This window comes from Heloderma suspectum, chromosome 1 (assembly GCF_057233095.1).
Source record: "Heloderma suspectum isolate Gila_16-S chromosome 1, 16-S_ref, whole genome shotgun sequence".
NCBI classification, from domain to species: Eukaryota; Metazoa; Chordata; class Lepidosauria; order Squamata; family Helodermatidae; genus Heloderma; species Heloderma suspectum.
This window is the reverse complement of record NC_139458.1, coordinates 136,274,083-136,407,397: the sequence shown is the minus strand read 5'-3', so window position 1 is coordinate 136,407,397 and position 133,315 is coordinate 136,274,083. Positions and strand designations below refer to the sequence as shown.

General features: G+C 46.4%; 3 protein-coding genes across 5 annotated transcripts; all 3 read left to right on the top strand.

The window, feature by feature from the left end:
* The first annotated feature begins 21,929 nt into the window (after window positions 1-21,929).
* On the top strand, window positions 21,930-46,913 carry LOC146357973 (membrane-spanning 4-domains subfamily A member 8-like). Its single transcript, XM_084859540.1, has 4 exons — window positions 21,930-22,136; window positions 27,643-27,768; window positions 44,671-44,784; window positions 45,812-46,913. The coding sequence occupies exons 1-4, from the start codon at window positions 21,933-21,935 to the stop codon at window positions 45,920-45,922; spliced, it is 555 nt and encodes a 184-aa protein (XP_084715666.1). The 5' UTR covers window positions 21,930-21,932; the 3' UTR covers window positions 45,923-46,913.
* Window positions 46,914-55,409: 8,496 nt separating this feature from the next.
* Window positions 55,410-84,340, top strand: LOC146357972 (membrane-spanning 4-domains subfamily A member 15-like). Of its 3 annotated transcripts, XM_084859472.1 has the most exons (8): window positions 55,410-55,524; window positions 57,591-57,838; window positions 68,742-68,864; window positions 70,011-70,067; window positions 72,945-73,058; window positions 74,211-74,324; window positions 79,263-79,395; window positions 80,665-84,340. In XM_084859472.1, exons 2-7 carry the CDS (start codon window positions 57,623-57,625, stop codon window positions 79,374-79,376), a joined length of 738 nt encoding a protein of 245 aa, XP_084715598.1. In that variant the 5' UTR covers window positions 55,410-55,524; window positions 57,591-57,622; the 3' UTR covers window positions 79,377-79,395; window positions 80,665-84,340. The 3 variants fall into 3 exon arrangements, with proteins under 3 accessions (XP_084715598.1, XP_084715608.1, XP_084715617.1); XM_084859482.1 differs by lacking the exon at window positions 70,011-70,067; XM_084859491.1 differs by lacking the exon at window positions 74,211-74,324.
* A 17,753-nt stretch (window positions 84,341-102,093) lies between these two features.
* Window positions 102,094-116,001, top strand: LOC146357971 (membrane-spanning 4-domains subfamily A member 12-like). Its single transcript, XM_084859503.1, has 6 exons — window positions 102,094-102,309; window positions 104,440-104,562; window positions 106,484-106,540; window positions 110,351-110,476; window positions 113,959-114,057; window positions 115,872-116,001. The coding sequence occupies exons 1-6, from the start codon at window positions 102,094-102,096 to the stop codon at window positions 115,977-115,979; spliced, it is 729 nt and encodes a 242-aa protein (XP_084715629.1). The 3' UTR covers window positions 115,980-116,001.
* The last annotated feature ends 17,314 nt before the right edge of the window (window positions 116,002-133,315 follow it).

The window sequence follows — 133,315 nt, the reverse complement described above, 5'->3', positions numbered from 1 at the left end:
TTGCTTTAGGGTCTCTCACATGGCCTTTCTACACAATGCATTTTTTGTGCACTCATGATTACTCACCGACGGAAGTCTGTGGGTGCTTTACATGACGCCATCTGTAAAGTATTAGGTGGGTAGGTGGATGTACCTTGTAGACATGCTGGGTCCTGGGATTTTTACTGTTGGTTGTACAACATTGTTTTATATTCTTGTATGCAAATGTTTCTATATTACGCTATTGCATTGCATTTCTAGAGGTTGATCTTTGTGAAATGCCCAGAGAGCTTTGGCTAATGGGCAGTGTAGAAATGTAATGAAAGAGTGGACATCATAGGCATCATCTCAACTGATGGCTCTGGCACCAGCACGGAGGCCCTTCCCCAAGGCAAAGCACCCACACAGGCTGTGTTTATTAGGTCAGGTATTGAAAATTAATGGTGGTCTCAGGTAGCCGGCTCAGGTCAACTCAGCCTTCCATCCTTCCGAGGTCGGTAAAATGAGTACCCAGCTTGCTGAGGGAAAGGTAGTCACGACTGGGGAAGGCAATGGCAAACCACCCCACGACAGTCTGCCATGAAAACGGCAGCATAAGCGGCGTCCCTCTAGGGGTCAGTAATGACCCGGTGCTTGCACAGGAGGAACCTTTCCTTTCCTGGTTATGGCTAGAGTGCTGCTATGTGATTCCCACACAACAGAACTGCTTGCTGAATCAATGTCATGTGCTTCAGTATGGCTGCTCAGTCCCCAGTGGACCACAGCTTGGAGAAGGCCTTGAATCTCCAGTCCCATTTAACTCAGTCTTATAGCTTCTAATTGTTGCCTCTAGTGTAGGAGTGCAGAACCGGGGGACCTCCAGAGGTTGTTGAACTCCAACTCCTGTCATCCTTGGCCGTAAGTATTTACGTAGCCTATCACGGTAAAGGCAGCCATGCAAATGGCCCCTCCTCTTTGCTGTGATAGGCTACGTAAATATTTAAGTAGCCTATCACGGGCTACCGTAGGCACGCAAATTATGTCCCCTACGCAGGACGCCATTTGCATGGCCGCAGAGTGGATCCGGCCGGGCAGGATTCCGGGGGGGAGGAACGGATCGCCTCCCCCTGCCCCAGCGGATGCCCTGACCGGAACCAGGTAAGGGATTCGTACATCCCTACACTATTCTAAAGATGCTGGTGAAGTTCTTCCAAATCAAGCTTAGAAAATAACTCCAGGGACTTTTGAAAACCCACCCCCAAGGGGATGGAAGCACACTTTACACACACCTGAACTCTTCTCTGGCTCAAATTGAAATTCAAGTCAGAGAAGGGAAGGATGTCGCAGTTCTGGCTGCTTATTCAGTCCCTCCATTTTATATAACCCCTTTTGTTTCCAGTTTGCATATTGCTCTTGTTTATCTACATGAGCAAAATTTGGATGCAACAAGAATGGAACCAATGAGGATATTTCCAGGATTTATTTTTTTTCTATTTTTACCAAAATTTAACATAGTGTATAAAAATGGGTTGGCTAATTCACAAATATTTTTGCCACTGTGCCAGATCTTTTGAATCAATTATTGTGAGAAGCATATCAGAAAAGTAATTTAATGTTAGCATTGCTACCATTTTAATAACACTAGTCCTACCCATAATTGTTAATTATACCTCAGACAATCTTTTTATATCCTTTTTTTGTTTGCCTGATCACTGGATGCAGATTTAGCTGCTGCAGTTCATTTACATTTTTTGAAATAATTACTCCTAGGTATTTAAATCATTTATGAAATTTTGGAATGCCCAAATATTTTGAATTTCTTGTCGCACTTTGGATTTAATGTTTATATATAGTATTCCAGATTTTTTATATACTTTATATATACAATCTTGCCACTGATCCATATTTGTTGAACAAATATTTGTTGAACACTGCTCCATATTTGTTCATTAATTCTCACAATCCGTCCTTAGGATTCATGGTAAGTATTGTGACACCATCAGCAAACATGCTGAGCTTATGTATTTGGCCATTTATTTCTAAACCTCTGATTTTGTTGTTATTTCTTGTGGCAATTGCCAGAGATTCTAAAGAGAGAACGAAGAGCAGGGGTGACAGCAGGAAGCCCTGCTTTGTTCCTCTATTAAGAAAGTAATTCTTGAACCATATCCATTTATTCTTACCATTTGATTTTTGATGAACCGACTGTATTGCTTTCATAAGATATTGTCCTTTTTTTTTCATGACTCCAAATATGAAACCGCATTCCAAATGGTCAAACACTTTCTGTTCATGAGGGGATAGGATTGCTAATGGCATCTCTATCAAACCTTGCATCTTTGATGCCACCAGCAGTTGTACAGAGGTGCTACCCGTCGAATGTGCCTGTAACTTCCCCACCTGACTGTGAGACTAAGGGCATCTCTATACCAGTCTAAAATACTGCATTTAAAACAGGGCTTTTCACTTCCATTTTAAATGCAGAATCACAACTCCTCCCTTTATCACCCTCTTCCTTTCCCGCTCCTTCTCCCCGTATCTGAGTCCTCCATTATCTTTCATTGATCTCGCTCCTCTTCTTGCTGCTTTTCCTCTTTTCACTGAGGGAACTCAAGCAGAACACAACAGGGTAATATACAGTACTGTGCAAAAGTCTTAGGCCACCATTAGATTTGTTGTTTTAGCAATGGTATAATAAGCATATATCATTATTTCTCAGTCTCTTCATTAGAATACAACCAGAAAATACAGGAAATTTGTATGCAGTGTTCAACAATAGAAAAAAAATCAGAAAAACTGCTTCCATAGACTAAAGTGGCAAGTATTTAGTGTGACCTCCCCTTACACTAGAGTAACAGCAGGTGCCTGGCCAGGAATGGTCTTCGTGGAAGGGTAGCAGCCAAGAAACCACTTTCACGGAAGGGGAACAGGGTGAAAAGGCCAAGATATGCTAAAGCTCACAAAGATTGGAATGAGGATCAGTGGAAAAGAGTATTATGGAGTGATGAATCCAAGTTTGAAATTTTGGGGTCCAATTGTCGACAATGTCAATATGTGAGAAGAAGAGTTGGAGAGAGATGGACGAATGAGTGCTTGCGGCCTTCAGTGAAACATGGTGGAGGGTCTGTCCTGGTTTGGGGCTGCATTGGTGTTGGCGATCTTGTCCGTATTGATGGGATCATGAATGCTGAAAAGTACAGACAGGTTTTAATTCATCATGCCATTCCGTCTGGAAAGCACCTGATTGGGAATGGTTTCATTTTTCAGCATGATAACGATCCCAAACACACTGCTAATGCAGTGAAATCATATTTAGCGAGGAAAACAGCTGATAAAACACTGACAGTCATAGACTGGCCTCCACAGAGTCCAGACCTGAATATTATAGAGGCAGTATGGGATCACGTGGACAGAGAAAGAAATAAAAGACAACCTACATCTAAAGAAGAACTCTGGGAAGTGCTGAAAGAAGCCTGGTATAATATACCAGAAGATTACTTCAGAAAACTTCAGGACAGTCTCCCCAAAAGAGTACAAGATGTGCTTAGAGCCAAGGGAGGTCACACTAAATACTGACTTTTGCCTGTACATATTTCCTGTATTTTCTGTTTGTATCTTAATACAGAGACCGAAAAATAATCATGGATGGTTATTAAAACTTTGCTAAAACAACAAAGCTGGTGGTGGCCTAAGACTTTTGCACAGTACTGTAAATTTTATCTGCGATCTATTTAAAAATGGAACAAAGGGCATTTGGTGCAGGAGACACCCTGGAGGTTCACGGCGTCATGTAAAGAGCCTGCAAACTTCCATGAAGGAGCAATCTCAATCGCAGGATAAAAGCTCCGTGTGATGAAGCCCTAAGAGCCAGACTAGATCAAAAATGATGTTGGTGCCTGCCACATTGTCAGTGTTGATGCCTGATATAGGAACAGAGGAAGCTGCCTCATACTGAGTCAGACCATTGGCCCGTCTAGCCCAGTATTGCTGACACTGACTGGCAGCAGCTCCCCAGGGTTTCATTAGGGGTGGACGAAAGTCACTTACCTGTCGTCGAAGCTTGTTCGCGGTGGGGGGGAGGCGCTTCGCTGCTCCCCCCGCGAAGTTCAGGCCGGGGGGGGAGGCTTCCCGCCTCGCCCGGCCGAAATTCAGGCCGGGGGGGAGGCTTCCCGCCTCGCCCGGCCGCAAACTCCAAAGTTTAAAAAAAAAAAAAAACGCCCCCGTGATAGGCTACATGACGATTAACGTAGCCTATCACGGCTAGATCTGCAAAGTCAGCTGTGATAGGCTACGTTAATCGTCACGTAGCCTATCACGGGTGACTTTTTTTTTAAAAAAAAGCACGTACGCTAATGGCGGCCCCCATAGGGAGCCGCCATTCGCGTTTCTTATTTGGTCGCTGTAGTCTACGTAAATCTTTACGTAGACTACAGCGACCAAATAAGGAACGGGAATGGCGGCTCCCTATGGGGGCCGCCATTATCCGTACGCATTTTTTTTTTAAGTCACCCGTGATAGGCTACGTGACGATTTACATTGCCTATCACGGCTGACTTTGCAAATCTAGCCGTGATAGGCTACGTTAATCATCACGTAGCCTATCACGGGGGCGTGTTTTTTTTTCTTTGATTGCAATGGTGGCGGTGGCAGCCGGTCAAAAGACCGGATGCCGCTCCCGCCCCGCACGAACACCCGCCGAACCACCGGCCGGACCCACCGCCGGGAGGGACATTCGGCAAAGGTAAGTCCCGTCCCGGGGAGGGTGCGGGGGGCGTGCGGGGGGCGGGTGGGTGTGGAGAATTTCTCCCCGAAACTTGTTCGGGGGGCTGAACACGTTGGCGCTCGGCCTCCCAAAGTTTCGGGGAGAAATTCTCCGCCATCCCTAGGTTTCATACAGGAATTTTCCTTGCCCTACCTGGAGAAGCTGGGGATCGAACCTGGGACCTTCTGCATGCAAAGCAGGTGCTCTATCACACTGAGCTATGGCCCAGTGTGCCAACATAGGGTTGGCAACTATCCAGCCTGGCCTGCTCTTATCCCTTTAACAACCGCTTGATCTGCAGCAATCCACCAGCATTTTCCCCAGCTTGGATATAAGCATTTTACTCGCTAATCTCAGTAGATGCTGTTAAAGGGGTTGGAGCCGGGGTCAGTAAAAAATGTTGGTGTCCCCAACATGAGGGGCACCATTTAAGGAGGGTTGGGGATAGTTTTTTAGGCCACATGTATTATTCCCCAGGAGTACTTATAGAGATGGTCATTATGAAGTATTGACAATGAACCTCAACCACAGCTTAAGACACACAGTTTTGCAACTGAATCTTGAACAGGTGTTTGACTCAAGCTGTGAATCTTGTCCCTCTCCAGATTTAATTCTTCTTCCCACCACCACCACCACCACCAAAATATGAAGCCCGAAATCATTCTGTGTGGTTAGTCTGGAGGCTGGGCTGCATTTATATCTATCGATCAATCGATTGATCTATTTCTGGGATGAAAAGGCTCTCTTTTATCTCCCCTTGTCTAGGCAAGCTGCTGTGCTTCTCTGCTTGTATGCAACCTATAAGTCCAAAGAGAAGCTGAGGAATTACTCCTGAGTCAATCCCTGGGCAGGGATGCCCCCCCCCCTTTACTGGCTTCATTTCAGATTTCAATGTTTGAGTTTGTGCGGGGTGGGGGGGCAGAGGGCAATCTGTAACCTTTGTCCAAATCTGAGAAAGTCATTGCTCATTTATTTGTTTCTTTGATTTGTTTGCAGATAATTTACCTGTGGCAATGGATCCACTGAAAATGGCTAGTGGAACAGTAGTGTGCATTCCCCCCAATACTGGCAACATAATCCAACAAGGCCAAGGGATCCCTGGTACTGTTGTTCAACCCACTGGGATGGTACAGTGTGTACAATATGTAGGCCAGCAGTTTGGAAGTCCCAACAACCAACCACAGCAGCAGAACTCTCAAGTGGGGGCACTGGAGGAAGTCCCCCATGTAGAGACCAAGACTCTGGGGGTAAGCATGTTTTATATCTGATCACGTAGACAGCTATGGTGATAACAGTGGTTTTCCTGCAAGAGTGGTATCAGTAAAGGAAGGACTAATCTTATCAACAGGGATTGGTTCAATAGGGTAACAGTTAGCAAATGATCTTCTGGATTATTCCCTGATCTGATGTGGGTTTTTGGATGTAAATTTAAAATGTTTGGACCCACCAGCTTACTGACGGTCTCAGTGACTCATTCAAGGGGACACTGAGGTTGTTAGGGTACTTCTTGGTCATATAGTGCCCTGACAGCTGGCAGTCTAAAGCATTCCATTTACAAGAAGATTCTGTAAATATTCCTCCCCAAAACAAGGGCATAAAAGTCTACCAGTATAAGAGCCAGTGTGGTGTACTGGTGAGAGTGCTGGACCGGGAGCCAGGAGATCCAGGTTCTAGTCCCCACTCAGCCATGGAAGATCACTGGGTGACTTTGAGCCAGTCACAGACTCTCAACCCAACCTACTTCACAGGGTGGTTGTTGTGAGGATAAAATGGAGAGGAGGAGGAGGAGAATGTAAGCCACATTGGGTTACTTGGAGGAAAAAAGGCAGGATATAAATGCAATAAATAAATACGTACATAAAATATAATACCTCCAAAATGATTCAGCCACTACCACATTAGCACAGAATGGAAATGTGGTACATATACAGTCCAAGTCTCCCCAATGACTATAAAAATCTGAAAGTCTGAGGCATTTGTCATCTCTATCCCCAGAAATTGGAAGGTGGAATTATACCCCAAATGGTAACACTAAAACGCCATTCAGGCATTCGGTTTCAGTGCAGAGTCAACATGCAAGGAGAGGGAGCACACGAGCCCCTCCGTCATCGCTTTTGTCCTCCTGAACTCAGGGAGGATGACTTTCTGAAGAGGAGAGCCTCCTGTATCAGTAGAAGTGCTCCACACAGTTCAGAACACTGATTTTCCTGCCTTCTGAATCATGGGAGGAGCTCCCATGGATAGAGGAGGCTCACCTCTTCAGACAGGCACCCTCCACTAGTAGCAGAGGATGAACGTGATGAGGGAGCGGGCAGGGCTGGAGCGCTCCCTCCCTCGCGTGCTGATATTAACCCCTTTTTGAATGACTGGATAGGGCTTGAGCCCAACCTTACATGTGAAAGTTATACCTGTTGAGTATATTATAGCGTTCATTAGAATCCTTCCCCCCGGCATCCGTGGCAGAACGGCCTCCCGCCCCCCCGCGAAATCCCCCCATGACGGAACTTACTGGGGGCGGTGGCGGCGGCTCCAGCAGTGGTGGCTGGTCTCCTGGCTGGCCATGGTTGGGCTGCTGCGGCCTCCATTTGCGACTTGCAGCAGTGATAGGCTACGTAAGTATTTACGTAGCCTATCACGGCAAAGAGCAGGGATTCAAATGGCCTAGCGGCCATAAATACTTACGTAGCCTATCATGGCTGCTTGCAAGGATGCAAATGGCGGCCGCTACGACGGCCGCCATTTGCAGCTACAGCAGCCCGGCCACGGCTGGAACTCCGGCTGCGGATGGCCCCGGCTGGTGGCTCCGCGGAGCTGCCATGGAGCGGAGCCGGCCAGGGAGGATTCTGGGGGGAGGGACAGAGCACCTCCCCCCCGCCCACAGATGTCCCTGCACGGAGCCAGGTAAGGAATTCGTACATCCCTACTCCTATCCCCCGCTCTGGATGTTGTTGTTTTTAATTAAAGCGTTATCCTCGCAGAATCGGGGCTTCTCTGCGATGTTTTTTTTTCTAATTCAGGCATGATCTTCAAAGCTTCGAAGTTGTGAAGCTTCACAACCCTATTCGATGCTCTGAGTGCAAGCATGAGCACATGTCTGCTGAAAATATTCATAAATTGTCAAAGAAAAGCTTGCGTTTGTCTCGTTCCAGATTCCCAGTTCAATCTGCACAAATTTCCTAAGGGAGCAATCCTATGGCCACTAGACAGCAGCTAGACAGCCATAGGATATCTGTTTTTTCAGGAACCAACGTCAGAGCCCGCACTTTTAGGTTGGTTCCCAGAGAACTGACCTTCCCCCACTTCCACGCTGCCTCAGAGCGTGGAGCAGCCAAAAGGGGGCATTCCCGGAGGGTGTTCTGGGGCGGGGAGGGTGGAAATGCCTGTATGACACATCCAATGTGTCGTATGGCAGCCTCTTCCCCCACTCAGCCCTCCTGCAGCTAGACAGCCACAATTGGCTGTCTAGCTGAAAATTCAGGGCAGGAGGGGCGTGGAGGGAACGATCCCCTCTGTGCTTCTCCTGCCCTGCATTGGATAGGCGGTCGCCTCCAAGTTCAGAGGCAGCCACCTATCTGAATAGGATTGCACCCTAACTTGCTCAGATTTTACCTGTAGCACCATTCAGCCCCACCTTAGTTGATGGAATGGAGGAAATTAGCACAAATTAGGAAATTTGCACAAATTTGATGAAACTTGTGCAAATCTCCCATTCGATCACTGCTTGATTTGTGCAAGTTTCCCATTCACGTACAGCAAGCAGCGATCGCAAAGGTGAACAGGAATCAGGCACAGGATGAGCGACGAGATGATGTTTGGAGAATTCTGAACATTTCAAACATCGCTTGTTCACCCATCCCTGTGTTTTGACTGCTGCTTGTCAACTCTGCAGCCAATCAAGAAGACAGTTCAGCTAAGTTCCAGCTTTTGTTCCCATCAACATCCACCCTAGGAGACAACCAGGGGGCTCGACACTGGGAATCTGGCAACATGGCCTAGACATCTTATTCTCTGGACAAGAGGGGAGCTCTAAGGCAGAGGGATGTCTTCGCTTGATCTTTGCTGCTCTGCACCATAACCTAGATAATGGCCAGAGAGGGGTAGGGCAGCCTGTTTATTGATTTAAAATATTTCTAGGCTGCCTCTCAGGGCAGAAGCCCTCTCAAAGCAGTATTAGAATTCATATAAAAATAAAAGATACAACAACAAGGCAGCAAACATTCACAAACAAACAGACACCAGCAATAAAACATTACTAAAAACCTACAACATAATTCCAGCTACAAACCAGAACAGTCCAGGAAAACATAATCAGGGCAAGGCCAAAGTAAACCAGTAGGTTTTCAGGACCTTCCTAAAAGCCTGCAATGATAGGGCCTAACAGAACCCCAATAGCAACCCATTCCAGAGAGGTGGGCCACTGTGGGAAAGGCCCTCTCTCATGCATGTGCCCACCTAACTGCCCTCAAAGATGGGCAAGTGAGAAGGGCTGATATGGGTGGAAGGGGTCCTTCAAGTAATTTGGTCCCAGACCGTTTAAGTCTGTACTAATCAATTAAAGGTGTTATCATCAGCCTTAATCCAGTTAGGAATCATGGAAAAGATTTAGGGCAGATGGAAGTCCTTAATCTAGCCTGATTATCTGTGTCTCCCTTTCAGGTGAAATGCAGTGTGGGAATGAACATCATAAGTGTTATAGTTGCATCCATTGGCATCATTCTATATATAATAAGGCTAGCTTGGATTCAATATTTGTATGGCCCTTACCAAGTAAGTAAACAAATTCTAAGAAAAAATGTAGACCTTTTGGGCAACTTCCAAGGAACTGAACTGAACATTCATAAATGGAACACACAATTTGAACTCTGATTGCTGTTTTCACTGCAGAAGTTGATGGCAAGCGATTAAGTTGATGGCAAGCAATTAAGTTGAAAGGCAGCTTGTCTTTTATGTAGGGATGGCAGAGAATTCCGCCATGGATTTCAGTGAGGCTGAATGCACTGGCATTCAGCCCCCCAAAATCCGTGGCGGAATGGCCTGCCCCCCCCCCCGGATTCTCCCTGGGACGAGGCTTACGTGGGGCGGATGTTCCGGATGGTGGCGGGTCCGGCAGCGGGTCCGGCGGCGGCGGTGGCTGGTCTTTTGACCAGCAGCCACAGCCGCCATTTGCATCCTGGTCTTTGCTGTGATAGGCTACGTAAGTATTTATGTAACCTATCACGGCAAGCCAAGCAAAAAAAGAAAAAAAAACAGCGTACGCAAATGGCAGCGGCTACGGCAGCTGCCATTTGCGTTCCCTATTTTTCTCCATTTTAGCCTACATAAATATTTATGTAGGCTATTACGGTGAAAAAAAGGGGGACACAAATAGCGTAGTGGGTGCTATTTGCGTTCCTTTCCCCCCTGCCATTTTAGCCTACGTAAATATTTACGTAAGCTATTACGGCGGGGGGAAAAAAGGAACGCAAATAGTGCCCACTTCGCTATTTGCGTTCCCCTTTTTTTCGCTGTAATAGCCTATGTAAATATTTACGTAAAAACGGCGAAAAATACGGAATGCAAATGGCAGCCGTCGTAGCAGCTGCCATTTGCGTATGCTGTTTTTTGTTTTTCCCAGCCGTCATAGGCTACGTAAATATTTACGTAGCCTATCACGGCAGCCTGGCTGGACGCAAATGGCAGCTGCTGCGGCGGCCGCCATTTGCGTCTGCAGCAGCCCGTCCGCGGCCGGAACTCCGGCTGCGGACGGGCCTGGCTGGCTGCTCCGTGGAGCTGGCCGGGCAGGATTCCGGGGGGGAGGACCGGATCGCCTCCCCCTCCCGTCGAAGATTCCGGGGGGAGGGACGGAGCGCCTCCCCCCCCCACCGCGAATCAATTCCACGAAAAGGTAAGTGACTTTCGTACATCCCTACGCTTATGCAGCCGGAGATGCTGCGGAGAAAACAGCAAGCAAAGCTTAAGTGCACATATGGCTCCCTTCACCAGGCTTGTCCCTTCTTTGGATTTTGGATTTCGGGGGGTTGAAACCTGGAATTCTGGCAAGCTCAGGCTTCTGGGAGAAAATGTCTCTCAATAAATAGCCAATAGATGAGATCACAGTAACCACCAGATCTGCTACTTTAATCCCATTGTGACCAGCTCCAGCATGCAAAACAATCCATTGTTCATAGACCCTTTGATTAAAAAAAGGTGCAAAATAATCACCGCTGCCCCAGCTCCGTGGACAGCCCAAGGATTTTGCTGCCTGAGGTGGAGGACAAGATGGTGCAGCTCTCCCATTCCATGGGCAGAGGCTGACTGGACTGCCAGTTGAATCTTACTTCAGTACTGGTAATTATGGGCCAGCATCCTCCACCGTACCTGAATGGAGCAGGTCACTTTAGGGGGCGCAGGACAGGCCACAGAGCACATTCAGTTCTGTCTTCCAACAGGGGAATGGAATGGTGGGTCGGGGCACTCAGGAGGAGCAGCAGGAGCTACTGTTGCTGCCCCCACCCCCAGCTTCTGCCACCTGACTCGGTTTCCTCATTCTGCCTAATGGTGGAGCCAGCCCTGCCCATCTCTTCTCAAGGTATTCCTCCACCCACCCCCCAGACAGTTTCACCTGGAATGTGATTACAAGGGCACTTTCTAACATTGCAACTGAACTAATTTGTAGAGGAGAAAGTATATAATACATGTTTCATCTGCTTCTCTGCTCTGCAGTCTTTAGAAATGGGTCAAACTGTCCTATTTCTCCTGTTCAACATGCTGGAATTCTGCATTGCTATTTCAGCAACACATTTCGGGTGCCAGGCAACCTGTTGTTACAAAGATCAGGTAAGCATTTGTTCCCTGCCTGCAGATCATATTGAAAAGCCCAAGAAGATGTGGGAAGATTTATGTTCACTTATGAGTGAAAAAATGCCTACAGGCTTCCGTGGGGTCCTTGCAGGCTTTCTCTTTGAATCTTCTCTTGGTATATGTGGGGGATGCTGGGTCTGGATCATGAGCCTGATGCAGCATAGGCAGCCTTGCCCAACCTGGAGGCCTCCAGATGTTGTAGACTTCAACCCCCATCAGTCCCAGCCACCATCGCCAATGGTCAGGAATGCTGGGAGATGTAGTCCAAAACATCTGAGGTTCAGCAAGGCTGACCTAGAAGGTCATCTCTTCTTTAGATGAGACCATCATAAAGGTCTCTACTCATTCCTCATTTTTCTTGACCTTTATGCTGCCTTTGGTACAGTTGATCACTCTCTTCTACATGCTTCTCTTGATGCTGTAGATCTCAGCTTGTTTTCCTCCAATCTATCTACTAAATATTGTTCCAATGTTTCCATAGGTGGGAGCTCTTCCTCTGCTTTCCTTCTTTCTGTTGGGATCCCTCAGAGATCTGTTCTTGGCCCTCTGTCCTTCTTGTCCCATGGCTTTCATTGCCACCTCTACACAGCTGATGGCCAGCCCTTCCTCTCTAGTGCTGAACTGTTCCCCTCACTCCAGCCCCACACCTCCAATTGCCTGTCTGATATTTCTGCATGGACACTTCATCCTTGTCTGAAATGCAGTATGCTCAACACCAAATTGCCCTCCTCTCTTTGTACACTTTCATCATCCATTGACAGTGTTATAGGTCACTGTTTTGAACATGTGACAAGGTTTAAAAAAATACTAATAACCTAGCTGGAATGTGTACGGAGGCTACTAAGAAACTGCTTAAACAACAACAACACATCCCTTCTTTCAGAGCAATGTAACAGGCTTCCCCAACCCAGTGACTCCAGATGTGTTGGGCTACCATTTCTATCATCCCCAGCCTGCAGAGGGCACCAAATGGGCAATGGCTGTAATATAAGGTATATTTTTATAAAATGCCAAGCAAAGGGCAAATGAAAATGCTAAATGATGCATAGTAAAAATGTACCTAAGTAAAAAGTAATTGTAGTAAAATGAAGTCAGACAAAGTCACAAGCAGGTTCACACTGAATTCTGAATTTTTGAAAGAAAAAACCATGCAATACAGTGGGTTAGAGCAGCAAAAGATGCTGTAATGCTCTGTACTCTCTGGTTTCCTTCTCAATATTATTCTTGAGTGGACCCCCCTCCCCGCCCAAGTTTGGTGTGCTAGAGTGGCAAAAAGTCCATTCTAGACCCCAAAGGAAAAACCAGGGCAGATGTGGGGAGAGGATTTGGGAGGGTCACATTACCCACAGTCTGTAGGGGAGACCCCCTGAGGGCTGCAGGCTGGGTGCCCCTGTAACACAAAATGTGTATCCAGGCCCTCAGTAGGCAGCAGCACCGAAAAGTCCAAGGGAGGAAGTCCTTTGGGGGCTTTCCAGGAAGCTCAAACAGCCAGAAAAACTGCAAGGACAAAACAGGATAAAAATGGTAAAATAAAGAGCACACACAAACCCCTCAGTCACCTCCTTACATCAAAGCCAGCACTGAAGCCCTGCACACTGAGGAATATCTCTGAAATTCTCAAAACCCCCACAAAAGAGGCAGAAAAATGGCTGCCTCTATTGCAGAGAAACAAAGAGGTTGCAGAAGAGTAGGTGCGGTTTTGGCATAGCTCCAAGACTATTGGTCCATCACGACTAGTATTAGTCTGACTGGCACAGGCACTGTCTCTCCAGGAATTCAGCCAAAGAAGTCTTTCCGTGCTCTGCTACCTGTGACCCTTCTAACCGGATAGCACCTGGGACCTTTTCAGTGCAGAGCCTGAGGTCTACTACTGCTCTGTAGCCCATCCCCTTAGCTTGTAAGTACTGTGGAGGTAGGTACTTTGGCCTCTGATGCTGGTGAAAGCAAAGCATACACGAATTAGCTTGTAAGATACAAATCTTTATAACTGTCTCCAAAATGGAATATCATCATTTTCAAACAAGCATAGGTCTAGCAATAAGAACCCTTTGCATTTTCCCAACATGTCTAGCCATTAAGCCTCAAAGGAGGGAAAATGCTTATGACAGTAAAAGGGTAGAAATACCCTATTCCTTACAAGAGTAGTAGGAACTACACTGGCAGAGTTCTGCTACATTGAAGGAATTCGGGGGCAAATGCTTTAGTGATTATAGTTGTGGCACAGAGGAACAACACTATGATGATGGCAATGGCGGTGGTGATGACGGTGAAAATATTTCTTATACTAAATATCGTATTTGTTGATTTTTGTGTTCCAGGCTGTAGCTTTCATGCCATACATTGTTGTTGCAGCTGGTGCAGGTCTCGCTGAAGGCAATCCTGCTCCTCAATACTAAGACAATGAGAGATGGGAGAGAAATTCGTTCAGCTTGCATTTTTCTGGGAACTTACCTAATTTTGCATTTTCAAACCGCCATGAGAACCAAAACTCAGTTATCCGTCAAAATTCACACTTCTCTGTATTTTGCAGACGAGTTCCTCAGTTCAAAAATGTGTGCAAAATGCATATAGTTATGTAAAATAACATTCAGAAATGCGTTGTGTTAGGAAAACTGCTTGCAAAAAACGTGTGTATTAGGCAAAAATGCATGCATTAGGTGAAATGTGCACCAACATGCTTACGCATTTTCATGCAAACTTTCATGCAAACTGGCCCGTCATTTGCACTAGTGGAATGGCAGAGTTGGGTACTGCCCTAAGAAAGTAAAATGAAAGGTGAATTGCAAGGTGAATTACTGGAAGCTTGTTTCAGAAGGGAGGAGCAGAGGGAGAGTTATGGAGGCGGAGAGGGAGAGGGAGAGAGAGATTAGGCAGCAGTGATCCAAGAGCAGCTACATGGTGATGCTTCAGCATTTGGGGTGGGGGTGGGAACAGGAGGATCAAAACGATTGAAGATGGAAAGCTGCAGAGGCAAAGAAAGAAAAGAAACCAAGGGGAATAGAGGGTGAAAAACTGGAATTGTATACCTATCCTTCCTTATAATCTGTCCAAAAATATGTCAAACATCTTTTCATGTTTTGACATGAAAATATGTCAAAGGGAGAGGGAGTGTTGCTCCTCAACATCAGGATGAATCCAAAGGAAGTAGGAAGAGTGGGCATTCCCCAGCCCTAGAAAAAGTTTTACGTAGGCAAGGATCACTGGAGGAGAGGATGTAGAGACGGACAATCAAAGCTGTCAGAATCAGTCAGGCTGAGTGTATGCCAGGCATACTGCTCTCCTGTAATCACACTCAGTTCAGGGCTCCAAGAAAAACCATACCAACAAAAACTATGTGACAAAGGATAAGAAGATTTCCAGGTGAACAAATGAGAAAGATTAGTGTAATCTGTCCTTCTTGACAAAGAGGGGATACTTGACTCTAGATGGTTGTGCTTTGGTAGTAATTGGAAGGTCACACAAGAACTCGGGGCTCTCTATTGTCAGTTCATCAGAACAGTGTTGCCTGGATTGAATTAGAAACTGGACATTTGTTTTTTGTGCATCCAAGAGATCCTAAACTGGAGTACATAGGTCTGGGAAGCTCTCTGTTCTATTTCAATAGTGGGTGTTGACTGGAGCTGCAATTGCACTCTATTCTTCTTTATTAGCCTTTAACAGCTAATCTTCCAAACAAAGCAGAGGCTTGATTAACGACAGCGTTGGGAGCCAACGTAGAGGTGAGCAGCTATATTTTAGTAACAGAACCAAGAGAACTACAGTTCCCATGGTTCTTGGCAGCTTACAGCTGCATCTAAGGCCTAATAAAGGCCTAGCCATATCATTCTTCACCAGCACTCACCACCACCATTTCAGGGTAAAAATGGGTAGGAGCTTGCCGAATGGGATCACTTTCGGGTGCTGCAATGGGACCTGAGTCACATTGGACCCAAGTTGAGGCCCACGTTATATTGTCTGGATATTTCAAAATATCCATTGCCCCTAAATTATTTCCAGTGCAGACTGAGGAGCTCTGTTCATACTAATTAAATACTTTTAATCTTTTACAAAAGTGCCCCCCCTGATTAATTGGGCAGCAGAATTGTTGTTTGTTAAGTTAAATATTACTGTGGCAAATGCCATCTTAAAAGAGGTATTCTTCCTTCACTCTCACATATGAGGGAATGGCTATTCTAAGATGATGCTTGCTACAATATGGGCATGCATCACCTAAAGCAATGAAATAATTATTATTTCTACAGAACTGCTGTTTTATTCAGATGCAGATTTAACCAGCTGATTAACTGATCAATTATTTGATTAAAATAATGCAGTGCATTGGACAGGCAACCCTGCTATGTGCCCATCCAAAGTGTTTCACCTGTCACCTTTGACAATAAAACATTAAAACTGGGTTCCTCTTTTGTCTGATGTGTAGTATATATTCAGCAATGTGTGGATCTGACATGTACACCCACATAGCTTGGGACCACAGAACCTGACGGAACGCCTCTCCTGGCATGAACCAAGCTGTACACTATGCTCTGCATCTAAGGCCTTCCTCTAGGAGCCTCCTCCAAGGGAGGCTTGGAGGGCAGCAACAAGGGAGAGGGCCTTCTCAGTGGGGGTCCCCCATTTATGGAATAATCTCCCTGACGAGGCCCGCCTGGTGCCAACATTGTCATCTTTTCAGCACCAGGTTAAAACTGCCCTCTTCTCTCAGGCAACCCAAGCTCACCAGACACAAAGGAGTGCGCGTCAACCAGGAACTGTTAAGAAAAATGGTAGATCAGTTCCGACCACTTCACAGCGAACTCCTGCTAGAAACTTCAGTCTCAAACTTAAGCCACAAACTGACAGATATCACTGGGACTGCTGATAATGCTATGGACATGAGAGTGACACAGCAAAAAAAGATCCAAATGCTTACTAAAATTACACTGACTGGATATGCAGTTGAAGCTGGAAGATTTAGAGAACTGAGATTTCCAGGTTCAAGCCCATGGTCTGCCATAGTCCATGGAAGGGCAAAACATGGTGGAATTCATAGCTAACTGGCTGCCTGAACTGCTCTCAGGCCTAGAAATTGCAACAGCATATGCTGAGCTGGCACAGACAGTTCTGACACCTAGTTCTTTCATTCAGGACAGACAGAGGGATGTGGTAATACAATTTGCTAAATATGTACTCCAGGAGGCCATCTTGAGTAAAATCTGAGAGTTGCAGCCTTTCCAAATCCCAGGCACAAATATCACAGTCTACCAAGATCTCAGCCCAGCCGGGCTAAATTGTAGGAGATCATTCAAACTGAAGCACTCCAGTCAGTAAAGATTCCTCTATAGATGGGGCTACCTCACTGTCAACAGAGAGGGTTCAACCTTATTGGCAGCTAGTCACAAGGAAGCAAAAGAGCTGCTAATGTGGCTAAATCTGGAAGCCTGAAGAGATCAAGGAGACACTGCAGGAAATCAAACTGAAGACCTCAAGCTCACCAGGGGATTGGCAGGAATAGGAATACAACCACCGCTCCAAGGCTTAGAATGAAAAAGGCTGACACTCCCTATCCATCACACAACAGACATCATGCAGCTTCTAGCCAACTACGCTAACCTAACAGGGCACTCCGTTCAGGTAGTAGTTTGCTGAAGACATGCTAAAGATCGTTTTTGTGATTAAGATAAATAACCAGTTTATATTGTGTAATATTTTTCCTTCTAACTCTAATTGTCAAAATTAAATGGGCAACATCACTATTAATTTGTATTTGCTTGGTGAGGGGCAGGTGGAAAATACAGTACTTTGCAGACACACCCTAATGTGCATATATGCGTAAGCGCCTGTTGCCCCAAGTGCACAGGCAGGAATTCCCTTTGACGGAGTGAGCTCCCGTCTTCAGTCCCAGCTTCTGCCAACCTAGCAGTTCGAAAGCAAGAAATTGCAAGTAGATAAATAGGTACCGCCTCGGCGGGAAAGGTAACAGCGTTCCATGCACCTCGGTGTTCAGTGTCATGCCGGCCACATGACCACGGAAGCGTCTTCGGACAGCGCTGGCTCTTCAGCTTAGAAACGGGGATGAGCACCGCACCCTAGAGTCGGACACGACTGGTTGGGGACACCTTTACCTTTACCTAAACTTGTTGAGAGTTATCATTGTGTAGTTTGGTTAATTGGTTTAAGTCAGTTTCAAAGGAAGAGATCTGGGAACAGGATGTTACAACAGAACACAAAGAAGACAGAGGGATAGGCTCAATGGCTGCAGCAATTAACCCCTTACAGAACTACGAGTCCCCTGAAAGTATATTATACACTGAATATTAAAGGGCTAGAGGAACCCAACTAAGTTGAGGAGGATTTTAAGGTAATTAAAAATGCCAGCCGAGACAGAATATTTTTTACAGGAGATGCACCACAAAAGTCTTGACATGCACCTCTGTCACGATCCTTGGTTTGGAACGTGGTTTTTGGCAACAGGCACTTCCAAAGCAAGGGGGTGGCAGACAGATATATTGGCAGCTTCTCTGAATATGACTGATAAAGAGGTGCTTTGGGATGGAGGAGTGATATCACCCTGGGGCTGGGTTGAAGCCATCGTTCTTGCCTGGATAAATGCCCCCATTGCTGGACAACTCCGGTTTTTGAAAGAGATTCTAAAAATGCCAGCCTCATTCCAAGAGGGCAAAGTAATTGTTGGAGGGGATTTTAACAAGGCTGAGGAAAAATACAAATCTACCTAGAACTCCTCAAGGAATAAAGAAGCTAAAAGATGCTTAGCAGGTGGTGAACGCTAGAGCAAGATCTGCAGACTGAAGTCCCAGATGATCAGTGGGACCAAATCTGGATCCAGAAGCCATGTCAATGAACTTCTGTTCAAATCAGGAAAACGTCTATCAAATTGTTAGAAAATACTCCATTCCCCAGGGGAGACCCTCCACTCAGTGCATATAAAAGCTAGTACTGAGCCAGGATTTGGAATAAAAGTGAAAATAAAGCCAGGAAGAGATGCACTTTGACAGGAATGGGAATAATATCTGAAGCAGAAGACAGCTTTAGGGTGTCATAACAGAATCAGGTAGCACTGGCAGAAGGTGGAGTACTATTGGGAGGGCAAGAGTTAAAATCTAATATAACATTCCTTGACTTGGCTTTCACTGCTTGTTACTTCCTCCTGGTGAGATCATACACACACTGGGAGACTGAGAAGAAGCACATCAAGGAGCGTAGTGTAAGTACTTTTGGAGGGAGTTAAATTAATTTGGGGACAGTGCTTAGTTTGACCCAGGGCCTCACCTCTGAAAACAGAACAGTCTTAGAGGGTTTGTTCCCCATCGCTATTGAATAAGCAGGGGTCATGTAAAGATGGGCACTCTTCCTTATTGGTGTGCATAGAAGGCTTGTACTTTCTTTGAGAAATTAACCATTGGATGAGAATTCCTTCTCTTAAGCAGCTCAGTTTGGAGAGACACTGGATCAGGCCTGAGCCAGACTGGGTCAAGACCATTTCTGATGTCCCATCTTCTCGTTATATAAAGAGCGACTTTGAGACCAAGCTTCTTTCTCATTAGGGTGATGTTGTACAGGTTCCTCTGAGCACTTTGCTCATGTTCACCATATCCAGTGATGTCCCTGTCCCCACATAAATAATGGAAGTGTACAGGGTTAGCCTTGTTACCAGGGCTAGGTTTGCAGCAGAGGGATGGAAGATACCATTTTTAAGTGCTCAAGCAGGTGAGCTGAGCTCACAGTGGGGATGATGTACCTTGCAGTTGTATCATAGTAGCCATCACCACAATAGCTGCCTATGGCACCAATGCTAAGGGTCATCCCCAGTGCAACGCACGCACAGTGGTGATGCTTGCTAGGGCAAGCATTGATGTTTATGGGCAATGTTGGTCATGGTTTGAGTGCTGGGTGATTTGCATTCATTGGAAGTGCCTGGTGGAACAGTGTTATTGGGGTGATTCAGTACAGTTCTTCAAACCCCACAGTGAATCCTCAAATCAGGAAAGTCCTAGTTCAGCAGCAGCCCAACTCTCAACGTGAGCTTCTGTTTACTGCCTCCAGAGGCTTTCCCCTCAAGCTATTCTTGAAAAGGAAAGGTTCCTCCTGTGCAAGCACCGAGTCATTACTGACCCCTAGAGGGAGGCCGCTTTCGCTGGCGTTCTCGTGGCAGACTGTAGCGGGGTGGTTTGCCATTGCCTTCCCCAGTCATGACTACCTTTCCCCCAGCAAGCTGGGTACTCATTTTACCGACCTAGGAAGGATGGAAGGTTGAGTCGACCTGAGCCGGCTACCTGAGTGCTGCTGGGATCAAACTCAGGTCATGGGGAGAGTGTCGGTTGCAATACTGCCACCTACCACTCTGCGCCGCCCACACGAGGCTCTCAAGCTATTCTTAACCTAATGCAAAAAGTCTGGCTAGCTAAGGGTAGTACTACATACTGTACCAATAAAGATGGGTTTCTGCATCTTGTATCTTCCTGCTAATACTCATGAGGAGGCTGGGAGGCATTTGCAGGGAAAGGTTGGTGGGCAGGAGGGGGTTGCTTAAGCCTTCCTGTGCTCAGAGCCAGCCCTGCCATTAGGCAGGGTGAGGCAGTTGTCTCAGGCAGCTGATGATGGGTGGCTGCAGCAAGGTGTTCGAGGAGAGATTAACTGTGTGCCTTGCAGCCTGCTCTGTGTCCCTTAAGTTAGCCTGCTGCCTTCAGGTTTAGTGGAGGACATCATTTCAGCATTAGTGCTGAAGACAGATACATCTGATTCATCTGAAGACAGCCTTTCTGTATGGAATGGGAGGGGGTGCCATCTTGTCCTTTGCCTCAGGCAGCAAAAAGTCTTGGACCACCCATGACCCTGCCAGTTCTTCCCAGAAACCCCCCCCCCCGTCATTTTCCCCATTCAGCAGGGCTTCCTTTGTTCTTCGTGCCCTGCTGGAAGAAAAAGCGTTTATAATTTGACTCAGCGGACAAGGGAATGGTGGTGATGCATCCCCTCCCCAACAATTTTTCCCTGAAAATGCCCCCCAAACCTGTGCATTAGGGTTACGAGGGAGACAGTGCCACAGGGGAGGGAAGCATTTCTTCTCCCTGTCTGGTGCCTGGATGTCTATATAGTTAGCACCCCTACTCAAAGTCTGATGAATCAGGAGACAGTTGCATTGCTTTGAGATCACTGTTAATCTCCCCACCCACCTCACATTGTGACCCTGAAACAGGGTCCAGAAAACAGTCAAAAAAAAGAAAAGTCCAGGCCTGCTCCCATCCTTTAAAACATCAACAACCTGATCTGCAGAATCAGTAGAAGTTTTTTTGTGGCATGCAGAAGAGTGAGTCATTACCTGCTAACCTCTGTAGATCAAGCTGCAGTTAAAGGCAGAGGAGCAGTGGCCAGTAAAAAAGCTGGCAACAAGAGCACGGGCACCATTTTGGGAGGCAGTGGTTTTGACCACATACATTATTGCTCAGGAATACCTATGTAGATGGTTATTATGAGGTGCAACATGCAGCTGCTATACCTCATTGGACACTCTACCCAAGATCGGGGCCCTTTCTTACTACTGCTGAACATGTGACTGCCAGGGGGGCATGACCAGTGCGGCTGTTCCTGTTACCTCATCATGCATTCACTGAACAGATTAGGGATTCAGATGAACTTGGGGAAAGGTAATCACTCAGTCATAGGGTACGTGCTTGGCATACACAAGGTCCCAGATTCAATCTTGGATCTCCAGGTAGGGCTAGGAAAAAATCTCTGAAACCCTGGCCTGGAGAGCTGCTGCCAATCAGTGTGGGAAATGCTCAGCTGGAAGTACCAATGGTCTGACTTGAAATAAGGCAGCTCCCTGAGTGTATATAGATGTGGAGTAAGGACAGAAGAGAAAACAGCACAGTTTGCATTTTAATGCAAACTTAATAACTTCACATTTCCTCCACATACACATGAACCATAAGGCATTTATATGGTGATATTTGTACTTTTCCAGATTTTGCAATGCAGTTTGCAAATCAAACAATACACACAATAATGCATACAATTGGGGAAAGTTGGTACAAAAATATGTAAGGGAAACATGCATACAAAAACACATTGTATTGGGGAAATCACTTAAAACTTTGTTAGGCAAAGTACATATGAATGTGCTTCTAGAAATGCGTATATTAGGAGAAATGCAGACAAAAATACGTACCAATTTCATGCAGCCTTAAAAAAAAAAAGCAAACTGAAGCAACAGGCCAGAACAAAGTTAATGCTAGTAAAATGCGAATCTGAGGGAAATGAACTTAACAGATTCGTACATCAACCCTTGTATGAAGGGGAGGAATTTGCAATATTTGTCCTAATCCGAAGGTTGTTTGTGTCTTTGGATCCCCCCTCCCCCCGCCGTGACAATTTAGTTATGGCAATAGATCCAAGGAAAATGCAAAATGGAATAATCTTGTATATTCCCCAAAACGGAGCCCACATAATCCAAGCAAACCAGGGCGTGATGCCAAGTGCTGTTACCCAACCAGGCCAGCAGCTTGGAAGCAGCCAACTTCAGCAGAACCGTTGGGTGGGGCCACTGGAGAAACTCCTCAAAACTGAGGCCAAGACTCTGGGGGTAAGTGTGTTTGTTATCTGCTCCTATTCCTGCTGGTGTTGACTTTAGTGTAGGGATGTACGAAAGTCACTTACCTGAACCAAAATTTGATTCATGGTGGGGGGGAGGCGCTCCGTCCCTCCCCCCGAAATTCTGGCTGGGGGGGAGGTGCCCCATCACTCCCCCCCCCAAATTCTGGCTGGGGAGGAGGCACCCCGTCCCTCCCCCCCAAATTCTGGCCGGGGGGGAGGCGCCTCGTCCCTCCCGCCACGAATCCTGGCTGGCCGGGAACGCAAATGGCGGCGGCCATAGCCGCCGCCGTTTGCGTCCCTGCAGTCAGCCGTGATAGGCTACGTAAATGTTTACGTAGCCTATCACAGCTGAGTAAAAAAAAACCGCGCGTACGCAAATGGCGGCGCCCATGGGTGCCGCCATTTGCATTCCTTATTTTGGCACGTCTAGTCTACGTAAACATTTACGTAGACTACGGCGAAAATCAGGGGAACACAAATGGCACTGCCATTTGCGTAATCGCAGTTTTTTGTTGTTGTTTTTTACTCAGCCGTGATAGGCTACATAAACATGTACGTAGCCTATCACGGTATTTTTTACCGCTGCCGGAGCCGCCGCCGCCAGGGAGATTCGAACAAGGTAAGTCCCGTCCCCGGGGGGGGGGGGGGCAGACCGTTTCGCCACTGATTTCGGGGGGCTGAATGCGCTGGCATTCAGCCTCCCCGAGATTCGTGGCAAAATTCTCTGACATCCCTACTTTAGTGGGCTTCCTCCAGGTATCATTTTGGTACTCAGAATATTCAACAGGCAGAGAGCTCTCACATCATAAATCTAATGTGTAGTCAGGCTCTTGAGACTCAGGTGGGGAGGACAGGGACGTCCAGCAGCAACTAAGAGTGTGCAGAATGCCGCTTTATTTGTAAACAGATAGATAGAAGTACTTTTCTAATGTCTGAATGCACTTATAGGGACTTAGGGTGCAATCCTATCCATATTTAGATAGAAAAAATTCCTACAACTCCCAGCATTCCCCAGCCAGCATGCTGGGAGTTGTAGGACTCTTTTTCTGTCTAAACATGCATAGGATTGTGCCCTTAATGTAAGAGAGACTGAGGTCACCATATCATTCCCCCCTCCCCCATCATCCACCATACATTTTTTAAGGAAAACTCCAAACATTTTTCCTTTCTGGACCCCAGACAGAACTGGAATGTGCCTATGTCCCTGTCAGCAGAGAAGCAAAATAGGGCAATCCAAAAATAAGGAAGTTGTTTCTGCAGATTCCACCCCCACCACAGCCCCAGGAATGCATAAGTATGTAAGTTTGAAAATTAAAAGAAATTGAAACTTTAAAAAAAAACAAACCTTTCTTGAAAGTATTTCCAAAATGCTCTGACAAACTCCTATGAACTTCTAGGACCTATGGAATGTGAAGAGCAGGTGAGCCACAGAACGCTGAAGTTAAAAACATAAGAAAAGCCCTGCTGGATCAGACCAAAGGTCCATCTAGTCCAGTGTTCTGTTCACACAGTGGCCAACCAGCTGTTGACCAGGAACCCACAAGCAGGGCATGATCGCAACAGCACCCTCCCACCCATGTTTTCCAGCAACTGGGGTACATAGGCTCACTGCCTCTGGTACTGGAGGTAGCACATATCCATCAAGATAGTAGCCATTGATAGCCATTCCTTCCAGTAATTTGTTCAACCCCCTTTTAAAGCCATCCAAATTGGTGGCCATCACTACATCCTGTGGTAGTGAGTTCCATAGTTTAATTATGCGCTGTGTGAAGTTGTTGAAAAAAAAAGGAGGATAAGAATGGGCTATTTGTGCTCCTAACAGGCTGTGGTATTCTGGAGTGGGGGAGGATTCAGATCAGGGGAACTTAAGGAGCCTATCTTAAGGAGTGCCTCCAACAACACCAGACAGGCCGCTTAACAAAATCAGCTTTGGATGGCCTTCTCTCTGTCCCATCAGCCAGGACAGCTAGGCTAGTGAGGGTGAGGGAGAGGGCCTTCTCTGTGGTGGCCCCCACTCTGTGGAACTCCCTCCCTAGGGAACTCTACCGTGCCCCCTCTTTAACGAGCTTCCACCATGCATTAAAAATGTGGTTGTTCAGGCAGGCATTTGGGGTGGATTAGGGTATTTTTAGAAATATGATGTTTTAAAGTAGAATTTTATTGTTTTAAAACTGTTTGTATTGCAGTACATCACCCAGGGTGGCCGGATGGGCAATTAAGAAATTCAATAAAATAAATACAGTCAGGGGGCCAGAAATATTGGTACAAGGATAACTGTTTTGGCAGTTGGCCTCTGTACACCACCACATTGAAGTTGAAAGGAAACACACCCAGATGGGAGCGAAGTCAGGACTTTCAGCTGTAATTCAAGGGGGTTGATAAAAGTGGGGCACTAACCATTCAGGAAGCACAGCCAGTGGCATACACACACACCCATCGTTGGTGGCTCATAAGTAATGGAATGAATGGCTGACAAGCAGCTGCATGGCCAGGTGTGGCCTGTTTCCTGGGTACCCCATGACCAATCAAGAGCATAAAAGGCCTGGAGGTGGTTCTGAGTGTTATATTTGCATTTGGTAGTTGTTCACTGGGTCTCCCAACGTGAAATCCAAAGAGGTGTCCATGAGAGTGAAGGAGGCCATCATTAGGCTGAGGAAACAACATAAACCCATCAGAGAGATAGCAGAAACAGTGGGAGTGGCCAACACAACAGTTTGGAACATCCTGAAAAAGAAGGAATTAACTGGCAAGCTCAGCAACAGCAAAAGGCCTGGAAGACCACGGAAGACAACTAAAGTGGATGACCGCAGAATTCTGCTCATGGTGAAGAGGAACCCTTTCACAACATCAAGCCAGGTCAAGAACGCTCTTGCGGAGGTAGGCATGTCATTGTCAACATCTACAGTCAAGAGACGGCTTTATGAATGTAAATACAGAAGCTTCACAACGAGGTGCAAACCACTGGGAACGTTCAAGAACAGACAGGCCAGATTAGCCTTTGCCAGCAAACACCTAAAAAAGCCTGCCCAATTCTGGAATAAGATTCTTTGGACTGATGAAACCAAGATTAACTTGTACCAGAATGATGGGAAGAGAAAAGTATGGAGAAGGAAAGCAACAGCTCATCATCCAAAGCATACCACATCATCTGTCAAACATGGTGGAGGCAGTGTTCTGGCATGGGCATGTATGGCTGCCAATGGAACCGGGTCACTGGTGTTTATTGATGACCGGACTGCTGACAAAAGCAGCAGGATGAATTCTGAAGTGTATAGGGCTATACTTTCTGCTCAGATTCAGCCAAATGCTGCCAAACTGATAGGACACCACTTCATATTGTAGATGGAGAATGGCCCAAAACATACAGCAAAAGCTACCCAAGAGTTTCTCCAGGCAAAGAAGTGGGATGTTCTTCAATGGCCAAGTCAGTCACCTGATCTCAAACCAACAGAGCATGCTTTTCACTTCCTGAAGACAAGACTGAAGGCAGAAAGACCCACAAACAAGCAGCAGCTGAAGGCAGCTGCAGTAAAGGCCTGGCAAAGCATCTCGAGGGAGGAAACTCAGCATTTGGTCATGTCCTTGGGTTCCAGACTTCAGGCACTCATTGACTGCAAAGGATTTTCATCCAGGTATAAAAGGCCTTAAGTCTGCAATGATGTTGGTTTGTTCCATTACTTATGAGCCACCAACGATGGGTGTGTGTGTATGCCACTGGCTGTCCATCCTGAATGGTTAGTGCCCCACTTTTGTCAACCCCCTTGAATTACAGCTGAAAATCCTGACTTCACTCCCATCTGGGTGTGTTTCCTTTCAACGTCAATGTGGTGTACAGAGGCCAACTGCCAAAACAGTTATCCTTGTTCCAATATTTCTGCCCTTGACTGTAAAATAAAAAAAATATTTTAAAAAATCAATTAAAAATAGCAGCAAAAACTGTTTGTATGTTTCTTTCCAGGACTCAGAGAGTTGTTTTTATCTTGTGCACGTATATTCTTCCCACAGACCATCCAAATCATAATTGGACTGATACATATTGGCTTTGGGGCTGTCTCAGCCCTTCTTATTGAAGGGCAATACCAGACTGTGGCTACTTTTGGAGGTTACCCAAGATTGATTGTTTATTATTACCTTGGTGTTTTATTCACCACTTAGTGATTCACATCACTCCCAACTTTGTGGGAGGGCCTTAGCTCAGTGCTGGAGCACATGCTTTGAATGCAGAAGATCTCAGGATCAGTCCTAGGCATCTCCTACGTAGGGCTGGGAACCCTGGAAAGATGACACCCTGGAGAGCTGATGCCAATCAGTGTGCACAATACTGAGCTATATCAGCCAATGGTCTGATTTGTTAAAAGGTAGCTTCCTATTCGGGCCAGTGGTTGCACCTGGCATGACAGGGCCCACCAGGACTGAAGCCAGTCTCCTCTTTTTAGAAGATTAAAAAAACATTGCCCACCACTGCAGAGAAGTGCTAGATGAGGCAGCTACAGGTGCTACTGCAGCCATCCATTTTCGTCTCTCCCGTGACTCCTTGGCCCTGCCCCTGGCATGTATGCCAGCCCAGACTAGTGCAGGTGGCAACGTTGAGGGGCTACTGGCTGACTTCTCTGAGGGGACTGGGATGGCATAGCAACAGCAGCAGCCAGTGGCCAGCTATGGAGAAGTACCGCTGCCTGCGTGACTTGGAGTTCTCTGGCCAGGTGGGCCGGGCCCTTAAAAAAAAAAATCCCTGGGGCTCAATGGAATGTCTGCAAAGAAAGAAACATTGAAAAGTTTCATGGTGGGGCCCAGCAGAGCGCAGGTCATGGTGTTCCTCCTCCACCTTCCTCTAACAGTGCCTGGTAAGCTCGTGGCAGGGGAGAAGCCAACCCAGAGATGAGCCCATGGGGGTACCTTGTCCGGGTCCCCCTCAAGCCTGGAGTTTTTTTTCATTATTTGTTGCAAATGTCTCTGGATCTTTCCATTCCCTTTTTCTTTGTTTGTTGTTCTTGGCATTTTTATTTTGGAGCACTCTGCTAAAGGGAATTTTACTTTTGAGTTTACTTTTTACATTATAGACATAGGGAGCCGCCTTATGCTGAGTCAGACCCTGGGTCCACCTAGCCCAGAATTGTCAACACTGACTGGCAGCGGCTGTCCAGGCTTTCAGGCAGGAGTTTTTTGACCTCTACATGGAGATCCTGGGGATTAAACCTGGGATCTTCTGCATGCAAAACAGGTGCTCTGCCAAGTAAGGTGTGGTTTCTTTAACCAGAACTTTGTCAAGGTGTTCAGAAAAAAACACCTGATAATTTTTTCTTTCATTTTTTAAACATTTAAGCTGCTTCATCTTCATCTTTGGATTTACTTTTCCCTTGATGCAAACCTCAGATTAGTTTTAAACTGGGGCTTCTTACTGAATTTATATTTTCCTGATTGGGTGAGAGTCTTTACAGAGACCTGTATGCTCTTTATGTTTTTTGATAGCCTGGTTCTCTGTATCTCTCTTTCAGGTGAAATGCAGCGTGGGAATGAACATCACAAGTGCTGCCATGGCATCAATTGGCATCATTCTGTATATAGCAGAGCAGGCTATAGGCCAAGCTTCTTTTCCGGATGTCCAACCATATTTCATACGGGTAAGTGAACAAATTTCACAAAGAACTTTGACTACATGAGCAAGACCCAGAGAACACATATGTGTTACTAGGAAAGAAACTATTGTACACACTTTGAGCTTTGTTTTCACTGCAATAGTTCCTACTGCCAAAGACGCTAGGCACGGGCTGAGTTCGCATGACATGCCAACCCACACTGCAGAATAAGCCACACAGTGTGGGTTGTCGTCGGAACAACCCACAGTAAGCCCAACAGACAGTTGGGCTGACCATGGGTTGTTCTCCCCCTCCTTCCCTCTCGGTCCTCCAGCCAGCTCTGCCCAGTATCCCAGGCAGCTTGGTGGCAGAACCCATCTTGTCTGTTGCCAGGTCTCATGTCCCCACTCCAACTGGAAACAATTGGAGCTTAAAAAAAAAAAAATCATCTCGACATTTATTTATTTATTTATTTCATTTATATCCCACCTTTTTTCCTCCTAAGGAACTCAAGGCGGTGTACATAATCCTCCTCCTCTCTAATCCTCCTCCTCTCCATTTTATCCTCACAACAACCCTGTGAGGTAGGTTGGGCCGAGAGTCTGCAACTGGCCCAACGTCACCCAGTGAGCTTCCATGGCCAAGTGGGGACTAGAACCCGGATCTCCCAGCTCCCAGTCCAACACTCTAGCCACTACACTACATTGCCTCTCATTTGCACATAACAGGGGCAAAATAATTGTATTTTTATTTTTTCTCCCTGGGAATGTTCACAAATGTTCCTGTTTTTGGGGGGAGGGGAATTGTACAAGTGTTTTTGAGGGGGGGTGGAATTGCACAAGTGCACAGCCCCTACGGTCAAAAACACATAGGCTTGCATTGTCTGCAGCCTTGTATGTTTCAGCTGTCAAGCATGCAAGGTAACAGACAAGACTAGACTTTATATAGACTGATTTGACAGCCTTTGACAATTGACGAGTGGGGAAAGAGGGGCTAGATTATCCCCTTAGCCTAGATCACCCCGTTAGCAAGGTTATCCCCAGGTTTTTTAATATTGCCCTGAGCCTTGGGGATGCTCTGGTTTGAATCGCCACTTGCCCCACTGTCCAGCAAATGTTTTACAGGGAGATATACATGCCACTCCCTTTTTCTCTCCCAGTTGCAGTAACTGTGGCTACTTTGACAGTTGTCAAAGTTGAAGTAGTTGCTGCGATTGGGAGAGAAAAAGGGGTGGCATGTAGATCAGTGTGAAAAGTAGTTGCTACTGACTCAGGGAGTGGCAGACTGGAAGGAGTGTCAGGGCAACACTCATTTATTTATTTATTTATTTAATTTATTAATCGCCCATCTGGCTGGACACCCAGCCACTCTGGGTGATGTACAAGCATATAATGAAACAGTTTAAAACAATAAAATTCTACAATAAAAACATTTTCTAAAATGCTCTAACTCACCCCAAATGCCTGCCTGAACAACCATGTTTTTAATGCATGGCGGAAGCTCATTAAAGAGGGGGCATGGCGGAGTTCCCTAGAGAGGGAGTTCCACAGAGTAGGGGCTACCACAGAAAAGGCCCTCTCCCTCGTCCCTACCAGTCTAGCTGTCCTGGCTGATGGGACAGAGAGAAGGTCAACTGCCGCTGATCTTGTTAAGCGGCCTGTCTGGTGTTGGGCATTGTTAGATAAGGCTCACCTGAGCATGGCCCCTGGATCTTCTGAAGTGTGCCTCGGATCTTATGAGCAGCCGCAATTGCCATCATCTGCCTTAATACAAGTCTGTTTCTTCCCTCTGAGCTCAGTAGCCTTGCAATTACTACGAAGGCCTTAGGAATCCCTCCCTTAGAAGACCAATACAGAGTGTAGTCTGAATGCACCAGCCATTTAAACTAGAGGGGAGACCACCACCATTGGCAGCTGGTGATTCCAGTTCTGGAGGGGTAGTGATTCCATTCACGGTTTTATTTACAAGCAGCCAAAACTCCAAAGGTGCTCTCCAAGGTGCTGAACCTTATCCCCAAAATGGCTTCAACATCACAGCTCTGGAACTGGAGTCACCAGCCACCACTGACTGCCACGTTTCCTTCCACTCATTGTTTTTTTCTTTCTCCCTCTATTTTTCTGCTCTTACATGCCCAGTGCTGGGAGCTTGCTTGCAATGACTTTTGGAGAAGGAGAAGGAAGGCCAGGAAGAGCTCCATGTGAAATACTGGTATTTCACACAGTAGCTGACTTTACTGCTCCAGACTGGAACCTTTGGCTCCTGCAGAAATGTAGTAGCTTCAGCACAGCAAAAGATTCAGTCAGCCAGCCTCCACAAACAGCTTTCTCCCCCTTCACTTAAAGTTCTTCTAAATAGCTGCAGGCCTCAGGATTATTCCAAAAGAAGGGTTAGGAATATGTGACATCATGATCGAGGAAGTGCTGAGTTTTTTAAATAGATTTTACAGTTTTCAAAAAGCAAGAAAAAGCCCTCAGCCACCTCACCTTATATAGTTAATTTGTGCAATCCTTACAAACCCTCCACAGCTTCCTAAATTCCTCCAAAGTGCTACCTCTCTAAAAGGAGACACTTGGCTTGGGGAATCCTCTCTCTCCCACCTCCATTTCCAATCAACATTCTTCTTTACTTCTTTTCTCCCTTATCCTGGTCTTTCTATCCCTTCTTTATTTCACCCAGAGCATATCCTGGGGAATTCTCAAAGAGAATTCTCTTCAGTGGGCAAAAGGAGTTCTGAACTGTATTTGACTTTATACAAACAGACAAGAGGGTTGGTTTTTCTCCTTCTCCTCCTCATCGAAGTCTTCGAGAAAAGTGGGTTCATATAGTTGCAGAGGAACAAATTTGGGGTTCTTTTGTTTGTCAGTTATTAACTAGCAATAGGAAGGGCTGCAGCTCAGTGGCAGAGCACCTGCTTGGCATGCAGAAGGTCCCAGATTCAATCCCTGGCATCTCCAGGTAGGGCTAGGAAAGAAGTTGGCCTGAAACCCTGGAGAGCCGCTGTGCCAGTCAGCATCAACAATTCTGGGCTAGATGGACCCAGGGTCTGACTCAGTATAAGGCAGCTTCCTCTGTTCCTATAAGCAGAAAGCTGTAATAAAAATAAGAGTGGGAGGGGTTGGAAGTGGAGGGGAGGTAAATACTGCTCACTCATACAATCCTATGTATGCCTTCTTAGAAGTAAGCCCCATTATATTTAATGAGGCTTACGCCCAGTAAAGTGTGCACAGGACTCCAGCACAAGTTACTTTTGCAGGGAGGTTTGCAGCCTGATCTTCTTTATTCAGAAATAAGTCCTGAGTTACGAGCACGGTACTGCAGACTTAATACACTGCACACCCAATTCTAATCTAATGAATGGACTACCCTTTGACCCCAGCCCTATGCATGTTTTGTAATTTGTGTTTTGTTTTTTGCATGAACTCTAGCTTCAGTGGTGAGGAAAAGGCACTTAGTGCATGCATTCAGTTTCTCCATAACTTAGCCCTAGTTTTGAAAACAGACTCCTTAGTTGAATCCTGGTGATGTCTTGGCACAAATGACGTTGTGGGGAGGAAGACACAGCGAGAGCTTGTGCATAACAAGGAGGAAGTAGAAGAGACACGTATTTTTATGAAGACATCTGTTTTTATGAAGAGTTGCTGGAGGATGGTAGAATGAGGGGGGATTTTTGAATGGAGGGGAACAGAATTGGTAGGGGGAGAATGTAAGTGCGCAGTAGTGAAAGAAAAGCATTCTGCATATGCTCAGAGGCCCTCTATATTTAAGAACATAAGAAGAGCCACGCTGCATCAGAGCAAGGTCCATCTAGTCCAGCATTCTGTTCACACCATGGCCAACCAGCTGCCCTTGGGAGACCCACACGCAGGACATGAGTGCAACAGCACCCTCCCACCAATGTTCCGCTGCTGCTACATTGGTGAAATGTAAAGAAATCCTAGTAATGCTAAATGTGTATGCATGTATATGTGTATGTATGTACACACACACACACACATATGGTATATCTCAATGCACATCCCTGTGCATTGAGTTTGAACCTAGAAGCCCCAACAGAACTGGGCAGCCTTCATGTCTCAAAGTAAATATTTTGCTTTAGTTTTGCTAAGAGGGAGGGAGCATGGTTCAATGAGTTATAGGTCCATCTTCTAATCCTAGAATACATTTTTACGATGGTCTTCCATTACTGTGCTTTGTGGGAGGGCAAGGATGGGACCATGAGATGGCCATTCTTCCAATGACAGCACACTTAACTATGAAACAGCCTTAAAGTGGATTTCAAGCATCATAATTCCCTAGACCCTGCTCCTATCCTTCTGAAACTTTGCAGGTTTCTTGTCTGGGGGACAACTCTAATGACCTGTGCATTTTCTTACAAATTTACCCAGAATATCAGGATGAAGGGCAGGGAAACTGAATCACTTCCTACCTCATACTAGAAAATTCCCCTTCCACATGAACTGCTGCACTTATCCTTTTGAAACTTTGCTGGTTTCTTACATAGGGACACTGCTAGGCTGTCTATAATTTTCAGAACAATGGCCCATAAGGAACGTAGGAAGATATATATGTCCTCTTTTGGAGACCCTCAAAATGTCAAGGCTACCCTTGCACAAAACCCCCAAGGGCTATCACTCTGCAATTTAACAGACATGATCTCCTCTGATGGGACAATGAATCCTGTAATTTTCATCCATTCTTCCAAGGAATAAAAAAGTTGTTGGCAGTTCCCTTTAAAAGAAAATCAAAATATAAAGGCACAAAAGCACAAAAAGCCCTGCACCTGTTTTTCTGATGTTGGGCAGGTGTAATCCCCTCCTAAGTTAGTGCTGTGCCAAAAATTTCTCCCACATTTTTTTTTACCATTCTTATTCAGTTCGATAGATAAGAAATTGCTTTTGAAAGTAATATAATGATGAAGAAATTCCAGAGAAATTCTCATGGGTTGGGTTTGAGTTTCCAGTGCTTTCCTTACTTAGGATGTGGCTGAACAGTGTGTCCAGGTGTCCTGTTTTTCATTGTACAATCATCTCTCTGACAGACTGTAGCCTCCTTGGCTTCCCACACTTCAATTAAAGCCCAGAGAAAGATATCATGAGGTAATTCCTCCCATGGAGTCTTCTCAGATCAGGAAGTGCAGGCAGCCTCAGAGGCTAGCCGTGATTAGGTAAGCTCAAAAGCACCACAAAAATAAATGATAAAACACTCTGAGAATGAGACAATGGAAGACTCTTTGATGAGGAATGAAAACATCAAGGAAACTGGAGGACAGAATTCTGCTCAGCAGTAGCTTCACCTCTTCCCTGGAGCTAGAACACAGCACAGCTCCCTTCTCACACCTGCATTGTGGTGGATGAAAAATGGGGGGTCAGCCTGCCAACACTGTTGATGCTGTGGCAGCATTAAAAAAAAACACACCAAACCGCTTATGAAAGAAGAAAGAAGCTGTGCTACAACCCCTGCCAATGCTGAGCCTACTTGTGAGAAACTGTTGAGAATTTCTCCTCCCCCTGGAGAAATTCAATGAAATTGTCTCCCCAGATTCTCTGCCCACAAATAGGGTGAAGAATGTCAAGAGGCCACTCGTGCACAGCTGTATCCTAGGGATGGCGGAGAATTCCTTCACGGATTTCAGTGAGGCTGAATGCACTGGCATTCGGCTCCCCGAAACCCGTGGCAGAACGGCCTCCCACCCCCTGCCACCTCACGGAATCCCCCCCGGCACGAAACTTACCTGGGGCTCCAGCAGTGGCTCCATCAGTGGTGGCTGGTCTTTCGTAGGGATGTACGAAATTGCCCTTGCCTGTCTCCGCCGGGTTCCGCTGGGGGGGAAGGCGCTCCGTCCCTCCCACCGGAATCCTGGCTGACCGGCTCCGCTCCGCGAGGATTCCACAGAGCCACCGGCCGGCTCCGCCAGCAGCCGGACATCCGGCCGCTCGCTAGCAAGGACGCAAATGGCGGCGGCTGTAGCCGCCGCCGTTTGCGTCCCTGTAGTCAGCCATGATAGGCTATGTAAATCTTTACGTAGCCTATCACGTCTGACTTTAAAAAACAAACAAACACGTGTACGCAAATGGTGGCGGCTATGGCCGCCGCCACTTGCGTTCCTTATTTTGGCACGTCTTAGTCTACATAAATATTTACGTAGACTAAGACGGCGAAAATAAGGGGAATGCAAATAGCGTAGCGGACGCTATTTGCGTTCCCCCTTATTTTTGCAGTCTTAGTCTACGTAAATATTTACGTAGACCAAGACGGGCCAAAATAAGGAACGGAAATGGCGGCGGCCGTAGCCGTCACCATTTGCATCTGCACGTTGTTGTTTTTTAAAGTCAGACATGATAGGCTACGTAAAGATTTACGTAGCGCATCACATCTTTTTTTTTTTTAACCTAGCCATGATAGGCTACGCAAATCTTTATGTAGCCTATCATGTCTTCTTTTTTTTTTTTAACACTGGAAATGGCGGCGGTGGCAGCCAGTCGGATGACCAGCTGCCGCCGCCGGAGCCGCCACTGCCCAGAAGATCCATCCCAGGTAAGTCTCATCCCGGGGGGATCCGCGGGGGGGTGGCAGGCCATTCCGCCACGGAGTTCGGGGGGCCGAATGCACTGGCATTCGGCCTCACTGAGATCCATGGCGGAATTCTCTGACATCCCTAGTCTTTCGGCCGGCTGCTGCGGCCGCCATATTGTGTCCTGCCAAGCTGCTGTGATAGACTACGTAAGTATTTACGTAGCCTATCATGGCAAAGAGCAGGGATGCAAACGGCGGCCACTGTGCCGTTTGCGCCGCTGCTCTTTCTGTGGTAGGCTACGTAAGTATTTACGTAGCCTATCATGGTAAAGGCAGCCATGCAAACAGCGGCCACTATGCCATTTGCGTGGCTGCCTTTACCGTGATAGGCTACGTAAATACTTATGTAGCCTATCACGGAAAGAGGAGCGGCGCAAACAGCATAGCGGCCGCCGTTGGCGTGCCTACTCTTTGCCGTGATAGGCTATGTAAATACTTACGTAGCCTATCACGGCAGCCTGGCAGGATGCAAATGGCGGCTGCTACAGCGGCCACCATTTGCATCCGCAGCACCCCGGCTGTGTCTGGAACTCCAGCTGCAGTTGGCCCTGGCCGGCAGTTCCGCGAAGCCGGCCAGGGAGGATTCCGAGGGGAGGGACGGAGCGCCTCCCCCCCCCCCGCGAATCACATCTGCGAAAAGGTGACTTTCGTACATCCCTACTGTATCCTAAGAGGCAACTATGCCTGCCATTATCATCCAGTTCTGACAAAGAGAAAGAAGTTACAGTGTGGTTTTTTAAAATTTCCCATGATAGTCAACAGGAAGCATGAAGACCTGTTTTTCCGAACTTTGACTCAGATTTGATACTGAGCTGAAGTGGACTGAGTCTAGACTGACCCAAGCAGAAGTGAGACGTTTTCTAAACCACTGAATAAGGCTCTGAGTTGAAGGGGGTGGGGTCAGTGCACACTTCTTATGTATGTATGTATCTATCTATACACGCACACACACGCGCGCACACACACACATTAGAGGTGTGCACTGACACACACACACCCTCTACTCAGAGATACATGCAAATTTGTGTTACGGGCCTGTGCCCTAGATCTTTTAAGAACCTACCAATGCTGCTGGCAACATTTTAAACCATGGAGATCCCCTTGCTAAGTGGGTGATCTTGAGCCCTTGTCTGCCTTGACAGGTGGGTACAAAAGGTTCCCAGGGCAAAGGGGACTTAGTGGCAGGCAAGACGGGTTCTGCCACAAGGACAGGTCCTCTGGCATTATGGAACAAGTAACAGCCACTCCAGTGTGCCACTTGGACACCATTGGAGAGGCTGTCACTCATTCATGGGCGAGATCGCTCAGCAAAAGCAGCAGGGGTTTCTGCCACTCTTGCTGAGTGGCTCTGTCACCAATGCCTGCAACCCATGATTAGGGATGTATGAATCCTTTACCTGGCTCCATTCCGGTGCATCCGTGGTGGTGGGGAGGCGCTCCGTCCCTCCCCCCGGAATCCTCCTCGGCCGGTTCCGTTCTGTGGCAACTCTGGTACACCAGCCACCATTTGCATCCCTGCCAAGCTGTGATAGGCTACGTAAGTATTTACGTAGCCTATCATGGCAAAAGGCAGGGATGCAAATGCCATAACGGCCGCCATTTGTGTGGCTGCCTTTTGCCGTGATAGGCTACATAAATACTTACGTAGCCTATTATGGCAAAGAGGAGGGGCGCAAATGGCGTAGCCTTTTATGTAGTATTTATGTAGCCTATCATGGCTACTTACATAGCCTATCATGGCAAAAGGCAGCCATGCAAATGGCGGCCGCTACGACGGCCGCCATTTGCAGCCACACCAGCCCGGCAGCGGCCAGAAGAGGAGCCGGAGCTGCTGCCGCATCCACTGCTGCCACATCCGCCGCTGCATCTGCCACCGCCACATCCGCCGCCAGGTAGTCTCCATCCCAGGGGGATTCCGCGAGGTGGCGGGGGGGATTGCCCCGTTCTAAAGAATCCGGCTTCACTGGAGTCTGTGGTGGAATTCTCCAACATCCCTACCCATGATGGCTTAGCTGTGCTGGGTTCGGACGACATGCCAACCCATCGTAGGTACAACAATCCCAAGGACAAGCAGTGGGTTGTTAAGGTGGCTTGTTGCCCACGCACAAGCCACCCTGCAGGAATCGGTCTGGGTTCGCACAACACAACAATCCACTGTGGCTTGTTGTGTTGTGTGAACCAAGTCACAGTTTAGTTTGAAAGATGGCTTGTCTCTTAGGCACTGGGAAGTTCTGTGGAAAAAATAGCAAGAAAAGCTCAGGCTGCACATCTGCTTTTTGGTTCATCATCATTGTCAAGGGCTCCTTGGAGGCCTCTCTCAGTCTAATCCAGTAGCCAAGTCCAGACACAGACAAATGGATTCTTTTCAAAGCTTTATTCCTCTTTTACAACTTAACAACTCTACTGTTAGCAACTAGATCTGAGCAGCAGAGTACCTATGCCCTACGTTGGAACAGTTGGTCCCCGTTTGAAAGGGAATTACTGGCAGACCCCTGAACTTAAGGACTAGGGAGAGTCCCTCCCCTTTTCCCTTGGATCCTCTGGGTGCAGCCGTTGTTTGCGCGCCAACCGGGCACTACGCCTCCTTTCTGCGCCTTCCATTTGGCGCCGCTCTCTGCGTCGGCATCGTGCGTCCATCAAGTCTGCTTCCCATGCTCTGTCACCCCCAGGACTGCTATCTAAGCTAGGAATGCTGGTGGGAGGAATCTCCGTCAGCTGTTGGCCCTGGGAAAGAGGAGCGCACTCCTCTCCCTCAGAATGAGAACTACTCTGGGATTCTATGGGCTCAGTGTCCACCCTGACAATCATCCTGTATTCTCATTCAGACTAAAATATTTAAGTGCTGTTGCTTATGAAGCCAAAACAGCAACAGCCATGCACAATGGGGAGGTATCAGGAGACTCAGGGTAACCCTGAGTTTGCAGAAATACAAAAAACCTAGGAAAAACCCCTGGCGGAGACTCCTAAAACAGACCAGTGAGGAGTAGGCATGCTCTGTGCCCATGGAATGCTGATTGAATACTGAGTGAGGGAAAAATAGAAAGCCAGATGGGAGGCAGAATGGAATGGAGTGGCTGGGAAAGGAGAACAGAGGAAGAGACATACAAATACCAAAAAATATAGACAGAACCATCTAATTATCTGGAGAGGCCATTTTCTGGTTCACACTGAGAAACTCTTTTTTATAAGTCCCCGGGATGGAAGTGAGAGCTGCCCATGAAAGTCAATGGTGAAATCCAAGAATGTGATATAGCTGGGATTGAGTACCAGATAGTGTGTCCACTACACTACCAAAAACAGCCCAAAGAGGATTGACCATGCCCAATGGGCATGGAATGCTGAGTCATCATTGGGGGATGGAATGAAAAGCTGGAAGGAGGGGTAATAGAGCAGAGTGGCTGGAACCCTGAACAGGAGCGCTCCACAGCATAACATTTTGTTGCATGGCCGCATTTCTTCCTTCTATCTGCAAAGTCCACAGATGAGAGCTGATCTTTATGTCGCCAAGAGCGCACCATTCATGCACAAGAAGGAGGTATCAGCAGGCTTGGGAGAACACCGAGGTTTGCAGAAATACAAAAAATCTTTAGGAAAAAATGCTAAGGGGACAACACCTTCAAAACAAAAACAAGGCCTATGGGGCTAGAATACATTCACTAGCCATAGAACACTGAACCGGTTGGAAAAGAAAACTGTGTGTGTGTGTTGGGGGGGGGGGGGATGGAATAAGCTGGCTTCCTGGAATTGGTTGGTGAAGAGGAAGATGTGGCCACAGCAGCACAAGAAGCTTCAAGACACTGCTGTTCAGCTGGCAGGCAAGAGAGGCTAGCTGAGAGTGAAGACAAAGAGTGCAGAGGAGGAAAGGCAGAGGAGAGTAGACAGTTATATCTGTGTGTCTATTCCTATGTTATCCTTTGTTCCATTTCTCTCCTGGGAGGGATCTTCACGACAACGGAATGAGAAGGGTGTTGGAGTTTTACCCAGATTTTCATGGAATTGGCTTTGCTCCGTCCGGGATGCACGAAGCAAGATAAGCCGAGTGTAGCGTACCTTTAAAATCCAATTTTCAGGGGTCATACCATGCTTAAAAAACATACTTCCAGGTGGGGTAGGGGAAGTAGAACTGAATGTCATCAAACTGGCAGGGGCTGCTCAACTAATGAGAGAGGGTTGTTTCCCACCCCTGTCCAGGCTTCCCTCTGCTAGTACATTATTATGAATGGAGTGCAAACAATTTTCCCCATGTGTGCAGATTTCCTTGAAGAAGCCAAAATCTGAAGGCTTCCCCTGAGAGCTTCCCCCTACCCCAATTTCACCCCATTCCAACAATCTTCCAAGAGTAGTAGTTGTGGGAGACTTCTTGCTGTGGGGGATTGAAACCCAAGTATGTTGCAAAGACCCATGGATTCACCAGGTATGCTGTCTCCCAGGAGGACAGATTAGAGATGCGACTGAAGGGTTGCCTACACTCATAAAGCCCTCTGACAGGTATCCCTTTCTTCTCATCCATGCGGGAAAAAATGATACCACCAAGCAGAGCTACGAAGAAATCATGTCAGACTTTGAAGCTTTGGAAAGGAAACTCAAGAACTTTGGGGCCCAGATAGTTGTCTCATCCATCCTTCCAGTAGTTAGAAGAGGGATAGAAAGGGAAAGGAAAATACTCCAGGTGAATGACTGGCTATGAAGGTGGTGCCGACATGAGAGATTTGGATTCTAGGACCATGGGCTATACTTCCTGAAAGATGGACTGTTGGCAAGGGATGGGTTGCACCTCACAAAGGCTGGGAAGAATGTGTTTGGCCACAGCATGAAGAACCTCTTCAGGAGGTCTTTAAATTGAATCTTACGGGGAAGGGAGATGTAAAGTTGGTGGTAACAATGGACAAAGGCTCATGCAACACAATGGAGAGAACAGCTCTAATAGCGCCCAATAATAATCATCACAAACATGTAGGAAGAAAGCCAGACTATAAAGCACATGGTCTTCAATGTCTATACACTAATGTCCAGAGTATGGGAAACAAACAGAATGAACTTGACCTCTTAATATGGGAGGGAAATTATGACTTGATAGGTGTAACTGAAACTTGGTGGGATGATTCCCATGACTGGAATACAGCAATTGAAGGATATAACATGTTCAAAAAGAACAGGAGGAACAGAAAGGGTGGTGGAATTGCATTATATGTAAAAAATACGTATCACTGCATAGAAATACAGGAGGATGAGCTTAGTAGTCCCATCGAGAGCATCTGGGTTAAAATAAATGGAACAAAGAATAAAAGGAACATGGTGGTTGAAGTCTACTACCAGCCACCCAATCAAGGAGAAGACAAGGATGAAACGTTTGAAAAGGAAATTGCCAATGTTTCAAGGAAGCATGATGTAGTAGTAATGGGGGACTTCAATTTCCCCAATATTTGTTGGGAGACAAATTCTGCAAAACATGGCCCCTCCAGGAAATTCTGACTTGTGTTGCTGACAACTTCCTCCTACAGAAAGTAGAGGACGGAACTAGAGGATTGGCTATCCTTGACTTGATCCTAACCAACAGAGATGACTTAGTGGATAAAGTAGCAGTTACAGGAACTCTGGGGGAAAGCGACCATGTTGTACTTGAGTTCTTGGTTCTAAAGGAAGCAGTAGCCGAGCATAGCCAAACGTACCCTGGATTTTGGGAAAGCCAATTTTAATAAACTCAAAACAATTATAAGTAAGGTCCCACGGCAAGTGACTCTAGTGAGAAAAGGAGTCCAAGGTGGGTGGGAGTTTTTAAAAAAGGAAATTATCAAGGCACAATTACAAACAATTCCAACAAGAAAAAAAGGTGGAAGACAACAGAAGAAGCCAATGTGGCTTCACAAAAAGCTTAGAGATGACCTGAAAACAAAAAAGGACACATATAGAAAGTGGAAGGAAGGCCAAGCTAGAAAGGAAGAGTACGGGCAGGTAGCACAGAATTGCAGGGATGGCGTCAGGAAAGCGAAAGCAGAGAACAAGCTGAGGTTAGCGAGGGAGACTAAAAGCAACAACAAAGCTTTCTTCAGATACATGCATAGTAAAAGGCAGTGGAAAGAAATGGTGGTTCAGCTATTAAATAAGGATGGCAAAATGATAAGAGAGGACAAAGAAAAGGCAGAAGTGCTCAATTCCTACTTTGGCTCAGTCTTCTCCCAAAAGAGGGTCTATGACCCCCCTGGCAAAGGCTAAGTACAGGCTGAAGGGGCAGGATTGCAGCTTGAGATCGATAGGCATCTGGTCAAGGAACACCTAATGACTTTGAATGAGTTCAGATCCCCAGGGCCAGATGAACTGCATCCTAGAGTCATAAAGGAACTGGCAGAAGAACTCTCAGAACCGCTGTCTATTCTCTTTGAGAAATCATGGAGGGCGGGGGAAGTGCCAGATGACTGGAGGAGGGCTAATGTTGTCCCTACCTTCCAAAATGGCAAAAAGGAGGTACCTGGGAACTACAGACCAGTCAGTCTGACATCAATCCCAGGGAAAACTCTGGAGCAAATTATAAAGCAATCCATCTGTGAGCACCTTGAAAACAATGCAGTGATTACTCGAAGCCAACATGGATTTATCAAGAACAAATGCTGCCAGATGAATCTGATCTCATGTTTTGATAAGGTAACCTCCCTTATGGACTGTGGGAATGCCGTGGAAATAATATACCTCGACTTCAGCAAAGTTTTCAACAAAGTGCCCCATGATCATCTAGTTCAAAGTGGACTAGATGAAACAATGATCAGGTGGATCCACAGCTGGCTACAGAATTGAACTCAAAGTGTGCTTATCAATGGGATCTTCTCAAATTGGGGAGAGGTAACGAGTGGGGTACCGCAGGGCTCAGTCCTGGGCCCAGTGCTCTTCAACATTTTTATTAATGACTTAGATGAGGAGGTGCAGGGAATGCTTATCGTATTTGCAGATGACACAAAATTGGGCAGAATAGCTAATACCTTTGAAGACAGAAACAAAATCCAAAGTGATCTTGATAGACTGGAGCGCTGGGCAGAAAACAACAGAATGAAATTTAATAGGGATAAATGCCAAGTTCTGCACCTAGGAAAAAGAAACCAAATGCACAGTTACAAGATGGGGGATATTGGCTCAGCAATATTTCAAGTGAAAAGGATCTTGGAATTGTTGTCGATCAGAAGCTGAATATGAGCCAACAATGTGATGTGGCTGCAAAAAAGGCAAATGCTATTTTGGGCTGCCTTAATAAAAGTATAGCTTCCACATCACATGAAGTTCTAGTTCCCCTCTACTCAGCCTTAGTTAGGCCTTGTCTTGAGTACTGTGTCCAGTTCTGGGCACCACACTTTAAGAAGGATGCAGACAAACTGGAGAGGGTTCAGAAGAGGGCAGCGAAGATGATCAAGGGACTGGAAACAAAGCCCTATGAGGAGAGACTGAAAGAACTGGGCATGTTTAGCCTTGAGAAGGAAGACTGAGGGGAGATATGATAGCGCTCTTCAAGTACTTGAAAGGTTGTCACAGAGAGAAAGGCCGGGATCTCTTCTGGATCATCCCAGAGTGCAGGACACAGAATAATGGGCTCAAGTTACAGGAAGCCAGATTCCAGTGGAACATCAGGAGAAACTTCCTGACTGTTAGAGCAATATGACAATGGAACCAATTACCTAGGGAGGTAGTGGGCTCTCCCATACTGGAGGCATTCAAGATGAGCCTGGGCAGCCATCTGTCAGGGATGCTTTGACTTGGATTCCTGTATTGAGCAGGGGGTTGGACTGGATGGTCTTACAGGCCCCTTCCAACCCTACAATTCTACAATTCTATGATTCTATGATTCTATGATTCTATGAGTTATTGCTCCCACCCCATTTTTCCCCATGAAAAGCCAAAATCCCCAATTCTCCAGTGCAGCATCTGAATACCCCCCCCCCCGAAAGCAGCTCAGCCCCTCAATTTTGCACCATTCCAGGACTCTGCCCTGGAGTTATTGCTTCCAAACCCCGCCCCCCTATGCCTTTCCCCCCTTCTCTTTCTCCCTGCTCACAATGAGAAGCTCCCGTAAACGAAAGATTGTTACTGCGATAATGCAATAAGGTGGAGAAGGAACTTTACATAACAATGGAGAAACGACTTTACATCAGAGAAACTACAGAACATAAAAGAAGCACAACATCGCAATAGTGATTTAAGAGAGCAATGGAGAAGCAAGAGAGCACTTTAGGGTGAGTTACTAAAGTTAGCCTTTAACCTTTTCACCTCAGGGGAGCAACATTTATTTCTTATTTCTGAGCAAACATGCACAGAAAGGGGGGGATATGTTAAAGATTGAAAGCAGGCTAGCTAACATGAATGACTGGCCACACTACTGCAGTAATGTCACTGCTGTGCTCCTGGGGATTTTCTGAATGGGAAAAACTACGTCCATTGTAGATACAAGAGGGAATGGGGCATCCCACCCCCTTGATCATGTCACTGCCAGGTCACAGAGGCACGCCCAGGATTTAGTGTGTGTGTGTGGGCGGGGGAGACATGGCACACTGTGGTAAAACAGCCAGGGAGCTGCTTTCAGTAAAAAAGCTGGAGTAAAAGGAGTTTCAGAAAATGCAACTTTTCAAGAGGGAAGCGGCTGGTTGGGAGTGGATTAGTAACAATGTCATGTGTCTCAAAGGAATTAAAACTGCTGTAACTTTGCACTCTAGCTGTTCGAAAGCATGAAATTGCAAGGTATCGCCTCGGGAAAGGTAACAGCGCTCCGTGCACCTCGGTGTTCAGTCATGCCGGCCACATGACCACGGAAGCGTCTTCGAACAGCGCTGGCTCTTCGGCTTAGAAACGGGGATGAGCACCGCACCCTAGAGTCGGACACAACTGGTTGGGGACACCTTTACCTTTTTAACTTTGCACTAAATTGCTCATGAAGACAGCCCGCAGCTCTTTCCTCATCCAAGAAAAGCAGAAGAGACACATAAATATAGAATGGTTAGAGAGAACCATTGCATTGTCTGAATAGGCTCTGTGTGTTTTACAATTACGCCACAGTGTTGTCCAGAGGTGGTGGTGGTGGTGGTTGTTCAGTCGTTAAGTCATGTCCGACTCTTCGTGACCCCATGGACCATAGCACGCCAGGCCTTCCTGTCCTGCGCTCTCTCCCGGAGGGTGCTCAAATTCATATTAATTGCATCAGTAATGCTATCTAGCCATCTCATCCTCTGTCGTCCCCTTCTCCTTTTGCCTTCGATCTTTCCCAGCATCAGGGTCTTGTCCAGAGGTATTAGACACCTATTACAGGTTGGGGGTTAGGCTAAAGCTAAGCAAGAAGGATATAGCAACCCTGCAGTGCAGTTTACTGCTATTCCACTATTGCAGTTTGGAGGGCTGTGCCGAGAGGCATTAGCTTATGGTGGCCCTGCAATGAAGTCCACCGTTGCTCCCAGGTATTCTCCTCTGCTGCTTCCATTGCACAAGTTATAAAAGGTGATGAGGCAAAAACCAAAGAGGAGTAATGATGAGAGTATTTTTCATACATGGAGCTTACATTGGCTTTTCCTTTATTTGGTCTGTCAACAGACTGAAAGACCAAAGAACTGGAATGTACATTTTATTGTTGTTCTGTGTCCCACCTTAACAACCTTCACTTTGGCTTAACGAAGTGTGAACGAAGCTCAAATGAAATATTTAACTTGATGTGTGGATTTCAAGCATTGTGACTGTTTCTGACATTTCTAAGCCTTTTTCTTAAGACTGGCTTGTACAGTTGTCACATTTGCTCTCAGGTATTTGTTTTTTCAACAGCTTCCTTTGCAGGGGGCCCTGAGTTTTAAAAGGAGATGAGGGATGAGGCAAATGGTGCAGGAGGGCTGATAAGGAGGGTAATACATGCAACTTAATTAGGCTGTGCACCTATTTAATCTATCATACAACCCTGCAACCAACTAACCAGAATGCACATTGGATAGCTCTGCTGTGTTCTAACAGCCTTCCAATGTGGCATTAAAGGGAAGGAACAAGGATCAAATGAGATGTTTAGCCTTACATGTGCATTCCAAGTATTTTGCCTGTTAAATCATGCGTGTTGGAACTTTTGTTTTACAATGTTACAAAATGCAAACATGCTAAGAAGGTCCCAATTCTTACACACTAACCATACATTTTACAAGTTTCTGTTCCAAGAGGCATATATATGTCAGGCAGATTCCTTGATCAAGCGCTTTTAAATGGTCATCACCAGTGCCCCCCAGCTCCTCCTGAGGTGATTTTTTCACTGATGATTTCAAGTCAGTTGCACCTTAAAGGTGGTTAGTAGGGCACTTTTTAATGTTGCAGCTACTGAACTAATTTGCCAGCACAGAGAGTTGTCATTACACTTGCTTCCTTGCTCTGCAGGCTGTAGGTCAAGGTTTGTCCATCCTGCTCTGCTTGTTCACCTTGCTGGAGTTCTGCATCACGATTTTAGCAGCACATTTTGGGTGCCAGGCGGTCTGCTGTAACAATGAGATGGTAAGCAATGGAACACCTTCTTCAGGTTTTAAGCAGATCCCAAGAAAGTGATAAAGGAGAAATGCTTCATCTAGGCAAATAAATAAACATGAATGAAAAATCTCATTAGGCTTTGATAGGGATGTACAAAATGTGTAAAATCAATTCCATCTGTGTTTCGGGGATTGTCAGGCACTTTTTGTTCCATCTTCTGCTCAATGACAGAATTGGATTTTGTCAAGTTCCTGAATGTGTGCACATTCGCATTTTGCACAAATTTGCATTTGCACAATTCACACTTGCAAAAATGCACAAATCACATACCCCAATGTGCAAATCCCTCCAAAATGTGCATTTTCATGCTTTAGCTTATGGGGGAAATGCATATTTTTGGCCAGTGTTTTTGCATTTTATGTATTTTTGTATTACTAAATTTGCACAAAACTCCAACAAGTTTAAAAAACTGTCTATAAGTCCATGGAATCAGGAAAAGCTGGTCCTCTGCAGAATCTGCAGGTTGTATTCATAGAAATTTGGATCCATTTGATTCCTCTGCAGATTTCTTCGACATCCCTAGGCTCCTGCAACTCCCTCAGAAACACCAGGTGGCATCCACTGTTAGACAGGATGCTGGGTCTGGATCATGAATTTGATCCAACTGAGGAAGTCCTCTCTTGCTTATACATGTACCTGAGATCTGCAGTAGTGAAGACTGTGATTGAACAATACCAACATTTGTATAGCACTTTCAGGTGTTCAAAAGGGCTGCCTGGGGAATGGTGGGATTTGCAGTCCAACACATCTGGAGGGCACCAGGTCAGGGAAGGCTAGAATAGACAAATCCTGTTCCTCACAATTGTGGTGCAGAGGAATTTGAGGCAATTACTATACTGATGATGACCAGAAAGGTGGTGGCATTGAAGACTGCCACCGCGATGCTGCCAATGGTGATGGTGATGGAAACCAATGGTGATGGTGATGCTGCCAATGGTGATGGTGATGGTGATGGAAATAATTCTTATAGTGGGTTTTTTCCCCTGTGTTTCAGCCCATGGCTCTTGTGCCCTACACTATGATCGGAGATGGTAGGATCCCCACTGAAAACAATCCTGCTCCACCAGACTGTCAAGTAATTCTTTCTCCCAATGCAGAAGCTTAGTGAAGGATCCAAAATAAAGTTATGGGAGATACTCCATCAGGCATCTCAGAAGTAAAATAGTATGGATTTCTTTCAAAACTTGCAACTACATCCATCCCCCAAATCAATGTGCTAGGTCCACAATTTCTCGAAGATTAATCAGTTAGATTAATTGATTTGAAAAGAGATGGACCAGGGTTTGCAAATGGGATAGGGGTATTATTTAAGATCAAACCAAGACTCCGTTGGAGTCCAGAATGATTCAAAATTGACCCATGTTGAATCCCCTTGCAGCCGCCTTCCTACATTCCCAAAGCTTTCAAATGCATGGGGTAGCAGTACTATCTATGGAACCATTCCCATCATGGAACAGCATCTAGAGATGCAATGAAACATGGGAAATATAGTTCCCTTTGTACCTCAATGCCCCTAGATACTACAGTTCATGCTCATGACCACAGGCAGAGACTCTGGGAACTAGGGGGTCCTGGTGGCCCTGAAGTATCTTGTCACCATGAGTACCCCTCTTGTCTCCACTAGCAGAACGATGTAAACAGGGAAAAGGGGGTTCACATTTGGGTGCTAATATTGGGGCCTGATCTACATCAGTCTGAATTCTGGGGTGAGATTATTTTATACCTTTCAGGCATTTAGAAACATAATCTGGTTTCCTCACATTATTTCTTATCTGCACTAAGGACTGGACAATAATTACTCCTTCTCTCACATATCGTAAGGAATTCCTCTACTAAGATGTTGCTTTCTGCAGCGTAGCTGAACATGTGAAAGAAACAAACAAAAGAAAACTTTATTTTTCTTCAGAACTCTTTTTTATTCATATATATATACAACTTTATATATAAATTGTATGCAAATTTCACTGCTCACTCAAAGAATCAATTGCTAATTCATTAAAAAAAATATGCAAGTTCCTTAAAAGGATAACAGTCTTATTCTGTTTCCATCCATAATATTTCTCCTATCAGGTTTGTCAATAAAACGTTGAAACGGGTGTATGATGAGTTCTTTTGCTAAACTGTGAATCTGACCTATAGACCCATGATGTGTGATGCTGTGTTGATGCAGACTTTCTTACTGATATTGGCCAGCATCACAACTTAGAAACATAGTCATAAAAGCGCAGTAATAATGCTTAGAGTTGGTATGGGATTTTCTGAGCCGAAACTACACATTTCAGGCAAAAGTGTGTAACAATCTTCAGAATACATCAGCACCAGCACTGAACATGCAACAAGGAAACATTCCAATGCCCAGTTCATATATAAAAACACTATCATGTACACAGTGAACGCAACACATACTGTACACACACATCTGCAGGGGGCTTGCAGCTTCAGGTTTTCCACGAAGAAGGCATTTTGGGTATGGAGAAGCATTCCACAATGTGAACCCCCCTGTCCAGTCTCATCCCAACGGTACAGCCCAGACAATAGTTACTAGCCTGTCTTCTGTGTCTGAGAACGAGTTGTGTAAAAGGTCATGGATTGAGTAGACTCACCTAAAGTACTCTCCTACTCCTCAAGCAGTAGAAAAGCGAACATTCACTTGGAAGACTGCTGTGTCGGGAGGGGAAGAAGAACATCTCTCTCACCCCTTTTCAGGGAAAATTAAGGATCACCATTCAAAGTGCACAGGATAGGGTAGGATCCTGTTCTCCCACTTCTTTAAAGGAAGATCCAAAACCATCCCATGAATTTTCCATGGCCATAAAACCAACTCACTGGGTTGCACAAAGCACAATCTTAATAGCATTGTGAAAAGGCACTTTTAAAAGTTTCAGTGCTTGTACCTTTCTGGTCAAGTTTAGGCACTCTTGGGCTTGGGGCTCCAATTGTTGGAGGAAGACAAGGCTGTGACTCCAAATGCCTGCCTTTGCCAGTCCTGCCTCTCCCAGTTCCACAACAGTCTCTGGGCAAGGCTATCTGAAAAGAGGCCAGGCTGTATTCCATCTAGCATTGCCCCAAATGCTGTGGAGCTGAGGGCCGAACTACGCTAAACCACATTAAATGAATAAGGTACAGTTTCATCTCTGCTTTTTAAAAAAATTAATACTAAACGGAGGGGAGCATTTTCATCAGAACCACAGCAAACAGGAAAGGGAGGTTTAACCCTTCCCTTCCCAGCTGCAATTGATCCCAAATAAAATTGTCCCCTTCACTGAAATTATCCTAAGGAAAAATCCTCCCATTGCTGTAGAGCAGGCATGGGAAACATGCTGTCCATGGACTGCATGCTGCCCCCAATTCCCCCCCCAAATCAGGGAAGGGGTATGAAAAAATGGCAGCCATAGTGCATTGGAGCACCCTTTAAACAGTGACAGAATAGCCCTGTTCAGGTACTAATCCTGAACAGGGTACATAAACTCATGGGTAGGAGCACCTTGCCGACAAAGGTCCGTCTAATCAAAGCTATGGTTTTCCCAGTAGTAATGTATGGCTGTGAGAGCTGGACTATAAGGAAGGCTGAGCGCCGAAGAATTGATGCTTTTGAACTGTGGTGCTGGAGAAGACTCTTACGAGTCCCCTGGACTGCAAGGAGGTCAAATCAGTCCATCCTAAAGGAAATCAACCCTGAGTGCTCATTAGAAGGACAGATAATGAAGCTGAAGCTCCAATATTTTGGCCACCTAATGCGAAGAGAAAACTCCCTGGAAAAGACCCTGATGCTGGGAAAGACTGAAGGCCAAAGGAGAAGGGGACGACAGAGGATGAGATGGCTAGATAGCATCACGGATGCAATGAATATGAACTTGAGCACGCTCCGGGAGAGAGCGCAGGACAGGAAGGCCTGGCGTGCTATGGTCCATGGGGTCACGAAGAGTCGGACACGACTGAACGACTGAACAACAACAGGAGCACAGGGCTGCATACAGTCCCCTAAGGTCCCTGATCATGTGGGAAGTTCCACTTGAAATCGAGTGAATGCAAGTGGAACTCCTCTCTTCAGGGGCCAGGGCTGGTGCTCACCAGGTCATCAGATGGGGGGGCAGTGTGCATGGCCCCATGCCTCCACTCACAAGTTTACTTGTGAGTTAAGCCTATTGTGAGTGAGCATTCAGCACTGTGAATATTATGATTTTTCTGTCATCAGAAACACAATATTACTGTAAATGACTAGAACTCAGCTGGACCTTCTGATCCAGCTTTTGTTGGCACTTTGTTGGGAGTGTGTGAAGAAAATGCTCCCCAAAGATCAGGAATGAGAGAATTTATCATATCAATTTATCAATTCATCTTATAATTTAGGGAGGGTTGGCTCACCTTAGTTTAGACAAGGTGGCTCAGGGTTGTTGTGTCTCACGGCCATTTCAACCTTCCAGCCATGTTTCCAGCCTCACAATGCCCAGGGGAATGACACTTCATCATGACATTGTTCAGAGCAGCAACCCCAAGGCTTTTCATTAAGTATGGAAAAGAAGAACTAAAAAAAAATCCCTTGGCCACCTTGTCTAAACTAAAGTAACCCCCCCCCCCGAACATTTCTGAGGGGACACTGCCATGCCTGCCCTGCCTCTGCAATGAGGTAGTGCCTCTGGAAACCTATCTGAAAACGCCCAGGCTTTGGTCCAATACAGTCTTTTACTGACTGGTGCTACTTAAGCAAAGAAGAATTGCAATGTGGAAAATGACGCGGCACAACAGATAATGATTGTTAAAATAAATTATGTTGTTGTTCTTATACAAACTCTTTGAGGGATTTTTTGGTGGTCATTTTTGTGGTCATTTTAAAATTATATTAAACACTAACACTAAAAAAATAAGAGCCAAACACGGAAAGATTTCAGAACAAATTAATCTGCAACCCCACCACCAACACCACTTCAGTACACCAATCCCCACCAGCTGCCTCTTCCTGTTGGCAAGTCTTCGTAGATTTGCAGTAAACGTGCCGCTCCAGCCGTGATATCTCTTTCTCCATGATGCGCACTGTGAAAGAGAGTGCGAGGAAATAATCAGTGTACTGTCTGCTTCCTGACTGTAGATGCACATCTCCTCAGCACATCTCCTCAGCAGCAGCAGCTTGTAGTCCCATGATGGTGATGAGCAGGTCGTCAGTGACAGTCTGGGTACAGCAGGATGAAGTTCTAGGCACATTTTGTTCATGTTCTGTGTTTAGAGAGTAACACAGATTTGGAGAGTAACAATGCGTGGATTCACTTGCGCTGTCAGTGTGAAATACTTCACAGGTTTTCATAGTTGTGTTCTTGCTAACTTTCACAAGAATGACAGGAAACACCTTGCTCTTGATCTTCTCGTGACTCCACCACAGTGGTTTCTTCTACTTGTTTTTCCTGCTCCACAGGTACATCCTCCTCCTGACCATCATCTTCCCCCTCCCCTGGTGTTTTGGCACTCTGGGCATTTCTGGGCTTTCCACTTCCATTTTAAATGCAGGATCACAACTGATTCCCTTTACACACACTTCTATCTCTGTAGATGGCCATTCCCATAGCGTTATGCTTCCATGAAGAGGCGTTACACACACTCCAGGTTCAGCGATACTTGCTCCTGGATTCCTGCCCCTTTCCCTCCCCTTGCACATTACTGGTGAATGGGACTGACACTTGGGCAGCCCCCCACCGATCTTCCTGGGCCCCACCTCCCTCTTCCATGCTTTTGGCCAGTCCCTGCTGCACAGTCCCTCTGCTGCTCTGCTGCTTTGTTTTGAACAGGCAGGCTGAAAATGGTGAGGAGCCAAAATGTCTTGGGTGCAGGAAGGCTAAACGCCCATCAGACCTTCATCACCACCTTCGACATCATGACCACACCCCCAACAACCACACTCAGCGCTTCATTCACGCTAGGGGAGAAATACACGGGGAGGACATGGCGCTCCATTTGCGCATATCTGGAAAAATACCCAATTTTTTCCATTTGAAGAAAACACAGGATAGGTGGGAAGAAATAGTGGAATAATGACTGGACAACAACAATGTCATGTAATGGACCTGCACAATTAAGTGATTGAGCAACCATGAACGTGCAATAAACTTGAGGTGTAGAGATCCCCTCCGTCTCCATGTCTGAAGACCTGTGGGGTGCAGAAGGTGGTTGCATATTTACATCAGCATTGTCCTGCCCATCACCACAGAATTGTACTGCACTATTTATTACTGAATTAAATTACTCTACTGCTAGGACAGGGACAGGGACCCACTTGCAGGGTGCCTTTCCAACCAGCTTGGCTGGCCAGCCCAGACCCACAGCTTGTGCAGACTGGAGTAATACTGTGGATGCATATGTCTGGGAAGTGGCCCAGAGTACTCCTCTAGGGCCTCAAAAAGGGCTGCCTTTATGGCCTTAAATTTGGTTCTGGCCTGGATGGGTGTCTGGATAGCAGACGTCTGGCCACATTCCAAAAAATGTGAATGGTGGGCAGACTTGCAATGTGTGTTAAGCACTCCACCCAGTCACTTTGGAGTAGTAACTGCAAAAGCAGTCCCACCTCGGCATCTTGCCAATAGGCAACACAACAGGATGTGGAAAGGCGGTGAAAGACAACAATGAGTTCGTCATGTAAGTGCCTTCAAACTTGTACCACCTGCAGTGGCACATTTGTATGTGTGCCACATCATTCCTGCAGAGAGACAGAATGGACAGAAGCTGAGTGAAATCAAAGAGTTTATCGCTTGGTAACAATGAACGTAAGCGGTTACGAGCAAGCAATACCCATTACTGAAGTAGCACCAGTCAGTAAAAGATTGTATTCAACTGAAGCCCAGACGACTATCCAAGACAAATCGCTCCATTAAGTAACCATGCCATTAATTAGCTCCATTAATTAGCAATAAATTAGCTAGAAGGAGGAGGAGGAGGAAATGGAAATATTCAGAGGCAATGCAACCAGTGGAAGGACACCTTATTGTCAGGGCATGACTACTCATTTTGGGGAGGTGTATATCAAGGCTTAGAGCTGAAGGAGGGAAACCCGCAGTAACCGCAGCAGTATCTACTTTGAATGGGAGCTGTGAAAAGGGGGGTGGACCCTAGATCAGTATTAAAAACACATGCTGGGGACTCAGGGAAGTGAGTATTCTTATCAGGGCACCCCCAAGCATCTGAGCAAGACCCTGAACCCTGGAGATAAAGTGCTCATGATCAACCACTTCCCCAGGCGATCACCACAATTTAAAGTCTTACTCCTACCTTGGAGATCCCCTCCTTCTAGCCCATCCTTCCCTGAGTCAGCAGCACCCCATTTTCATATAAAAATGCATGCCACCCCCTTTCTCGCTCCAGTACTTTTCCAGCTGCACTGGCTGCCAGTCCATTTCCAGGCCCAATTCAAAGTGCTGGTGTTAACATTCAAAGCCCTTAACGGCTTGGGGCCAGGTTACCTGAAGGATCGCCTCCTCCCATATGTGCCTGCCCGGACCTTAAGATCATCAGCAGCCCTTCTCCGTGAGCCCCTGCCAAAGGAAGTGAGGCGGGTGGCTACTAGGAGGAGGGCCTTTTCTGCTGTGGCACCCCGGCTCTGGAATGAGCTTCCTAGTGAGGTTCGCCTGGCGCCTACATTGTATTTTATTCTCCCAGGCATTTTAGTATTTTAGCTTGATAGTCTTTTAGCTTTGTTGTTTTAAATCTGTATTTTAATCTCTGCATTGCTGCTAGGTTTTATTCTGGTTGTATTGTTATATTGTGGTTTTAACGATTTTATATTTTTGTATTGTTTTACTGTGTTATCTGAAGGATTGCCTCCTCCCATATGTGTCTGCCTGGACCTTAAGATCATCCTCAGCAGCCCTTCTTCCTGAGCCCCTGCCAAAGGAACTGAGGCGGGTGGCTACTAGGAAGAGGGCCTTTTCTGCTGTGGTACCCCAGCTGTGGAATGAGCTCCCTAGTGAGGTTCGCCTGGCACCTACATTGTATTCCTTTCGACGCCAGGTGAAGACCTTTTTATTTTCCCAGGCATTTTAGCATTTTAGATTTCTAAATTTTTAGCTTTGCTGTTTTAAATCTGTATTGTAAACTCCTGCACTGCTGCTAGGTTTTATTGTGGTTGTATTGTTATATTGTGGTTTTAATGTTCTATATATTTTAAATTGTTTTATTGTGTGCTGTTTGGTTTTAATTTTTGTGAACCGCCCAGAGAGCTTCGGCTTTTGGGCAGTATAGAAATAAATAAATAAATAAATAAATAAATAAATAAAATGTATTAACTGCTTCTAGTTTGACAGCTCTCAAACTAGAGGCAGTTACTGCATTTGGGAGAGAAAAAGGGGTGCTGTGTCGGGCACCCTGAAAACAGGTTGCTGGGGACTCAGGCAAGTGGGAATTATCAGGGCAACCCCAAGGGTCCAGGCAAGCCTTTCATCCTGGGGATAACCCTGCTAAGGGGTGATCTACACCCCGTTTCCCCATCTATCAACTGTCAAAGGCTGCCAAACCAGCCTCTTTACAGTCTAGCCTTGCCTGTTACCTTGTATGCATAGCTCAAACATACAAGGGAGCAGCCAAGGCAAGCCCTGACATTTTGGATACCTGCAGCTGCACAAGTGCACAACTGCAAATAACCGATTAAAGACAATAAAAAAGAAAGAGAGGCATTTGTGCACATAAAACAGGGCTGGGAAAATGTGTGTGTCTGGGGAGGGGGATTTCCAGCCCCATTTTTGCGCAAAAAAGAAAAAGAGATTTTTAATAGCGCTCTGACCACAGTTGGGATTGCAATCAGAGTGGGGACAGGGGACTTGGCGGCGGACGTGACGGTTCTGCTTCCAAGTCCCCTGGGATGCCAGGCAGAGCTGGCTGGAGGACCATGGGGGAAGAGCAGGGAACAACCAACACACTGTGGGCCATGTGCTGTGGGCTGTCGGCAAAACAACTTGCAGTGCATGGCTAGTCACCCATCGTGGGTTAGTGTGTTGTGCAAATGTGTCCAATGACACTATGATGTGAAGATGCACAATTCCGGGGGGGTTCTCCATGACAACAGAAGGAGAAGTGAATGGAGGATTACCCGGATTTTTTCAAGGGATCAGCTCTGGTGCACTTGTGTCCACACAGGGCTCCACCAGTGAGTGCACCACACCAGTATAAGTTGCTTCACAGAAGATACTTCCAGGTGGGGTGGAGAGGTTGGAGTGAATGTCATCTGACTAGCAGGGGCTGCTCAACCAATAAGAGAGGCTTCCCCGTCCCATCCAGGCTTCCCCTCCGCTTTCTCTTTTGATAAAGTCCTGGGAGGTTTCCTCCAGCATCTTGCAAAAAATCACTCTCCTTCGTGCTCTCCCCTACCCCCACATTAAGTATTTCCTTAAACCAATAATCATCACAGGAACACAGTGTTCTCCCTGCCTTGGAAGCTGCCGAAGCTATGAACAATCTCCTTCTCTCCTGCCCACCCCACATTACTTACTTCCTTAAATAAACAATCATTATAGGAACACAGTGTTCTTGCTGCCCTGCTGTTATCAATCGAAGCTTCGAAGCTTTGACATTAAGGCTCTCTAAATGTGTTGTTTCGATTCATGGGAATCCAGCAACTTCAGGAATGAGCAATTCGGGAACATGCCTCATTGATCACAATGGGAGTTACTTCTGAGTAGACACACATATGTTTGTGTTGGGAAAGACAGGGAAGGGAAACAAAGGGATGGGAAACCAGCCCCCTTTCTAACCCAATGCTACACAGGAACAAAAGTGTGGATTAGTTACTTCCGAAGGGAATAAACCAAACAATGGAGAATCGCAGCTTCGGGAAAGTGTTTTACAGCTTTTAGGGAAGTAGTGCTTTAAAATGTGTTACTTCAATTGAGGGGGATCTCTGTAAATGCTGGTGTGCACATTCAGGGGTTAAGCCTCATTGACCACAATGGGAGTTACTTCTGAGTAGACACTAATTGTTTTGCTCTGGGAAACATAAGGACGGGAAATGCAGGAACAGGAAACACCCCTTGACCGGGGACATGGTGAAAGGCACACCCCTGGGCAGGGCTAGCATATCCGAGGTCAATGCGGGGGTTGGGGCACACAAGAACTATACTGCAGAGAACCTGACTTAAGGAAAAGAATTGGACTTTAAGCAGTCTGAGGAAATCCAGTTTTTCCGTGATAAGGTCCAAGGTGGCTGCTGGAAGGCCACGATGTCATGTGTCCCTAACAACCTCCAAATACAGCCAGCTCAGAGTAGATTGCTGGTGGAGACATCCCCCTGGACACTGTGGGGATTTCAGTTTGGCCCAGCAGTATGAAGGAGCAGGGGGCACCAGTGAGTTTCAGATACTACACTTGTTGCCCTGCCTCTGCAGTGAGGATGTGCATCTGGAAGCCTTTTGGGAAGAGATCTCATCATGACTAATATTGGGTCAGGTTCCTTAATGCTTTTGACTTCAGTCACAGTAACGTTATTCTTGTTAATGATGGATGACTGTAAAGTGTTCAAGGTATGTACTTAATGGAAATTTTTGAATAGTTTATGCAATTACGTGAATAGACCACATCCTAAACAGAACCTGCTTTAATCTGAAACAAACCCATCCCACTTCCTTTTCACTCACACTTCAACACTGCTTTCATTTCGTATTGCATTGTGGCAAGGTTGTAGAATCTACAATCTAGATTCATTGTCCAGCTGAGAACGAGCACATCAGGTGGTGTAATGTAAGTACTTTTAGAGGGACTTAAATGAATTTGGAGCCAGTGTTTAATTTGATACCAAGCTGTGTTCTAAAAAGCTTGAAGGAATAACAGGGCGCTTTTGACCATGACAGTATAAAAAATAAATGGTCCATTTAATCAATCAATCAATCAATCAATCAAATAAATAAACGCATACATAAAATGTGAGGCTTTTGCCTCACTATTGAATAACCAGAATCCCTCTAAAGAGGGCACCTGTCCCTTTCAGAGTGTGCAGAAAGCTTGAGCATTTTCTTTGAGAAATCAATGCCTGGGTGAGGATGATAATTCCTGAACAATGCCATTTGGAGAGAGAAATGGAGAGAATCAGGAAAGAGCCTAGAGCCAGCTTGGTTCAAGACTACTGCTGCTGTTGTTATCATGCAATCTAAAAGAGCCTTGCAAATGGAGATTTATTTATTTATTTAACATTGTTTTTAGGCCGCTTTTAAGGGTAAAATCCTTTCAGGGATGGCTTTATTTCTTTAAGCACTGAAAAAAGTCCTACAACTCCCAGCATTCTCGAGCCAGCAGTACTGGCTGGGGAATGCTTGGAGTTGTAGGACTTTTTTCTGTCTAAACATGCATAGGATTGCCTTTACTCTCCCACAGAAATCCTGATAGGACCCCTGGGGATCTTGGATTTCAAGAGCAGAGTTCCCAGCCTCGCTAAGGTTAGAATTACATATGGTACCAATAAATATGTGTTTTTCAGTGCCACCACCATGCTGCCAAAATGTTGCAGCAATTTGTTGGTGTGGTGGTGTTTTCAGCCCAGGGCTGTGTGATCCCTGGTGGGTTCCAGGCAATGGAAATGGGTCCCCAGATCTTCAGACATTCCCCATCTCTGCTTTAAAGACTGTGATATGGTTGAAGTTTTGGATTGATCATACTTTATTTGCTACTGTTTAATTGATTCAATGCCTGAGTGAGCAAAAGAAAATGGTCTTATTAGGCAAGGATATAAGAATATAGAATTATTTCCGTCTGCTATGGAAGTGCCTCCTAAGAGACAGAAACAAGAAAGACAGAATATATGTGTGTGGGGGGAGGAGTCCATTGTTATATTTGTATAAGAAAATATTTTAAAGAAATTATTTAAATTATTGATACTAAACCAGTTGTAGAACTTATTTCTGTCTAAACCTGCATAGTGTTGTGCCCTTAACAGATGACAAAAATGGGGAGTTGGTATTATTACATCATAAATTAGTCTTCTCTAATTATACAAAGCCCATCGGCATGTTATCTCAGTCTCAATGTAAGCTCCATTTAAAACGTATCCTGGAGCCAAATGGGGGTGGGGGGAGCTTTGCATTTCTGCAGTTGTACATGTTGACCATTTATTTTTCAACTACAAATATGCTCGTGCTCCTTTCACGCATGGCAAACAGCCAAGGAAGTGGTATTGCAGCAAGGCTGAGTTTTAGAAGATAAGGTTGATTGCCTCTAGATTTTTTGATAATATCACCTCTCCTGTATCAATAGTAAAAGGAAGGTTAGACCATTGTGATAATATATGCTGGGGTCTCCAACCTTTTGGGGCCTGTGGGCACACTTGGCCTTTTGAAAAAGTGTCTTGGGTACCAGCATAAATTGACTGCTGTAGGGGGATGGGGGCCAATCACAAAAATATGAGGAATGCCCCCTTATCTGTGTTTGTGCATGTGTGTGTGCTACCCACTCTGGTTTCTCTCTCCCCACCCCCCTTTCTGGCTGGGGAATGCTAGCAGCTGTAGGACTTTTTCTGTCTAAACATGCATAGGATTTCACCCTTAGCTTACTTTAGAATTGTCCCATGAGTCTTTACTCATGAGGCAAACTGATTTCAGTGGGTTAAGTCTAATGTCAGCCCTACATACAGTAGATCCATTGAAATGAATGGGACTTAAGTCATGATTAAATTAAGTCCCATTCATTTCAATGTATCTATTCTATGTAGAACTAACATTGGATTTATTCTACATAGGGGCCATTTGTCGTATTTGCAGGAAGTACCTGAGGAAATTATTATTCATTTGTTTGTCTCTTGAATTGGTTGTTTGCAGATAACTTAGCTGTGGCAATAGATCCAGTGGGAATGGCCAGTGGGACTGTCATGTTCATTCCAGCTAATGGTGCCAACGTAATTCAGGCAGGCCAAGAGGCCCCTGATACTGTTATCCAACCACCAAGGATGGTACAACATGTGCAATATGTAGGCCAACAGCTTGGAAGCCCCAACAACCAATCTCAGCAGAACCTTCAAGGGGGGCCGATGGAGAAACTCTTCACAGTAGAGACCAAAACTCTGGGGGTAAGTGCATTTAATATCTGCTGGTGTCACATCCATGGCAATAAAAGTGGTTTCCTTGCAGGAATGATGTTAGTGCTGGAAAGAAAGATCTGATCAGCAGGGACTGAATCCAAAGGGCAACCCCCCACCTTAGCTCTAAATCCTTCTTTTATGTAATGCAGATGTGATGTGTCATGATGTGCCTGCATAAGTCAAGTTGACCAAGCTACTGATAATGGTATAGTCAAGATCAAAGTTTTATTATGGTCATCATAGACAAGCATAAATACAACTAAAAGCAAAATAAGATATGCGGGGGTTGAATATAAGCAAGGAAAGACTTTGCGAAGTTTATTATCGAGGATCAATCATTGTTACCTACTTCATACATCATCATATAGGGAGTATTGAGCATTTCTAATTATTCTGGGTATAGTGTTGGACCCTAGTCTTGTATCCTGATAGTCAAGCAAAGCCATCAGAAGAAGGCTCATAGCAGTGAAGCCTTGCCATGGATCATGCATGTGTGGCAGTAGATAGCATCTGGGGTTCTGGCACTCCCCCTGCCCAAAGCAATACCAATAGCCTGGACAGTTCTGCAGAATAACATTTTCTTGATTTTTGCCTCTTCCCTGGAACTTGAATTCCAGGGTCCCAGGCAGGTCAGAGTAGTGCTTGCTCCAGACAGAGGTGGCAGGAGTTAGAAGTAGTGTTGCTGCTGTTAATCAGCTCGTTGGTCAAAACCTGTCTGTAATCGATCCAGGCTCATCACCTTTGTAGCAAGCTTGGATTGATGTATTATGAATTCCCTATTTAGTTTGGAATTGATTGCGACCTTCAGACCATGTGCAATATAGTACTTACATTCCCCCACCCCCACCTGCACTGTGGCAAAATTTTCAGTCATCCTACTTATAAAACTGAGGGGAGGGATGGCGACGGAGTAACATCGACTAGATGCAGCTCCCACCTATACTGGGACAATTGAAGCCGCAAATATGAAAAATAATAAGGATTTATTCACAGCCAAAGGGAGGAGGAGATTAAGAAAGAGACGGCACACTATAAGTCCTGGAGAAGAAAAGTTGGAAAAGGAGAGGAAGAAGAAACAGCTTAGAATCGAAAGTTTCCTTCCCTCAAATGGGCCTACGTATGCCGTGAGTATCAAAAACAGCACAAAGAATAGACTTGCGGCCACAACGCCTATCAGCACCTCAGTCCATCAAGAGATAGAAAGCAGCCTACTAATTAAAACTCCTGTGAAGGAGAATGCAGGAAAGCAGAAATCGCTTCCCCCCCACAGCCACATTGCCTTCCTCAACAGTTGGGTGAAATCTGCTTTATATCTGCAGAAACCCTAATTTTAATTCTAGAGCGTTTAAACAAAATTTAAAGGCAATTAGGAGCCTTAATTCAAACGTACGCTCACCCAGTATCCAAGTTAGAGCAAAGATATGAGAATGAGGAAGACGCCACTGTTACACGCCTCCCCTCTTTTAACCCTGAGTGAATGCAACATGTACAACATAAGACAAAAGGGAGAGTACAAAGAATACTCCAGACAAATCAGGTCCTAATATGCTTCCCAAAGAAAGATGCACAGCTTTGGACAAATAAGAAAAGAATCCTTACCTCTCGGACAGAATTACTGAATTATATTATATTTCTATTACAACACCTTCTAGAACTAACACCATAAAAAGATGTCCTCTTCATCATAGGGGATTGGAATGCTAAAGTAGGAAGTCAAGAAATCACCGGGATAACAGGCAGGCATGGCCTTGGTGTAAAAAATGAAGCAGAACAAAAGCTAATAGAGTTTTGCCAAGAGAACACGCTGATCATAGCAAACACTCTTTTCCAACAGCACAGGAGACGACTCTACACATGGACATCACCAGATGGTCAATATCGAAATCAGATTGATTATGTCCTTTGCAGCCAAAGATGGAGAAGCTCTATACAGTCAGTAAAAACAAGACCTGGAGCTGACTGTGGCTCAGATCATGAGCTTCTTGTTGCAAAATTTCAGCTTAAATTGAAGAACGTAGGGAAAACCACTAAACCATTCAGGTATGACCTCAATCATATCCCTTATGAATATACAGTGGAGGTGAGGAATAGATTTAAGGGATTAGACCTGATAGACAGAGTGCCTGAGGAACTATGGACGGAGGTCTGTAACATTGTTCAGGAGGCAGCAACTCAATCCATCCCAAAGAAAAAGAAATGCAAGAAAGTCAAGTGGCTTTCTGATGAGGCTTTACAAGTGGCTGAAGAAAGAAGGGAAGCGAAAAGCAAGGGAGAAAGGGGAAGATATATCCAACTGAATGCAGAGTTCCAGAGAATAGCAAGGAGAGACAAGAAGGCCTTCTTAAATGAACAATGCAAAGAAATCGAGGAAAACAACAGAATGGGAAAGACTAGAGATCTCTTCAAGAAAATCGGAGATATCAAGGGAACGTTTTGTGCAAAGACAGGCATGATAAAGGACAAAGAAGGCAGGGATCTAACAGAAGCAGATGAGATTAAGAAGAGGTGGAAAGAATACACAGAAGAACTATACAGGAAAGATCTGAATGTCCCTGATAGCCATGATAGTGCAGTCACTGAACTTGAGCCAGACATCCTAGAGAGTGAAGTCAAGTGGGCCTTAGGAAGCATTACTAACAACAAAGCTAGCGGAGATGACAGTATTCCAGCTGAGCTATTTAAAATCCTAAAAGATGATGCTGTTAAAGTGCTGCATTCAATATGCCAACCAATTTGGAACACTCAACAGTGGCCACAAGACTGGAAAAGGTCAGTTTACATTCCATTCCAAAGAAGGGCAACGCCAAAGAGTGTTCAAACTACTGCACAATTGCACTCATTTCACATGCCAGCAAGGTGATGCTCAAAATCCTACAAGCTAGGCTTCAGCAGTATGCGAACCAAGAACTACCGGAAGTACAAGCTGGGTTTCGAAGAGGCAGAGGAACTAGAGATCAAACGCCAACTTTCGCTGGATCATGGAGAAAGCGAGAGAATTCCAGAAAAACGTCTATTTCTGCTTCATTGACTACGCTAAAGCCTTTGATTGTGTGGATCACAACAAACTCTGGCAAATTCTTAAAGTGATGGGAGTACCAGACCACCTTATCTGTCTCCTGAGAAACCTGTATGAGGGTCAAGAAGCAACAGTAAGAACCAGACATGGAACAACCAAGTGGTTCAAAATTGGGAAAGGAGTACGACAAGGCTGCATATTGTCACCCTGCTTATTTAACTTATATGCAGAGTATATCATGAGAAACGCCGGGTTGGATGAATCACAGGTCAGAATTAAGATTTCCGGGAGAATTATCAACAACCTCAGATATGCAGACGATACCACCCTAATGGCAGAAAGTGAAGAGGATCTAAAGAGCCCCTTGTTGAGGGTGAAAGAGGGGAGTGCAAAAGCTGGTTTGAAACTCAACATTAAAAAAACGAAGATCATGGCATATGGCCCCATCACTTCCTGGCATATAGAAGGGGAAGAAATGGAAGCAGTGACAGATTTTACTTTCTTGGGCTCCAAGATCACCGCAGACGGTGACTGTAGCCATGAAATTAAAAGACGCTTGCTCCTTGGGAGGAAAGCTATGGCAAACCTAGACAGCATAATAAGAAGCAGAGACATCACCTTGCCGACAAAGGTCCGTCTAATCAAAGCTATGGTTTTCCCAGTAGTAATGTATGGCTGTGACAGCTGGACTATAAGGAAGGCTGAGCGCCGAAGAATTGATGCTTTCGAACTGTGGTGTTGGAGAAGACTCTTACGAGTCCCCTGGACTGCAAGGAGGTCAAATCAGTCCATCCTAAAGGAAATCAACCCTGAGTGCTCATTGGAAGGACAGATACTGAAGCTGAAGCTGAAATATTTTGGCCACCTAGTGCGAAGAGAAAACTCCCTGGAAAAGACCCTGATGCTGGGAAAGACTGAAGGCAAAAGGAGAAGGGGACGACAGAGGATGAGATGGCTAGATAGCATCACCGATGCAATGAATATGAACTTGAGCACACTCCGGGAGAGAGCGCAGGACAGGAAGGCCTGGCGTGCTATGGTCCATGGGGTCACGAAGAGTCGGACACGACTGAACGACTGAACAACAACAACATTATATCTCTGTTTGATTTAAAACACTTCCATTTTTTGTCATCGCAAATGGACTGCAAAAGATTACTCCTAGACTTTAAATCAACAACTGTGCCTTTACAACTTTTCCATTCAGCACAGTACCTGAGATGATATGGTGTAACCCCTCAGAGAGTCTTTAAAGAGCTCTGAGTTAGAGCCCTTGCCAGAGTTAGAAGGGTTAACTATGGCACCACTTTTTTCACGTCGATGAATTTATCATCGACAATTCGGACAGCTGTGGAGGAGTCTAGCCTTGACAAGAAAGTTAAACCGCTAAAGAATAATCACCATGAGCTGGCTGCTAACCACCCAGTCGAGCAGGATGGACTCTTAAAATTAAAGAACAAACTGGATGAGCTACTAATGCCAACGAGAATCAGACTACATGAATAAAATCTGGCTTTGGAGAGAGACAGTGATACTTTAGATCTTGGCTCTTCTACTCAGATAAGCCTAGCACTCATGAGCCCGCTGGACCTAAATTTGGGCACCCTTGATAATCATTTCGATTCTGATATGAAACCAGCTGATAATGTTGGATTGGATAATAGGCTGCTTCACTCTGACCAAGGAAAAGCCTATGGTAACAATGAGCCCAGATTTCAAATCTACAATCGTATAGCAGAATGGCTAAATCTGGCCCTGGAAACTCATCTGAGATATGTATGCCGCAGACTGACATAACGGAGGACGAGGAAGTGGAACTAGAGATGGAGGCAATGATGGGGATAAGGGAGTTGACTCCAATAAGGCCATTTCCTGCAATGGAAAGGAAGAACTACAGCTCCTATGTGTGAAATATCTTCAACAGATATAGAAAGAACATTGGATGAAATCCAGACCTGGAGGCCTCAGACTTTTACTGAGGAACTCATAGGAGGATTACAAAATTCAACAAGTAGTCAGCTTAGTACAGAGCCAGATGATGCTGCAGAAACAGATTGCCAGGCCCTTCTGATACTCCAAGTCAGTGCCACTAGCCCTCAAGGGATGCCTGGACACCATTTAAAATCAGGTGTGACATATCCTCAAGTTGAATCCCCATTGGGAGACAATCGGATGGACTCACCTGCTCCCTCGATCGGACTGGCCTTAGAGTTAACAACCAAGCTGAGTGAGGGAAAAAAAGGGTGCCCAGGAGTTGGAAAGTACCACTTCTGAGACCCAATGACATGCAAACAACCACCATACAAATAAAATTGGCCTTACAACATGGAACATAAATGGCTGGGCCGGAATCCTGCAGGACCCCGAATCAAAACACTATCTTTCTTCCAAGGATATTGTACTGCTACAAGAAACCTGGGTCCAGGGGAATTTGCTATTTAATGGCTTTCAATCATATTCTATTGGAACAGTCCCTGGGGAGGGACATGGAAGATGTATAGGAGGTTTAGGAATTTTAATTGCTACATCTTTGTGCATAAGCACAAGGATGTTGCCACCCTATAAACAACATGCAGTGACTGTTCTTGCTCATTTTGCTCGATGGGATCTGTTGATAATAAATGTCTACTTTCCCCCTCAAAAGAAGAAATCACAGACTGGGGAAACGTGGGCAGAATTTGAAACATATGTAGCAGATCTGCTCCAATCCTATCCCAATACATATGTGGTTCTGGGAGGGGATTTTAACACCAGGATGGGTCCAAGTGATCACACCCTATATTCCCAGCAAAAAGCTTATTCCCCTACACCTAATATAAATGGCCTTCCATTTATCTGACAATCTAAAGACATAAAATCTAGCTATTCTGGGCTCTTACTACATCAATTGACTACAAGGCTCAACCTGCACACCCTTAATGGTGCATTTGGGAAAGACCATCTGGCAGAATTTACCTATCTGGCGGGAACCAGAATGAGTCAAATAGACTATCTTATTGTATCAACAAACTTGATTCCCTTTTTGAAGGACATGGAGGTCGTCCCAAAACTTCACAGTGATCATCTTCTGGTCTTATTGACTTGGAAAGCTCCGCACCCCTATCTACAAAGTGCCAATCGCTACGTGCCTATGATACTCCCTGAGGGGGAAGCTTACTGTCATGTCAAATGGACTTGAAGGATGGATATGGAATTATAGGCCTTACTTGCATCAGACAACATGCAAAACATTAGGGCATCTCTAATAACATCCAAACAAGGAGCCCAGTGGAATTATATCAGGAGCTAACCCAAGAACTGAAACAAGCCTTAACTCGGAGAGCAAGGGTGCCTCAACAATGGCACCACCTACCTTCGAAGCCCTGGTTTGATAGGGAATGTGTTCAAGCAAAAAAAGCCTTACAGAAGGTTTATCAACTGTATACTTTTACAATGTTTACACATGTTTAATTCTGATCTGAAGGTGGCTCAAGATCTTCTTGAACAGAAAAAATCCTACAAACATCTACTGATACAAAAGAAAAAAAAGGCTTGGAAGGAGAACTCTGTGAAACTGATTCAAGCAGCCAAATCTAAGGACCCAGCCATGTTCTGGCGGTTGATAACGATCTCACCAATCTGTGGACCAACATTGCCAGACTGTTATATTCATCCAAGGGCTTGGGAGAAGCATTTCCATCAACTATACAAGGATTCTAATGCTGCCCATGTGGCCTGGAATATTGCGCTTGAAGATGCTCCGCCTTGGCCCCCGGTCTCAGCTTTAGAAATTTATGATCTAGCTGCCCAGATGAAAATGGGCAAAGCACCAGGCAAAGATCTGATCCCCCCAAGAGGTGGTCGGAAACAACTTAGAATGGTGGGCCCCGGCTCTACCGTCGCTATTTTCCTACATTGACATGACTGGGCAGATTCCAGAAGATTGGGGCTCTGCCATTATTGTTCCTATATTCAAGAAGGGAAAGAGAGATGACCCCACAAATTACAGGCCCATCAGTTTATTAAGTATTATTGGTAAATTATATACCAGGCACCTATATAGGAAGCTCAAAGACTGGCTGGAACAGGATATGATATTGGCGGAGGAGCAGGCAGGCTTCAGGGAGGGTCACTCTACCATAGATCAATGTTTGGTGCTACAGCATCTCATTGAGAAATACATCCCGAACAAAGTCACCTCACTCTATGTAGCCTTTATAGACCTTAAGGCAGCTTTTGACTCTATCTCGAGGGTCAAACTATGGAAGAAATTAGAAGCCTCTAACATTGATAGACGTCTGCTCCTACTCATTCAGATTCTATATAGGGACACCTCCCTTAAGGTCAGATGTAGTGCTCACGGCCACCTTACAAAGGCTGTTCGAACACAAAAAGGGGTCAAGCAAGGTTGCATTCTCACCCCACTTTTGTTTAATTTTTACATCAATTCAATGGTAGACCCGCTAAACCATACCAGTTTTCATCCCCCCAAAATTGTGGGGAGGCATATAACTACTTTACTATATGCAGATGATGCAGCTATTATCTCAAGGACTCCAACTGGGCTTACAAGAGCACTGTGGAAGTTGATGAAATACTGAGAGGAAGAAGATCTGATGATCAATTATCAAAAAACAAAAATTATGACCTTTGCAAAAAGACCAAAAATCAGGTCATGGATGATAAATCAACGCAAGATTGAGCAGGTCTCCAAATTCAAATATTTAGGTGTAGTCCTCCAAGCAAATGGTTCCAGGAAGGCTCATGGCGAATATGTGGCATTAAACACACAGAGAAGCTCGTCAGCAATAGCACAATTTATGAGAATGAAAGGCGGCCACTATATCCCTTTAGTCCTCCAATTATACCAAGCAAAAGTACTAGCTCAATTATTGTATGGCTCTCAACTGGGGCCTTTCCCAAATACCCAAATATTAGAACGTGTACAATCAGAATTTTTGAGGGCAATACTGGGTGTTCCTAGGGATGTCTCCAATGCAAAAATAAGATTAGAGACTAGCCAGATCAAAATTGAAGCTAAGGTTTGAGTGGCTATCCTTGTGTACTGGCTTAAACTGTCATATTTTCCAACTGGCCTTGTCCCACTAATTTTGCAAGACGATTTTAAATCCAATTGGATTCAGTTAATTGAATGGAAAATAGCTCTCTTGGGTCTTCCCTTGCAGACTTTATTAAATATGGGTTTTGAACAGGCAATGGAAACTATCAAGCAGCGCATTGCAGACACTGAGAGACAAAGTGACCCCAATAGTGCCCCAGAATTCTATCTTAGGGAGGATTACAGATACATCATAATAGCTGCACCCTATCTTGAACAACTGGAGCTGTACAAACATGGAAGAGCATTTACCTTGGCCTGCCTCAATGGACTCCCCTCGGCAGTTTCGGAGGGACAGTACAAAAAGATCCCCTGGTCAGAGCGCCTTGATGTCAGGGTAGAAACTGAGCCCATAGAGCCCCAGAGCAGTTCTGATTCTGAGGAAGAACAGCAATCTGTGGGAGAGGAGCTCGCTCATCTCTCACAAGCACAGCAGCTGGCAGAGATTCCTCCTGCCAGCATTCTTGAGAGAGATAGTGACCCTGGCAGTGAGAGAGCAGTGGAGGGGGGCTTGCTGGACGCTCGGCGCAGACACAGGGAGCTGTGACAGATGGAGGGCGCAGAAAGGAGGCATACCGCTCGTTTGGTGCTCAAACAACGGTCGCATCCTGAGGACCCAAGGGAAAGAGGGAGGATCTCTCCATAGCCCATAAGTTCAGGGTCTTCCTGAGCTTCTCCTTCAAACGGGGACCAACTGCCTTACCTAGAACTTCGGCTACTCTGCTATCTACCCCAGTGCAGTTCCTTGCTTAGTCGCTAGTGATTAGTATCTGTAAGAGTCATTAAGTAATAAAGGAATAAAGCCTTGGAAAGAATCCTCGTTGTCTGTGTCTTGAGTTGGCTATTGGAGGGGACTGTAAGAGGCAGCTAGGGCACTCCTGACAGCTTGCCCCTGTGGCATGGAACAGATAGAAACTACAGAGTACATTTTGTTGTGGTGTATATTTTATAGAGACATTCATGCTGCACTCATCTCCCCATTGATGAATCATTTTCCAGGTCATACAGGACAACAATATACCTATGTATTGTTGTTTGACACTAATTCAATATTTACATATAGCGTCGCAAATTTTTTTGCGGCCGTGATAGGTGTTCGAAGAAGGATGCTGAGGGAGCTCGGATTTACCTAGCTGGATGAAAGATAAAGTCTAGGGAGTAATGCCATCCACCCAATAAGGCTGGTATGCATTACATTAGTATCACACTGTGTTGAAGTGTTTATTAATTTGACTGGGGATATATGACAGATAATTTTAATGTACTTCTTTTTTTAAATTCATCTATCTATTCTGGGCTGGTCTTTGACCATAATAACCGTTTTATCTATCTATCTTATAAAAACTTACTTGAAGCTGCCTCCTTAGCTGCTTCCCTTGTTGCTGCCACCACAACTCTGGCTCCATGAGGAGGAGGAGTCCGTGGGTCCACCTTCATACTGGAGATGGCGAGTAAACAGATGACATCATCACATGTGGCAGGCCATGTGAAAACAATCAGTCAGAAAGGGGGCACATAATGTGGTGAAGCATAACTTCATGCTGCACTACTTGATTCCAAACAACAGTTCCCAAGATGCACTTTGATACTGAGCATGCACAATGACTTGTATATGGAACAAGTTTTAGTATTAAGTGAGAATTCTCATCCAAGTTCAGATGGACCAATTCTTTACTTTCTGAGTACATAGCAAATTCACTTGGGGTAGGTTTGCCCATTACTAATTAGAACTTAGCTGCGTAGCCTCTTGTGCTGTCTATAATGACACAAATCCCACCAGCTTACCTGCCTGCATCTTGCCCTCCTTTGGGTTTCACACTTCACAGGAGCTATTGTAGCCATCGGAGGGGAAGACAAATTAGTCAAGGACGCGCATCTGAAGCAATAGTTTCCATCTTCCCCTCACTTCTGCTCACCCCCCAAGATTAGAAAGATGTTCTTCCCCACACACAACTGCTTGCTGCCAGATTCCATATTAGGAAAAAAGCCCCATTAACACCAAGTAATTGTACAATTTCAGCCTAATTTATAATGAATTACAGCCTTACGTATTATGGCAGGGCAGGGGGATTTTCTGCCTTAAACTCCTTGGATGATGGGTGTGATAATAATAAACAAGTGATGAGCAGAATAATGATGATGACGATGATGACGATGATGACGACGATGACGGTGACGAAGACAAAGTGATTTGAGGTACCCTAGGCTACAGATTGTGTCAGGCCCTAGATTATCCTTTTCGCTTTATGGCTGAGCAAGGATTAAACACAGCTTTTTGTGGTCAATCTCTGATGCTCTGTCCACTGGCACAGCTGCTCTCTCAAACTATGGAGGAGAGATCAACCATTCCTGCCTTCCAACTAATCTGGGTAGTTTCATGTTCACATTATGGGGCTCTGTCCTGCATCTTTGCCAATAAGGAGTTCATTTCTTTTCACAGCAGGACAGCAAGTCTTCTTTCTCCCACACCTCTCCCCACAAATAATCCTATATTATAGAAGAGGAGACCTTTAATCCTTTGCTTCCTGAGGAGAGGGTTAAGGGGAGCATGGCTAAAGATGAGATGGCCTAAAATAAATAAGGATACACACAGTGAGTTGGCAGCCAGCAAAAAAACTGGACTAAAGGAGAATCTTTCTTATACAGCATAGGAACCTGAGGTGTTCTTTGTCTTTTTTTCCATGTGGTTATGTTGCAGTCATTGTTCAGTTTTTGTATTTTATCTGTATCAAGACTGAAGGGACCGTTTTATCTTGTTTGTGTAATTTCCCACACAGGCCATACAAATCATGATTGGATTGATACACATCGGCTTTGGGACTGTCTCATGTTTTGTTGATTATGATTACCGCCGGCTTATTACCACTTTTGGATATTACCCATTGTGGGGCGGAATATTTGTAAGTTGTGTATTATTTGTCTTTGAGAGTTAACATGTTTCAGGGTCTATAGTTGTGAATTTTGACCTACATTCAGATTCCTATTCAGTGGCTGACTTTCTGTTTGGGACTAAAAGAGTTGGACCTTTAAAAACTGTCAATCTCAGGGAGACCAAGACTGACAGGTCCGCCCATTCCTATCCATTACACCCACAATAGTCTGTCCCATCCTGGCATGACCAAGAAATGGCGCCCTGGACAGGGCTATGCAGACATGCAGCAGTTCTGTTCACAGTGGCTGGAGTCAGCAAATGCATCCTAGTGGCGTCCCCAAAAGCATCCCTTTAATGTTTCAGATTCTGTGCCTTTGATTTCTGTGGAAAAACCAATGTTGCAGTGGATATAAAATCTTTCACCCTTGACACTAGGTGGCATGGCTCCCATTGACAGGAATAGTGAGAAAGGTGCAATATGTTTCTGTGTGCAAAGGATGCTATGATTCAATATACACATGCATGGATGCATGCACATGTGCGCACACACACACATAGAGCCCTGTAACATACAGTACCTTCCTTTGCACATACCTCCTCCCTTGAGAGCATTTTTCTAGTTCTAAGCATGGAGACTAGAGGGAAGCCTCTTCAAAATGACGGCATGCTGAAACTGAGCCTTGCTTTCCCTAGAGGGCTTTCCCAAGGAATGCTGAAAGTGCTATTTTTGAATTTCATATTCCCAAACATGATGCCTTCACCTGAGAGAGACAAGACTCCAATGAGGAGAACTCAGGCAATCCCCTTCCAACAGAGGTCTAGCTTACCTGAAACAATTGCCTAAGTACACATGGTATAACACGGTATATTTAAAAGAGCTGCTTGGCATGTCAGAGCCACACTCACATGTTCAAAAACATTTTAATTAAAAATGCAACCTCCTTGTCACTTTTCCAGTTCACTTCTGCTGGAAAGATATACTCCAGATCTCAGATCGTCAGAAGGCTAATGTTTGTTTTACTTTAATGCTGAACTATTTGCCCTTAAAGGGAGAAAATAAGCTATTATCAGATATTGCTCCCTTAGTTCCATGTTGTTAGTGGTAGGGAGACTTTTTCTGTTGAAAAATTAAGTAATCTGTAGCCAAATGCATTTCACCTTTCCCCCCTCACAGTTCATTGTTTCTGGATCCCTGTCTGTGTCAACTGAGAAATACCTAAACATCAACTTGGTGAGATATATACCATCCCCCCCCCCCTTATACTGTTGGAGGTGACAACAAGTTATTTTCCTGGTTATTATATATCCAGGTGCATATCAGCAGTCTATGCTATTCAGATGTACAGTTATCATAAATTGAGGTAATGTGCAAGACTGGTGCTCATCGAGAGGGAGGCAGACATAGCCCCATCAAGTCCCAACCCTCGATCCCATCAACATCTACCCCCAGCTGTAAAGTGCCATGAGACTCAAACCAGGGAACCTGGCAACAAGGCCCAGGCATCTTATACCCTGCACACCAGAGCAGCTCTGAAGAAGAGGGATCTATGAATTGATAGTAGTGGGGAGGCAGCACGTGCCCTCCCCAAAGTAGCTCAGCCCACCCAACTCACCAGATCACAGGAAATGTGGGGCTTTAGCAGTGGGATTCTGCCCCACAGGCACCAGGTTTCTGAGTGGCAGCTGAACAGCTGGGCTTGGATATGTCCATCACCAGGAAATCTGACCCTTTTGGGGCTCCCTGGGATTCCACAGAGTGCCCAATTTGCCTTGCATTTGCAAGCTGCGTCGTGGGTTGTCCCCATACTCTGGGGTCTTTGTGTATATTTGTTTGTGTCAGCCGTAATTTGTGCAGATACAGATTTCCACAAATTATGGCCTCAATTTGCATAATTTGCACAAATTGTGGCAAAAATTTATGCAAATTAAAAAACACTGGAAATCTGCTAGCTGGCCTGACTTACTGCAGGCTGAGTTGGGCCACCTAGTGGAAGATGAACCAAAGTCTGAGGGGATGAGCTGATGAAAGTATGTCAAGCTCCACCCCACAACCAGATTCTTTTGACATCCCTAGCTGGGCTGCAGGCAGTAACCGCAGGGAGGGCAGAGTTCTATTTCTGTTATTCCAAAACCAAAACAAAGTCTAACTCCACACACACACACACCCAACAGATTTCTCAGACATCCCCACCGGGTAAGCTAGAGAGGCAAGGAAGGAAAGATGGGGGCTTGGGAAATCTGGCTGAAGAAAGCATGGAGGAAGGCTAGGGAGGGCAACCTGAGGGATGGGGAATCTCTGGGGAGGGGTTAGGAAGGCAGCACAGGGGTTTGAAAAGATACAAAAGTGAGGAAGAGAAGAAGTCTGAGAAAGAATGGGGAAACAACCAGAGAAAACCAGAGATTGCGGGGGCGGGGCGGGGGGATGGAGCCAGAGAGAGAGAAATACAGCCAGCGAGATCCAGAGATAGGGGGAGGGAGAGAGAATCAGAGATAGAATAAGAGAAAAGGACCCAGAGACTAAGGAAAAGGAAAAAATTCAGTCCAACCCCCTGTTCAACGCAGAAATTAATGCGATTATCGCATCCCTACAAGTAGACTTCCAGCCTCTTCTTAAGTACTTCCAGCAAAGGAATTCTGTCTGTTCCAGTGGCGAACAGCTGTTATCACAAAATTTGAAATTGTGGCTTGTTGCTTCCATTCGAGGCTTTCATTGTAAAATCCACACTGCCTCATTCATGGAATTTTATGGGGGATCCAGACAATGTCTTCCACATGTAGCCATTTCGTGTTTTCCCAGTGCTTCTTCCATATTTTCTTTTCCCACAAAACATGTTAAGGAGGGAAAGCTGGAATAGCTGCACAGTGCCTTTGGATTGGTAGCACTAGCAGCTGTCCATCTGGATGTGCCCCATGAATGGAATCGTCTCTTCTTTGCCTCTTGTGTGTGTATGTGTGAGACCAAGCTTTCCTTCCTTTTACAGACCACTTGGTTTCTCTGAGGTTCCTGAAAACCCTGGTGCAGTGAACCTGCAGGCACATGGAAGCCTTTCAAGATCCATCTGACCTGACTGAGGCCAATTTGAAATCCTCCCTAACCATCCCCTATGGGATTTCCATAGTTTGAATCCAACAACATCTCTGCCAGTTGGGGTCTATTGGTGGTAGACCAGTCTCCTGAGAGGACTTGCAAACTTTTTCTCAGGTAGACTAGGCCTCCCAGGGAGACTGCCACTTTTTTCCACTGGTAGAATAGGTCTCCATGCCTGACTGCCATTGGTAGACCAATTTTCTTAGATTCCCATGCCCCATCCCCACTGGTAGACATGTCCTTGGCAAACCTCTTGTTCAGAGGCCAGATCTACCGTGCTCAGTAGACTTGACCCGTAGACAAAATAATCTGCACAAAAAACTTATATTTTATCCTAAAATATGGCAGACCAAATCCTGCAAAGCTCATATATATATATATATATATATATATATACATATACACATACATACACACACACACACACACACATACATATATATCCTCCTAAAATACAACAGTCCAAATCCACTTCAGATCCTCCAAACCACGCACCTCTAATTTTTATCAGAGCGGTTTGCTAAATGCTAAAAACATTCTACTTTAATTTTTACATTATATAGCTGTTTGGAATAAACACAATGAAAGTGTTCTTTAGCTGGAATGTTAAGGTGTAAAGAGCCTTCCTTTTCTTCTCCAGGTGCAATCCTATGCACATTTCGACAGAAAAAGTCCTACAATTCCTATGCTGGCTGGGGCATGCTGAGAGTTGCAGGACTTTTTTCCATCTAAACCTGCATAGGATTGCACCGTTAAACACCTGGCCCTAGCAAGCTGTATTCAGTTCTTCATTAGGGGAAGTGTAAATCCAAATAAAAAGAATAGGAAGCCACAATGTTTCACGTGCTTTACAAATCCCCCACAGTGCCCTGAGCTGCTTCAGAGTACCTTTCGATTTATATTTCCCCTGATGAAAACCTCAGTCCTGTTTCAAACTTAGGCTTCTCGCACAATATGTGTCTTGCTTCACATTGACTCGGTATGCCTCTGACTATTTGCCTGATTTATTGTGTCTTTCAGATGAAATGCAGTGTGGGAATGAACGTCTTAAGTGCTATAATGGCATTATTTGGCACCATTACATATATTGCAGGACTGGCTATAAGCACACTTTGTAATTTTGAAACAGGAAGGGTAAGTGACATTATAGCCATGATCCAAAGAAGTGGAAAGAAACCTGGACACACCTTGAGCTTTACTAGCTGTTTTCACTGCAGCTGATCCCACTGCTAAATAGACTAGCCACTGTGTAGTTTGAAAGGACATTTGTTTCTTAAGCAGTGCCCTGTTCTAGCTGGGTCAGACTCTTCGCTATGCAAATACAGGGACAAATCCAACAGGCAAGTCGACTGAGCAGGAAGATGGTTAAGCACAAAGGTTTCATTCCAGTCGGGGATCAGGCTAAGGTAGGAGTGGTCAAGATACAGGCGATGGGCAAAGTACAGCATTACCAGGTAAATAGGTGGTTTCCAGAAGAGAGGTCTAAGGCAAAGCCAAGTTCAAAACATGGGAGAGTAGTCAAGCAGAATTGTAGTCCAAGAAGCTGAGTTAGGCAGGAGCCCAGAGGTCAGTAGCATGGAGATTCAAACACAGGGATGCGGGATGCTGAAGGGCAAAAAAACCCTACTCATGAGGAGGGCCATGGTCACGAGGAATCCTTCACGCTTAGAGTCCTCCTTTGTAATTGAGCACCCCTTCTCAAAAGAGCTCTGCTAGCCTACGTGGTCACCCAGTCTCTGCCTCAGAGGTGAAACTCCCCTCCTCCTGTGGAAACAGACCTGCCGTCATCCCCCTTGACGGGGCCCAGGCTCTCCCAAGTCTCCTGACCTGGGTGGCTCCTTGGCATCATCTGTCTCTGGGAGCTCTAGCTCCTTGGAGGGGGAGGATTCCTCCAGCGGGGGGGGGATGTTTAATGCGCATATATGAATGCTAAATTTAATGTCAAATAAATAAATAATATACCTGGAACTTTGTTGTGTGATGTTGCAAAATTCAAATATGCTATGAAAGTTCTTGCCCCGGTTCTCATATACTAACCTTACATTTCACAATGTTATGTTCAAGGAGGCATTTCTATGTCTGGCAGAAGCCTTGATCAAATGATTCAAAATTGTCACCACTGCCCCCAGTTCTTGAGACGATTTCCCCCCCCCCTGATGTTTTCAGATCAGTTGCATCTAGAAGAAGGTGGTTACTCAGGCACTGTTTAGTGTTGTCGTTATTAAACTAATTCACCAGTACTAAGTATACAAGTTATGTCATTACACTTGTTTCCCTGCTCTGCAGCCTATAGGTGTCAGTTTCTCTGTCCTGCTGCTCCTCTTCAGCACATTGGAGTTCTGCATCACTGTTTCAGCAGCACATTTTGGTTGCAAGGTGGCCTGTTGTAACAAGGATATGGTGAGCATTCGATATTTTGCTCAGAGTTTTAGCAGATCATGTTGAAAAGCCTGAGGAGAAAACAGAATGGGGATGATGTTTGTTGTTGTTCAGTTGTTCAGTCGTGTCTGACTCTTCGTGACCCCATGGACCATAGCACGCCAGGCCTTCCTGTCCTGCGCTCTCTCCCGGAGTGTGCTCAAGTTCATATTCATTGCATCCGTGATGCTATCTAGCCATCTCATCCTCTGTCGTCCCCTTCTCCGTTTGCCTTCAGTCTTTCCCAGCATCAGGGTCTTTTCCAGAGAGTTTTCTCTTCGCATTAGGTGGCCAAAATATTTGAGCTTCAGCATCAGTATCTGTCCTTCCAATGAGCACTCAGGATTGATTTCCTTTAGGACTGACTGATTTGACCTCCTTGCAGTCCAGGGGACTCATAAGAGTCTTCTCCAGCACCACAGTTCAAAAGCATCAATTCTTCGGCGCTCAGCCTTCCTTATAGTCCAGCTCTCACAGCCATACATTACTACTGGGAAAACCATAGCTTTGCTTAGACGGACCTTTGTCGGTAAGGTGACGTCTCTGCTTCTGACTATGCTGTCTAGGTTTGCCATAACTTTCCTCCCAAGGAGCAAGCGTCTTTTAATTTCATGGCTACAGTCACTGTCTGCGGTGATCTTGGAGCCCAAGAAAATAACATCTGTCGCTGCTTCCATTTCTTCCCCTTCCATATGCAGGAAGTGATGGGGCCAGATGCCATGATCTTCGTTTTTTTAATGTTGAGTTTCAAACCAGCTTTTGCACTCTCCTCTTTCACCCTCAACAAGGGGCTCTTTAGATCCTCTTCACTTTCTGCCATTAGGGTGGTATCATCTGCGTATCTGAAGTTGTTGATAATTCTCCCGGCAATCTTAATTCCGACCTGTGATTCATCCAACCCGGCGTTTCTCATGATGTACTCTGCATATAAGTTAAATAAGCAGGGTGACAATATGCAGCCTTGTCGTAGTCCTTTCCCAATTTTGAACCACTCGGTTGTTCCATGTCTGGTTCTTACTGTTGCTTCGTGACCCTCATACAGGCTTCTCAGGAGACAGGTAAGGTGGTCTGGTACCCCCATCTCTTTCAGAATTTGCCACAGTTTGTTGTGATCCACGCAATCAAAGGCTGTAGCATAGTCAATGCAGCAGAAATAGACGTTTTTCTGGAATTCTCTTGCTTTCTCCATGATCCAGCGAAAGTTGGCAATTTGATCTCTAGTTCCTCTGCCTCTTCAAAACCCCGCTTGTACTTCCGGTAGTTCTCAGTTCGCATACTGCTGAAGCCTAGCTTGTAGGATTTTGAGCATCACCTTGCTTGCATGTGAAATGAGCGCAATTGTGCAGTAGTTTGAACACTCTTTGGCGTTGCCCTTCTTTGGACCTTTTCCAGTCTTGTGGCCCCTGTTGAGTGTTCCAAATTGGTTGGCATATTGAGTGTAGCACTTTAAAAGCATCATCTTTTAGGATTTTAAATAGCTCAGCTGGAATACTGTCATCTCCGCTAGCTTTGTTGTTACTAATGCTTCCCAAGGCCCACTTGACTTCACTCTTGAGGATGTCCGGCTCAAGTTCAGTGACTGCACTATCATGGTTATCAGGGACATTAAGATCTTCCCTGTATAGTTCTTTTGTGTATTCTTTCCACCTCTTCTTAATCTCATCTGCTTCTGTTAGGTCCCTGCCTTCTTTGTCCTTTATCATGCCCATCTTTGCACAAAACATTCCATTGATACCTCCGATTTTCTTGAAGAGATCGCTAGTCTTTCCCATTCTGTTGTTTTCCTTGATTTCTTTGCATTGTTCATTTAAGAAGGCCTTCTTGTCTCTCCTTGCTATTCTCTGGAACTCTGCATTCAGTTGGATATATCTTCCCCTTTCTCCCTTGCTTTTCGCTTCCCTTCTTTCGTGAGCTACTTGTAAAGCCTCATCAGACAGCCACTTGGCTTTCTTGCATTTCTTTTTCTTTGGAATGGATTGAGTTGCTGCCTCCTGAACAATGTTACGGACATCCGTCCATAGTTCCTCAGGCACTCTGTCTATCAGGTCTAATCCCTGAAATCTATTCCTCACCTCCACTGCATATTCATAAGGGATATGATTTAGGTCATACCTGAACGGTTTAGTGGTTTTCCCTACATTCTTCAATTTAAGCCCAAATTTTGCAAGAAGCAGCTCATGATCTGAGCCACAGTCAGCTCCAGGTCTTGTTTTTACTGACTGTATAGAGCTTCTCCATCTTTGGCTGCAAAGGACATAATCAATCTGATTTCGTTATTGACCATCTGGTGATGTCCATGTGTAGAGTCGCCTCTTGTGCTGTTGGAAAAGGGTGTTTGCTATGATCAGTGTGTTCTCTTGGCAAAACTCTATTAGCTTTTGTCCTGCTTCATTTTGTACACCAAGGCCATGCTTGCCTGTTATCCCGGTGATTTCTTGACTTCCTACTTTAGCATTCCAATCCCCGATGATGAAGAGGACATCTTTTTTTGGTGTTAGTTCTAGAAGGTGTTGTAGGTCTTCATAGAACCGATCAACCTCAGCTTCTTCAGCATCAGTGGTTGGGGCATAGACTTGAATTACTGTGATGTTGAATGGTTTGCCTTGGAGTCGTACTGAGATCATTCTATCATTTTTAAGATTGTACCCCAGTATTGCTTTTCCCACCCTTTTGTTGACTATGAGTGCTACTCCATTTCTTCTAAGAGATTCTTGCCCACAGTAGTAGATATGATGGTCACCTGAATTAAATTCGCCCATGCTTGTCCATTTTAGTTCACTGATTCCCAAGATGTCGATGTTCAGTCTTGCCATCTCATGTTTGACCACCTCCAGCTTACCTTGATTCATTGATCTGACATTCCAGGTTCCTAAACAATATTGTTCTTTACAGCATCGGATTTTCTTTTCACCACCAGACACATCCACAGCTGAGTGTCCTTTCGGCTTTGGCCCAGCCACTTCACTCTTTCTGGCACTACTTGGAAATACCCTCTGCTCTTCCCCAGTAGTATATTGGACACCTTCCGACCTGAGGGGCTCATCTTCCGGCGTCATCTTTTTTAGCCTTGTGATACGTTCCATGGGGTTTTCTTGGCAAGAATACTGGAGTGGGTTGCCATTTCCTTCTCCAGTGGACCACATTTTGTCAGAACTCTCTGCCATGACCTGTCCGTCTTGGGTGGCCCTGCTTATGGCTTCACTGAGTTACGCAAGCCCCTTCGCCACAACAAGGCAGTGATCCATGAAGGGGGGGGATGATGTTTACTGATGGATAAAAAATGCCTTCAGGCTACAGTGGGCTTCTTGTCATTCTGTTTGAATCTTCAGGCAGTATCCACTGTGGATGCTGGGTCTGGATCATGAGTCTGAAGCAGCCTTGGAAGTCTATGTCTATACATCTGACATCTGCAGCCTACAGTGATAAAGAATTTGATTTCTCCCATTTCATCCAACTCCATCATGATCCAAAAGATATACCGCTGGGGTAGTAGTTCTTTGGCATGAACGTATCTTCCACTGGGGACACGGCAGGAGTTATGTCTACTGCTGAGGACAAAACATAGGGGCAGCCATGGACAGGGTTAAAGAAAACAGGTTCCCTTCCACTTCTGCTAGGATATTTAATGCATTCTTCAACTAATTTGTGTATTGAGCAATAGATGTACATGCATTTCTTGGAAGCAAGCTGCAAGTCTTCTCTCAAGGTTACCCTTCTTGTGCAAGGATCCAGCATTTCCCAGCTCCCAATCTGCAGTAATCCAGTCTGGACATGGGAAAATGCTAATCGTCCTCCAGAAAATGCATTCATTTCCAATATAATCTCTGGGTAGACTAGTCCGCACAGGACTCTCTGAGCCAACAGGAAACTGAACAGCAGATATGACAAGCATGACGATTACAAAGGAAACTGCTGTGTACCAGGTCAGACTACTAGACCATCTAGCTTGGCATTGCCTAGCTGTAGTTGGATTGGCAAGGGGTCTCCATGGGCTCAGACAGAGAAGTATTTTCCAGCTCTACTACCTGTAATTCACCTAACTGGATTGAATCTGGGACCTTCTGCATGCAAAGCATGTGCTGTTCTACAGAGATGTCAGAGAAATCTGCAACAGATTCAAATGAGTTCAAATGAGTTTGGATTTTTATGAATCCAACCTGCGGATTCTACAGCAGACCAGCTTTTGCCAAGTCATGCAGATTCCGTGCACACTTGCAGACTGGTTTTTCACTTTTGACGGACATTTGCACTAAATCACATTAGCGCTAATGTGCATAAGTACATTAATGCTAATGCACATTTGTGCAAGTAAAACAAAATGCTGGTAAAAAAAATCCGATTCTGTCAATGAGCGGATGACGGAACGAAAGGCACCTGACAATTCACAAAACACAAGATGGAACGAGTTTAACAAATTCCGTACATCACCCCCCCCCATTTCATTTCATTTCATTTCACTTATTATATTTCTGTACCACCCCATAGCTGCAGCTCTCCAGGTGGTTCACAAAAATTGCACTAGAGCCCTTCCTCTTAACTAACAGGCTCTAAATAGACATGATGGCCTCTGCTACATGCTCATGAAAGCATGCACAGCTAGCAGGCACCAAATTGGCATAATTGTCTCACAAATGGGATCTCACACTTTTGGAAAGGGGTTCAGCAGAATCAAGCAGAAGGCATTGACTCTAGCCTCGTCATGCAGTCTCAAATGGGAGAAATACTTACAACTGTAAAGGGATTGATAGCCCCCTTTACAGTTGTAAAGATTGGCAGTTGCACTGGTAAAGTTCTGCGGCAGAGAGATTTGCTGTAATGGTGGCGGTAGTGGTGGTGGTGGCGGTGGCACAGAAGACAACTATGGTGGTGATAATTACAGTGGAACTATTTCTTACAGCAAATTGTGTGTTTGTGTTTCAGGTCATAGCTCTAGCGCCATACACAGTCACTGGAGGCGGTGTGAATCCTGCAGAAGGCAATCCTGGTGCACCAGCCTGTCCTAATGTTGCACCTTCTCCCAGCAGTGAGGCTTAATAAGGAACCCAAGGAGAGGGTATGGACGATACCATACCAGCAATCCAGCCATCTCAGAAATAAAATGTTTTCAATGCACGAATATTTTTTAAGATATATCTATCTACCCAAGCTATGTGTTATGGCTGCAACATTTAGGGCACAATCCTATGCACGTTTAGACAGAAAAAAAGGCTTACAACTCCCAGCATGCCCCAGCCAGCGATGCTATGCTGGGGCATGGTGAGAGTTGTAGGCCTTTTTTTTCCTATCTAAACGTGCATAGGATTGCTCTCTTAGTACATTAATCAATGTGATTAAACAACTTTTTAAAAAGTAATGGATCAGGTCCTGAAATCTGTTCTGAAATCACCATGGTGGTGATCTTGCATACCAGATTTGATGAGCCCATCCTTCTTGGATCCACTCCATTTCACACTTAAGCCCCTGACCTGAAACGGATCCCTGTTTGGGTTCTCTTGCACGATTCCCACAATCTCCTCACTTATCCAAACTTAGCAAAGCCAAGAGGCAGCCGCAGTGATAGCTCTGGAACACCAGCCGCTATTAGGCCCTGGACCAGAGTAGCCCTCCAGAAGTTGGTGAATTATTACTCCCATCATCATTCACCATTGCCCAGGTTAGCAGGAGCTGATAGAACTGGAGTCTAATGACATCTGGAGGGCCACAGGTTCCCTAGTGCTGGCCTAGACTGTATAGCAAGCATAGAATCATAGAATTGGAAGGGGCCATTTAGGCCCATTGAGTCGAACCCACTGCTCGGTGCAGAAATCCAGCTTAAAGCCTCCCCAACAGATGGCTGTCCAGTCTTTGTCTGAATAGCTGCAGCAATGGAGGGCCCTCCATTGCTACAGGCAGTTGGTTCCACTGTCTCACTGCTCTGACTATTCAAGCAAGATCTGCCTTCCTGTAACTTAAGCCCATTATTTTGTTGCTACAGTCTTGGATGATAGAGAGCAGGTTGAAGCCCTCTTCTGTGCAACAGCCCTTTAGGTACTTGAAAAGTATTGTCATATACCCCTCAGTTTTCTCAAAGCTAAACATGCTCAGTTCCTTCAGACTTTCCTTGTAGGACTTAGTTTCAAGTCCCCTGATCATCTTTGTTGCCGTTCCCTGAACTTGTTCCAATTTATCTGAATCCTCCTTAAAATGTTGTGTCCAGAACTGTGGACACAGTATTTGAGATAAAGTCTGAACAGGGTGGAGAAGAATGGAACTATCGCTTCCGGTGATTTTGAAACTATACTTCTGTTGATACAACCTAAAATGCAATTTGTCTTTTTTGCAGCCACAGCACACTGCTAACTCATATTCCACTTGTGATCAACTACAGCTCCAAGATCCTTTTCATGCATACTATTGCTAAGCCAGGTATTCCCCATCTTATACCTGTGCATTTTTTCTTTTTCCTAAATAAAGAACTTTGCCCTTGCCTCTTTTACATTTCATTCTGTTATTTTCTGCCCAGTTTTCTAACCTATCAAGGTCACTTTGAATGTTTTTTCTGTCTTCTAAGATATTGGCTACCCAACCCAATTTTGTCTTATCTGCTAATTTGATAAGCATTCTTTCCACCTCCTCCTCCATGTCATTAATAAAAATGCAGGGCCCAGGATCAAGCCCTGCAGCACCCCACTTAATACCTGCCAAAGGAAGTGAGGCAGGTGGCTACTAGGAAGAGGGCCTTTTCTGCACTGGCACCCACCTAGGGATGTATGAAACACCTACCTGGTTCTGCGCTGGGGCATCTGCGGTGGTGAGGAGGTGCTCTGTCCCTCCCCCTGGAATCCTCCCTGGCCGGCTCCACTCCATGGCAGGTCCGCAGAGCCGCCGGCCGGGGCCAGCCGCAGCTGGAGTTCCAGCCACGGCTGGGCTGCTGCGGCCACAAATGGCGGCCGTCATAGCGGCCACCATTTGCGTCCTTCCAGGCTGCCGTGATAGGCTACGTAAGTATTTACGTAGCCTATCACGGCAAAGAGCAGGGGCGCAAATGGCAGCCGCTACACCGTTTGAGCCCCTGCTCTTTGCCGTGATAGGCTATGTAAGTATTTACGTAGCCTATCACGGTAAAGGTAGATACGCAAATGGCGGCCGCTACGCCATTTGCATGGCCACCTTTACTGTGATAGGCTACATAAATACTTACGTAGCCGATCACGGCAAAGAGCAGGGGCGCAAACGGTGTAGCGGCCGCCATTTGCGCCCCTGCTCTTTGCCGTGATAGCCTATGTAAATACTTACGTAGCCTATCATGGCAGCCTGGAAGGACGCAAATGGCGGCTGCTATGATGGCCACCATTTGCGGCCGCAGCAGCTGGCCAAGAGACCAGCTGCCGCCGCCAGAGCTGCCACCGCTGCCGCCACCACCTCCGCCCCAGGTAAGCTTCGCCCCGGGGGGAGTCCGTGGGGTGGCGGGGGGGTGGGAGGCCGTTCTGCCACGGGTTTCAAGGGGCCGAATGCCAGTGCATTTGGCCTCACTGAAATCCGTGGCGGAATGCTCTGCCATCCCTACACCCGGCTGTGGAATGAGCTCCCTAGTGAGGTTCGCCTGGCACCTACATTTTATTCCTTCCGGTGCCAGGCGAAGACCTTTTTATTTTCCCAGGCATTTTAGCATTTTAGCTTTCTAGTCTTTTAGCTTTGCTGTTTTAAATCTGTATTTTAAATCTCTGCATTGCTGCTAGGTTTTATTCTGGTTGTATTCTGGTTGTATTGTTATAAGATGATTTTAATGTTTTTGTATTTTATATTGTTTTACTCTGTGCTTTTTGGGTTTAATTTTTGTGAACCGCCCAGATAGGGATGTCAGAATTTCTCCACGAATCTCGGGGAGGCCGAATGCCAGCGCATTCGGCCCCCTGAAATTGGTGGCGAAGTGGTCTGCCCCCCACGCCCCGGGGCGGGACTTACTTTGTGCGAATGTCCCTGGCGGCTCCGGTGGCGGTTCAGCGGCAGCAGATGCGGCGGCCGGTCTTCCAACCGGCTGCCGCCACCGCCATTTCCAAGTTTAAAAAAAAAAACGTGATAGGCTACGTAAAGATTTACATAGCCTATCACGGCTAGATTTTAAAAAAACACCGTGATAGGCTACGTAAATGTTTACGTAGCCTATCACGGCTGAGTGAAAAAACAAAATAAAACCGCACGTATGCCCATGGGTGCCGCCATTTGCGTACGTGCGGTTTTTGTTTTTGTTTTTCACTCAGCCGTGATAGGCTACGTAAACATTTACGTAGCCTATCACGGCTGACTGCAGGGATGCAAACGGCAGCGGCTACGGCCACTGCCATTTGCGTCCCGGCCAGCCAGGATTCCCGGCAGGAGGGACGGGGCGCCTCCCCCCCGGCCAGAATTTTGGGGGGAGGGATGGAGCACCTCCCCCCCACCGCGAATCAAGTTTCGGGTTCAGGTAAGGGACTTTCGTACATCCCTACGCCCAGAGAGCTTCAGCTATTGGGCAGTATAGAAATGAAATGAAATAAATGAAATCCCTCCCTCCAGTTTGATAAGGAACCACTGAAGGAGCACTCTTTGAGTATGGTTCTCCAGCCAAGTATGGATCCACTTAGTAGTACTGCCATCCAGCCCACACTTAACTAGCTTGCTAAGCAGAATGCACAACAGCATCCAGGAACAGCAGCAATAATAGGAAGTTCCTGTGATGCTGTTGTGCATTGTTGTCTAGAGCCCAAGCCACCGAACAGAGGCCCGATTACCTATGGAATACTCCATACTACACAGCAACATCTGGTGCTGCTGGAGACCCTGAAAACTATCGGCAGCCCTCAGTACTGCCAGCCACGCATGTAGCTGAGGACCTAGGTGAAGTCCTACAGCATCATCCTACACAAGAACTCAGCACCACCGTGGGAATTGCAGAGAGGGTTCCTCTTGGGGTGATGGGGAGCTCCCAGTGATGGGGAGCTGATTCACACTGGTCCCAATTTAGGGCCCAAATGATATTGCCTGGAGCACATTCAGGAACAAAATCTAGTTCCTCTGAGTTACTTCTGGTGTGGAGTGTGGAGCTCTGTACACCACTTATTAAAAACAACAACCTTCAATCATTTTTAAAAGTTGCCCTTGATTAATTTGGAAGCATGTGTATGTGTGTGTGTGTGCGTGTGTGTGTGTGTGTTTTAAAAGGTTAGCTAGGTTAAATAAAATATGCCATATTATATCTATAATCATGTACAGCAAATCCAGTATTTAACCAATGTACAATATTGTAGTATAGTATTCTGTAACTATGACACTTTGACCCTTAAACCTTGTATATCCTTACAACATTATGAATAAGGCAAGTGTCTGAGCTGTATGTTGTATTTTATTATTCCAGTACATTATAAATAAACTCAATCTTTCAGTGAAACAATTATTCTATGACCTTCCTAATGGCTCTAATAATATTATTAATATTACTTACTGTAACCACGTAAACTTCATCCCAAATTCTGAGAAGCCACTCTTCAAAGAGGGGGGATTATTGTTTTTCCACTTTTGATCTAATACTTAACTAGGCTGCTGTTAATAAATGAATAATTGTTTCAATGTCTTCTCACAGAACAACATTTTAAGTATAACCTAACAAAAGAACACCACAGGATCCAGTGGCAATGCCGACCTGGTCATATTTTCAGTTTCTCTTATAATTACATGCCAGTGCATTCTTATTTTAGGGCATGCCCAAAATATATCTGCCCTTGGATGATAGCATCTCCAACTAGGGATGGTGGAGAATTTCTCCCTGAAACTTCGGGGGGCCGAGCGACAACGTGTTCGGCCCCCCGAACAAGTTTTGGGGAGAAATTCTCTGCAATACCCTGCCCCCCGTCCCCCCCCCCCCGGGATGGGACTTACCTTTGGCGAATGTCCCTCCCGGCGGTGGGTCCGGCCGGCGGTTCGGCGGGTGTTCGTCCTGGGCGGGGGCGGCAGCCGATCTTTCGACCAGCTGCCACCGCCACCATTGCAATAAAAGAAAAAAAAAACGCCCCCGTGATAGGCTACGTGACGATTAACGTAGCCTATCACGGCTAGATCTGCAAAGTCAGCTGTGATAGGCTACGTCAATCGTCACGTAGCCTATCACGGGTGACTTTAAAAAAAAAAAGCGCTTACGGATAATGGCGGCCCCCATAGGGAGCCGCCTTTCCCATTCCTTATTTGGTTGCTGTAGTCTACGTAAAGATTTACGTAGACTACGGCGAAAATAAGGGCAACGCTATTTGCGTTGCCCTTATTTTCGCCATAGTCTACGTAAAGATTTACGTAGACTACAGCAACCAAATAAGGAACGCGAATGGCGGCTCCCTATGGGGGCCGCCATTAGCGTATGCGCTTTTTTTTTAAAGTCACCCGTGATAGGCTACGTGACGATTGACGTAGCCTATCATGGCTGACTTTGCAGATCTAGCCGTGATAGGCTACGTTAATCGTCACGTAGCCTATCACGGGGGCGTTTTGTTTTTTTAAAAAACTTTCGCGTTCGTGGCTGGGCGAGGCGGGAAGCCTCCTCCCTGGCCTGAATTTCGGCCGGGCGAAGCGGGAAGCCTCCCCCCCGGCCTGAATTTCGGCCGGGCGAGGCGGGAAGCCTCCCCCCCGGCCTGAATTTCGGCCGGGCGAGGCGGGAAGCCTCCCCCCCCCGGCCTGAACTTCGCGGGGGGAGCAGGAAAGCGCCTCCCCCCCACCGTGAACAAGTTTCGACGACAGGTAAGTCACTTTCGTCCACCCCTATCTCCAACTAGGGATGGCAGAGAATTCCGCCACGGATCATAGTGAGGCCGAATGCCCTGGCATTCGGCCCCCCGAACTCTGTGACGGAATGGTCTGCCCCCCCGCCCCCCCCGGATCCCCCCTGGGACGAGACTCACCTGGGGCGGATCTTCTGGGAGGTGGCGGCTCCGGTGGCGGCAGCAGCGGCAGCCGGTCTTCTGACCGGCTGCTGCCACCGCCATTTCCACTCTTGTAAAAGAAAAAAAGAAAGAAAGAAAGAAAGACATGATAGGCTACGTAAAGATTTACGTAGCCTATCATGACTAGGTTTAAAAAAAAAAAAAACCACGACGTGATAGCCTACGTAGGCTAAAACAGGGAATCAAAAAGTGACGCAAATAGTGCCCGCTACGCTATTTGCGTTCCCCTTGATTTTTGCCAACATAGTCTACGTAAATATTTATGTAGATTAAGAGGGCAAAAATAAGGAACGCAAATGGCGGCGGCCGTAGCCGCCGCCATTTGCGTACGCGGTTTTTGTTTTTGTTTTTACCCAGAGCCCTCTGCAGCCAGAAATCTGGCTGCGGATGGCTCTGGCCTGGCCAAGCCTGGCCGACTGCTCCGCGGAGCTGCCGCGGAGCACAGCCGGCCATGGAGGATTCCGGGGGGGGAGGAACAGAGTGCCTCCCCCCATGGTGAGGATTCCGGGGGGAGGGACAGAACGCCCTCCCCCCACCATCAACATAATCCGCGAACAGGTAAGTGACTTTCGTACATCCCTATCTCCAACATTTCTCATTCAGCCCTGTATGAATTTTGTTAAGTCTTAGTCAAGTTAGATACCAGTAAAACAGTATTTTATTTAGAAAATTCCTTAAGATTCACAGAAGATTTGCTGTGGAAGTTGCTTCCAAATCCAGAACTCCATACCAAAGGTGACATGCCACTCATTTATTTCTGTTCCCACTTCTGTTGATAAATGTTTTTCATACAAATGTTTTTAAAAACTGTGGGTGGCAGGTGCCGTCTTAAAAGAGGTAAGCCCCCGTTCTTTCTGACATGGGAGAGAATTCCTTTTCTAAGATGGTGCTTGGTACAATATGTATTTGCTAACATGTGTCAGGGTGGACACTGAGCCCATAGAATCCCAGAGTAGTTCTGATTCGGAGGAAGAGCAGTCGCTCCTGGGAGAGGAGCGCGCTCCTCTTTCCCAGGGCCCGCAGCTGACGGAGATTCCTCCCACCAGCATTCCTAGATTAGAAAGCAGTCCAGGGAGTGACCCAGCACAGATAGCAGACTTGGTGGATGCGCGGCGCAGACGCAGAGAGCAGCGCCAAATGGAGGGCGCAGAAAGGAGGCGTAGTGCCCAGTTGGCGCGCAAACAACGGCTGCGCCCAGAGGATCCAAGGGAAAAGGGGAGGGACTCTCCCTAGTCCTTAAATTCAGGGTCTGCCAGTAATTCTCTTTCAAACGGGGACCAACTGTTCCAACGTAGGGCATAGGTACTCTGCTGCTCAGATCTAGTTGCTACCTGTAGAGTTGTTAAGTTGTAAAAGAAGAATAAAGCTTTGGAAGGAATCCCTTTGTCTGTGTTTGGACTTGGCTACTGGATTAGACTGAGAGAGGCCTCCAAGGAGCCCTTGACAGCTTGGTCCCCGTTCCTCTTTTTTTTTTCTCTCCTCTCTCTCTCTCTTCTCTTATTGCCTTATGGAGGGTGCCGGGAACCCAACGGTACAAGCTCTGGCGCAAGAGAACCAGATGTTCCGTGATCAGATGGCTCAACTGATGGCTGCCGTGCAGAATCTACAGACAGCGTTTCAACCCCCCCCCCTCCGATTCCCCCACGCCGCAAGTGCCCGGTGGCGTTGCCAGAGAGGTTTTCTGGTGAGAAAGGATTTTTTCAGATTTTCAGGGCCCAATCAGAGCTGTACATGCATCTTAGACCTGAGGATTTCCAGACAGAACAGGTTCGTGTGGGTTTCATCATTAACCTACTGTCAGGCATGGCAGCTAAATGGGCTTTGGGGCTCCTGCTCGCTAATGACCCCCTGCTTGGGGACTATCAAGGTTTCATGACAGCTATGGCACGTTTTTTCGGTGACCCCCTGCACACGCAGACGGCTTCTCGGGAGATTTGCCGCCTCCGGTAGGGCAAGGACTCAGTTTCCAGCTACGTGACAACCTTTCGCTTGCTGATGCAGGATTTACAATGGAATGATGCCGCGCTAGTGGCTCAGTTTTTGGATGGTTTGAACGACAAGATCTTAGATGAGTTGGTGCACACGCCCAGCCCGCCTACTTTGGAGGAGCTCATCCAGACCTGCCTTCAGATAGATAGTTGGCTGGAGGGGCGCTGGCAGACCCGGCGAGGCGCCCGGGACCGGGATTTCTCTCCTCCCATTCCCCCACATTTCCTGCCTCCTTCCCCACCCCCCGCTCTGGTGCTGGTGGTAGAGGAGACCCCGATGCAGCTGGAGGCTACCCAAGCCTCACTGCCACCAGAGGAACTTGAGCGCCGGCAAGCTGAGTGCTGATGTTTTCGATGTGGAAACCTGGGGCATTTCACCAAGACCTGCCGAGTTAAATCCACAGCTCCGCTGCCTCCTCCTCCTCATCCCCAGGCCTGACTAGACTGCCCCCCAAGCTTGTTGGGGGCCTCCAGTGTGGGGGTCAGCTCCCCACCAGGTGGGTGCCTTCCCCAACCCCCCCCTCCCATCTGCTGTTGCATGTTCACCTCCGCTCCTCACAGCGGGGTGGGGTGGAGGCCCTAGCTTTAGTGGACTCGGGGGCTACGACTAGTTTCATGGATGAGACCTTCACCCTCTTCCACAGGATTCCTACCCTGCCCCTTCCTGCCCCCTTCGCAGTGCAGACCATTGATGGGCGTCCTCTCTCTTCGGGTGAGGTGACCCGTATTACAGTTCCGCTCACTCTGCGCACCCAGTCCCACGTTGAGCAGATTCAATTTCACTTAGCCAAGGTTCCCTTATACCCAATCGTGCTGGGTTTTTCCTGGCTCTCTAAGCATACCCTCAGATTTCTCGGGGGCTTCAGCAAGTAGAGTTTGCATCTCCCTACTGCTGGGAGCATTGCCTTACGGAGGAGGCGCCAGTCCCGGCCCAGGCATTAACCCTTTCCACCCCCTCCTTCTCTGCTTCTGGCAGTCCTTCAGCTACCATCATCCTCCCAGAGAAGTATGCAGCTTTTCGGGATGTGTTTGACAAGAAGGAGGCTGACCGGCTTCCCCCCCAAGGCCTGGCGGCAGCTGCGGTGCCTCATTCTTGGGAGGAGCTCCTTCTCTCTGCACAGGCTCAGGATGCTTTTGTTCGCACAAAGGTGGAGGAATTGGGGCTAGCCTCTGCCCCCCCCCACTCTACCCCCTTTTCTTTGCGAGGTGGCCTGCTTTACCATTCCGGCCGGGTCTATATGCCTTCTACACCCCTCCGCGAGAGGGTCCTCCATCAGTGCCACGACTCCCCCACAGCTGGGCATTTTGGCGTCGCCAAGACCCTGCATGGAGTGACGAGGGATTTTTGGTGGCCTCATGTGTGTCAGGACGTCAAGTCCTATGTCGCCTCCTGCCCAACCTGCCAGTGGGCGAAGGCCCCCTCAGGCAAGCCCACAGGCTTGCCTCACCCCCTGCCTAACCCCTCAGGACCTTGGAAACTGCTCTCCCTTGACTTCATCACTGACTTGCCTCCCTCACATGGTAAGACCACTAGTCTGGTGGTGGTGGATTTGTTTTCTAAGATGGCTCATTTCATCCCCTGCTCTGGGTTGCCCACAGCCAGGGAGATGGCAGAGCTGTTCGTGGCACATGTTTTCTGCCTCCATGGATGGCCCGAGGGTCTCATTTCCGATAGGGGGGCCCAATTCACTGCCCATTTCTGGAGGGAGCTACTGGCATTGCTCCATGTGACGCTCTGTCTTTCCTCCGCCCACCATCCACAGACGGACAGTCAGACCGAGCGCACCAATGAGACTCTGGAGGAATATCTGTGCTGTTATGTCCATTACCAGCAAGATAACTGGTTTTCCTTGCTGCCTCTCACAGAATTTGCTTATAACAATGCCTGCCATGCTTCCACCTGCCAAACTCCATTTTTTGCCAATTTTGGTTACCACCCCAAGGCTTTCCCATCCACCCTAGCTGCCTCTTCGGTGCCAGCGGCCCAGGACTTTTTAGAGGAGTTGCGAGCGGTACACCACCTCTTACGGAACTCCCTCGAGCAAGCCAAGACAGCCTACAAGGCCTCTGCAGACCGGTGGCGCCAGCCGGGTCCGTCTCTGCAACCGGGGGACTGGGTTTGGTTGTCCACCCAATACCTCCCCTCTCACTCGCCCGCAAGGAAGCTCGCGCCTCGCCGCACGGGGCCTTTCCAGGTTACGGCCCAGATTAACCCTGTTGCTTTTCGCCTGGCTCTCCCCCCCTCCATGAAGATCCATCCTGTTTTTCATCGGCCCTTGCTGTCCCCCCTGGTTTCTGGCGACCCTCATCGCTCAGTCGGCTCCCCGCCACCACCAGTGCTGGTGGAGGGGGAGGAGAGGTTTGAAATCGCGGAGATTCTGGACTCCCACCTTTCTCGTGGCCGCTTGCAATATCTAGTAGACTGGAAGGGGTACGGGCCTGATGAGCGATCCTGGGAACCCGCAGAAAATGTGCATGCTCCGTTGCTGCTGAGGCACTTCCACCAGCTGTACCCCCACAACCCCGGGGCCCCAGGGGAGGAGCATGAGAGGGGGCCTCATGGGAGCAGGGATGATGTCAGGGTGGACACTGAGCCCATAGAATCCCAGAGTAGTTCTGATTGGGAGGAAGAGCAGTTGCTCCTGGGAGAGGAGCGCGCTCCTCTTTCCCAGGGCCCACAGCTGACGGAGATTCCTCCCACCAGCATTCCTAGATTAGAAAGCAGTCCAGGGAGTGACCGAGCACGGGAAGTAGTCTTGGTGGATGTGCGACGCCGACGCAGAGAGCAGCACCAAATGGAGGGCGCAGAAAGGAGGCGTAGTGCCCGGTTGGTGCGCAAACAATGGCTGCGCCCAGAGGATCCAAGGGAAAAGGGGAGGGACTCTCCCTAGTCCTTAAGTTCAGGGGTCTGCCAGTAATTCCCTTTCAAACGGGGACCAACTGTTCCAACTTAGGGCATAGGTACTCTGCTGCTCAGATCTAGTTGCTACCTGTAGAGTTGTTAAGTTGTAAAAGAAGAATAAAGCTGTGAAAAGAATCCCTTTGTCTGTGTCTGGACTTGGCTACTGGATTAGACTGAGACAGCCCTCCAAGGAGCCCTTGAGAATATGTGAATCTGACATGTACACCCACATGGTGTTGATTCAGATTTTGTCAGTGGTATTGTTGGTCATGATCACCACTTAGAAGCAGGGATGGCAGAGAATTCCGCCACGGATCTTGGTGAGGCCGAATGCCAGTGCATTTGGCCTCCCAAAATCTGTGTCGGAACGGCCTGCCACCCCTCCGCCACCCCCACGGATCCCCCCCGGGACGAGACTTACCTGGGGCGGATCTTCTGGGCGGCGGCGGCTGGTCTTCCGACCGGCTGCAGCCGCCGCCATTTCCAGTCTTCGTAAAAAAAAAAAAAAAAGATGTAATAGGCTACGTAAAGATTTATGTAGCCTATCATGGCTGGGTGGGTTTAAAAAAAAAAAAGACGTGATAGGCTGCGTAAATCTTTACGTAGCCTATCATGGCTGGGTGGCTTTAAAAAACAAAACAAAACCGTGTACGCAAATGGCGGCGGCTACGGCCACCACCATTTGCGTTCCTTCTTTTTGGCCATCTTAGTCTATGTAAATATTTACATAGGCTAAAAGAGCGAATCAAAGGGGGACGCAAATAGCGCCCACTACGCTATTTGCGTTCCCCTTTATTTTCGCCGTCATAGTCTACGTAAATATTTACGTAGGCTAAGACGGCCAAAAATAAGGAACGCAAAGGGCGGCCGTAGCCGCCACTTGCGTAGGCGGTTGTTGTTGTTTTTTTACCCAGAGCCCTCCACGGCAGGAAATCCGGCTGCTGGCGGCTCTGGCCTGGGCTGGGCCTGGCCGGCTGCTCCGCGGAGCTGCTGCGGAGCACAGCCGGCCATTGAGGATTCCGGGGGGGAGGAATGGAGCGCCTCCCCCGCCGTCGAGGATTCCAGGGGGAGGGACGGAATGCCTCCCCCCCACCAAAAACATAATCTGCAGAAAGGTAAGTACATTTCGTACTTCCCTACTCAGCACGCACCGTGCCCTCCCCCCCGCTCGTCTGGACACTGCTCTCTTCCTTGCCGGGCTTCCCCCCTCCCTGCCAAATGTGTATTGCAGCACCTCGAGCTGCTCCCTCCATGGCAGCGCAGATAAATTTTTCTTTGGGAGACTTCCACGCTGTTCTCTCCGCCGCGAATGCCACCCCTTCTCCAAGAGGGCCCCCGTGTACTGCACGAGGTGGCCCTGTCTCCACCTCACCACCCTCCCCAGAATTTTGTGGGTGCTATTTCCCTCTGCATGAGGGGTGTGCCCCCCCCTCCCCGTGACTGTCGAGGAACGCCCAATGTTTTGAAAACAATGCGGGCTGACCCTGCTGGAATGGCATTACGGGGATTGTGCACTGAAGGGCTAATCATAGGGATGTCGGAGAATTTCTCCACGAATCTCCGGGAGGCGGAATGCCAACGCATTCGGCCCCGCGAAATTGGTGGAGAAACGGTCCGCCACCCCCCCCCGGAATGGGACTTACTTTTGTCGAATGTCCCTGGCGCTGGCGGCGCTGGCAGTTCAGCGGCGGCGGCCGGTCTTCTGACTGGCTGCTGCCACCGCGACTTCCAAGGTGAAAAAAACACACACAAGAAACGTGATAGGCTACATAAAGATTTACGCAGCCTATCACGGCTAGATTTTCAAAAAACACTGTGATAGGCTACGTAAATCCTTATGTAGCCTATCACGGCTGACTTTGGGGGGGGGAAATCTGCGTTCCTTATTTGGGCACGTGTTGTCTACATAAACATTTACGTAGACTACGGCGAAAATAAGGACGTGTCCAAATAAGGAACGCAAATGGTGGCGCCCATGGGCGCCGCCATTTGCGTACGTGCTTTTTTTTTCCCCCCAAAGTCAGCCGTGCTAGGCTACGTAAGAATTTACGTAGCCTATCATGGCTGACTGCAGGGACGCAAACGGCAGCGGCTACGGACGCTGCCCTTTGCATCCCGGCAGGAGACGAGATTCGCGGCCAGAGGGATGGGGCACCTCCCCCCTGCCCAGAATTTCGACCGGAGGGATGGGGCGCCTACCCCCCAGCCAGAATTTCGGCGGGGAGGGATGGGGCGCCTCCCACCCTGCCCAGAATTTCGGAGGGAGGAACGGAGCGCCTCCCCCCCACCACGAAGCAAGCTGCAGGATAAGGTAAGGGACTTTCGTCCATCCCTAGATCAGCCTGCAGGGGACACTTAACGTGTCTTGGCAGACGGCACCAGGGAGTTGCATTTGCCCTGGCGCGTGAGTCAGGGTGGCTTTCCCCGCTTCCCCTACCCCAGAAAAGCTGCAAAGCCTGCCTGCTCCTCTGTCATTTTTTCCCTGCCTCGGCGCCGTGCTCTGTCTCACTTTCACAGGCCAACAGTAGAGCCTCCCACCAGTACTGGGGGGGGGGTGCCCTGCGTGGAAGGTTCTCCAAATCTGGCACATGACATGCGACTGGCCTTCGATGCCCCCCCTGGACTGTGATGACTATTGGGCCAGTCCCCACTCTGATATTTACTTCCGTATGTTCCTTTGTTAGGCTCTTATTGTGCGGAGCTCCAGGTAAGCCTTGACGGCGGGGAGATCCCACTGCCGCCGTTCGAAATCACAACCCATGCCGTTCTCGGAAAGATCTGCTGCATCATGCCCCCCTTCTCTCCACCATCCACATCAACAAAGGATGGCGCCGAGTAGCAAGGGAAGAGGGGTGTCGTAGAGGCGCATGGAGATAGTGGACTTGCTGGACATTTGGAGGGAGCAGAAGATCCAGGAGCAGCTTCATAGCAGCCACAGGAACCTGGGTTTCTTCAAGGAGATCTCCAGGCAGATGACTGAGCGGGGCCACCACCATAGCACCATTGAGTGCAAGGGAAAGACCAAGTCCATGCTCCAGGAGTACAGAAGGGTGGTTAACCATAACTCCAGGTCAGGAAACAACGCTGCCACCTGTCCATATTACGCGGAGCTCCACAGCATTCTCTAGGGTGATGCCACCATTCGCCCCAAGCATATCTCCAGAAGTTTGCAGATCGCCCGTGGCACCATGTGCACAGAGACCCCGAAGACAGAACCTCAGGGAGGACCACCGTCGGAGATGTCCGAGGGATTGCAGGAAGAGGGGGATCGCCTTCCCTTGGAGGCGTGTGATGTGGGTAGGTGCTGGGGCCCAGTTCGGTGTCTGGGGTGGTGTGCGTGGTGCATTGGCTGTCCTCCAGGGGCATGGCCACATACTCCACTCCACATGGTCCCATGGTAGCCACACGCATGTAGCCCTGCCACCTACAACCATAGGCTGCACCATCGGCCACTGAGGCCCGGGCCCACCCGCATACTTGACATTACTGCCTGGTTGTGTGTTGGGGAGATTCCAGGGGGCGTGTGGGGAGTGGTCCGGGAACAAGAAGGGGGGGTCTCTGGTTCCTTAAACAAGAACATGCCCAAGAACACCGCGGCAAACATGAGACACACTTTTCACAGGGCTAGTCAGCCAGGAGCTGGAAGGAGAAGGGCCCTCCCTGGAAGAGGACGCCTGCCACCATGGCGGAAGTGGTGAGTTGGGGAGCACACCAAAGCCTTTCCATGCACCAGCCAGTAACTGTGTTGGGAAGGAGCAGTGGCCACACTCCGCTGCTCTGGTGCCTTGAGCGGTTCACACAGAGTTAGAAGGGGGTAACATTTAAAATTTCTGGGTGGATCTCGGGTAAGAGGCGGATGGTGCGGGTTTCAAGACAGTGGGTTTTGCTTTTGCTTGGCTGACATCCTCCATGCTTTTCCAGGTGCGGGGTGGAGCGCACGTGCTGACAGGGGAAGCAGGGAAACTCCAGAGGAGCTGGACGACACAGGTAGGGGCGGACGAAAGTCACTTACCTTTTCTCGCAACTTGTTCGCGGTGGGGGGGAGCGCTTCGCTGCTCCCCCCGCAAAGTTCAGGCCGGGGGGGGAGGCTTCCCGCCTCGCCCGGCCGAAATTCAGGCCGGGGAGGAGGCTTGCCTCCTCGCCCGGCCGCGAACGCGAAAGTAAAAAAAAAAAAAAAACGCCCCCTGATAGGCTACGTGACGATTCACGTAGCCTATCACGGCTAGATCTGCAAAGTCAGCCGTGATAGGCTACGTCAATCGTCACATAGCCTATCACGGGTGACTGTAATAAAAAAAAAGCGCGTACGCGAATGGTGGCCCCCATAGGGAGCCGCCATTCGCGTTCCTTATTTAGTTGCTGTAGTCTACGTAAATGTTTACGTAGACTACGGCGAAAATAAGGGCAACGCAAATAGCGTTGCCCTTATTTTCGCCGTAGTCTACGTAAACATTTACGTAGACTACAGCGACCAAATAAGGAACGGGAATGGCGGCTCCCTATGGGGGCCGCCATTATCCGTACACACTTTTTTTTTTTTTAAGTCACCTGTGATAGGCTACGTGACGATTCACGTAGCCTATCATGGCTGACTTTGCAAATCTAGCTGTGATAGGCTACGTGAATCGTCACATAGCCTATCAGGGGACTTTTTTTTTTTCTTTTATTGCAATGGCGGCGGCGGCAGCCGGTCGAAAGACCGGCTGCCACTCCCGCCCCGCTCCAACACCCGACGAACCGCCAGCCGGACCCGCCGCCGGGAGGGACATTCAGGGAAGGTAAGTCCCGTCACGGGAGTGGTGCGGGGGGCGGGGGGGCAGAGGATTTCTCCCCGAAACTTGTTCGGGGGGCCGAACACGTTGGCGCTCGGCCCCCCGAAGTTTCGGGGAGAAATTCTCCGCCATCTCTAGACACAGGTAGGCAAGGGGATAGCATACTCCCACAAGTTGGGTCCCGGGGAAGGAGATCTGAGACCAGGCATGCAATGTGTGCGCTGCCAGGGCCCCCGCAGACTGCCCCTCCATGGCAATTTCCCCCCTGACCAACAAGCCGGTTCACCCATTGGGGCGAGCCCTGGCAAAGGTCTGCCACTGGTGGTCACCAATCAGCGTCAGCAAGCCCTCCATGTCCCAACCCCCCCCACATGCCCTCATGGAGAACGCCGGCGGCTGATTGTGGTGCTCAATCACCACAGGGTAGGGAGGGAAGCTAGCTGTAACCATGGTGGTTGGAAGGATCCATACCTGCCTGGGGTCCGAAGCATGGGGATTCTTCCACCCTGGTCTGTGCCCAGAAATTCTACCGCAACACCGCCTGTGACACCTCTCACACACCCGGGCTTTACTTGGGGTGGGGATGGCCGTTACTAGAGGACGACCATGGGTTCGGGTGAGAAGACTTTCACATGCAGCTCCTGTGCACGGCTACTACTCTGTGCTGGCCCCCAGAGGCTGTACTGAACCACATGCTTAAACCTTTTCAACTCTCTAACAGAGCATCTAGGCCAACAGGCAGGCCACATTATCCCCCACTACAGGCCTGTCACAGATCAGAAATAGAAAGAGCTGTAGAGTGGCCAACGAGATTGCTGAATGCATCATGCGTCATGCTACTGAGGAGAATGATTGTGTCCTCGCAGTCATGGAAGGAGATGCGGAGGTGTTTAGGGAATATGTGAGAAGATCCGCTCTGGACGAGGAGGCTGAGAGCAGGGATAGGAGAGCACTCATCACCTCCATAGATGCCCATGCAGACATTCTTCGGGCAATGCTAGAAAAAATGCCTGATCACCGCTAGGTTGGGAAACTTTGCCCCCCGGGGCAAAGACATACCCCAGAACATGCAGCATAGACATACCCCAGAACATCAGGGACCAGCCCCACGATTGCACACTCGGGGACCCCCCGAGTGCCAAGAACGTGACAGGAGCCCTCTGAGCCCAGGGGTGGCCACCGTGAGAACCTCCTTCCGGGGTCACACAGAAGTCCCTTCGCCCTGAACATCCACACCAAGGCATGTTGTGGGTGCTCGGATAAGGCCTGTGCGGCTGCACAAGCACCCCAGGCAATTCTCCCCATTAGAGACTCCCCGGGAAAGTTCCCAGCTTCCCCCGTCTGTTCAGTGTGCCCTTAAATTTTCACACGTGATCACCACAGCTGATGATCACCACAGCTGACCCGCCACCGGGAGGGACATTCGGTGAAGGTAAGTCCCGTCCCGGGGGGGGTGCGGGGTGCGGGGGGCGTTCGGAGGATTTCTCCCTGAAACTTGTTCGGGGGGCCGAACACGTTGGCGCTCGGCCCCCCGAAGTTTCGGGGAGAAATTCTCCGCCATCCCTAATCTCCACTATCTCAATTCCGGGATGTTTTCTTTTTTTTTTTCAGATGGAAGTCTTGTGATGTTATATAAGGCCACTGATGAAGACTTGTGTGTTCAAGCACGTTTTGCTTATGTTGTCATATGTTTCAGAGTATCAGGCCTATTAAGGTTTTTATTATTTGTGTGGTATTTTTTGTCTTATATAATTAAAGAATCCAGGCCACATCTATACCTCATGTCTTATTGATACGATCCCATCATGGTGATGCCATAGCCCTCTTGCACTTTTATACCTCACAGCACACACAATGACCTCTCTTGCAGTATTTTGAATCATATGGTATAAAAAGCAGGAAATTATGATAGAGAAGTGGTTTATGGAATGTGTAATGTGCCCCAACATGTATCCGTGCACTTCAATACCAATAAAAAGCACTAGTGTAGATGTAGCCCTGTTCTGGGTTCCTTTACCTGTTTTTCCTTTACTCTGTTTCTGCTCTCTTTAGATGAGGATGCCACTACACTGCAGCCTCTGAGCACTATACTACTGTTGCCATATCTAGTGATATTTCCATCCCTACATAATAGAAGCCTTGTCACTAGGGCATAGTTTTCATGTGGGGTTAGATGTGGACACTAGAAGTGTATATGTGTGTGTGCATGTTGAAACTGTATGCTCAGGAGGATGAGCTCAGATGTACTTGCGGGAGGGAGAGAAATCAGGGAACATATTGGGTGTTCAAAATGGTCTAGGTAAGTGGAGGAGGGTCTTGCAGCTAGGGATGTCAGAGAATTTCGCCACGAATCTTGGGGAGGCCGAATGCCAGCGCATTCGGGCCCCCGAAATTGTTGGTGAAACGGTCTGCCCCCCTGCCCCCCCGGGACGGGACTTACCTTGGGCGAATCCTCCTGACGGCAGCGGCTCTGGCGGAGGTTCGGTGGTGGTTCAGCGGCGGCAGCTGCGGCGGTCCGACCAGCTTCCGACCAGCTGCCACCACCGCCATTTCCAGTAAAAAAAAAATACTGTGATAGGCTACGTAAATGTTTATGTAGCCTATCACGGCTGAGTAAAACAAAAAACAAAAAAACCGCGCGTACACAAATGGCGGCGCCCATGGGCGCCGCCATTTGCATTCCTTATTTTGGTACGTCTAGTCTATGTAAACATTTACGTAGACTACAGCGAAAATAAGGGGAATGCAAATAGCAAATACGCTATTTGCGTTCCCCTTATTTTCGCCGTAGTCTAGGTAAATGTTTACGTAAACTAGACGTGCCAAAATAAGGAACGCAAACGGCAGCGCCCATGGGTGCTGCCATTTGCGTACGCATGGTTTTGGTTTTGTTTTATTACTCAGCCATGATAGGCTACATAAAGATTTACGTAGCCTATCATGGCTGACTGCAGGGACGCAAACGGCGGCAGCTACGGCTGCCGCCATTTGCGGCCCGGCCAGCCAGGATTCGGGGGTGGAGGGACGGAGTGCCTCCCCCCCCAGCCAGAATTTCAGGGGGGAGGGACGGAGCACCTCCCCCCCAGCCAGAATTTCGGGGGGAGGGACAGAGCACCTCCCCCCCACCGCGAATCAAATTTTGTTCAAGGTAAGTGACTTTCGTACATCCCTACTTGCAACACACTTTGCAGTCATGGCACTTCTACCAGCAGAAAGGGCCATCCCCCCAGCAAAGCACATATTGTTACATGTATGCACCCCACTTCCAAGCAGTGAGAAGTTTCAGGGGCTCAAGTTCTTACCCGGAATTCAGCTTCTTTAGGTGCAGATCACTGGAGACTTGCCAGTTCTGTGATATATGGCTTATTTACACACAGAGACAAAGGGTGAGCATAAGATGAGGGTCCACATTATTAAGGGCTGATCTACATTGCTCCTACCATCGCAACAAATTCAGTGTCCTGTCAGGTTAAACGCTCTCGCATTAAAACGTGATTATCCACACTCAGCCATATTCCCCATTATGGTGCTTCATCTAATGCGCGGGCTCAGTTCACACTCGAGTGCTGTGCTGTTTTCCTGCTCTTAAAGATGGCAGTGCTCATTGGAGGATCAGAAACTCTTCCTGTTTCTGCTGATTCCACGCCCACCGTGTGGCAATGGCGCGGGAAAGGCTTATCGTTTTCCACATGTTTTCCTGGCCTTGGGGAAAATGACCAGCTTGTCCCTTGCCACTGCCGCTGTAGCAGGTGGGGGTGGAGGGAAGAAGGAGGCACCTATCCTCTTCTCTCCCCCCCCCCCCGCTAGAGGCCAGGGCGAGTGGCTGGGGGTATCTGCCAATGCTCTTTTCCCTGCGCCAGCCCTTGACATCCGGCACAAAGAAGAGGGGCAGTGGTGGCAGCACCCAGTGCTCACGTTTGGGGGGGCTGCTGGCACCTTTGAAGATTCGAAGCTTCATGTCAGCCCGGTCAGTAGTTGGATGGGCGACCACCTGGGAATCAGGCTTCCTGCACTGAGCAGGGGGTTGTTCAGCTTCTATTCCTTCAAATGAGACTAGGTTTAACCCCCTTCTATCCCCTGCTTCAGCTTTTTTTTAAAAAATTAAGGCGTTATCTTCAAAGAATCGTGGCTTCTCCGCGATTTTTTTTCTAATTCAGGCATGATCTTTGAAGATTTGAAGATTTGAAGCTTCACATCTTCGAATCTTCGAATCTTCAAAGATCATGCCTGAATTAGAAAAAAAAATTGTGGAGAAGCCACGATTCTTTGAAGATAACGCCTTAATTTTTTTTTTTAAGCCAAAGCAGGGGATAGAAGGGGGCAAAACTTAGTCTCATTTGAAGGGATAGAACAACCCCCTGCTCAATGCAGGAAGTCTGATTCCCAGGTGGTTGCCCATCCAACTACTGACCGGGGCTGACCCTGCTTAGCTTCCGAGACCAGACGAGTGCATGCACATCCAGCCCGTTGCTTGTTGCTGAGGGAATGGGGGCTGCTGAGGAAGCTATGTAGCTGGAAGAAGACATGGGGCCGTTGAGAGCTGTGATTGGATAGGAGGGAAATACAAACACCGCCATATGTGGACAGGCAGAGGAGGGAACTATGACCGGATACGGTAGTGAAGGCAGAAAATCAGAGCACATTAAGGGGAAATACCAGGATATCAGGGTATTGAAAGCGGGAGCATGGAAGCGGGAAATTCTGGTTCCAATTCGAGGTGGGTAGTGTGTAGTGTGAAAGATGCGCGACCTCATTGGAAGTGAAAAAACCCAAAAGTGTAGATCGGCCCTAACACTCCAACAGATTCCTGCTCCCCATCAGATGTCTAGGGGAACCCACAAACCCATAGGATTTCCTGCAGAGAGCAAAATCAGCTCTGTCCTCCTTTCAAACTGTTACACACAGTTACTTAGCTTGCTTCGATTATTCTCACCCCAGATTCTATTAGCACATTTCTTGGGGAAGAGGGAAAACTAAGCTCCATTCCAGAATAGTCTGAGATGAGGAGGGGGGTGGGGGGGAGAGAATGAGAGAGAGAAGGCAAGTTACCTGTCTCTGCCCATCACCTATGCTTTCTTGGCCCATCCCAGCTCCCATTGAAACAGGTCATCAGAATTAGGGATGTACGAAAGTCACTTACCTGGTCCCGCAGCTTGCTTCGCGGTGGGGGGGGAGGCGCTTCAGTTCTCCCCCCGAAGTTCAGGCCGGGGGGGAGGTGCCCCACCTTGCCCGGCCGAAATTCAGGCCAGGGAGAAGCGCCCCGTCTCCCCGGCCGCGAAATACAAAGTGAAAAAAAAACACCCATGATAGGCTACGTAACTATTTACGCAGCCTATCACAGCTAGATTTCCAAAGTCAGCCGTGATAGGCTACGTAAATTGTTACGTAGCCTATCACGGGTGACTTTGGGGGGGGAAGTGCATACGCAAATGGCAGCGCCCATGGGCGCCGCCATTTGCGTTCCTTATTTGGGCCCAGGTAGTCTACGTAAAGATTTACGTAGACTACGGCGAAAATAAGGGCAAAGCAAATAGGGATGGCAGAGAATTTCTCCCCGAATCTTCGGGGGGCCGCGTGCCAACGCATTCGGCCCCCTGAAATCGGCGGTGAAATTCTCAGCCCCCCCGCCCCCCCCCCGGGATGGGACTTACCTTTGGCGAATGTCCCTCCCGGCAGCGGGTCCTGGCGGCGGTTCGTCAGGTTTTCGGTGGGGGCAGGGGCGGCAGCCGGTCTTTTGACCGGCTGCCACCGCCGCCATTACAAGTAAAGTAAACAAAAAACCAAAAAAAACGTGATAGGCTACGTAACGATTAACATAGCCTATCACGGCTAGATTTCCAAAGTCAGCCATGATAGGCTACGTTAATTGTTATGTAGCCTATCATGGGTGACTTTGGGAAAAAAAAAAAAAGCTATTTGCGTTGCCCTTATTTTCGCGGTAGTCTACGTAAATCTTTATGTAGACTAGACGTGCCAAACTAAGGAACGCAAATGGCGGCGCCCCATGAGCCCCGCCATTTGCGTACGTGCTTTTTTTTCCAAAGTCACCCGTGATAGGCTACGTAACGATTTACGTAGCCTATCACGGCTGACTTTGGAAATCTAGCCATGATAGGCTGCATAAATCGTTACGTAGCCTATCACGGAGTTTTGTGTTTTTTTTACTTTTTATTTCGCGGCCGGGGAGACGAGGCATTTCTCCCCGGCCTGAATTTCGGCCGGGCGAGGCGGGGCGCCTCCCCCCCAGCCTGAATTTGGGGGAGAAGCGAAGCGCCTCCCCCCCACCGCGAAGCAAGCTGCGGGACATGATAAGTCCCTTTCGTACATCCCTAAACGCAAATAGCGTTGCCCTTATTTTCGCCATAGTCTATGTAAATCTCTATGTAGACTACCGGGACCAAATAAGGAACGCAAATGGTGGCGCCCATCGGCGCTGCCATTTGCATACACGCTTTTTTTTTTCAAAGTTACCCGTGATAGGCTACATAACGATTAACGTAGCCTATCACGGCTGACTTTGGAAATCTAGCTGTGATAGGCTGCGTAAATGGTTACATAGCCTATCATGGGAGGTTTCGGGGTTTTTTTACTTTATTTTGTAATGGCGGCAGTGGCAGCCGGTCGGAAGACCGGCCGCCGCCCTCGCCCCCGCCGAAACGCCGCCGAAACGCCTCCGGGACCCGCCGCCAGGAGGGACATTCGCAGGAGGTAAGTCCCATCCCGGGGGGGGGGCGGGGGGTGGAGAATTTCACCAACAATTTCAGGGGGCCAAATGCGTTGGCTTTCGGCCTCCCGGAGATTCAGGGAGAAATTCTCCGCCATCCCTAGGCCAGTAACATTCTGAATTAGAATGTTACTGGCCATAAGTGGTCTATTGCCAGGTTGTCTTTGAGAGGTGTTGCCTTGAGAGGACCTTGCAATATACCATAGTTCTACTTCCTGAAATCTTAGAATCAAGAGTTACAGGGCTGGAAGGGATCCTGAATCTGTTTGTGGTGAGATGCACTGGACTGTAAGGGCCCCCAAAAAGGTCATTTAGACCAAGCCCACAATGCTAACAATATGATGGTTCTACTTGCTTGGGCAGGAACTAGGAACACTGTTACATTTTGCTTGTTTTGCAGACAGCTTTGTTTAGTTTGTATGGCAGCAGATTCAGTGAGAATGGCTAATGCAACAATGGAGTTTCCTCCAAATCATGCCAATGTAATCCAAGCAGGCCAGGTATTCCCTAATACTATTATGCAACATGTACAACATGGAGGCCAGCAGCATGGAAGCCCCAGCAACCCACCTCAGCAGAATGCTTATGTTAGGCCATTGGAGAAGTGCCTTAAAGTAGAGGCCAAGACTCTGGGGGTAAGTATGCCTAATATCTGCTCAAGTTCCAGGCCATTATTATTTCAACGGTTTGCCTGCAGTAATGGTATCAGTGCGGGAAATAATAATTTGATCAATAGGATCTGGATCCAAATGGTAGTACCAACAAAAAGATAATCTATATTATTTTCTGATCTGATGTAAAAGCTTGGGCTAACTGGCTGGCCGATTCATTCACTGAGGTAATTAAATGGTTAGATGATCTGGAGTCATGATAGTTTGACCCATTTTAGATGAAAAACTAAACCACGGTTGAGTGCTATGTGAATGAGCTGAAGTTACAATCAGGTTCATATGCTCCTTGTTCCCCTCTCCTCCTTCAGCGCAGCTGCAAGGAGGAGATTGGAAGCTTTCGTTTCCCATTTTAAACTAACCAGAAGTGTAGTTAGTTTAAACTATGCTTTGTTGAAGCAAGCCAGGATCAAACCATAGTTTGTGATCCCGACTTGTTAACAAATCATAGCTTACACGATCCAGAGTTTCCCCAGTTTGGATTAACAGTAAACTCCAGTTAGGCTAAAACAGGAAGTGGATGCTTCCAATCTCCTCCTCATAGCTGTGTTGGGGGGACAGGGAAGAGGGCAAATGTGCAACCTCAGGACCTGCTTTGCCTTGTTCACATAACTCTATTATGTCCGAGTTGAGGCTTGGCTGTTCAAAGCACCCTTATCACTAGAAACAGCTGAAGCATTTCTCACCCAAACACCTAAATGTTACACCAAAATGGATTAAGCTAGTTCTACATAAGCCACAAACTTGAAACGTGGTGTATGCATAGCCCAAGACACAATGGTTGTTTGGGACAGGGAAAACCCTTCTACGGTTGGGATTGTAAATGTGCGTGGACAGCAGAACTATTTTCCACAATTCTCAAAAAACAGCTCAGTTTATTACTAGCCAAGTCAGAACCTGTCATGTCCCTATTGATCTGCATCTCTACACCATCCTAAAATCCTGCATTTAAAGTGGGGCTTTCTGCTTCCATTTTAAATGCAGGATCACGACGGACTCCCTTTACACATGCTTCCTTTCCCCCCCTCCCCTTTCCCCCTCCTTCTCCCCCTTATCTGAGTCTCCCAAACGTTTCATTTATCCAGCTCCTCTTCTTGCCACTTTTCCTTCTTCATGGAGAAAACTCGCTCAAGTGAAACACAAGCGGGGTAATTTGATACTTCATTATCTCCAATCTATTTAAAAATGGAATAAAGGTCATTTAGTGCAGGAGATGCCCTGGAGGTTCAAGACATCATCTAAAGGACCCACAAACTTCTGTGAGTGAGCCATCTCAATAGCACGATAAAAGCTCTGTGTGAAGGAGCCCGACGTCATCAAGAATGCGATGGAGAATGCTGCTGCTTCAATACCCAAGTGAGCCTTTAAGCCCCTCCTTTTTCCATCAGTTCCTCCACAATCCCCTTCGCCCCCTCCTCAAATTTGTCCATGAGCCTGCAAACTCCATCAGACTCACTCATCTGTCTGCTAGCTCTTTGGTGGTGCCAGCAAATCTCTCCACCCCAGCCCACTCCAGCACCTTTTCCCCATGGGCTACTGAAGTTGTCAATAGCTCTTTGGAAAACTACATTTCCTAAGGCTACTTTCATGATTCATCAGGGATTTGAATCCAGGTCTGCCCAATCAAAAGTCTGTTTTACTCACCAATAAAGTGTCCCCTTATTCTGATAGCAACACACATTCTTCTCTCCTCAAAACCTCCTCCTGCCCAAATAATACAATGCAAGGGATATAATATTATTTTTTAAAAGGACTGTGTGGAGAAAGGCTTGAAAGGAGGAGGATGTATGCAATGATTTTGCGCCTGGTGCCAAAACAGTGCTGATACAGGTTCTCTCACACACAGTCTAGGGACAGGAGAGGTGCTCTGAAGTGGCTTTTTTAACCATTTATCATGATTAAACAGTTTTGAAAATGGCATGTGCCTATTTGGGGGGTGAGTTCTGGGCAAAGAAAAGTTCCGGTTTACATTTTGTATTGAGTGCTGACTAAATAACCTTGCTGGATTTCTCCTCATTTTAAAATGATGTTGGAAAGTCATGCATTTCCATGTCTGAGTGAATTGCTTTATCTTCTGTGTGCGTTTTCCTCCGACAGGCCATACAGATCATAATTGGATTGATAAATGTGGGCTTTGGAGCTCTCCATGCTATTCTTAGTTACAAATACTACTTGACCGTGTTCATTCTTAAAGGTTATCCATTCTGGAGTGGTCTATTTGTAAGTACTGAATTATTTGCCTTTTTGACAGCCAATATGCTTCCGTGTCTTATTGTTTTGAATTTAGATGTTGGAGAATTTAGAGCGTTGATATTCAAATTCCTGATCAGCTGTTGACCCTTTGTATGCAGATAACTTAGGGCTAGTAAATATACCACTATCTCTCTCACCTTCTGTTTGGTTTCTGAAAAATGGAATAGAAATAAGATTATTGTGAAAATGAAGGAAATAAAGAATTGTTATTTGCCCCGAGGCTGAAGGACTGGGCATTTTAGATATATATGAACTCAGTTCTCTAGATCCCATTCCTCTCTTGCATAACACACTAAAATCTGCCTACCAGATATTTTGGACTACAATTTCCATAATGGCTAACCATTGGCTATGCTAGCTCAGACTTATGGGAATTGTAGTCCAAAACATCTGGAGGGCACCAGGGTGGCTACTCCTGCACTAACAGAACTTGGGCCAGGAGAGGTGATGGCTTTGTTCTCAACAGCTCGTGTCAGCAGGAGCAGGGAGCAGGTTAAGCTGCCACCCCTGTGGAGTCCTCACTCCCATATAAGGGAATGGTTCTCAGTTCTTTTTGTAGACAAATGCTGTATTTGGAGATGAGATTGTAGTGGATACAAAATCTCTCCTCCACCCCTGAGTTAAGGTGGCGTGGCCTTCACTGGCAGGAACTCCACAGAGATTTGTGATGTGGCTTTGTGTACAAATTTGCCCACATGTAAACATATGGGGGTCCTTGTGGTGTATAAGCCCATGCTTTTCACAAACAGTGTACCCATGATAGTGACAAGCACATTTCTAGTTCTAAGTAAGCATCAAAACCGGATGAAAGACTCTTGGAAAGGATGATTGGGCAAGACTGCAACCATCTCTACACCAACCTAAAATCCTGCATTTAAAATGGGGCTTTCTGCTTCCGTTTTAAATGCAGGATCAGTATGGACTCCCTTTACATGTGCTTCCTTTTCCCCCTCCCCTTTCCCCCGCCTTCTCCCCCATATCTGAGTCTTCCATATGTTTCATTGATCTGGCTCCTCTTCTTGCCGCTTCTCCTCTTTTCACGGAGGGAACTCAAGCAGAACACAACTGGGGAAATTTGATAGCTCATTATCTCCGATCTATTTAAAAACGGAATACAGATCATTTAGTGCAGAAGATGCCCTGGAGGTTCAAGACATCATCTAAAGGGCCCACAAACTTCTGTGAGTGAGCCATCTCAATAGCAGGATAAAAGCTCTGTGTGAAGAAGCCCTGCTTCATAGTTTCTCAGAGGTCTTTCCCAAGCAACTGAGAAATCATTCTTTTTTATTTCACTTTTCTCCCCAATGACAATGCTTTGGTTTGAGGGAGACAAGAACCCAGTGATGAAAGCCCAGGCAATCCTCCTGCAGCAGTGGTGCTTGGTAGAGAGCCAGAGTGGAGAGTGAATGGTCCAACTGCATCTTGGCCACAGTGCATCATATACCAGGTGATGGATCAAGCAGCTGCTGATAGGTTTCCATTCAGCTCATGGGTAAAACTTTTTCCCTGAAGCAGCCAGGTCTCATTTGTTCCCAGGGTTTCACCTGAATCAATTTCCCAGGTATACAGGGCTTAAGTTTCATATTTGAAGGGGCAGCTGGCCACGCACACAAGTTCAAACATAGATGATCAAATGTGGTGCACTTTATCACTTCTGAATGCATTTCTCTTGGAGTGACAGGAAGAACTGTAAGGTAGTCAGGAGGCCAACACTGTTCCTTATTTAAAGGCAACACTTGCTGATCATCAAGGGAAAAAGTATCCTATTTTCTGACATCGCTCCCTTAACACCCAGGTGTTTGTTCATTTGTTTAATATAGAGGCTTGTGCTTTAATTTTTAAGTGAATACATTCAAATGCATCTTTTTGCCCTTTTCCTTTTTAACAGTACATTGCTTCAGGATCTGTGTCTGTGTCCGCTGAAAAACACTTGAATACCAACTTGGTGAGATATATAACTTTTGCTCTGCTTGTATAATGCTGGAGATGCCCTCAAATAAACTTCCTCCTCCTTATAACATAGCCAAAGCAATTTCCATAGCCAATACCACGCAGATGTACATTTTCTCTAAGTCAACGTTGTTTGTATGACTGGTGCTCAGCAAACTCTACAGCCAACCTAGAGCCGAGGGCAGCCATGTGCTAATCAAGTCCCGCTCGCTGCTCCCATCAACATTCACCCTTGAACAGAGCAAGCTCTGTCTCAATGTAAATCTTCCTTGATCAGCCAAAAAGTGGCAACAGCTTTGTGTCTGCCAATCAGACCCTGACATGGCACCCTGCTCTCAGGGCTCATACAGGCAACTGAGTGTTCCCTAGCCCCATTCTGATGTTCTCTTGGAGGTGTGGAAGCCACTGCATTGCAGCTCTTTCCTGAGACTTGAAGGAAATATCAGAAGCCCCAGATCATGCGAGAGGCGTGCACAACATGTCTCCTGTTTCCACATCAGCATTGCCCCATTTCCTGGAGGGGTGACAGAAGCATAGGGAGAAGCTATATTGTGGACTCCTCCCATGTAACTTTGGGCTTCCCACATTACCTTTGTAGTGTGGGGAGTAGCCACACTGCACTGTTTTACAAGCTGTGGAAGCAGTGTCAGAAGAGGCCCGCTTTTCCAGAGTATGATATTACAAAATCAGATAACTTCTATAAGAATAGATTCATCATGTTTCAGAAAGAAATGGGGTAAAAACCCTCTTTAGTTCCAGCAATGTTAGAATTTGAAAACAGGATGCATGGGGAAACAAGAAACCTCAAATCAGGCATACCGTAGCTATTTGTTTGATTGATTAATTATTTGATTCGGTGGGAATGTACCTTGCTAGTAGTGAAAGAACATCAATGGCTCGCAGTGTACTTCTGATTAGTGCTGTGCTGAAATTTTTTTCCACGTTATTTTCAGCCATTCTCATTCAATTTGATAGAAAAGAAATTCCTTTTGAAAAGAAATTCAAAGCAGAAGAAATTTTGGAGGAATTCTCAAGGGTTGTGTTCAGGGTTCTTGTGCTTCCCTTACTGAAGAGGTGGCTAAGATGCCCTGTCTCTCATTGTACAATAATCTCTCTGCCCTGCATTACAGGCAAGGGTTCTCTTCACACCTGGCATTTTATTCCTCCCACTACAAACTGGTCCTTTCCAGGATTTAGACTGGCCCTGTATACAGGCATCTCTCATAGCGCGTCCCTCTGCTCTACACCTTTTCATGGCTGGGTGGAGCTGCATGGAACAATCAAGACAGAAGGGGGCTGCTGGCCCCTTGCACCCTCCCCTCCACTGATGCTTCCTTTAACATGATCGATGGCTCCACCTGTCCCTCCACTCCTCCGCAGCAGGAGGGAAGTCGGAAGCCCTTCTAGTGACCGGGATAGTGGGCTATGGGAGCTGGTCCCTTGCCCCCCTCCTTCCTCCGACTTTGCAGAGAGGGAGAGGGAGTCTTCTCGGTGGCTTGCCCCAAGGTTGCTGGCACTGCTGGTCCTTCTCTGCTAAATATGTCAGCGTGTGATGGAATTAAATGCAGTATATCGCTTGCACTACTGAGTTTGAAGGGTATACCGATTTCTGGGTTCCCAACTACAGAAGTAAGAAATCCACCAATGGACTTGTATATTGTCAATGTGCCAAGCCATCCCTAGCAGCCACCCCCGCAGACAGCCACTTCGTGGGGGACACCTTCTTCATTAGACCTGGCTTGCTCCCCCCCCCAGCACTGTTGTTGCTCTTCCTCTTTATTTTGGCTTCCCAATGACCCTGCAAGGTGGGCTAGGACAGGAGATAGCGGCTGGCTAAGTGAAGGGAGTAGTATGGAAAACCACCTCAGCATTACTGCCTTATCTAAAACAACTCCACACACTGAAACGAAACCATTAAAATGACCATTACAAGCTCTGCATGATGAATTCATTCAGGGGAGGAGAAAAAGCACTTTAATACCCACTGAAATCCTAACTGTCAAGCCTCTCTCCTGCGTGGCTGAGAAGGGAGACTCCCCCATCCACCCAGGGAGGAAAAAAGCCCATCAATCTGGTGAGCAAAAGAGAGAAGAAGCAGTCAGTGAAGTCAATGGGAGGGGGAGGTTCCAAGTACATGCACTGAAGGAGATGGGAGACCTTAAGACTGCTACTCTAAGTAGACTTACAGTGCACTCCTATGCATGCCTACTCATAAGCAAGTCACACAAATTTCAGTGGCACTTACTCCCAGGAAAGCCTTACAGACAATGAGTTTACTCAGAAGTAAGCATTGCTGTGTTCAGGGTGATCTCAGAGAAGCATTTGGGATGGTTAACCACTTTACAGTTCAAGCTCCCGTAGTGGAATGGGAGACAGGCAGAAATGGTCACTGGAAGCATGGTGAGTGAGCTTCCCTGCCCCCTGATCTGTTGTTGTCATGATAATGTCATTCAGCACCACCCAGCAACACCCCCTAGCACACGCCCACACGAAGCGGGACAAAGCGCTAAAGGGGAAATACACAGAGGGGAAATGGCGATTGCAATCGCAAGCACAGAAAATGCTGGGTTTTCCCCATTCTCAGATAACATGGGAAGAGGGAGGGGAAGTTGTTAGATAGCAGCAGAAGAGTAGCAGTGGCGTTTAGAGCTCCCACAAAAACCAGTGATTAAAGAAGAATGATCTGGCTAAAAAACCAAGGTTTGAAGAGAGCCAAGATGTATACACAATCACTCCTACGAAATGTAACGTTTGGAAGATCCTGGGGAAAGGGCTGAGTCCTGACAACTAGAGCTGATCCAGAATTTCTCAGAAGACATTTTTCTCAGAAAAGTCCTGAGATTTTTCTTTTCTAACCCCTAGAAATGAAAGGTGACTTCCTAGAAGTTCCTGTAATGTTCTTCCCCATTTTTTGGTGGGTTTTGCCTTCCCCCCCCCCACCCCCGCTCCAGAATGATGCTAGATATGATGAACGATGCTCTCCAGAGCCCGGTCTTCCGGTATTGTGGAGAATGCCGAATGGAGGCCAGGCTGCCAACACAGTTGCTGCTGTTGACACTTGCAGTAGCAGTGCAAAAAAAAAAAAAAAAATCCTTAGGAAAAGGGAAAGAAGTTGTGGTATAATCCTTGCCAGTGGTGAGCCCGACCTGTGAGAAATTGTTGGAGAATTTCTCCACCAACTGGAGAAAGTTGGTGAAATGGTCCCCCCAATTTCTCTGCCCATGAATAGGGTGGAGAATTTTGAGAGGTAATTTGTGCACAGCTCTACTTCTGATCACAATTCAGCGTGCTGATGTTAACCTTTGAAGCCAGTGGGGACACTGCAGGCAAACCTGGGGCCTCCAGCACACACACCCAGCCAGCGGAGCTCCTCCCCGCCACCCAAGAGGTACCTCTGCCCCATGCCAACCACTTGGTGTGGGATGAACAAGGTCGGAGATTCTTTAACCACAGTATTAAGTTGTGGAGAAATCTCATCCCCCTTTCGTTCATTTCTAACCCCCTGGCCTTCAAGTTGTATTTGGTTCCCCAGTGGGGGAAACTGAGATCCAAGGACGACGCACAGGATGCTGCACAGTGCCACGTGGCTTACTGATCCCTCCACAGCACCCTGAGCCACTTTAGATTTGCCTTTGAATGTAGATTTTGACTGAGCAAAGCTTCAGTACAGCTTCTTTCCAAGCATGTGTTTCGCTCCACCTTGACTGGGTGTGGCTCTTTTTCGAAACTGCCCAGTTTGCCTTCAAGGAGGCATGCGCTCTCTCTGAACCTCGGGACGGTCTGATTCTTTCTCTCTATATTTCAGGGGAATTACAGTGTTGCAATGAACATCACAAGTGCTGCACTAGCATCAGTTGGCATCTTGGCATATATATTAGACCTGGCTTTATTTCCATTACTTCCTGGCCCATTTGGAAAAGCTCCATTAAACGTAAGTGAACAAATTGCACAAATAACTTTGATTATCTGGGGAAGGGATATGCATGAATGGGAAAGAAACATATACAATCCTGAGCTTTGCTTGCTCTTTCCCTGCAGCAGTTCCCACTGCCAAAGAGGCCAGCCACTGTTTTTTTTAAAAAAATACAATTTTTTATTGAATCTCAATAGTATTAACAAAGCAAAATAAAACCAAACCAAACCAAAATGGAAACTAAAATAAAACAAATTCCATCATGATTACATCTTCTTTCCATACAGTTATATCTTAATGGGTATACAGAGGTCACTGGTAATTCTTGTCAGTGCTACTAGATATTTTATCAGATGGACTCAGGATTATTCTTCATCTGTTTTCTTCCTTATAATAGCCATAGGGTTTTATAGTGCAAGGGAATCAAATACTGATGTTCTGTTCATATTTGCGATAAAGTCAAACCATATTGCATGGAATGAATCGTGTTCGCTTTGATCCCTGGCCACCTTCAATTTGTGTGATATTTTTTCCATTATGGCAATTTGCCAGACCATGGCATACCAATAATCTAATCCCTGGAAGGTGAATCCCTTCCAAAACCTAGCTATCATGTATCTGGCAACTACAAGTAAATGAGTAATCAGCTCCTTACTGTTTAAATCACTGGCCTCCCCTATAAGCAAATTTAATACTGCTAAACTTGTCATATGTGGGATATTTTGGTTTGTAATATGGCCAGTCTCTGCTGCCACTGCCCGCCAGAATGGCTGGACTTCTGCACAATCCCACCACATGCACAGGTACGTTCCTGACCCCTGGCACCCCCTCCAACACTGAGGAGAAGTTGAGTGTGTCATAAGTGAGAGATGCCTTGGAGTCAGATACCACCCATGGACTATTTTCAGCGACATCTCTCTAGTTCGGACTGATATTGATTTATATGGAGGCTTATCCCATAGTTGTTGCCACTCATAGTCATCTACTTTAAAGTTCCACTTTGTTTCCCCTCCAAGTTTTTTGTGGAGTGGTTAAATCAAATGTGAAATGCAGGAACTGATTGTATGTTACAGAAATAAATCCCCGGGTCTCTCCCAAGTTCCCTACCATTAATTTTTCAAACATAGTTAGGCTTCTAGTGGCCTCATTTTTCACCATAGGGGAGCTCAAAAAGGACCAGAGTTGGCAACTCAAAAGCCAGAGCAATGTTATGTTGCCCAACTTTTCTTTTAAAGCCTCCATTTTTATTGGTTGACCCTCCTCATAAAATTGGTACAGCCGATGGAGCCCTCTTTCTTTCCATTCAGCAAAATTATGTGTCCTGGCCTTGTTACGGAAATTAGGGTGACTTTCTATTGGGAGTAGTGGTGACGTCCCCGGGGACAATTTCACTGCCCACCTTGTCCAGAGGCTAGCCATTGTTTAATTTGAAAGGTGTCTTATCTCTTTGGCAATGGGAAGTGCTGCAAAAAAAACAGCAAGCAATTCTCAGATGACACACATGGTTCTCCTACGCATGCTTGACCCTTCTTTGCATTTTGGTTCATGGCTTTAGAAACCTGGGGGGTGTCTCCCCAGGTGATTTGCTGTGAGCTGGCTGCATTTCTAGGTCGTTCGGGCCGCAGCCACCCTGAAGCTTTGTGGAAAAACTAGATTTCCTGAGACTGCTTAAAGTCCAATTATTTTCCTTAAGTCAGGTTCTCCGTGCTATAGCTGTTGTGTGCCCCAACTATTTACTTTGGGTATGCTAGCCCTGCCCAGGGATGTGCCTTTCATTGTGACCCAAGTCAAGGGGTGTTTCCTGTCCCTGTCTTTCCCAGCACAAATATGTGTGTGTCTACTACAAGTAACTGCCATTGTGGTCAATGAGGCTTGTTCCCAAAATGCGTACTCCCAAAGTTACTGAGATCCCCATGCATGGAATAATGCATTTAGGAGCCTTAAAGCTATGTTGAAGCTGTGTATCTTTGATGTTTGCTCCCTTGCTTTTTGGAAGTAATTAATTCGCAGCTTCGCTCCTTTGCAGCATCAGGAGCTTCAGGGGAAAGGAGAAAGGGGATTAGAAAGGGGGCTGGTTGGAGCCACGGTGCTTCAAGTATTCAGAGGGTTAACTCTCCTAAAGGCCGTGAAGCGCTATGTCAAAGCTGCATGTCTGTGATGTCTGCTTCCTTGCTTCTCAGAACTAATTAATTCGTAGCTTCACTCCTTCACAGCATCGGGAGCTACAGGGGAGGGAGAAGGCTGCAGCTATGTTTCTCTAATGTTTGCTTAGCTGTAAGGAAGGACCTGGGCAGGGAAGCGTCTCACATGGGAGGGTGGGGGAAGTCTCTCACGTTGGTTGATCAGCCCCTGCCAGTCTGATGACATTCACTCCAAATCTCCCCCCCCCCCGGAAGTATGTTACTGTGAAGCAATTTAGAATGATATGGTGTACTTGTTCATGGAGCCCTGCATGGACCAATGCCAATTCCCTGAAAAATCTGGGTAATCCTCCATTCACTTCTCCTCCTGTTGTTATGGAGACTCCCCCTTGAATATCTAGCAAGCTCTGGAGTCTAAGCCAACATTTCTACCCTCTCCAACCACCACATGTTTGCCTTCTTTCAATAAATAGCCAATAGCTGAGCCCCCGTTTGCCGCCAACTCTGTTGCTTTTATTCCTCCTCTGTCATGCACAACCTTTAAAAACTATTTATTTATAAGCCGCATGATCAGAGTGATGGAATGGGCGTGATAGGTCCTCTCCAGGTGATTTTTAGCATAAATAACTGCATCGTTATTGCTCAACTATGCTGGATCTCAGTGCCTTTCCTCAAGCAGCAATACTCTTACAGGAAAACTGCATTTCCTCAGTACTCGCACCGCACTATCTTGCCACTTGGAAAACGTGTTTTCCCCCATCCATCAGTAGTATGCCCATTTAGATAATGAATTTTGTACAGAATATGGTTGTGTAGTTGCTGTTGTCTGACTCCTATTGGATAGTGTCAGTGTTATCATGGAATGTGAAATGCACCGCACCTCTGTCTCTTTCTCATGCTTGGGAAATGGTGTCCTCTGGAAAACTTAAGAAATGCAATAAAAGATTTTTCATGTGTCATAAAACACATGAATTAAGCTCAAATGTCATTTTTAGCCTAATGTGTTGATTTAAAGTATAATTGCCTATCAAACAGTTTTAAATATGACGTCTCCTTGATATGCAACATCACAAAGCAGGAAAGTGTTAAGAAGGCTCTCCCAAGGTTATAATTACAATCATAGGTTTTACAATTTTACATATTAGAAGAAGAAATTCTATGTTGAACACACCCCTTGATCCAATTATTCAAAATTATCACCACGGCTCCCAGCTCTTCTATAGATGAATTTTTCACTGATCTTTTCATGAGAACACAGCCCAGAAGGTCGTTATTAGAGCAATTCTTTATGTTCCACTGTTGCGCAACTGAATTAATCTGCCTGTACTAGGTTTTTATATGTGTTCGATCTACATCTAGGCTCTGGAGCCTGTAGGAACGGGTCTTAGCATCCTGCTCCTCTTGTTCAACCCCCTGGAGTTCTGCATCACCATTTTGGTAGCGCATTTTGGGAGGCAGGTGAGCTATTTTACCAATAACTCAGTACACATTTCATGTTTTTCTCAGAGTTTAAGCAGATCATGTTTAAAAAAAACCACACAACAGAAAATTATATGGGGGAGAAGTTACACTTCCACACACAAATAAGTACAGTATGAGTAACAAATGCCTTCAGTCCTATCTTGCATACTCTCTTGTACATCTAACATCTGCAACCAACAGTGATAAGGAATGTGATTGCCCCCATTGCAGCTGACTCCATCATGTAACAATGTGAGTATTTCTGCTGTAGCAGTATTTTTTATATATACATTTTTATTATAATACTATATAAGGAAATATAATACATACTATGAACAATATAACATGCATACAAAAGACAAGCATCTACATTATCTAACATTACTGCAAGGTACTATTTGAAGCAGATAACTAATATGTTATTAAACATCTGAGAAAGCAAAATAATTAAACAGTTTGTCAAAAATTGGTAAACTTCACCTCTTTGTCAGACTATAACAAGGAAAAACATGTATATCTGTCAGTATCCAAGTTCTATCTAGCCCTCATAAAGACAATAAAAGGGTGCCAGACATGGGGAAAAACAAGCAGTCTTTTGTCTGCCATCTCTTAAACGGACATATTCAGTTAGCGTAGTCATCTCTGCAACCTTCCAAACTTTACACAACCATTCTTTCATTGTGGGGGTGACATTATTCCTCCAGTTTCTGGAAACCAAAATCCTAGCAGCAGTCAATAGATTCCGAACCATCTCTGTTTATTATGTATGGGATCTATCTGTCCATCCGTATAACTGAGCAAGACTGTTAGAGGGTGACAGGAGATACAAACACATGTGTAATTACTGATATTGCACATATAACTTTTTTCAAAAAATAATTAAATAAAGGGCACTTCCACCAAATGTGCATGAAATTGGCTTTGTCATTTCCGCATCGCTGTGGCAGTATTTTGGCATATAACCAGGGCATGGCCACAGTTATTTGTGCTGCTGAAAAGAATACCCAGGGACATCCACGTACAGCAGGCGTCTCCAGGAGGGCTTCTGTGGGTGCAGGTGCACCCTCGAGGCCTTTAATGTCTATGTTCTCGATGGACTTAAACAGTCCATAGAGAACAAGAGCTTTGGGGTAAACATGCTGCTGACAGAGTGACTGGCTTTGTGAAGAACATAGGAAGCTGCCTTAGACAAATTCAGACTGTTGGCCCATCTAGGCTCCTATTGTCTAATCACTCTGCTCTGGCTGGCAGTGACTTACCAAAATCTCAGGGAGAGAGACGTTTTCCAGCTCTGTTACTTGTGATCTACGCTGGGGATAAGACCTGGGACCTTCTGCCTGCAAATCATGTGCTATTCCATTGAACTATAGCCCCTCCCCTTAGCTGTTAGATGCTAGATATATACGTACTGTGTCCTCTGTTAGATCTGGGATGCTGCTGCGATGATGCATAACTTTGCAAGCAGAACACTAGTCAGTATAACTACATAATGGGGTAGTATATTTTAAAACAGCTTTAGAGGAACCAAGCGGGCACAGGATCTTGTAAGAAAAGAAAAAGCAGGGGAGACAACCTATGTATTTTCCCAGCATGGCTGATGCTCTTTCAGCCCCTGAAGAGGAGGGAAATAATTACAGTAAAAGCAAGGTGGACCCTATTCCTTACTATTCTGACAGAAGCTTCACTGGAAGAGTTCTGCTTGCCATTATTGTATCGATGATGATGAGAAGAGATGTGAGGGCACTGATGAATGTCATCATGATGCTGGCAGCGATGCTGATCGTGACAATAAAAATCTTTGTTTGTTTCAGGCCACTGTTGATGTGACCCGCACTGTCACTGGACATAATACAAATCCCACTGAAGGCAATCCTGCTCATCCAACCTATGAAAATATTTCTCCCCGTACAGAAGTTTAATAAAGAACCCGAAAGAAATTATGGGGGCTATCACGCCAGCAATCTTGACAATCCAGCAAATTTTCTTTTAATATTTGCAAATATTTCTATCCTTCAAAGCTATGTGCTAAGGCTACAACATTTAGTACACGATGAGGCAAGGCAAGTGGCTAGAAGAAAGCGCCTTTTCAGTGGTGGTGCCCTGTCTGTGGTACATACTCCACAAAGAAACTTACCTGGCACCTACACAATAGACTTTTAGGCACCAGAAGAAGACCTTTTTTATTCTCCCAGGCATTTTAAGTACAGTTTTTGCACTTTTATATCCTTGCAATGCTTTATTTTTGCTGCTGGTTTTAGTTGGTTTTATTAAATGCTACCCTGATTTTACCCCTCACTCCTGGTTTTGTCCTGGTTGTGTTATATGCTCTTTTCTAAACATTTTTTTATTGTGATTTTGTTCTATGTTTTAATATTCCTGTACAGCCCCAGACATTATTAGGTGGTCTAATAGTGTAAGAAATAAAATAAATACATCAATAAAATTTGAAAAGTGATTGAGTAGAGCTTTAAAATGCGGCAGAGGGTTAACCCACCTTCCATGGATGTATATAGGGTTGAGCCCAGGCCCCAACTGATCCATCTTAGTCCTCCTGTAACCCTCCCCACTTCCATTCCCAAGCTTTTCAAATCCAAGGAATGGCAAAATGGAGGTTCCATAGGCATTATTTCCTTCTTTAGGCCTTAGGTGCTACAGCAGTGTCTAGGCCCACCATGAATCATAGAAAATATAGTTGCCATGGTTGCTACCATCCCTGGGGTCTGCTGCATTTGTTCATAAAGAATGCACTAGATGCCTTACAACCTAAGGTAGGGATAGGCAGAAAGTAGATGTCCAGATTTTTGGGTCTTCTACTCCTAGCATTCCTGACCATTGGCCATGCTGACAGGGGTGTCCAGCAATTGAAGTCCCAAACTTCTGAAGATCTACCTTTTGCCCTCCCCTCACCTAAAGAACCCTTCCTGTCCTGAAACAGAATCCAGAGATGCAATTATGCATGGGAAATGTAGTTCCCATGGTTCTTAGGGTTCCTTAGGGTGCTGTGAGGATGCACAGCATCATCCAGGTGTCTTGGGAACACTGGAAACTACATTTACCTTCTGGGTGTTGGTGGTCACTTTCATGGCCACATCCAGAGACACTGGGAATCGGGGAGCACATTACCTACGGTCCTAGCAGCCCTCCATTCCAGTCATGTTCGTGGTAGTGTCCAAGGAAGAGGTGGGCCACTTGTGGCCTTTCAGATGTTTTGGCCTACAACTCCCACCAGCCCTAGCCAGCATAGCCAATGGTGAAGGATCATGGGAGCTGGAGGCCAAGACATCTGCACCACCACAAGTTACCCACCCCTGGTTTAAGAAGGGCCCTACAGCATCACGCCAATGAGTCCTCCTCATCTCTGCCGCCACCACATCCAAGGAAACAGGGAAAAGAAGGTAGATGGGAGGGCTCACATGAGAGTGCTGTGCTGGGGGTCTGATCTGTACCAGACTGAATGCAGAATCATGTTGCATATTCTTGTCATTCAGCAACATAATTTGTTGTTGTTGTTCAGTCGTTCAGTCGTGTCCGACTCTTCGTGACCCCATGCAGTCCCCCTAATTATTTCCAGAGCAGAATTTCAAAGTCCATATATCACACTTTAAAACCATTCAATTTAAAACTGCATCCCTCATTACCTGGGCAGCAGTAGTGTAGTGGCAAATCCAGTGTAGTGTAGTGGCAGGGTCCCCTCATGACAGTCACAGCCATGCCCCTCACAGCCACACCCCGTTCTAAGATTACACAACCTTGTAAGATATACAGCCTTCAACTGGGATCCAAAAACAGTGCAGCTGAGAGTAAGGCAGCAGTATTTCAACTGGACATCTGAGTAAAATGCAGGCGTGTTAAAATCTTTTTCACTCACTCACTCACATGCAAACATTTTAGGTTTTCAAAATATGATACTCTATGGAAGCTTCAACCTCATTCAGCAGCAGGGAAGGGGAGAAGACAGATGGAAGAGCCTCGCCCACAGCGGTAGGCTGGGAGTGGGAGGGACCTGGCTGAGACCTGGCTCTTAAAAAAAGTCCCGGGTCTTCATCCCTGTGAGACCCCCCATCACTACACCACTGCTGGGCAGCAGATTTTTTAAAAAAGATATTAAATGTTTTTAGTACAAGTCATTACAAAAACAGGCCCAACCATTGGTTAATTGCAAACCAGTTCTTATTTTTCACTTGTGAGGTTAAAAATCAGTGGGACTTATTCTCAAGGGAACATGCATAGAATGAGGCTGCACATCAAGGAAACAGGTCAGCCACACTGCTAGCTCCAAAATTTGGGGTTGCCTTCTGGCAAAATGCCCTCCCCCTTCTCCTTCCTGCCATCACCCATTTGCTCTTTTGCTGCCTCAGGGCCCAGTCCCAACACCAGACAGAGGGCTTTTCTAAACAAGGCTTTTATTGTGTGCTCGTCATTCCTCACTCAGGGTTGTTTACAGGTGCTTTAGACCACCTTGTGACCTTTCAGTTTCACTTCTGTTTTTTTTAAATAACACTTTTGTGTGAGGGTGGAGATTAGAGCATAGAAAATGTAATATTATTTGTGAAAGTGAAACAAAATGCATTTCCACACTTGTGTCATTGTGTTATTCTACTATGGCACAGTGCCACCTAGAGGTTATGTAGCAGAAAAGCAAGAAAGGAAAAGTTATTTGTGTAAAACTTGTGTAAGATCTCAATTCCGTGACAAAACTGAAAGTAGATAGAGCAGAATAACAGCCTCGCATAGAAAAGCTCAGAGGGAAAGAGCAGGAATTTGACCATGAAGCAATAGCAGCTGCTCGTCTTGACTCACATACTTGCTCCCATACTGGGATGGAGGTAGAAAGCAGGCAAGGGGGTGGCAATGGAAGACAAGAAGCAGCAAAGCCAGGGGGACCTATGTCTCACAGACAGTGGGAGTAAACAGCGGGACTGTTAAGACTTATTGTCTCAGTGGCTCTCCGTTCCTGTGGCCAAACTATGACCAAATGAGTAGGGCTGTGCACGGACCCCAACCCACTTTGAAGGCCAATTTGGAGCTTCAAATTCGGCCCCAATCCACTTTGGACTGATTTGGACCTGATCCGGCCCGCTTCAGACTCCAGATCCAAAGCAAGATCTGGAAATCTGAATTATTTGCATTTTACATTTCCCCACTGACTGCATCGGAAAACAGAAACGACCATAATGTTTTCAGTTTTTACGATAAATACATAAACTTTGGAGACGTACTGTTATGAGTTGTTGCCTCAGTGGCTCTCCATTCCTGTGGCCAAGCTACAACCAAAGGGAAGAAAGAAAAACAAGGATCCATGAAATCAAAACGGGATCCTCATGATTTCATATGACTTTTAAACAGGAGACCCCCATGACCACCATCCAATCACAGAAAGACATCTGCCTTCACAGACTGAACCAGAAAAATCACGGATCTGCCACTCGTGGGTGTAGCCATGGCACAAAAAGAGGGATCCTTGGCAGGGATCCCCTTGATTTCATATGATATTTACAGAGCAAATCCCCCAAACCACCAACATATAACAGAGTACACCTGCCTCCACGGACTAAATGAGAAAAATCAGTGATGCACCACTCGTGGGCACAGCCACGTCACAAAAACACAGATCCAAAGCAGGGATCCCCAGGGATCCTCATGATTTTTAAAAGAAACATCTCCCAAAATGTGATCATATCATTCACAGAGCACATCTGCCTCCACAGACTGAACCAGAAAAATCACGGATCTGCCACTCCTGGGTGCAGCCACAGCACAAAAACAGGGATCTTTGGCAGGGATCCCCTTGATTTCATATGATTTTTGCAGAGCAAATCCCTCAAATCACCATCATATCACAAAGCACATCTGCCTCCATAGACTGAACCAGAAAAATCACGGATGCGCCACTCGTGGGCGCAGCCACAGTGCAGAAACAGTGATCAGAGGCAAGGATCCTCAGGGATCCTCATGATTTTTACAAGAAACATACCCCAAAACACCATCCAATCACAGAGCACATCTGCCCCCACAGACTGAGTCAGGAAAATCACAGATCCACTGCTCCTGGGCATGGGCACAGCACAAAAAACAGGGATCTGAGGCAGGGATCCTTTTCATTTTATATGATTTTTACAAAGCAGATCCCCCAAACCACAATCAAATCACAGAGCACATCTGCCTCCACGGACTGAACCAGAAAAGTAAGGGATCTGCCGCTCATGGGCATAGCCATGGTGCAAAAACAGGGATCCAAGGCAGGGTTCCTCAGGGATCCTTATGATTTTTACAAGAAAGATACCCCAAAACACCATCGTACAAGAAACTCATTTGCCTCCACAGATTGAACCAAAAAAATTGCAGATCTGCCACTCGTGGGCACAGGCACGGCACAAAAAATGGATAGGAATTTTATATGGGATCCACATGAAACCGTGGTCAAATCATAGATCACACGGATGCCCATGTACTGAACCATTACTGATCCTGTACTTGACCGTTCCGCTACAGTATAAAAGTATTGATTCAAGGCACATATCCTCAGAACTGAACCTAAAAAATCATGGGTCCTGTAATCACTTTTTTAAAACCCTGTTTTTTTAGGAATGTGTGAGCATGCTAGTACATGCTGCCTGATCTCCTGCTGTGAGTGAGAGCAGCGAAATAATCCAGGAATGTTTCCTCCTTGGGTTGTTTGTCATGATGTGCAAACAAGTCTGGCTTGTCTCTTCTGGAAAAAGCCTGAGAAATGAACCCAAATCAAACTGTGGCTTCCTTCTCTGGGTTGATCATGACAAACCAGAGTTCTTGGTTTCATGTCACAACAAACTAGCAAGGGGCCAGAACATCCCGGGCTTGTTTCAGTGCTCCCACTCACAGCAGAGGCGATCAGGCAGTGTTCACCAGCACACTTCCACACTCACAACCCAGGATTGTTTTGATATGTTTACCAGGCCTCTTTCTCCAAATCCATAATCAAATCAGCTTTCATCTTTCTATACTCGCTGGCCTCTAAAAAGCATGTATCCATTGGAGCAAGGTGTTCCCACAGGACAAAAACAACAGGTATTTGAGGAATGGATCCTCCCAAATCATCTTATTAGTTTTTACATGGAACACCTAAAATCAAATGTTACGTCACACTTTACACCCTTATCTATGGAGTGTACCAGAAAAATCAGCATGGAGCCAGTATGCTGTGCCACTACCACACCATGCTGCACAAGCTTTGATCGGAAGCATGGTCCTCACGATTCTTGCACACAAGCCCCACCACATAATCATCATGATATGAAAACCTGCCTCTGAGGCAAGAGATCTAATGGATCTTCATGGTTTTTGGAGGCCTGCCCACCATCTAATTACAGTTCATATCCATCTAGGGATGGTGGAGAATTCCACCATGGATTTCAGTGAGGGCATTTGCACTGGCATTTGGCCCCCCGAAATCTGTGGCGCAACGGCCTGCCCCCCCCCACGGATTCCCCCCGGGACAAGGCTTACCTGGGGCGGATGTTCCAGATGGCAGCGGTTCCGGCGGCGGTTCCGGCGGCGGCTCCGGCGGCAGCGGCTGGTCTTTCGACCGGCTGCCACAGCCGCCATTGTCGTCCTGGTCTTTGCCGTGATAGGCTACATAAGTATTTACGTAGCCTATCATGGCAAGCCAATAAATTAAAAAAAATCCCGGTGTATGCAAATGGCGGCGGCTACAGCGGCCGCCATTTGCGTTCCCTATTTTTCACCAATTTATCTTACGTAAATATTTACGTAAGATTAAACGGTGAAAAAAAGGGGAACGCAAATAGCATAGTGGGTGCTATTTGCGTTCCTTTATTTTTTGCTATTCTAGCCTACGTAAATATTTACATAAGACAAATCAGCGAAAAATAGGGAACGCGAATGGCAGCCGCCATAGCCACCACCATTTGCCTACGCCAGTTTGTTTGTTTCTTCTTCCGGAAGGAAGTTGCCCAGCGGCTGGATTTCTGGCTGCGGGCGGCCCCGTCTGGCGACTCCGCAGAATCTCTGTGGAGCGGAGCCAGCCGGAGAAGGATTTCAGGGGGAGGTGCGGAGTGCCTCCCCCCCCCACACCGCGAATTGCCTCATCGAAAAGGTAAGTGACTTTCGTACATCCCTACATCCATTTGCAGGTAATCCAGTACAAGTAGGGATGTACAGATTTTGTTAGATCCTTTCCGTCTGTGTTTGTCAGGTGTCTTTAATTCCGTTGGCCACTCATTGATGGAACTGGATTATTTTCTATGAGAATTATCCTCCATTTGTGCAAATGCACATTCTCACTAATGCTCATGAGCACTAGTGAGCATAAACACATTATTGCAAGTACACATTAGCACTAATGAGCAATTATGCAAATATCCCCCAAAAGTGAGGGAACGGTCTGGAAGTCCACAGAATCCATGCAGAAGAAGCCGGTTCTCAGCAGAATCCACAGGTCAGATAAATAGAAATCTGAACTAACTGAATCCATTGCAGATTTTGCCAACATCCCTAACTAAAAGTATGTTATTTTATTTCTCTGCTCTTTTCCTGCTAAGAAGTGGCAAGTCAGTTAGCAGTATAACATAAATTAGCAATACAACATCAACTGTTACAAAATAAAATAATTATATACAAAACAGCACCAATATACTATTGTATAATATTATATAAAACAGCACTAATGTCTGTAAAGAGAGGAAATATCTAGATTCAGGAGAATAAAACCACACTTTCAATTATCATTAAAAGCCTGGTGAAGAAGGATGCTTGTCACCATTTCTCAGAAAGGTGGAATGAGAGGAGGCCAAGCACACCTCCCACAGGAGACAGTTTCAAAGCTTTGTTGCCAACACAGAGAAGGCCCTGTCCGTTGTACCAATGAAACTAACCTCAGACAATGGCAGAATGTGAAGAGGAACCCTCCCTCCAGATTTTAACCAAGTGGGCTTCATCACATGGAGACACATGGTCCTGCACATAATATTGGTCGAGGCTGGTAATGCTTCAAAGATCAAGACCAGCATTTTGAATTTGGCATGGAAACATACCAGGAGCCAATACAGCTTAAAAAGATATAGGAGCAATTTGCTCCAGAAAAATTGGCTCCTGACAGTAGTCTGGGAGCTGTCCACCAATATAACTGGATGGCTACTAGTTAGGACGAAGAAGAAGAAGAAAATCAATTGACTGTTGGTATGCTGCATTTTCTAATTTCTACATGACCAGAGACAGAATCCAATGCAGCCCTTATGCGTGTGACTCTGCCAATTTTGATCCAGAAGTGGCCACTACCGGTGATTTAGCGCTTCTGGGGTCAACCCAAAATGAGTGGAAATGCTCATCCCTGGAAGGGGGCAGATCATCAGATCAGACCCAATGACCTGCCCCCTTCCAGGAATGAGCATTTCCGCTTGTTTGGGGACTTACCCTTGGAAGTGCTAAATTGCTGGTCCGCAAGTGGTAGGGGCCGCTTGTGCAACAGAATTGGCGGGACTGGCTGTGTGCGAACCAGAATCAGAAGCCAGCTCCACTAATGAATGGATGGGCAGTGTTGGATTCTGCCCTTAGCCACACAGTTTAGAAAGTTCAATCAAAAAGTGCACCATCTATTGTCAGAGGACTCAGCTTTTATGACCCAAGGATGTGGACAACGTGCTTGTTTAAGTTAGCCCAAGCAGCCTGGCTCTTCGTGGCTTAGGACATCCAGAAGGAACTGGCTCGTTTCGAAAGGTTATCAATTCTTCCCTACTGGTCAGAGCGGTGAGACCACTTCTGAAATAAACATCCTTGGATCCCGCAGATCTGAATAATTATAGGCCAGTAGCTAACATCCCTTTCCTGGGCAAGGTGCTTGAGAGGGTGGTTGCAGATCAAATCCCATCACTCAGATGAAATTGATTTTCTAGATCCACCTTCAATCAGGGTTTAGGCCTGGGTTCAGCACAGAAAATGCAATGGTCACCCTGTGGGATGAGCTTTGCTGGGAGAGAGACAAGGTGGATGCAACCCAGTTGATTCTCCTGGACCTCGCAGTGGCTTGCAATACCATCAACCATGACATCCTTCAGGATAGGCAGTCTGAGTTGCGTGTGGGTGGTACAGCTTTGCAATAGTTCCATTCATACTTGGATGGCCATTTACAGAAGGTGGTGCTGGGGGGTGTCTGCTAAACTCCTTGGCATGCTTTGGAGCCCAACAAGGTTCCATCTTGTCCCAAATGCTACTTTTTTTTTTCAATTTTTTATTGTGAATTTCAACAAACAAAACAAAAAAAAAGAAAAACAACATAACAAAACTAAAAAGAAGGAGGAAGTATAACAGCATTCTAAAACCCTCAGTTTTGAATGATTACAATATTCTAGGAAGAGTTAAAAAAAGGAAAAAAAATATAGGTTACACATAAACTTCAGTAAAAGCAGACTACATATCCACATTTAAGTCCATTTGTAAGTTACGCCTATATACCACTCTTTCGAATGTTGCTAGTGCTGTTGAGTCTTCAATCCATTGCATTATGGGCGGTGAACTTTTATCCTTCCAGTATCATAGTATCAGTCTTTTAGCAACCAAAAAGCCACAAAAAATCTATTTACGCTGACCATGTGTTACATTCCAAGAAGCAGGTAAGTAATTTAAAAGAACATTTATATCAGTAAATACTAAAGAGCTAGTTAGTAATGCTTCCTAAGGCCCACTTGACTTCACTCTCGAGGATGTCCGGCTCAAGTTCAGTGACTGCACTATCATGGCTACCAGGGACATTCAGATCTTTCCTGTATAGTTCTTCTGTGTATTCTTGCCACCTCTTCTTAATCTCATCTGCTTCTGTTAGGTCCCTGCCTTCTTTGTCCTTTATCATGCCCGTCTTTGCACAAAACGTTCCCTTGAGATCTCCGATTTTCTTGAAGAGATCTCTAGTCTTTCCCATTCTATTGTTTTCCTCGATTTCTTTGCATTGTTCATTTAAGAAGGCCTTCTTGTCTCTCCTTGCTATTCTCTGGAACTCTGCATTCAGTTGGATATATCTTCCCCTTTCTCCCTTGCTTTTCGCTTCCCTTCTTTCCTCAGCTACTTGTAAAGCCTCATCAGACAGCCACTTGGCTTTCTCGCATTTCTTTTTCTTTGGGATGGATTGAGTTGCTGCCTCCTGAACAATGTTACGGACCTCCGTCCATAGTTCCTCAGGCACTCTGTCTATCAGGTCTAATCCCTGAAATCTATTCCTCACCTCCACTGTATATTCATCAGGGATATGATTTAGGTCATAGCTGAATGGTTTAGTGGTTTTCCCGACGTTCTTCAATTTAAGCTGAAATTTTGCAACAAGAAGCTCATGATCTGAGCCACAGTCAGCTCCAGGTCTTGTTTTTACTGACTGTATAGAGCTTCTCCATCTTTGGCTGCAAAGGACATAATCAATCTGATTTCGATATTGACCATCTGGTGATGTCCATGTGTAGAGTCGTCTCCTGTGCTGTTGGAAAAGAGTGTTTGCTATGATCAGCGTGTTCTCTTGGCAAAACTCTATTAGCTTTTGTCCTGCTTCATTTTGTAGACCAAGGCCATGCCTGCCTGTTATCCCGGTGATTTCTTGACTTCCTACTTTAGCATTCCAGTCCCCTATGATGAAGAAGACATCTTTTTTTGGTGTTAGTTTTAGAAGGTGTTGTAGGTCTTCATAGAACCGATCAACCTCAGCTTCCTCGGCATCAGTGTTGGGGCATAGACTTGAATTACTGTGATGTTGAATGGTTTGCCTTGGATTCGTACTGAGATCATTCTATTGTTTTTGAGATTGTACCCCAGTACTGCTTTTCCCACCCTTTTGTTGACTATGAGTGCTACTCTATTTCTTCTAAGGGATTCTTGCCCACAGTAGTAGATATAATGGTCACCTACATTAAATTCGCCCATGCTTGTCCATTTTAGTTCGCTGATTCCCAAGATGTCGATGTTCAGTCTTGCCATCTCATGTTTGACCACCTCCAGCTTACCTTGATTCATTGACCTTACATTCCAGGTTCCTAAACAATATTGTTCTTTACAGCATCGGATTTTCTTTTCACCACCAGACACATCCACAGCTGAGTGTCCTTTCGGCTTTGGCCCAGCCGCTTCACTCTTTCTGGCACTACTTGGAAATTCCCTCTGCTCTTCCCCAGTAGTGTATTGGACACCTTCCGACCTGAGGGGCTCATCTTCCGGCATCATATCTTTTAGCCTTGTGATACGTTCCATGGGGTTTTCTTGGCAAGAATACTGGAGTGGGTTGCTATTTCCTTCTCCAGTGGACCACATTTTGTCAGAACTCTCCGCCATGACCTATCCGTCTTGGGTGGCCCTGCACAGCATACCTTATGGCTTCACTGAGTTATGCAAGCCCCTTCACCACAACAAGGCAGTGATCCATGAAAGGGAAGACCGAATCTAGATACCAACAAATGTTTCAGTTGCAAATACTGCCATTCCGCTGTAGCAGGCAAATCAAATTGATCTCGCAAACAATAAGAAGAACTCATCATCAACCCCCACTAATTGATCCAGGGTAAAAATCATTTTGTCTGTCCAGGTCCGCCATAAAAACATTTTCTTTCCAATTCTTAAATCTGGATTTCCCCTTAAAGTCAATTTAGCATGGGAAAATGGGTCAAACTGTAATTGACGTGACATTATATGCCACACCTGTCTAACGGCCAAAATTGTAGGGGGAGCTCTGTCTGCCTTAATATGCCGAGAACCTAATGCCATCCATTTAAACAGGGGCTCCAGACAAGAAAATTCCAACACTGGCCGAGGTGGAAAAACTAATCTAAGTAGAAAATACCAAAATTTAGTACAAGTCAGCAAATAGTCGGGATGTCAGAGAATTCCACCACGGACTGAATGGGATTGAATTCCGTTCAGTCCATGCCACAAATCCTCTGCGAGGCGGCACCACAAAGTCCTGCGGAGCCAGAAATCATGCGGCTTTTTTGTTGTCATTTGCAAAGAGTCGCAAAATTTACGTAAATAAACATACAGTATAATTCGTAAATCGGAAGGACAGTAAAGTAATATTACGATAATAAATCCATACTTTTTTTTTTAATGAATTGTGCTTACCGCCTTGTGTGTGTTCTTTTTAAATTGAAATCCCCCTTCTCCGTTGGGGAGTTTACTTTCAGCCAAAATACTTCCTCTTCCTTGTAGGGGCTTCCCAAAAGAAGGTTGTCTTAGGTGTGTCTAAGAGACAAACTATTTATTTAAAGCAATGCTGTTTTAAAGAAAGAAAAAAGCTTTTTAAATGACCATGCCAGTCCTGGAGCCCTGCACGATATATTATTCTCCCTGCTAAGCTTTATATTTCCACATCCAGCATTGTTGTTGACGTTGTGAGGCTAAAATAGAGAGGAGAACCAGCTCTGTGCATGTCTACTCAGAAGTAAGTCTTACTGAGTTCAGTGGGATTTACTCTTACACATGTCAGCACCCCACTTTGCCCCCATCTCAGCTTTGTATTCCCACATCCAGCTCATTATCAAACCTCCTGTTAGGTTATCTCAGAAGACCCTTGGGTGAATGGGGGGGGGGGTGTCCAGGGAAATAGCTGGATTGGGGAGAAGCTCCCACACACACACACACATAAGGAAGAATGTAGTTCTTCATATTCCCTGGTATGTTTATTCCTCATTTTGTCCATTCCCTGAGCATGTGCAGAGTGTGCTTTTTATTCAAACAAAGAGAACCTTGCTAATCTTTCCACTCATGCTACATTTGTACAAGTGTAACTGCTTCAGGAAGAACTTTCCATTATACTGTCTCTTTTTCATGAGTTTCATAACAGCACTGTGGTGTAGTGGTTAGACAGCCAGTGTAGCCTATTGGTTAGAGTGTTGGACTGGGACTTAGAAGATGGGGGGTTCTAGTTCCCAATTGGCTATGGAAGCTCACTGGGTGACTTTGGGCCAGTCTCAACCACACACATTGTGTGTTCTTTCTGAAGTTCAGTGGTTTCCTGCTGGTCTGTTTGAAACTCTTTTGGTGGAGAACGGCAGCTGTCAGGTCAGTCTCAGTTAGAGAATAAAGTAGGTAGGGCTGTGCAGGAACCCGTCGATCCAACTCGGAAGCCACTTCGTGGCTTCAGAGGTGGACCCGATTCGGCTTGGGCTGGTTTGGGGTGGGCAACCCAACTTGGCCCCGAAGCGGGATTCGCTCATCCAAATCCCGCTTCGCCCCCCCTCCTGACATACCCGCTCAACCCCCACAGCTCCTTACCTGGGCCGCTGTCTCCTCTTCCTCCTCCTCCTCCTCCTCCACTGCCGCCATCACTGCTCACCACTGCCAGCTCCTGAGCCATGGACACACGCCGGCTTTTGTTGCAGGGAGTCACCATTTTTTAAATGGCAACTCATAGATCTCATAGAATGATAGGGTTGGAAGGGGCCTACAAGACCATCGAGTCCAATCCCTGCTCAGTTCAGGAAGCCTGATTCCCAGGCGGTCTCCCACCCAAGTAATAACTGGGGCTGACCCTGCTTAGCTTCCAAGATCAGACGCATCCCGCCCTTTGCTCCTGCCAAAAAGAGCCAACGTGCATCCAGAACTCAGGAGCTGGCAGCGGCGGCGGCAGCTGGCGATAACAGCAGCGGTGATAGCGGCAATGGCAGCAACGGCGACTCCTGTGAGTCACCTCCGATAAGGAGCTGGAGGCGCCAGCGCGGCTGGGCCAGAGTGCCGAAATTCTGAAGCACACCGAGCGCTTCGGAGAACCCCCAGCCCGCTTTGGGTCATTTCATGCCCCCTCTGCTTCACCTCGGAGGGGGCCCAAAGTGGTGCACAGCCCTAGAATAAAGCAACATCTCTTATGTTGAAATCAACAACACTTACAGTACAATCCTATACACTGCCCTGGGATCAAAGCCCATTCATAGAACACAGTGTGGTTTACTTCAGAGTAAACATTAATAAGAATGCGCAGTTAAAGTTTATTATACCACAGGATATCTGAGCCAATTTCATGGCCAGAAAAAATTAGTTTGCCATATGAGTCTGTTGGTTGCTGTTATACATTAATGATAATCAAATAATTAAATGAAACATTTCTCCTGAAGTTCAGCCGGAATCTGGCTTCCTGTAACTTGAGTCCATTATTCCATGTCCTGAACTCTGGGATGATCAAAATGAGAAGAGATCCTGGCCTTCCTCTCTGCGACGACCTTTCAAGTACTTGAAGAGCGCTATCATCTCTCCCCTCAGTCTTCTCTTCTCAAGACTAAAAAGGCCCAGTTCTTTCAGTCTCTCTTCAGAGGGCTTTGTTTCCAGTCCCCTGATCATCTTTGTTGCCCTCCTCTGAACCCTCTCTAGTTTGTCTGCATCCTTCTTAAAGTGTGGTGCCCAGAAGTGGACACAGTACTCCAGATGAGGCCTAACCAGTGCTGAGTAGAGGGGAACTAGTACTTCCCGGGATTTGGAAGCTATGCTCCTATAAATGCAGCCCAAAATAGCATTGGCCTTTTTTGCAGCCACATCACATTGTTGGCTCATATTCAGCTTGTGATCGACAACAGTTCCAAGATCCTTCTGCCTTGTAGTGTTGTTGAGCCACGTATCCCCCATCTTGTAACTGTGCATTTGGTTTCTTTTTCCTAGGTGCAGAACTTGGCATTTATCCCTATTAAATGTCATTCTGTTGTTTTCTGCCCAGTGCTCCAGTCTATCAAGATCACTTTGAATTTTGTTTCTGTCTTCCAAAGTATTAGCTATCCTGCCCAATTTTGTGTCATCTGCAAATTTTATCAGCATTCCCTGCACCAGCTCTCTTTTGTTTTGCTAATGTACCACCAATTGTCAAAATGGAAAGATTTTTTTTTTTGTACTTGGGATGCAAATGACAGTGCTTATTTTACTACTCCCCTCCACAGTTGGATTAACCCATTCCTCCCCAGCAACAATCCTGATCCAAATTAGTTATCCTGGGCATGTCCCTTTGATATCAATGAGACATGTTTTCCCAGGTGTAAGTGCTGTGTGCAGAAGAGCCTATTTGTATCAAGCCAAAGTTGTCCTTCAAAAATAAAAATATCATATTTTTCCATATATCACCCTCTCCCCAAGTGTCACTGGATATCTGAAGGGGCTAGGTAAGCAAAGCCACTCCAGCCAGCAAAACCACCAGCATCTCTGAGTGTCCATGAGGGGGGTCAGGGTTGACAGTAAAACTGAATCCCACCCTCTTTAAGCAGTGCATGGAAGGCTGGAATACCATAACCCTGCACCCTTTTATTTACATTGCAATCCTATGTATGTCTATCCAGAAGTAAGCCTATCAACTTCAATGGGACTTAGTCCTGGGTAACTATACTATATACACTTGTAGGATTGCAGCCTGTAGGATTGCAGCCCCCTAGTATGGGGGTAGTGGAGAAGAGAAAAATTAACAGACACGCACATGGTGGCGTCTTCTGGAGAACTATGTCCTTGCCCACAAGCAGGATGGAGTCAGGTTTCTTCCTCTACCTTAACTTCTTTCGGGTGGGCGGGGGAGATAGAGAGATAACAGTGTGGTGTAGTGGTTAGAGTGTTGGATTGGGACTCGAGAGATCCAGGTTCTAGTCCCCACTCTGCCATGAAGCCCACTTGGTGACTTTGCGCCAGTCACTGGCTCTCAACCTAGCCTACCTCGCAGGGTTGTTGTGAGGATAAAATGAGAGGAGTGGCTTCTGTGTACATACACAGACAATTTTTACAGTATCACTTAGGCCAAGTTTGTTCTGCATCCCAGGTGGATGCAGTTTGTCAATTCAACCATACAATTATGACAGTAATGAAATTATTATTATTATTATTAGTGCACATTGCAATAGGTCTATGGAACCCTTTGCCACAATTTGTAATAACTTTTAAAATGAGACTTCACCTGCTGCCTCAGCTATAAAATTTTTAACTGCTGCCACCAAAATAAACCCCCCAAATGTAAATGGAAGTCAATATCCTGTTCCCTATGGCATAGGCCTTTGTATGCATTCCATGGCATTCCACCCCATCCCATGTCCTGAAGTCAAGTCATCACACTCTGTTTCTCAACCACCAGCTCTGGCAGACATTGATGTGCATATCACATAGCATTGTATAGAACATGCACCATGCTGCAGGCAAGAGAAAGGGTGTGAAGTGTGAGGGGCCTTTAGGCAATAGAAAAAAGACAATGGTAATTGAGAAGAGGTTTTAGGAATGAGAAGATAGTGAAGGAAGAGAATGGTGGGAGTTGGAAATGTTATGTCTTAGTTCAATAAGATGGTTTAGAAAAGGTTTTTGTGGTCTGTGTATAAAAATCATAAGAGTCTGTACATCTAACTGAAGTGTTGCATCCATAATTTTTTCATTACGATATTTTGACAGTGATGTAACCAATTATCATGTGGTTAATTTGTGACCCTGTCAGAATCACGCAAGTCCATGCTTTCGTACTATGGAGGAGCCATGAAACGAAAGATCCACTATTTTCATGTGAGCTTCAGAGACATAGATGTGATCCGTGATTTGATGGTGAGGGATCATACGTAGAAATCCGGAACATCCATGAGGATCCAGAACTCGAACCCAAACTTTTCGCCATTGTTGCACCTTTGAGTTCTGGATCAGTGATTTCTATGGTTCAGTCCCTGGACACAGACATGATCTGTGATCTGATGGTGATTTTGGAGGCATCCCCATAAAAATCCAGGGGAATCATGAGTATCCATGCCTCAGATCAATGTTTTATGGCATGGCAGCACCACAAATCAGTGGATCCATGATTTTCATAACGCAATCCATGGACACAGAAATGATCTGTGATTAGGTCATTATTTTGGTGGCACCTTCTGTAAAAAAAAATCCATAGGACCCATGCCCCAAATCCATGTTTTTATGCCATGCTGGTTCTATGAAGCATGGCAGTGTGATTGTTATGGATTCATGTTTTTACATTACGCCTGCTCCATGAAGTACAGGATCAATATTTTTAATACTTTGCTCTGTGGCCATGGATGTGATCTGTAATGCAATGATGCATTTGTGGGGACACTATATAAAAATCCAGAGGATCCATAAGGAACTGTGTCTTGAATCCTTTTTCTTTTCTTGCCATCCTAGATCTGAGAAATATAGGATCCATGCCTCACATAAATGGTTCACACCATTTGAGGCAAAGCAGAAGATCTTGGATCTTCTGCAAAGCTGCAGATCTGGGATTCTTAGTGTGCATACTTGGACAAAGATGAGTTTTGTGGTTTGGGGAGAGGGTTGGGTGGGGGAGACCCAATGTAAAAATTCAGAGGATCCATATTGAATTGTGCATCTTATCCATGGTTTTATAACATGATGGTGCTATGAAGCCCCAAATCTATGTTGTTTGTCACTCATTCCCTCAGCATAAATGTGTTCTGTGATATGATGGTGTTTGGGGGGCCTTTCCCTTTAAACATCATGAGGATCCCCGAGGATCCCTGCCTCAGATCCATGTTTTTCTCCTGCAGCTGTGCCCCCGAGTAGTGGATCCCTGATTTTTCTGGTTCAGTCTGTGGAGGCAAATGTGCTCTCCAATTTGATTGTGGTTTGGGAGATTTGCTCTATAAAAATAGTATGAAATCAAGAGGATCCCTGCCTCAGATCCATGTTTTTGCACCATGGCTGTGCCCACAAGTGGCAGATACCTGATTTTCATGGTCCAGTCAGTAGAGGAAGATAGTCTGCGATTTCATTGTGGTTTGGTAGATTTTCCCTGTAATAATCATGAGGATCCCTGCAGATCCCTGCCTCTAATCCTTTTTGTGCTGTGGCGGCACCAGTGAGGGGCAGAGCCATGGTTTTCATGGTTCAGTCAGTGGAGGCAGATGTGTTCTCTGATATGATGGTGTTTGCAGGTATGTTTCTTGTAAAAATCATGAGGATCTGTGTCTTGGATCCCTGTTTTTGTGCCATGAGTGGTGGACCCATGATTTTTCTGGGTCAGTCCATGGAGGAAGACGGGCTCTGTGATATGATGGTGTTTTCAGGGATTTGCTCTGCAAAAATATATGAAATCAAGAGGATCCCTGCCAAGGATCCGTCTTTTTGCACCATGTCTACGCCCACGAGTGGCAGATCTGTGATTTTTCTGGTTCAGTCCACAGAGGCAGATGTGCTCTCTGATTGGGTGATGGTTTTGTGGGTTTCCCCTTTAAAAATCATATGAAACCATGAGGATCCCTTTTTGATTTCATGGATCCTCATTTTACCCAGTCCCCAGCCTAATGACATTTTGCCAAGAGTG

Bases quoted from the DNA above. Each gene is read 5' to 3' on its own strand.
- LOC146357973 (XM_084859540.1), top strand. From the start codon at position 21,933: ATGGCAATAGATCCAAGGAAAATGCAAAATGGAATAATCTTGTATATT. The intron at 22,137-27,642 runs GTAAGTGTGTTT...TCTCTCTTTCAG, and splicing joins CTGAGGCCAAGACTCTGGGG to GTGAAATGCAGCGTGGGAAT. The intron at 44,785-45,811 runs GTAAGCAATGGA...CCTGTGTTTCAG, and splicing joins TCTGCTGTAACAATGAGATG to CCCATGGCTCTTGTGCCCTA.
- LOC146357972 (XM_084859472.1), top strand. From the start codon at position 57,623: ATGGCCAGTGGGACTGTCATGTTCATTCCAGCTAATGGTGCCAACGTA. The intron at 57,839-68,741 runs GTAAGTGCATTT...TTTCCCACACAG, and splicing joins TAGAGACCAAAACTCTGGGG to GCCATACAAATCATGATTGG. The intron at 70,068-72,944 runs GTGAGATATATA...TGTGTCTTTCAG, and splicing joins AATACCTAAACATCAACTTG to ATGAAATGCAGTGTGGGAAT.
- LOC146357971 (XM_084859503.1), top strand. From the start codon at position 102,094: ATGGCAGCAGATTCAGTGAGAATGGCTAATGCAACAATGGAGTTTCCT. The intron at 102,310-104,439 runs GTAAGTATGCCT...TTCCTCCGACAG, and splicing joins TAGAGGCCAAGACTCTGGGG to GCCATACAGATCATAATTGG. The intron at 106,541-110,350 runs GTGAGATATATA...TCTATATTTCAG, and splicing joins AACACTTGAATACCAACTTG to GGGAATTACAGTGTTGCAAT.